Here is a 144,179-nt window from a genome sequence, read left to right as displayed (position 1 = left end):
GACGGTGAATGTTCCTGAATGGCCAAGTTACAGTTTGATTTAAATCTACTTGAAAATCTATGGCAAGATCTGAAAATGGTTGTCTAGTATAGCAAATTTGACAGCATTTTGAAAAGAATAATGGCCAAATGTTGCACAATCCAGGTGTGGAAAACTCTTAGAAACTTACCCAGAAATAGTCACAGCAGCCAAAAGGTGTAAATTAGATATTTTTGTTTAATTTTCATGAAGTTAGAAAAAAAAATCTAAAACACGTTTTCACTTTGTCATTATTGGGTATTATGTTTCGATGGGTGAGAACGTTTTATATTTAATCCATTCTGAATTCAGGCTGTAACACAAAATGTGGAATAAGTCAAGGAGTATAAATACTTTTAAGTATGTAGTACGCTAGAATGGGTATTGTCTTCATTAATCAACAGAAGGAAGCCCCTTCCCTCTGAGGCAGACAGGTAGGCAGTGCTCCATGGTGCACAGTGCAGTGCGGTGTGAGGCGAGGGGTACCGCTGGTGTTTCACAGCCCCGTTTCACAGGGAGGGCATGCTCTCTGATTGATGATTTTATAAGTAAGACCTTGCACCGCGTTCCCCCTGGGCCGGGCCTGTGCTTCCTGGCATCAATCACGTGTCATTTCCATTCCTGCACCACTGCGTGACAGAAATACTGTAAAGGTGATCTATGTGTGTGTTTTAAGTAATTATTAAGTGTCCAGCTACACTTATAAATCATTCACATCCACTCACTTCCCCCCTCAACACTCTCACATTCTCTCACTCCCTTTATATTATCCCCCCCCCCCACACACACACACACACACACACACTTTCTAAAATAATAACAAATCAAAGCTAGGGTTAGTGCTGTTTCCATCTCCTCTCAGTTTTTTTTTCAGGGGTTTGTTTAATTGAGGTAGGGAGGCTTGGCTTAAAGGTGAGCTGAGGGGTTGGGCTGCCGGCTGGGTTGGGCTGTATGGCTCTGGACATGCCTCTGGCTGGTGTGAAGGCCTTGGCCTGGCGTTAATGAGAAGCCTGCCATCAATCAGAGGCTGCGGGATGGGAGACGACTGCAAATAAGTTAGTGATTACAGGAGGCGAGTGATGGGCAGAGGCCAACAGGGGCAAGGTGGGGGCAGGACCCTCCAATCCTCCACACTTGAGCTAAGTAAACACGTGTCAAGGTGACAGGGGTCAGGGCACACTGCTGGACCTTTATTAGAACCTGACGCAGAAACCAAGATGCTCTCTGTCATCATGGTGACCACACTGCTGATTGATGAAGCTGTGGGAGGGGAAGGTTAGAGTGGGGTGGGGGCCGGAGTGGGCAGGCGTTTAAATCTCTAGGCTTTTAAAAAAGGGTTCTTGACGGACAACATATTCAAATTACAAAAGGCAATGCAGACTCGATCAACGCCAAAAGATTCATCAAATTCAGTTGCTACTTCACATGGAGATGACTGGATTGCAGTCGATCACACTATGCACAAGCAGCGTCTCTAAATCAACATGATACGGATGGCAACCAAGTGCAAGTCCCTTGTGGAAGAAATATCTCCAAAATAACTGCTACGTGTGTGATGGAAAACAGATTAGAAATGTTAGCCAGCCTGGTGATATTTGGGCCAGTGATGCGTTCACACACTCTTTTACTGAGCAATGGTTTTGTAGATTGCTCAGGCTTCCCGGAGCATCAATCAACATAGCAAATTAGATTCGGTTTAAAAGAGCTGTCTGTTGGTTAGTCAACAAAACCTTTATCTATTCAAAGCCTAACAAGGGGAATGTATGTAGTTCAACTCAACAGTTCAAACTATCACATCGAAGTTAAATATTTTTTTACAACACAAATTATACTAGTATACTAAATCTACACCTACCAATATCCTTTACCTACTTCTGTTCTATAGTTCTTCTAAGCAAAGTAGCTGAACGTCAGTATACTCAATTGCCTCCATTTTAGCATACCCAAGCTATTGTGGTACTCCCTGCTCCAATATGTTCATGCTACAAGCCCAGAGGCTGCTTAGATGAGTGCGCCTGAACTTCATGACTGAAGGCACAGCAGCCCAGACATGTTTTTATGCAAATTAGTCACAACATGACTTCTTTCATATTATCCACTACGGCGATTGCTAAATACCATTATGATTGTGTTTAACTTATCTTTAAGATAAGGTATAGAGTTCAAAATGTATCTTCAGAAGAGTAATGATGAGCCCCCCCCCCCACCCCCCACCCCCCTTTTACTAGCAATTTGAGAATGTAGAACTGGAGAATAAATGTCCAATGTAATATCTGACGGTGCTACTGGAAGACGCCAAGTGGAGGAATGTTGTGTTGTTTACACAGTCAATCCCAGTACGTCAGGGCAATGGTTAAAATAGAAGCACGGCAGTAAATACTCATTTTACTGTAGGCACGCAAGGACTGATCCACGTGTATTTCGACCTCCCCTCAAGAGTCCTGTCCAGGGTGGGTACTTGTACATCAAGCTGCCTCACGTTACGGAAACAGGAGATGCTGTCCTGTCCTATGGCCTGTTCTGGCTCGGACAAGGCTTGGGCTTAGAGTTTCCCAAACTCTGTCATTGGGCGACCCCAAGGGGTGTTTTTTGCCCTGGCACTACATAGCAGATTAAATTATCAAAGATTGATGATGAGTTGATTATTTGAATTGGCTGTGTAGTGCTAGGGCAAAAACCAAAATGTGCACTGCTTGAGGTCCCCAAGTACTTAGTTTGGAAAACACTGGTATAGTATATGTGTAAGAATTAAGGTGCACATCCTCTCTGGCCCGGGGGAAGTCTCATTGGATACATAAAAAAAAATGTAACAACTGACAACTTTCTGCTTTGTTTGTGTGTTTGGTAATGCCACTGTCAGTCAGGAAAAACATGCTGAGACGGATTATCACTACAGCGAGCGAGGTACTTGGAGTCAGACAGACAGGCTTGGGTTGGATCTTTAAGCAAGGGTCACGGAATCCTTTTAGACCCAAGCCACCCCCTGTACCTGGAGAAGATCTCAATTGCATACTCCTTGTGTCCTCTCTACTTGTCTCCTTATCAAAACCCATGTGAAAAGCAGAGGTCCCTCCTTTTTGATCTTCTCCTCCAATGGGTTTTGAGAAGGAGGCTAGGAGAGAGGATGCGAGGAGTAGGCAATTGAGATTCTCCCCTGGACCTTGAACTATTCCCCTCTGGGCGCAGATATGGGGGCACCTCCGTGCAGGAAAGACAGATCTAGACAATTGTTTGTGCCATGTGTGATATCCCTCCTAAAAAGCTTGAGTTAATGTTGATATCAGGCTGGTGTTCTTTCATCGGTATATACTGTATATAACTGTCGTGAGTTTGTTTGTTGTCTATGGTACATTTGCTTTTTCTTAACGCCATTTTAAACGTGTGCATAATACTGCGACACATTTTCTCCACAGGGACAATGAGGTCCTTGTCAATGTCGGACCTTGTCAACCAATCTTTCATAGTGCCAAACTCTGTCCAACAACAACAAAAATGTATGGGGATGTATGACCAGAATAGCCAGTAAATATGAAAACACAGTTCAGTAAATCGTAGAAAATGAATCACAGATAACTGAATATTCATTATTAATCTGGATGCAGGAAGCACGATGTGCTTCAATTTAGTACAGCATATGCAACATGGATAACAAATCCTAATGAAAGGCTACTTCAATATTTAAAACAAGTCCTTAATCCAAATGTAGCTGGAACCCTTTCCAGTCCATCTGTCAGCCTGTGAGTCTCAGAGCCGGCATGGACCCCTGTAGATTCCAGGGGGAGTTTTGGATAAGAGTTTAGGGTTTTTGAGTTGTAAATTAGTCCATAATACGCTGGCCTATCGTTGAATGAGTGGGATCACAGTGAAAGTGAATGAAAGTGAAGGAGTGGGATCATAGTGAAAGTGAAGGAGTGGGATCATAGTGAAAGTGAAGGAGTGGGATCATAGTGAAAGTGAATGAAAGTGAAGGAATGGGATCATAGTGAGAGTGAAGGAGTGGGATCATAGTGAAAGTGAAGGAGTGGGATCATAGTGAAAGTGAAGGAGTGGGATCATAGTGAAAGTGAAGGAGTGGGATCATAGTGAAAGTGAATGAAAGTGAAGGAGTGGGATCATAGTGAAAGTGAAGGAGTGGGATCATAGTGAAAGTGAAGGAGTGGGATCATAGTGAAAGTGAAGGAGTGGGATCATAGTGAAAGTGAAGGAGTGGGATCATAGTGAAAGTGAATGAAAGTGAAGGAGTGGGATCATAGTGAAAGTGAAGGAGTGGGATCATAGTGAAAGTGAAGGAGTGGGATCATAGTGAAAGTGAAGGAGTGGGATCATAGTGAAAGTGAAGGAGTGGGATCATAGTGAAAGTGAATGAAAGTGAAGGAGTGGGATCATAGTGAGAGTGAAGGAGTGGGATCATAGTGAAAGTGAATGAAAGTGAAGGAGTGGGATCATAGTGGATGAGATCCGTCAACCCCAGAGATACACACATCATCCATCCAGTCTTCCAGCTGTACGGGGCCCGCTGGCCCCTGTCCTCACCTGGGAGGACCCTGGCATTGGAACAAGGAAAATAAAGCACATTTTGTTGAGATCAGATGAAGGATGCCACGGTGTGTCACAGTAAACTGAATGAGCAGACTATCGGTGGAGAAGGATACACTTTGATGAGTTTTTGCTCAGTCCGTCTTATTTTTCAGTCGTAAAATAACACCGCTCAGCAAAACTATCGGAAACGTTTAATGTCAATCCCAGACGACACCAATAGGACATTCTTAGATCCTTTTCATATAGAGTATTAGACAGTATACTCAGTGGAGGCTGCTGAGGGGAGGACGGCTCATAATAATGGCTAGAAGGGAGTCAATGGAATGGTATCAAACAAATGGTTGGGGCTGATGCCATTCCAATGACTCCATTCCAGCCATTATTATGAGCCGTCCTCCCCTCAGCGGCCTCCACTGAGTATACTGTATAGTCAATATAATCATATGCACTTCTTCCAACCTCCACAAGCAAATGCCCTGAAACAGTACCAATTTCAGATTTTCTTCCAGAATGACTTCCCGTCTGAAAATTTTTTTTTTTCAAGTGACTGTGCACCATTTCAGATGTGTGTTGGCTGTACTATGCATACACACCATGCCTTTCAACTCATCCTATAGTAATGAAATGACTGCACTTCATCTTACCGGTTTGAGACTGGAAGTGGAGAGGCAGGTGTTTTTAGTCACACCGCAGGCTTTAAAGCTTCTTCCTTTGGTGAGAGCGACAGAGTTCAGGTTGATCCCAGCATGTCACACACATTCAAACCCACTTCCATCGGGGGTTGCCTGATGAACCATGAAGCCCAATGTGACGCTGACCCTCAGCACAGCTAATCTCAGTGCACCAGAGTCCTGCTGGGGGAACCTAGACAATCTCAGTGGCCTTCCTGCCTCCCTGCCTTGCCATTGCCTGCATCCTTCAAAACTTCTCCATAAACATGAGGCTGCTCTCTGGTCTGCTGGACACACACAGGAAGCTGCTGCCTCCCCCTTCCTCCCTCTCTCCTGCCTCTTCCACTGCCCTGTGTTCTCACTGCCCGGTAGATCCATCGATTTTCTAAACTAGTGTATAATGCAGGATGATGTCGCGCCCGCCCCCTCTCCCTGGTATGAACTCTGGGCCAGTGGGTCTGGCATGTCCAGAGGAGGACAGAAGGCCAGTCCAGGGTTGAATAATTCCCAGTGGCTGATGGGTTTGGAATGGATGAGACCTTGTCTCGGTCTCCATGGCGGCGGTGGTAATGATGACAGCAGTGGCTGCGATAATGGCAGCACACATGCGGACGGGAATCCATCCCGATAACAGTGAGATAACACTGATGGAGTCTTTCAATGTCATTAGTGTCCATCACGTAGAATTACAGGGCAAAACCTCAAAGCCATATCTGTAATTATCAGCATGGCAGCCTGGTGTGTGTTTCTCCTGAAACAAGACAGAGATTAGGCCCATCGAGCTGGTCAGGGAATCTAATGTAATCTACTCAGACCTGGAATGCTTCTACGGCTGGACATGCATGTGCCTCCTTTATCCCTGTGCCTTTTATTTTCATTACAGCAATTCTCTACATTCATGTGGACGTGCTGATACAAAACAACACAGACAATGCAGGGATAAAACCCATCCATGTCTCTCCAACTTTGTCCTAATCTTTAATAGAAAACTCAAACGTGGGATTAAATAATCTGCGCGTTGAAATGTTTCAGAAGCTATTGGATGTATTTTATCTCTCGCTACCTTTATAAAGATAATTGTTTTGTTTTTTTCACCTTTCTTTATACATATATGTCAATTAAGAACAAATTCTAATTTACAATGATGACCTGTCAGGGAGTGAGCACAGCACACATAACATACTAAGAGATTAAACAATAACATACAAACAATAGTCAAAAATACACAATGCACAGTCAGTAAAACAGGCAGTAAGACATTTAGTAATAGGCAGTATTTAAGAGGCAGGGGAAACAAATGCAGTTATCTGTTCAAATCTCAGACAGTTTGTTTTTAAAAGCACCAATGGACACAAAATAGCTTATTTTCTGTGTTTGTTTTTTTATGGATGGTCCGGTCTCTAGAAGCGGATAATTGAAAAGCATTTTCACCAAAGATACTGAATGTCTTGGAGATTGCCAGGTTTATGTACAGTAATTGCTGGATCTCAGGTTGCTGATGGTGGTGGGGAGTCTTCGTAGTGAGCTGAGATAAAGAGGGGTCTTGCTGAGGAGGGATTTGTATATGAATGTGAGCCAGTGGGTTTGACGTTGTACATGTAGGGATGGTCAGTTAAGGGATGAATATGCTATAAGTCACAGTGATGGGCTTGGAATGGAGCACTAGTGGCAAAGCATATGGCAGAGTGATGAAGCACATCTTGTTTATTGAAGGCGGACTTTACCACAGAATGTAAAATATTAACACAAGTGAATTTTGGCAAGCATCAACATGTGTCGCTATTAGCTTTGACACATTAAGAAAAAAACGTTAGGAACGAACTTCTTCAGAATTGGTGTCCCGTCCACGGGACGGTTGAGCTAACGTAGGCTAATGCGATTAGCATGAGGTTGCAAGTAACAGGACATAGACATACTCTATCTGATATTGCCAGAAAGCTTACATTCTTGTTAATCTAACTGCACTGTCCAATTTACAGTAGCTATTACAGTGAAATAATGCCATGCTATTGTTTGATGATAGTGCACAGTTTTGAACTTGAAAAGTTATTAATAAACCAATTAGGCACATTTGGGCAGTCTTGATACAACATTTTGAACAGAAATGCAATGTTTCATTGGATCAGTCGTACACTGCTGCCATCTAGTGGCCACAGTCTAATTTGCAAATGGACTGGAATAATACATTATGGCCTTTCTTATATTCTCCTACATTCGTTCACATTTCCACCAACTTCAAAGTGTTTCCTTTCAAATGGTATCAAAAATATGCATATCCTTGCTTCAGGGCCTGAGCTACAAGCAGTTAGATTTGGGTATGTCATTTTAGGCTAAATTATTTATTTTTTAAAGGGGTCGGATCCTTAACTAAAAAAACAATTTTTTAATTTTTTATTAAAATCACAGTGCAGTTATCACAAAACTACCACTAACAGGTCCCAACTATCATCATAACGGGGAAAATACTAAATTAAACATACAGCACCTAACGCAACAACGCTGTGACGTTAGTAGGAGATATGCATCTTTCAAATGATTTACCACGGATACAAAGCCCTCTGCACGTCATCGTCATTTAACAGTTGGAAAAATGTCAGAGAGTGAGACAGTGAAGCAACAGCAGTTAAGTTCCATATCACAATATTTTGAGGAGTTAAATGAGGTGTCGGTGAAATGCAAACTTTGAGAGGTGGAATTGAGTAACTGTGGCAATGCAGGTGCAATGCTCAGCTATATGAAAGGGAGGCACAGTGAGACCCAAACCGTTGCTGGCAGCAGTGCAGGCTTCCAACAACAGACATTAGACAGGCTCTTCACACAAAAGAAGTGTGATGAGGGACGGAGTGATAAAATCACAATGCTGATTACAAACAAAAAAAAACAGCAACCCAGCGTAGACCAGCATAGGCTGGTGACAAGCCTTGGCTGTGTTTTTGCTGCTAACCAGCCTTCATACATGCAAAAACATGGATACTGAAACAAACAATTTTTTTTTTTTTAACTGCAATAAAGCAGGCTGGCAAATCTAATACTGATGGGCGTGGTTTTGCAGACGAGCTTGACCAGACAACGCTGGACCAGCATACACACAGAAACAAAAGGTTATGGAGGGGTTCTTTGTTAGGGGTGAGGGTGTTGTGAGGGTGATGTGTAACCATTTTTTTTACATACCAGGAAGGGCTCTTTAGTGCTGTGATGGTTGTGAAGAACCCTCCTGTTCTTTAACTCTGCACCACGTTTTCCTTTTATGCCATTTTATGCTACACTGTTAAAAGGTTCCTGTAATTTGACAGTACACTACAGGCCACTAGTTGCAGTGAAAGTAAGGTAAACATCAAGTTACTGCATTTTGACAGCTGAATGAAGGTGTTATTGCTGTAAATGGACAGTATGCTGCTTAATTCTGGTTACTTGAGACTATACCTCATTTTTTGAGCTTACAACCTCTTGGCTGCTAATAACCTGAATTTCCTTCTACACCACCAGGTCTGTGGGCATGACAGAGATTGGCCACACATTTAACGGCAAGAATACATTTCTACACTTTGCTAAAAGTTGCCCAGAATCAAGTCAAGTACTCAGGCACCCTTGATGTAAAACGTGCATACATTCTTAGGGGATTTAAACTTGAACGTGCCAAAGTTTACAGTAATGCAAACTTTGGCAAGTTACCAAAGTTTACAATAAGTTACCAAAGTTTACAGTAATGTACTGTTAAAGCAAAGTTTATTTGGAATTTACGGTAACATACTGTACCATTTTTACAGTAACTTACAGGTAAATGGCTGTCAGTAAGTTACCGTAAAAACAACATTACTTTTTTACAGTGTGGAAGTTGTTCTGAATTGTACATTACCTAATTGGCAACCAGCTGTCAGTAAGTTATTGTAAAATTCACAGTAACGTAATAGCCAGTAACTACTAGTAACTCACTGGCAAAACTGGCAACCTAACTGGCAACAAGATGTCAATAAGTTATTGTGAAATGCACAGTAAGGGCCTCCCGAGTGGCGAAGCGGTCTAAGGCACTGCATTGCAGTGCTAGCAACATCACTACAGATCCAGGTTTGATACCGGCCGTGACCAGGAAACCCATGAGGCACCACACAATTGTCTGGGTTATGGGAGGGTTTGGCTGGCTGGGATGTCCTTGTCCCAATGCGCTCTAGCAACTCCTGTGGCAGGTAGGGCACATGCACATTGACAGGTATACAGTTTTTCCTCCGACACATTGGTGCAACTAGCTTCCAGGTTAAGCGAACAGTGTGGCTTGGCGGGTTGTGTTTCGGAGGACAAGACTGTAACTACCATGCACAGTAACTCACTGTACCTTCACTTAACTTTTCTTATTACAAGAAAGCTTATAACATTAGGTGAAAACTACTAAGAATTCTTTGTGGTGAGCACACACGAGGCTCACCAGGCCTCAACCTCTCGGTTGACAGCAAAGTGACCTTCCTGCCACACCCTCAGGTCAGTGAGCATGACAGAAATCAGCCATAGTAAGTTACTGTGAATTTTACAATAACTACTTGCAGCAAGCTGACAGTAAGTAGAAAGTTGAATGAATTTCCCAATGACCAACTGCCAATAAAGGAAAAATGATTCCTATCATTTACAGTGTTAAATAACACTAATATGTGAGAACAATATTTTTGCTGAACAAATATTTTTAAAAATCCGTCATAATAAGGTTGGTAGCAATGTGAAAATCGTTGTAAAAGTCTGTTCAAGTTCAAGTCATGTTCAAGTTCAAGTCGACTACAAACCCACAATGCAATGCTTTCTCTATGGGCTGGCTGGCTAGCTAGTTAGCAAATGTAGCTACACACAATAATACCAAAGCATGTGAAGTAGCTAGTTAGCAGTAAAATAGCCTAAACAAACAGCACTATCACCATGTTCAACCTGCAGATCGATGTGTCTCGCAGTTTGACATTCGCAACAGCAATGCAATGCACCATAGAATGAAGAGGCAGACAAATAGGAGATATGTGGTGGACCCTCTGTTAAATTACACATATTTTTTTGCGATAGGAAGATCTAAAAAATATGATCTATGGCTCATTCGAGAGTAGACAACCTCCCGTGTTATGACATTGGCCAGTACTGAAATCTGACATGTATGATAGACATTTTTGCAATCTAAAAGTCGTATTCATATTAACTTCCAGTTTAGTGAGAGCAACTTAATCACAATAATACGTCATATCAGACACATTTTGGCCTGCTTGAACAGCAATAGCTCAGATACACATGAAAACATGAAATGACCCCGGAAATCAATTGAACTTTGCTCATTAATAGACAAAAACAATATAACACTCAAAATGGGTGAAGCTTTCCTTTAAGATACTGGAAAATGCACAGCAGCCTCTTAATTAAGAGTGCAGCTCTTGATTGCCACCCGATTTGACAAAGATTGTAAAACTCAATGTGGACAAATGAGATGCTCAACTTTCATCAACATAACGATTAAACAACTTAAACTGGTACAACACTTCCACTAACGGTTGGCACAAATGCAACATTTTAGACCATGCCATTTTAGACAAATCAAAGAGTTCTATGTGGCACCCAAAAGAGTTCCCCCATAGAGACAAATGACAGAATGTCCATTGGTTGTATGCTTTTACAATCTTTATTATACCAACAGATCCAGTGACGTAGCAGAAAATGAAGGTTGCTCACACGAGAGGTTCATATCCCAAGTGAGGTTGACTCCCAACTAACCCGAATTTTGCTGGTTTGCAAAACCACACCCATCATTATAATATTTACCAGCATGCTCTATTGCAGTTAGATTTTTTTGAATTGTTTGTTGCAATATCTATGTTTTTGCAAGTGCATTAATCAATCAATAAATTCATGTATCTTATGCTGCACAAAGATATATAGCATACACTTTTATAAACTAATCCAATATGTTAGTTGTTTTTATTGCATCTGTTATTGAAATGGTTGTTCCAGTTTAGAAGGTTTAGGTAGTCTCATTAATTTATCTTTCTAACCCCGGTAGTCATTCGGTATGCAGATTGTGGGAATCTACTCTGGCTGGAATCCAATAGGAATTGAACAACATTGTAAACCAGCATAATGTGAATTGATGCTGGTTTAGCTTTAGCTGATGCTGGTCACCAGTGTCCAAAACACAGCAAAGGTTGGTCACCAGAAATAAAAAAACACAAAGAAGGCTGGTCACCAGAAATAAAAAAACACAAAGAAGGCTGGTCACGACGAAAATACAACGAAGGCCGGTCTGCCAGCATAACCAGCTAGACCAGGGGTGTCAAAGTCAAATGGACGGAGGGCCAAATAAAAAAATCAGCTACAAGACGAGGGCCGGACTGTTCGAATGTTCATTGAAAAATTTTTAAATGACGCATATAGTCTAGTGAACCTAATTGAACCTACTGAAAACCTAACAAATATATTACAATATGATCAGATAAATAAAGCAATATTTTCTTATGGCTCTGTCAGTAATCTTTAATTTTCAACAGACACAAAAGACAAATTTCCTTTATATAAATATCCCCATAACATGAACATTAAATGAAAGAAACCGGTATTCAAGGCACCATCAGTAGACTATATTTTCTATTTTAGCAAAAGTGGGCTAAATTTACTTCAAAGAAAAAACAATAATAGCAATTTTCTATCATCCACTCAACTGAAATATTTTTAAAATATAATTGGATTGAAATACAAAAAAATAAAGTGCAAAAATCTATTAATCAAAAACAACACTTTGTTTAAGGAGAAGTAACATGCAGTGAAAACAAATATTAAATTTTAACTTTTAAACTTGAACTGAGTAAAAACTCTAAATATGTGATTGCACAGTAATGTTCACTTGTTTGAGGTTGAGGGTGATACTTGGTGGTGTCCCATCTTTTCCACAAGTTCATCAATGTTCGGGGTAAGGCTCTGAGCTGAAGAAATCCTCAGAATTGAGTGGAGGTGTTCAGCAGTAAGTCGACTTCTGTGTGATGTTTTGTTCAGGTTCATCAAAGAAAACAGTTGTTCACACAGGTATGTGCTGCCAAACATAGACAACGTTTGAGCAGCCTGGATGCGCAGCTGGGGCATTGTGCCGGGGAGGAAACGGGCGAACTCCGCAGCACCCACTGCCGCATATTTTGCCCTCAGTGCATCATTGCATTGGAGGTCAATCAACTCCATTTGGAGGTTTGGTGGTGAGCTTTCCACGTCAACAGCAAATGGGTTACCGAGCAGTTCCAACCTGCTTTTTTGTGCTTCAAAGTCAGCAAATCGGCGTCGAAAGTCAGCGGCAAGCATACCTATTTTATCAGCCAACTGTGTGCTCGGGAACGCACTGGTAGAGAGCTTCTCTTTCATGGTCTGGCAGCTGGGAAAGTGGCTCAAATTTTCTTTCCGCATCTGCGTCTCCCACAGAGTCAGTTTGGTTTTAAATGCCTTCACTGTACTGTACATATCAGAGATGACACGATCCCGACCCTGCAGCTGCAAGTTTATTGCATTCAGATGACTCGTAATGTCACACAGAAAAGCCATTTCACACAGAAACATTTCGTCTCGGAGTTGTGTTGTGTCTTTCCCTTTGCTGTCCAAGAACAGACAAATCTCCTCACGAAGCTCGAAACATCTTTGAAGCACCTTTCCCTGGCTTAGCCATCGCACCTCTGTGTGATAAGGCAAATCACCATGCTCCGTTTCTAACTCCGTCAGAAATGCCTTGAACTGGCGGTGATTCAAACCTTTGGCTCTGATAAAGTTAACTGTGCGCGTGATGATGCTCATTACATGCTCCATTTTCAAGGCTTTACCGCACAACGCTTCCTGGTGTATGATACAATGATAAGCTGTCAGCTCACCTGTCGCGTTTTCCTCTTGCATCTTTTCCCGTATCTTCGCCACCAGTCCGCTCCTGTGTCCACACATCGCAGGTGCTCCGTCGGTTGTCAAACCCACGAGTTTTTCCCAAGGCAGCTCCATCTCATTTACACATCTTGACACCTCTTCATACAAATCATGCCCCGTAGTTGTGCCATGCATAGGACGTAAAGCCAAAAACTCCTCTGTCACGCTTAGGTTGGAGTCCACTCCGCGGATGAAAATTGACAACTGGGCAATGTCAGAAATGTCGGTGCTCTCATCCACAGCCAAGGAATATGCAATAAAATCTTTTCCCTTTTTCACAAGCTGCTCTTTTAGATTGATGGACAACTGGTCTACTCTCTCGGCAATGGTGTTTCTGCTCAGACTCACATTTAAAAAGAGTTGCCTTTTTTCTGGGCAAACTTCGTCACAAACTTTAATCATGCAGTTTTTGATGAAATCCCCCTCCGTAAATGGCCGGGCTGATTTAGCGATCTCTTCTGCCAAAATAAAACTGGCCTTGACAGCAGCCTGGCCTTGTGATTTGTCCATATTCTTGTTTTTGTCCGCGTGTTTCGTTTCATAATGTCGTCTCAGATTATACTCTTTCAGTACCGCCACACTTTCTCCACACAGAAGACACACAGGTTTTCCAGCTACCTTCGTGAACATATACTCCGACTCCCACCTTGTTTGAAACCCCCGGTTCTCAGTATCCACCTTCCGTTTTGCCATTTTTGATGGGTATCTGAAAGTTAATTTTACTGTGATGCTGACGACTGCTGTGCCAATAAATATTGAAATGAAGCAGCCTACTGCTCGGTGCGTCACCTTTGCATTGTGGGAAATGTAGTATTGGTGCGTGTAAAAGATCTGCGGGCTGCCGGCTTGCTGCGGGCCGGTTCTAATAATAAATCAAGATCATCCCAGGGGCCGTAAAAAACCTTCTTGCGGGCCGGATGTGGCCCGCGGGCCTTGACTCTGACATATGTGAGCTAGACCATGCTGGTCAGCCAGCAGAACCAGTTAGACCATGCTGGTCAGACCAGCTTGACCAGCATCCAACCAGCACTGACCAGCTTAGACCAGCATGGACCAACTTGAAATGTATGCTGGTCTACGCTGTTTATTTTCAGCAGGGATGATTACAATTGATATGCAGCCATTGTTAATGGATGTCGGCTTCAATGCCCTGATGGCATATCTAGAACCAGACTACAGGATGCCAGGTCTAAAAAAACGCGTCGGCCCGGATGGAGAAATTGTACAATGATTCCTCTGCATGTACAAAGCACAAGCTCTCAAACACCCCATACGTGGTTACTACGTGGTTACAGATGATTGGACCTCTATGAACATGCTGTCATACATCACTGCATCGAGCCATAATATAGATGACAGGTGGGACATGAAGTCCCATGTAGAGACCACTGAGAACATGGAGGAATGGCACACAGCACAGAACCTAAAAACGGCATTAACTACCATTATTGCTGAGTGGGTGGAGGACAGCAGGAAGGTGAGCGTCATCTGGTAGCCCTGACCGCGTAGATGGAACTAAATAGCCCCCTTATTGGTCATGAGCAGGACAATATCCGCATTATGAATTGACATGGAATTGTACAACAAACAAAAAAATCTTATAGTTCTAGACAAAAATGGCTGTTTAAAGTTAATACTGCATATTCCAACTTCCACGAGGCGTATTTCAAACTCATGTTTGTTTTGCATGAAGAGAGGACGGAGAGAAAAAAACAGAATGGTCTGGGTGAGTAGCTGTAAAGGCATCATTCCTCTTTGCACCCACACTTCAATCTGAAATACACTACATGACCAAAAGTATGTGGGCACCTGCTCGTCGAACATCTCATTCCAAAATCATGGGCATTAATATGGAGTTGGTCCACCCTTTGCGGCTATAACCGCCTTGACTCTTCTGGGAAGGATTTCCACTAGATGTTGGAACATTGCTGCGGGGACATGCGATACAGCCACAAGAGCATTAGTGAGGTCGGACACTGATGATGGGCAATTAGGCCAGGCTCGAAGTCGGCGTTCCAATTCATCCAAAAGGTGTTCGATGGGGTTGAGGTCAGGCTCTGTGCAGGCCAGTCAAGTTCTTCCACACCGATCTCAACAAACCATTTTTGTATGGGCCTCGCTTTGTGCACGAGGGCATTGACATGCTGAAACAGGAAAGAGCCTTCCCCAAACTGTTGCCACAAAGTTGGAAGCACAGAATAGTTTAGAATGTCATTGTATGCTGTATCGTTAAGATTTACCTTCACTGGAACTAAGAGGCCTAGCCCGAACCATGAAAGACAGCCCCAGATCATTATTCCTCCTCCACCAAGCTTTACAATTGGCACAATGCATTAGGGCAGGTACCGTTCTCCTGGCATCCACCAAACCCAGATTAGTCCATTGAACTGCCAGAAAACAGTTTCCACTGCTCCAGAGTCCAACGGGAGCGAGCGTTACACCACTGCAGCCAACGCTTGGCATTGCACATGGTGATCTTAGGCTGGTGTGCAACTGCTCGGCCATGGAAACCCATTTCTTGGAGCTTCCAACGAACAGTTCTTGTGCTGACGTTGCTTCCAGAGACAGTTTGGAACTCGGTAGTGAGTGCTGCAAACGAGGACAGACAATTTTTACACACTACGCACTTCAGCACTTGGTGATCCCGTTCTGTGAGCTTGTGTAGCCTACCACTTCGCAGCTGAGTCGTTGTTGCTCCTAGATGATCCTACTTCACAATAACAGCACTTACAGTTGACCAGAGAAGCTTTAGCAGGGCAGAAACTTGACGAACTGACTTGTTGGAAAGGTGGCATCCCATGACAGTGCCAACTTTGAAAGTCACTGAGCTCTTCAGTAAGGCCATTCTACTGCCAATGTTTGTCTATGGAGACTGCATGGCTGTGTGCTCGATTTTCTATACCTGTCAGCAACGGGTGGGGCTGAAAGTGTCGAATCCACTCATTTGAAGGGGTGTCCACATACTTTTGTATATCAACAAAGCTGTGTGTATGGGGATTTCCCGTTACTAACACAGGGGAGGGAGAGAAAGCAGGAGAAATAGATTATTCTTCATGAGTTTAACATTCCAGGCATGCAGCTACCCAGAGATGATGGGGAGGCTCAAAGGTTTTTGGGTGCAGAATAAAAAGGACTTGGGAGGGTAATATAAATGTTGAGGTTGCTCTGTGATTATTAGTCAAATGATGGTTCAGTAGCTTCAATAATATTTTTACAAATCAATTTTCATGGATATGAATGAAACAGACTGCAAGACAGACTATAAGTCATGCAAACCTCATTAGGCTTTCCTTTTGTAAATGTGTGTGTTCAGTAGTTATTGCATTTAACCATAATACAGATTACTTGATAATGGCTTAATAAATCCAAAGTTCACTGTGGTCCGGAAAATTAATTTCAACAGGAGCGCAGGCATTCCTGTAACATTTCGATTTGCCACCCCCCCTAATTGCATGACAAACAGACACAGTTAGTACAGCAGATAAGCTCAAATACAATCGTACCGCTGTGGTATAGACATGTGAAATTTGGCACACTTGTATAACTAAACAATTACTGATATAGTACCATTTGATCCAGGCATCATCGAAGACGGTAGCGCCACCTATAGGCTAAACCTGCAAATGAATATCGACATTATCTCAGCTATATTTTAGACTCCTGCTTTACGTATGTCAAATATTAACAGATGACTGTAATTACCAAAAATACCAGACATGTCTATTAACAGAGAGATTCCAATAGAATCCAAAAGAGATTCCAATATTATCCAAAAGAGATTCCAAAAGAATCCAAAAGAGATTCCAATAGAATCCAAAAGAGATTCCAAAAGAATCCAAAAGAGATTCCAAAAGAATCCAAAAGAGATTCCAATAGAATCCAAAAGAGATTCCAAAAGAATCCAAAAGAGATTCCAAAAGAATCCAAACGAGATTCCAATATAATCTTAATAGAGAAATCCTCCAAAGCAGCAGGGAGTCAAGGGCCGGACTGAAGTTCATTAATTCGTCTCATGCAAAGATCAAACACATAACTAACGTGATAAGATGGGTTAAATAACAAAAGGCATGCTCATTTTGTACCAGATAATAACACATCCAAGATAGGTTATTTATAGTACTTAAAAGAGTAAAAGACAGATGTAACCAGGTTTTAAAAATCAGGTCATAGGGGCTAATGATGTAACAGACCATGGAGACAACAAATCCATGTGGAGCTCATTTGGGGAGAAATCAGGGTGGCTGAATCTTTATTTTAAGAAACATCCTTCAGGGTACTAGAAGCCATAGAGTTGAGACCCTAGCATACCCATAATGCTAAGGATGTCCAGGTCTTTGGGTTCCTGGCCAGTTGTTGATCCAGCCAGTTGTCTGGTCCTGAGAATGATACACCCTGGTCCTGTTGACTTGTTGTGTGGGAGGTTCTTCTCTCAACTTCCAGCGTAATCACTTGGTTCAATTCATGACTGCATGGCTTCCTAGAAACACATGAACTGATTTTCCCTGTAGTGGATTTAAAATAGCCAGGGTCTCTCTGGACTGCGGCTTTCCAGAGGCAGGCCTGAGAGCTGCAGGTCCTTAGGGAGTCCCTTGGTACAGTACATCTGGCTCCATTAAGCCTGTGAGGCTGGCTCTCTGTGAACATCACCCAACACACACATCGCCTCACACAAACTGCTTCACACACACACGGCACCTCACACACACTACGGGTTGGGTTGCAGACGGGTGGTGTCAGATCGCCTCGCTCTGCAAACAAGCTCCGGAAGACATCATCATGCCAAAACACAGCTCATTAAATGCTATTAGCGAGTCATTTAAGCAAATTGAGTCCCCTCTCGACTCCTCTGGTTAGCAAACAGCTTTAGGGTCACAGCTAAAGATGGGGTGGAAAAGCAGGACAAATGAAGCTACTCTAGGTCACTCACCGTAACGCCGCTTGTGGGACTTACAGAAATATCATGTTGTTAATGATCACAGACCAGTCTTTGACTCTAATGATATGCCAAGAGCAAACCAATGGGTTGTTTGAGGATATATCATATCCATGTGGCCAGAGTGAAAGCATGCCCTAAAATAACAAACACCTACTGAGAGAGAAACACATCAAATAAAGTCATGAAACGTTTTGGTACTATCATGTGAGGGACATGGACAGGCAAGTGTCCTCTGTAGAATGAACACATATCGTTTATTGATTCTCAGTGTGCCACCATGTTATTTTCCTTTTGAGATTGTGGTTTAAATGTGATAAATGCACAAAATGCTTTTAATCCAATAGGCTACATCTTTATAGAACAGTAGTAAGACCTCAGTGAAAAGCATTTAAGGCCAGTGCCGGCGGGGGGGATGGGGATCATGAACTGTGAGCTGGGGGAAAAGTAATTGCACATCAAACTTTGACAAAATGCTGTTTTTGATACTAGAAAATTGGAAGCTGATGCCTTTTCCCTCATGCTGCCGGAACACATAGATAATCTGAGGATTCTGAATCTCTGATGATAAACACTACGGATTTCTGATGCATAGGGAGGTAGAAGCAGGGTAGGAGGCATCTTTCCCTAACACTCTAAGCTACCAGCCCAAAACCCTGACAAGACAATTTTCTACTAGTCAGAGGATGGTAGAAGCTTCTTAAAGATTAATCTTCTATTAGTAATGGGTCTTATGCAAGTGTTCTCAACCAGTCTGGCCCAAAGACGCATGTGGTTCTAAAATAGAATGTTCTGAACCAAAAAACTCCACACGTGTCGGACTGTGAACAAAAGTTTGTACATTTTGTTGAATTAAATAACTATCATCAATATGCCAATTCACTATAAGTTTGAGTTTCATGCAATATTCTGAAAGCGTTGTGGGAATATTGTAAGAAATACAAGACAACAATGTTACAATAATAAACTTCTAGGCTAGTTATAAAATCAGGTCTGGCACATTCGTTTATGTCCATGTCGATCCACTTCCAACTTGATATCATTGCAAATGTTTTATCCACTTTCAGTGATTTGCTGTCTTTTCTATTGGCAATGGAAGATGATCCAATCAAAAGTGAACTAAATGTCCGACAGGCCCTTCATAACCACTAAACCAACAGCAAAGGTTCAGTGACAGTCAGTTGTTTTCTTTCTTTCTGATAGACGGGATGAAATGATGACATTCACAGGCCTGTTTCAAAACCTGGTGTCTGGAGCCTGCCTCCAGACACTGCAATAAATCAGGATGACGTTGCCGAGTCCGACTAATGGCGACTAAACAGAAGATTAATACGACTCAAGGTTTTGATAAAGGTCAATTTGGTAAAAGTATGCATCCGTTTGAAGCAATTACTACCAGCGATCTGGCTGTACCTGCAGAATTAGGGTTGCCATGGATACCTGCTGAGCTGGAAATGGGAATGTTCCCCTGCATGACAACAAATTGGATTGGTTCATTACACTCCTATTTACCACTGCTGAAGCCAAGCACGCAAAAACTTAAAGACACTGCCAGTCAGGTATAAAGACACTAGCTTTGCATTTAATTCATTAGATATACCAACATTGTAAATATATTTCAGCTTGTGCATGTCTGGAAGATTTAAGTATCATTCTTTCTTGACATGAAAGTTCATATTTTGTGGTTTATGCTTAAAGAAAAAGGGCAACAATTGTATTTTTTATTTTATTATTATTAATGTTGATTGACCTCCAAACTGGTACATAAGCTTGCATTTCCGTCCTCTAAAAATAAATGATAACCCTGGTGCAATGTGACGAGACGCCAATATCGAGCAGCCAATCTCAGTGCTGAGGCACCCTCTGGTTTGTTTTCCATTGTAAGGCTGCATTGATCTGATTATCCGTAGTAGCCCGGTACCTTCCACTGTAATAGACAAATCGACACATCAAACCTCTAAAACAAGCCTAATCTAAGCCTTTTCTCCATATAGAGGGCGACAGGTAGCCTAGCGGTGAAGAGCATTGGGCCGAAATTACGCTGCTTCAAATCCCCGAGGCCGACTAGGTGAAAAAATCTGCCAATGTGCCAATGTGCAAGACACGTAACCCTAATTGCTCCCGTAAGTCGCTCTGGATAAGAGCATCTGCTATAAATGACTGAAATGTACAAATGTAAATGGATAGACAATACAACTGACCTAACACGCCCATCAATCAAGTCAGAATCGGTCAATACCAACTGCAAGGGACTCTGTTTACATAATGTCACTAACTATTAGGATAAAAGGTCTGCAAGTCTAATCATGTACACTAGTAAATTACAAATCATGAATGTCTGTGCCGAGGCATTTCTGGGGGTGTGCTGTTTACACGGGTGAGAGAGAAGGATTTCCATATGTCAATTAGACTTGCTTGATGAACGCTCCATGACAATCAACATGAATAATCTAGAGACCAATTACTTGTCTACAGGCCACAGGGCTGCAGAGAAAAACAGTTCCCCCCACAGGCACTGGAACATGAGATGTGCCGGCATAAACGACACGTCCTACAGGAACCTCAGATACCGATTAATAAAGAGAAGGAAACTAACTAGCCGACTTACTATACCCTTGTTTTTTCTCTGTATTCATCCCAGGGGTCAAGTGGAGTAGCATTGTGAGAAATAGTCAAATTATCAAGTGTTGACCATCTGCTACTGGACATTGTACAAATGGGCAAACTGTACAAATGCTGTAGTTCATGGCACAAAAGAAATGTACCCGCAATATCATCGTATCCAAGGACGAGTTCAAATAAAGCGTTTATACATTTCTCGTTCAGCTAACATGCCAAATGAACATTTGTATTTGTAAGGTACGAAATCCATCAAAGCTTTATTCCGATGTTTGTGTTTTATCCTCTCTTGGTAAGTTAATGGTGGTGTTTCTCAAGTTGTTCATATTCCATCCAGTGCATTATGTCTAAGGTACTGTGCGGCTTTCATTAAGACGACTCACCGACACAATATACCAATATATTACTGGAGGGTTTACGACAGTCAGATTGATAAGATATGGCTGGAACCTCATCTTTTCGGGAGACATCTCTCTGTGTGGTGACACACTCCCCTGAGTGAACAGAGTTTTAATTAAACCCCAAGCACTAGAACGGAGGATAAAGTCTTCACGACTTTAATACCTTGTCAGTCGCTGCCGTGGAGGTGAAGAGAAAGCTGGGAAGTTATTTACACCAAGGGGAGAGTTCATCTGCTTTGATGATCTTAGATCTCTAATCACATAGAGAAAGATTGTAAATATCATTGCAGAGTAACCCACCCTACCAATACACTGAGATGCCAGGTAAGGGCAAAAAGTTCCTTCGCAAATATGAGTACATCTAGCGAGAAACAGGTAGCTCAGAACATGCGTCTACGCCATACTTATTTTCCACCATAATTTGCAAATAAATTCATTACAAATCCTACAATGTGATTTTCTGGATTTGTTCTTCTCATTTTGTCTGTCATAGCTGAAGTGTACCTATGATGAAAATTACAGGCCTCTCTCATCTTTTTAAGTGGGAGAACTTGCACAATTGGTGGCTGACTAAATACTTTTTTGCCCCACTGTATCAGTGCAATGAATTACTTTATTTACTGACTGTGGGCTAATACGGTGGCGTATGAAGTGTATTAGCACAGTATGGTATGTGGAAAAGGCTTATTCTGAGTACTACTCGTATCAGATAGGGAAGCTGAGCATGACAGACTACTCTGTCTACAACAGTCTTACCAACAGCCTCCTTTAGCCCCTTATTTCAGCATTCATGTGCACTCAGGAGTGTAAGACTGGTGGTCTAAAAATGATATGAACTGCTTTGGAAATACCGAAGTAGAAAAAGGGGGACTTCAAACAGAATATATTTCAAGCTTTGATGTATAGTTAGTGCCTTTATGGGCCCCCCCAAAAAAGCAAGAGTTTGCAGAGAGCTTAGTCAAAAAGGTAATAGAAGTCTTGCTTCTCAATACTCCAAAGAAGCCATACATTGTTCTCTGACTATGAAATCACTTTTTTTTTTTTTTTTTACAACAGTTGATTGGTCAGTTGGAACATCTCTGATTTGTGAATAGACGGAGGACTGTGTGCATATTTCTTGGTTCATTGACATCTTCCATACACCCTGCAGGCCTCGGGCAAAACCTCCACTAAAATGATTAAGATCAAAGGCACGACGACAACAACAACAAAAATGACTCACTGACTCAGTCGTCGACCGCGCAGCGGGCTTCATGCAAGCGACACGACGTTCATACAGGTCGGTCCAGTCGAACGCACGAAGGTGGCGCTCCTCTTCGGTCATGGAGAACCGGTCTGCTTTGCGTTTGACTGATCCACATGGCTGGTCAGGTTCGCTTTGTGTTCAGCGGAAGGAGCTCCACATCGTAGGCAGTCAGCGCAGACAGTCGAACCGTATTGACATTGCAGAAGGTTTTGGCAGGGAAGTATCTCTGTTGGTCTCTTCTCATCAAGTTTGGTGATATGATGGAACTAGAAGTAGTAGGTGATAGCACAGATGCGGTGGTAGAAGAAGTAGCAGAGTGACCCGGAGAGAGCCAGAAAGGCAGAGCTCGATGCTGGAGGAACCGCGGCTGACTGCATGTAGTAGACCATGGAGAGACGTTCTGCTGGAAAATCGCTGCAAATCTTCTGGCATATTCAGCTCCTCGGGGCGAGTATGGATAGGACAGGAGTTGGACTCTGGGGAAACTTTCATACCATCCACCCAAATGTGTTGTTAACATTTGATACCTCATAGCTAACTAACAAGACTGAAGTGGATTTTATTTTTTTATTATTTTTTGAATTTTACCCCTTTTTCTCCCCAATTTCGTAGTATCCAATTGTTGTAGTAGCTACTATCTTGTCTCATCGCTACAACTCCCGTACGGGCTCGGGAGAGACGAAGGTTGAAAGTCATGCGTCCTCCGATACACAACCAACCAAGCCGCTGCTTCTTTAACACAGCGCACATCCAACCCGCAAGCCACCAATGCGCCGGAGGAAACACTGTGCACCTGGCCACCTTGGCTAGCGTACACTGCGCCCAGCCCGCCACAGGAGTCGCTGGTGCGCGATGAGACAAGGACACCCCTACCGACCAAGCCCTCCCTAACCCGGGCGACGCTAGGCCAATTGTGCGTCGCCCCACGGACCTCCCGGTCGCGGCCGGTTACGACAGAGCCTGGGCGCGAACCCAGGACTCTGATGGCACAGCTGGCGCTGCAGTACAGCGCCCTTAACCACTGCGCCACCCGGGAGGCCCCAAGACTGAAGTGGATTTAATGACCTTTTATACACAGCAGCCAGTTTATTCAGTACACCCCCCAATTTACAAAAATGGTTCGCTCCAACAGACAGCAGACAGTCATTGGGGCATTAAGTTACTGTTCGGTTGCATGTTAGTTTGGACAAAACAAGTGACCGAAGCGACTTTGAGCGTGGTATGATCGTCGATGGCAGTTCCAGTATCTCAGAAATGGCCGACCTCCTGGGCTTTTCATGCACAACACTTGTCTAAGGTTTACTGAGAATGGTGGGACAAACAAAAACCATCTGGTAGGTGGCAGCCCTGTGGGTGAAAACAGCTCTTTAATGAGAGGTCGGAAGAGAATGTCAAGAATCATGCAAGCTAACAGGCGGGCCACAAACAGGCAAATAATGGTGCAGTACAACAGTTGTGTGCAGAACGACATCTCGGAATGCACAACTTGTCATTCCTTGTCACGGATGGGCTATTGCAGCAGACAACCATGCCGGGTTCCACTCCTATCAGCTAAAAACTTAAGAAGCGGGTCCAATGGGCACGCGATCTCCAACACTGGATAATTGAGACGTGGAAAAACATTGCCTGGTCCATGCTGATGGCAGAGTCAGGATTTGGCGTAAGCAACATGAGTCCATGGCCCGTCCTGCCTAGTGTCAACGGTACAGGCTGGTGGCGGTGGTGTAATGGTGTAATGGAATGTTTTCTTGGCACCTGTTAGGTCCCTTTGAGCAATGTTTCCGTGCCCGAAGAATTCAGGCTGTTATGGAGGCAAAGGTGGGTCCGACCCAGTACTAGATGGGTGTACCTAATAAACGGGCCACTAAGTGTGTATCTCTGGCATCGGAGAGACACAGCCACTCCACTGTTTCAAAATTACCATCGGCGGATTACACACAGGGAAAGAAACCACAAGTAGGAAAGTCAACCACATTACCCTTTCCATCAACAAACCTTTTATCATCAACGAAGCTCCTCACAACAGGAAAAATGCAATCAAATATCTAGATCATAAATGAAAAACAAAGTAGAATAGAAAAATGTCCATATAAAAAGCTTTCTCTTTTGGTTGAATGAGTGCAGGAAGCTGTTCTAATGGTCTTTGTTCCCTCTGGTTCAGATAGCAGGCATGGTAAGGGCTTATTGATCAGCAAAATGGGACATGCTTTAGCAACATTAGAACAGATTTGCGTGAAAGCATCCAAAAACAGTATTTGCTTGAAAACACTGTTGAGCAACCTTGAGAAAATATGTTTTAGGCCTACAGTTTTTGTGGTTCGTGTTCCATTTGAGCATTACTCAGTAAAATATCTTCAATGAAAAATACTCAAGCTAAATATTGACTACAAAAGTCCTTGTAGATAGATTGTTCAACATTATGGTTATATCAACATAGATATTTTCGAGTGTTTGCCATCCTTCCACTCATGGCCAGACAATGATTTGCTGTTAAACAGAGAAGTGGGCTCTGGCTTCCTCCCAAACAACCCCCAACCCAGTGAGACATCTCACTATAGGGAGCATGATGTCCTGCCGACACTGATCAGAGTGCAGCCAAAACACAGCATGTCCTCTCTGCCTGCCATCTCTACAAGATTAACACCCTCTTAGCCAGCCTTCCAGTACCCAGGTAATACTCTCAGGCTAGATATTGTGCTGTATTGCCTGACAAAGGATTACAATCATCTCCCTCGGCGATGCTCCAACTTCATCCAATAATACATCTAAGAAACTCTCCGAAAACAGGATGATGCTTGGAACCTCATCAATTCTTCACTCTGAAGGTCACTACAATTTGCATGGTTTACATAAAGTTCATATGTTAAATCATTTAGGAGTTAAAGGGGCGGAAACTATTGCAATTAACCAAACATACCTCAAGCTGGGTCAAAAGATTTGTGGTACAGTGTTTGGAGAAAAACGTCCAAGCTCCCGGGAAAAACATGTCCTGTAGAATCTTAAATCATAGATTCCTATAAAGAAAATAAACTGTTCAATGTATCATCTCCCCCATAACCTCTGTCATATCCCCTTTTGTAATGCATGAGTCTGTGAGAGGACAGCAACATGCCGCCTGTAGAACCTAGGCTCTTAAACCTGCTCAAATAAAATTGATCTGGCATTGGCCTAGCTAGCTTCCAATTAACTCCAATGCCTTTCATTTCTCTCTCCTGCGGCTCCAAGTCCCAGCTCTACCTCTCAACGTAGTATTTCTATGGCTGCTGTGGGTACAGGGTCATGGAAATGTCCAGGAGAGGCAACAATTTAATAGAAGTTGTGCTCAAGCTTGGATAGCCCCTATACTGCGCTGGATCATATTATCTGTGGGAAGAAGATTGATGTCTGAGTATCTGTTGCAGACATCATAGTCCATCTTTATATTGCCGTAAATTGCTGTAAACTTGGGCACAGAGAACTTTATACATCCAGAATATCTAGACTCTGTTAGACACTGACCATTGTTCTGTTTAGGCAAGTTACTATTGTTCCCCATACTCTCCTCAGTACCTCTCCATTATTAGATTTGGCTAAATTGTGCAGTTTAGATTAACAAATACTTGGGGGCGGGGGGAAGCGGCCAACTTGACGCTGTCTCCCATTCGTTAGAACAAACTGCATTAGTCTGAACCAGCAGCCAGCAGGACACGTGATGTATGTACAAGTGAGCAGTTCATTAGCAGGCCTATGAGGAATGACAGTGCAAAACTGTCCCATAGCGAATTAAAGACATTCTAATTGCTGGACCGGCTCACCACTTTCATTCTTTGAGGCCTTTTTTACCATCACAGGAATGGACTCTGGAACGTATTCACTCAAGTGAGTTCTAAATGTATCATTCCGCATCACAGACGATTGAAACAAAAATAAAACGCACATCATGTGAAAGGAAACGGAAAAAGACACCTCTGGCCAGATATCATTTGACTTTCCAGAGAGGAAGTGTGGCCCATGAAATAAAGAATAGTGTGAATAAATGGAAATGATAATACACGCGGTCCAACAGGGACAAGGACATTTAATTAAAACATATCATATCTGCCTCAAGCAGAAGAGACATGGACAGATGTACCTGATGCCTTTCTATAAGACCTGCAGTGATTCGTGTGACATTCCCTGAATAAATTGTGCTGTGACGTTTGACACATAAATATATAGGATAAATTGTGATTGTTTGCTGTAATCCCTTTCTCCTGTTTGTTTAGAATTTGGGCTCACAATTAAATCACAGGCCAAACTGCATGTTCATTAGAGACTGATAATGATTTTTTAATCCGACTCAATTTGCTAAAGTTCCCTCATAATAATCAAAATTACCCCAAGCAGGCTGAGCAGAAATATCACGATTTCCTACTCCTTATCCTCCCAGATATGCCTAAAAACCATGTACTTTGTATAATTAGCTTCCATAAATGATGAATCCCAACTAATTAATATTTCCATGTCTGGCTAGGGTAACAAAATTATGAGCTGAGTTTTTTTCTCACACTGAAATTCTCTTCTGCGTTTAACTGATTGCAGACAAATGTAAATAATAGGCTGTGTAATAAGTCTAGAAGTTTAACGCTTCCTAAGGGCTTATTTAGTGTTCAACATGATGATTAAACTCAACCCTCTCAGAAACTATTGTAAAAGGTTGCATCAGTACTCTATGCAAATAATTGTCCTTCCACCAATCAAGAATGCGCACACTAAAAAAGGGGTGTTAACTTACTATCTTGACCATATATGAAGATAAAGGCTCATTACTTTGAGGGTTAGTGTGTAAACAGTAAACACAGGTCTATATTTGGTCATTCAAAAAAAGTATTTGAGAGACATTTTGAACAATGAAGCGAATTCTAGCAACATTGGCCTCTGGCATGTAATGAATTGTCCCTTCTTACCTTATCAGCCAAGGCACCAATAAACACAGTCCTTGGAGCTCCAACTCTGAACAAAATTACTTTGAGGGCTTTCAGCCACCTGGAATTGTGCCATTATTTATGAAATATCAGGAAAAAAATACCCAACCTCTTGGGCTGATAGCAGTCTAATTTATGCAGTCTAATGCAAGTGGTCTTAAGGGCTCAACCAGGAGAGAACAAACATTTCCAGGAGCTCATTGTATTTGGAAAGATGCCTAAAACTAAAATAAACAACCTACATCCTAGAGTTAATGTAGTGCCATGTCCAGACTGGGCTCTAATCATAAGCATGAGCATTGAACTTCAAGTGACCCGTTATCACTAAATAGAGACCACAACACAATTTACATGGGAGTATATAATACGTTGACATAGCAGAACAGTATATTTGTGGCATCATCACCTCTCTCACAGGAAATGTGCACGAATACCGGTCTTGTGTAAGATACAGTATTCAGATGCATGTGTATACTTCTCATCTGATTCAGAGCAAACAGAAAACACTACATAATACATATAATGCAAACAACAAACAACTGCTGGGCCTACAAGCAGCCGCCCAGCTGGGAGACTATCCTCAGAAGTCGTTATGACACAATTCCACTTGTGTCTTCATTCATTCGACAACCAAACGAAGACGCATTCGAATCAACGCAACATGAATAAAGAATAAAACGGCCTTCCTGAGATTGTAGAACAGAGATTCCTTCAGTATGTCTGGTTTACTTTCAGTCCATTCCTGAATTCACTGTTTCCTCTTGTACCTCTCTCTCCCTCCCGATTCACTCTGAATTCATATGGGCCCTGTTTTCACACTAATTGTGTGTGTGTGTTTTTGCAAGAAAAAATGATGGTTGCTCTCGGGAGAAACATCATGAATGAAGAAAATAACTTGCAATAAATGAAACGAACATGTCCGATGGGAGCTGAGGGATGCCTCTCAACCTTAAAAGTAAATTGACAGTCTTACTAAGTGAGCAGTTGCAGCGGGATGTGGTGTTCAAATAGAAGATTTGGGAAACTGTGACATTTCCACAAAATCAACAAATGAAGTGCTCGGCTGCCAAGTGTTCTATTAAAAGCTTGTCAGTAGTTCAACATGCTTGCTGATTCAACTAACATATCAGGGCACATAGTGCGGTTTGAAGTCGCATAAAACATGACAAAAAAATCTAATTGAGACACTTCATTTCGCTAATACCAAACATCTCGGGAAGGCTTATGGGAAGCCTATGCTAGCGTCCTTTAGTTAAATGGAATGGCAACCAAAAGGTCAAATAGTGACATTTGTACTGAACATCTCCTACTCACTGGAAATAGCCAATGGAGAAAACCATTTTAAAAGGGCTGCGTACGAGACGGAACAAGATTTGCGTGTTCCATGTTGACATTTCGCCCCCATTGTAGGTTATCTTTCAAGCTTCCTTAGAATACATTAAAACATGACAAAAAAAACTCCTCTGTTGACAAACATTCCAATAATTTGCATCTATACAAAACCCATGAATTCATTTATGCATTGCTTTGCCACAGTCCAGTGAATAGTCACCTTTCATTGGCTTAACTGAGACAGAAACACACCTCAACAACTGTTTGAAGCAATCAGTATGCCACAAAGTATTTGGGGTCTTATTCTGACAACTAGCTAAAAAAAAAAAGACCCAGGTTTAAATACTACTTGAAATCTTTAAAATTCTTAGCCTCCCCGAGTCTGCCTGGAGTGTCATAACTCAGGCGATTATTCTATTGGTTCTATTAAGCCAGGCAAGCTCAATCAACCACAGATAAGTATTTGAAATAGTATTTAAACCCATGTCCTCCTGAGACATGGGCCGCCAGATTGTCAATTCCGAATGTCCACTCGACTCTCTGACCACTGCAGCTGACTGACATGCTTGTAAGCTGAGCATACTCAAAACCCTATTCTCGTTTCCATCTCATTCCAATGTCAACGATCCAATGTCTTGAATGCTTTCTACACTAAAGAACTGCTTTAATCGCTCTCCTTTGCCTTCTTATCGACAGTCCCAAGGTCTCCCGCAGCTTTTTTTTTTTTAAACAGCACTTGTAAACTTACCTGCTCCGACCTCCCCTGGGTGCAGTCTGTTAGTGGCCCATTTAAAACAAATTAATTATTCAAAGGTATTATTTTCGACATTGAATCTATTCCCTGCATCGGCGATTGCTGATAATGGATCCCAGAGGATCCCTTGTTTAGTACACACCTTGACCTTCATAACAGCACCACAGACAAAAATTCTACACACTAAAAATCAATGTTTCAGCAGCAGGCCCCGGCAGTGTTTAAGCAAAGCACGCCACTAAGTGAATGTTCTGTCCGTAGCAGAGTGGCGGCTCTCGGTGTAGATGGCGTCATTCCAGTTGAAGAGATTTGACGTAGACTCTGGGGTGACCACCGTTCCAGATTGACACAAGCAGGCCCGTCAGCTGCAGGCTTCAGTATCAAACAGTGATACTTCTTCTGATGGTAAAAAAACAAAAACATTTACAGTAAATAGCCTACCCGTGACCATGGACAAGAACCAATTGTCTTCGACTCAATGATGCTTGCATAACAACCTTACTTAAGACATAAGACCTCAACCTAATACTACTGAACTTGCATCAGTCGTCTTGGCTAACCGTGAACTTGAACAAAATTCTATTTTGTGCTAACAAAACTGCCTATTGTAAGTGAATTGCCACTGATATCTACTGGCTAAGAAGACAAACAATATAGCACAAATTGATATATAAAAGGTATAATTTCCTTACAGATGGTTGAGATTGTGTTCATGTCTAGCCTTAACGCTTCATCATACGAGATTCTCTTAGGGACATATTCTTCCTTTTATTTAGACTCGTTGTGCTTTGGACTAGATGTGAAACCAGTTTAAATGAATTATGAGGACTCTGAGTGAGACAGAGGAGGTCAAGACTGTAGAATCACTGAGGCGAGAAACAGAAGCTGCCCAAATGGACTCTCATTACAAAAATCATCTTTAAAATGCGCAAGTGACATCTTTTATTTTATTATATTTTTCGCCTTTATTTAACCACTTAGGCCAGTTGAGAACAAGTTCTCATTTACAACTGCGACCTGGCCAAGATAAAGCAAAGCAGTGCGACACAAACAACAGAGAGTTACACATGGGATTAACAAACGTACAGTCAATAACACAATATAAAAGTCTATACACAGTGTGTGCAAATGTAGTAAGATTAGGGAGGTAAGGCAAGAAATAGGCCATAGTGGCGAAATAATTACAATTTAGCAATTAAACACTGGAGTGATAGATGTGCAGAAGATGAATGTGCAAGTAGAGATACTGGGGTGCAAAGGAGCAAAAAAAGAAATAACAATATGGGGATGAGGTAGTTGGGTGGGCTATTTACAGATGGGCTGTGTACAGGTGCAGTAACCAGCTAGTGGCCGTCCCAAGACTACAGAGTAGAGTAAAAATGGAAGCTAAACACGTGGCTAATTCTGAATACATTTGGGTTGATTTTTAGATGGTCATTTCAACTAAATTTCATCTGTGTATAGTTTGTTATATAGTACATTTACATTGACATAGCATCCCTGATGTCCAATTTATACATTTGGCAGAAACCAATCAACAATAGTGGAACTCATGCCACAATAGAAAACTAAGCTTTAAATGGTATGCTTATGATGACGCAAAAAAAAAAAAAAATTCTCTCTACAAACATTAACAGCAGTAATGTGTGTTAATCCAAGGAAAATCCTTTGCAATGTCAATTTCCCCCACAAATGAAGGCTTTTATGAATCAAATGTCTTATTATCACCAATTGATTATTTTTAGGGTTTTCTAAACAACGCAAATGGGAATATACTCCAGAGAATAACAGATTTTGCATTCAACGCAACACTCCCTATCAGAATTACATTTTTATCAACATGGCACTGGGAGAGCATTTAATTTAGAGACCAAAACTCCATTTCTAAAATCACACTGGAATTATATGCCTGGGGTGAAGAGAGGGGGGCACAGAGAGAATAAAAGTGTGTGAGAAAGAGGGAACGGAGATAGAGAGGTGGGTGAAAGAGAAAGTTTAATAGAAATTGCTTCATACAAAGGATTCATTAAAATACCTCTAGTCTATTCTCGTTCAAATAGACATACTGCAACTAAAATAGGGTAAGGGTGTGGGAGTGATGGCTCACCTGCAAGATTACACATTATCTTTCTCCTAGATGTAGTGTACCATATTTGCATCACAGAGAGTCAAAATGGAGATCTAATACTGCACCCTTTCTAAAAAATGTTCTTAAAAACATGGAAAATTCAGATTTGCTCTGCACTCAGACTTGTGTTTAGTATTCAAAAACATTTACACATGCACTTCTGCTAAGCGTTAGCCATAATATGAAGTGCTTATTACATGAGTTGTAGCCAGTGTACTTTCCTTATTTACATTTTTTGGAATGTTTGTGTTACAACTAACAGGCCAAACACATTCTTGTGTTGACAGCGGAAAGCTTAAATTCAAAGGTAAAATCTCTACCTGTGTCACATGAAGAGATAGATCCACTGTAATTTAACTTTCAATTACTTTCCAATCTGTCTAATAATAGTGATATTGACTTTCAGTCAATAATCAAAAATCAGTATGAGTAGGAAGCTAATTGTCTTCAAACTCATTAAGAGCTTAACAACCAGTGTCTGTGCTTACCTCAGAATGAATAAACGCTCAAGGCAAAGAGTAAAAGCACAGTTTCACACCTGTGTCTCAAACTTGGAGCTAACCAAGCAGCGTTGCTTGTGATCTCGCGTTAGACTCAAGGGCCTCATTTCACGTCAAAATATGGGTCTCGAATTCAAGTGATTCCTAGCCAGCTAGAACTACTGTTTGTGTAATAGAGTCATTTCAACACTGAGAAAAAAAGGACTAACACCTTTGATATCAGCAGGGAGCTTATTTTTTTCTTGTGAGTAGAGTAAAGCCAACCAAACACAACAAAGCTTTGCTCAAACATCGTCCTAATCACTGAGGCCACACAACCACACACTTAAACGAGGTACTGGCTACTGGACATCCTACAATGAACATCCACAGTGCCCTCTACTGGGGGAAAAAAACAATATCCCATTTCACCTTGACACTACAGGAGCAGTACGCAAGTGTTATGTATGGAGCTATGCAAACACCATCTGAGGCCATTGATTAAATAAAAAAACAATAAACTCTGCTGTGGCCTTCTAGACCTTACAGCGATTAAAACAGCAGATTGGTTTGATTTGGTTTTCTATACGCCAATGTAGAGAATCAACAAACAATGCAGAAAAGGCCTTTTTGGCCTGTAAAACGCACCATCAATGGCCATTATGTCATCACCCAAGGCTATCCCATGCAATCATTAGAGTGGTTGGTTTGTCCGGTGGTTGGTTTGTCCGGAGTCAATAAAAAGGCTAGAAGTAACTGAGTCAACGTCAGACTAGCCGGGCACACATTTATCAAAATAGTACATTATGGTTTGTTAAAAAAAGATATACTATTTGCAACTATTTCAAATGGATCTTAAAACAATTAGCCTCACCAGTTTGTCTGTCTAACCAGGCTTATACAACATATTTTTGCAAACATTTTTTCTTCTTCTGTAGATGAGGTAGGCCTAAGAACAGTATAGTAAAAATGTAATGGGCACATTGCTGAATGTTATCCAGACTCCATGATTTACAGTAAAACCTGAAACGCGTTGCTTATTGATAAAAACGTTCACAACTGTTTGATTTTGAACGCACCCCTTGTACTCAGTCAGCTGAGATTTGTTAGTGAACATAACTACAGTTTGACAACACATCAATGTAACACGTATTATCATGCAGGGGCTGTCTGACAGCTGCTGCAAGCAAAGCCGTAAAAGACATCCCCCGGAATGCCAAGTCCCTGATACACTTTCATCTTAAATGTACCGAATGTGCAAATATTATGATTTTATGGAAATAATGAAAATAACCACACGGCCAACTCCTGTAAATAAGTGACAGCGTTACTTTCTCCAATCAAATGAATGATGTACCTTCTTCAGAATAATGTGTGAATGCATTGCAGCAGCATTCATTAACATCACGATGCTTCTGAGAACATCCACCCTCTGCTTTCTGGAAACTGCCAGTGCTTGATCTGATTTGATTTTATTAGGATCTTTTTTTAGTCCTCATTTGGACTAATATTCCAAGAGTCCTTAAACATTCAAATGCAATTTCTAATCCGATCACATTTTCACTGTTACAAACAGACATAATACACTGACAACTTGACCAGATAGTCAATGTGTCGGTCTGAAAAGATAGATTGATTCCTTCATCTACCATAGTCCCACACAACCTTCCAATTTATTATAGTTAAATGGTTTTAAAGTATTGTTTGAATTTTATATATTGAAAGGTTTCTGGTTTGCTCAGATAAATCATTCAATTTCTTTACCGCTCTAAATCGAAATGTTCTTTTGCCTATTTCTCTTTTCTGTCAAGGTAACACATAGATGGTGGGAAATCTATTCCTAGTATTTACAGAACGTCTGTCTCTTACCAACTAAATACTGTTGTGAATAGAATTTGACCATTTCAAATGGTGTGCATAGTGAAATAAAATAAGCATGTTTAAAAAAAAAAATGTATCTTGTTGATTGATAACCAACCAAGAGCATGACTACAAGAGAAGAACCATATCTCCACCTTAAAACAATCCTTGCTGCTTTGTTCTGTGCAATCTCCAGCCTCCTAATTTCACTTGACCACAGAACGACAGTTCACCTGACTCCCGATTAAGAATCTTTCCAGGTAAATATTTAGCTATCCTTCTGATCATGCATACAGTTTTTAATTTTTTTTTTTACATAGATTAGTTATTTGAGCTGACCATGATAAGCAGTTGTCGAGCTGCAATCCTAGTAGTTTGGTTTCTGCCACTTCCTCAATTTGTGCTATGGATATGGAAGGGACTAAAGCCTCACAATAAAATCAACCTTAGACTAGGCCTACTCATAGGCCTACAGAGGTTTTCACAGCCAACCTACATAACCCAACCCTATATTTTCTTGCACTGCAATAATGCACATTACATTATTCATGTAGGCCTAGTAATCAAAAACAATGTAGCCTAGACATATTTTTTTGCATATTTCAATTCAACCTCACCTGATTTGTTGGCAGAAGAGTAGCAAGGTGTTTGCGAGGTGAAAGGTTCGATCATTTTCAATCCCAACTAGGCTATGCAATAAATGTTTGCTATGGAAGCTTGTTCCCACCCACCCCCAAAAAACTTTTAGTTATGAGATATTAAGTCATAATTATGAGATAGTAAATAATAATTATGAGATAGTAAGTCCTAATTATGAGATATGTGAGTCATAATTATGAGATAGCATGTCGTTATTTTGAGATTGTAAGTCAATAGGTCATGACGGTATGATGTGTATATCCTATAGTCAATCACACATTGTGTGTGTGTGTGTGTGTGTGTGTGTGTGTGTGTGTGTGTGTGTGTGTGTGTGTGTGTGTGTGTGTGTGTGTGTGTGTTCGAGAGAGATTGTTTGTGGTGATATTGTTCCATATTAATGGATTGGAGAGATTTGTTGAGCTGAGTTGTCGATGATCTGGTTGACATCAGATTGATTGATTCAGCTTGTTTAACTCCATTGTTTGTAAACGATGTAATTGTAGACAAACACAGTATACACTGTGACCTACTATCTCATAATTATGACTTCTAGGTGGTGGGCCGAAACCAAAAAACTATTCCCGTCTAGGGAGGAGCAGATTTTTGGACTATAAAATGTATTGGCAATTCTTGCACATTTTCTCATAAAAGTATATTTCAACACTGTTTCTCAGGCAAATTTGCCGAAGTGCTAAACTTGGAATCAATCAGAACTCCCGTACATACGCCTCGTGATGAAGGCAGCCAATGGCCGGCTTCTATTTAAGATGTAAACACAGACAGACAGTCATTGAAACACAGCCTCACATGAAAACTCTGGCTGCTGTCTGTGTGTTATGACTGAAGTAACATAAATATCTGTTTGAGTGCACTTGAAATATACAGCATGCAATGCAAATTGTCATATGAAGAGGTAACTCTGTTGACCACTTAGCCAATTTATTGAACGCTAGCCAATGTTACAGTTTGACTAGCCTAGCTATTGTAAATGTACATTTTCTAGTGTTTCATTAGCTAGCACTCTGTCTGCGAATTAAATTTTTTCATAATGTGTTGGCATGGTTACATGTCTAATTTCAATTAACTAGCTGCAGGCTTAAATAAACATTAAATCATATAATTTGCATAGAAACACAATTAAAAGCATGTACTGTAAATGGAAAGACATGTGGTGTGTCATGTATGCTACAAATGGAGGTTTAAAAACCAACGTTACAGCTGCAAATGCATATTATCCAACACGGCATATCCTACACATATTGCAATACAGTGTTTAAAAAAGGCTGGGCAAACTGTATACAATGTGCTCTGCGATAAGATGACCAGAGTTTGATTTCTATACCAGATGAGTCCGCCGCTGCCCAATACCATGGTGGACATGCACAATGTTGAATGCATTGGAATATAAGGTAGGGAGAATGATAAAGATCTTCTAGGATTTTAGAAAAAGCAGTTGGGGAATGTTTGAGTTTCAAATACTAAATGTTCAGGGAATGTGAATATATTTAGGTGGTTTAAATGATTAGGCTAACACGGAACCCACACCGGCTGCACGCGTGCACCATCGTGCATAAATGTCTTTTGTCCCCATACACCAAACGTGATCACGACACGCAGGTTAAAATATCAAAACAAACTCTGAACCAATTACATTAATTTGGGGACAGGTCAAAAAGCATTAAACATTTATGGCTAGTTAGCTTGTTAGCTAATTTGTCATATTTAGCTAGCTTGCTGTTGCTAGCTAATTTGTCCTGGGATATAAACATTATTTTTTTAACTAGGCAAGTCAGTTAAGAACAAATTCTTATTTTCAATGACGGCCTAGGAACAGTGGTTTAACTGCCTTGTCAGCTCGGGGATTTGATCTTGGAACCTTTCAGTTATTAGTCGAACGCTCTAACCACTAGGCTACCTGCCACCTCAGTTGTTATTTTACCTGAAATGCACAAGGTACTCTGACAATTAATCCACACATAAAACGGTCAACCGAATCGTTTCTAATCATCTCTCCTCCTTCCAGGCTTTTTCATCTTTGAACTTATATGGTGACTGGCATCTAAACTTTATAGCATTACCACGACGACCGGCAACACAGTTTGTCTTTCAATCACCCACCTGGGTGTAACCAATGAGGATATGGCACGTGGGTACCTGCTTCTATAAACCAATGAGGAGATGGGAGAGGCAGGACTTGCAGCACAATCTGCATCAGAAATAGAAAGGACTTATATTTTAGCCCTTGGCAACGCAGACGCTCCTTGAGCACGAGCAGTGTGGGTGCAATAATTGAATAACATAGATTTCAAAATGTATTTTTCAAAGTCAGGTTCAGAACTTTCCGACTAACCTTTTAAAAGTTAATGGCCCCAAATTCTTGCCAGTCCATTATTCTACTACTATCTTTGACTGAGTGTGAGGGACATTTTCCATAATGTACAGTGGGGAGAACAAGTGTTTGATACACTGCCGATTTTGCAGGTTTTCCTACTTACAAAGCATGTAGAGGTCTGTAATTTGTATCATAGCTACACTTCAACTGTGAGAGACGGAATCTAAAACAAAAATCCAGAAAATCACATTGTATGATTTTTAAGTAATTAATTTGCATTTTATTGCATGACATATAAGTATTTGATCATCTACCAACCAGTAAGTATTCCGGCTCTCACAGACCTGTTAGTTTTTCTTTAAGAAGCCCTCCTGTTTTCCACTCATTACCTGTATTAACTGCACCTGTTTGAACTCGTTACCTGTATAAAAGACACCTGTCCACACACTCAATCAAACAGACTCCAACCTCTCCACAATGGCCAAGACCAGAGAGCGGACATCAGGGATTAAATTGTAGACCTGCACAAGGCTGGGATGGGCTACAGGACAATAGGCAAGCAGCTTGGTGAGAAGGCAACAGCTGTTGGCGCAATTATTAGAAAATGGAAGAAGTTCAAGATGACGGTCAATCACCCTCGGTCTGGGGCTCCATGCAAGATCTCACCTCGTGTGATATCAATGATCATGAGAAAGGTGAGGGATCAGCCTGGAACTACACGGCAGGACCTGGTCAATGACCTGAAGGGAGCTGGGACCACAGTCTCAAAGAAAACCATTAGTAACACACTACGCCGTCATGGATTAAAATCCGGCAAAATCGGCAGTGTATCAAATACTTGTTCTCCCCACTATGTTTCATGCATATACAGTTGAAGTCGGAAGTTTACATACACCATAGCCAAATACATTTAAACTCAGTTTTTATTCCTGACATTTAATCCTAGTAAAAATTCCCTGTATTAGGTCAGTTAGGATCACACTTTATTTTAAGAATTTGAAATGTCAGAATAATAGTAGAGAGAATGACTTATTTCAGCTTTACTTCCACATGATGCCATCTATTTTGTGAAGTGCACCAGTCCCTCCTGCAGAAAAGCACCCCCACAACATGATACTGCCATGTTTCACAGTTGGGATGCTGTTCTTTGGCTTGCAAGCCTCCACCTTTTTCGTCCAAACATAACGATGGTCATTATGGACAAACAGTTGTATTTTTGTTTCATCAGACCAGAGGACATTTCTCCAAAAAGCACGATATTTGTCCCCATGTGCAGTTGCAAACCGTAGTCTGGCTTTTTATTGGCAGTTTTGGAGCAGTGGCTTCTTCCTTCCTGAGTGGCCTTTCAGGTTATGTCGATATAGAACTTGTTTTACTGTGGATATAGATACTTTTGTACCTGTTTCCTCCAGCATCTTCACAAGGTCCTTTGCTGTTGTTCTGTGATTGATTTGCACTTTTCGCACCAAAGGAAAGTACGTTCATCTCTAGGAGGCAGAAAGCGTCTCCTTCCTGAGCGGAATGGTGGCTGCGTGGTCCCATGGTGTTTATACTTGCATACTATTGTTTGTACATATGAACGTGGTACCTTCAGGCGTTTGGAAATTTCTCCCAAGGATGAACCAGACTTGTGGAGGTCTACAATTTTTTTCTGAGGTCTTGGCTGATTTCTTTTGATTTTCCCATGATGTCAAGCGAAGAGGCACTGAGTTTGAAGGATCCATGAAATAGATCCACGGGTACACCTGCAATTGACTGAAATGATGTCTATTAGCCTATCAGAAGCTTCTAAAGCCATGCCGTCATTTTCTGGAATTTTCCAAGCTGTTTAAAGGCACAGTCAACTTAGTGTATGTAAACTTCTGACCCACTGGAATTGTGAAACAGTGAGTTATAAGTGAAATAATCTGTCTGTAAACAATTTATGGAAAAATATCTTACAATGCTGCAGTCCAGAAATTTGATCTTTTACCATCTACAGTACCAGTCAAAAGTTTGGACACACCTACTCTTTCAAGGGTTTTTCTTTATTTTTACTATCTTCTACATTGTAGAATAATAGTGAAGAAATTAAAACTATGAAATAACACATATGGAATCATGTAGTAACCAAAAAAGTGTGAAACAAATCGAAATATATTTTATCTTAGTAGCCACCATTTGCCTTGATGACAGCTTTGCACACTCTTGGCATTCTCTCAACCAGCTTCATAAAGTAGTCAACTGGAATGCATTTCAATTAACAGGTGTGCCTTGTTAAAAGTTAATTTGTGGAATTTCTTTACTTCTTAATGCATTTGAGCCAATCAGTAGTGTTGTGACAAGGTAGGGGTGGCATACAGAAAATATCCCTATTTGGTAAAAGACCAAGTCCATATTATGGCAAGAACAGCTCAAATAAGCAAAGAGAAATTACAGTCCATCATTACTTAAAGACATGAAGTGCAGTCGCAAAAACCATCATGTGCAATGATGAAACTGACTCTCATTAGGACTGCCACAGGAAAGGAAAACACAGAGTTGCCTCTGCTGCAGAGGATAAGTTCATTAAAGTTACCAACCTCAGAAATGGGCAATTATTTGCACCTCAAAGTTTAAGTAACAGACACATCTCAACATCATGAATCAGGCCTTCATGGTCGAATTGCTGCAAAGAAACCACTACTAAAGGACACCAATAAGAAGAAGAGACTTGCTTTGTCCAAGAAACACGAACAATGAACATTAGACCAGTGGAAATCTGAATGTGCAGGTGTGTCCGAACTTTTGACTTGTACTGTATATAAATATATATACACTACCGTTCAAAAGTTTGGGGTCACATAGAAATGTCCTTGTTTTTTCAAAGAAAAGCAACAACAAAAAATAGTCCATTAAAATGTCATCAAATTGATCAGAAATACAGTGTAGACTACAGTGTAGACATTGTTAATGTTATAAATGGCTATTGTAGGTGGAAACGGCTGAATTTTAATGGAATATCTACATAGGCGTACAGAGGACCATTATCAGCAACCATCACTCCTGTGTTCAAAAAACGTGGTGTTAGTTAATCCAAGTTGATCATTTTAAAGGGCTAATTGATCATTAGAAAACCCTTTTGCAATTATGTTAGCACAGCTGGAAACTGTTCGTCCTGAAGATCTCATACAACGCTGTGTACTACTCCATTTACAGATCAGTGCAAACTGTCTCTAACCAGAATAAAAAGAGGAGTGGGAGGCCCCGGTGCACAACTGAGCAAGAGGACAAGTACATTAGAGTGTCAACTTTGAGAAACAGACGCCTCACAAGTCCTCAACTAGCAGCTTCATTAAATAGTACTCACAAAACACCAGTCAACAGTGAAGAGGTGCCTCTGGGATGTTGGCGTTCTATGCAAAGAAAAATCCATATATCAGACTGGCCAATAAAAATAAAAGTTTAAGATGGGCAAAAGAACACAGACACTGGACAGAGGAAGATTGGACAAAGGTGTTATTGACAGACAAATCTAAGTTTGAGGTGTTCAAATGACAAAGAAGAACATTCATGAAAGACATAAAAATTAAAAGATGCTGGAGGAGTGCTTGACGCCATCTGTCAAGCATGGTGGAGGCAATGTGATGGTCTGGGGGTGCTTTAGTGGTGGTAAAGTGGGAGATTTGTACAGGGTAAAAGGGATCTTGAAGATGGAAGGCTTTCACTCCATTTTGCACTGCCATGCCATACCCTGTGGACTGCTCTTAATTGGAGCCAGTTCCCTCCTACAGCAGGACAATGACCCAAAACACAACGAGAACTATTTAGTAAAGAAGCAGTCAGCTGGTATCCTGTCTATAATGGAGTGGCAGGCACAGTCACCGGATCTCAACCCTATTGAGCTGTTATGGGATAAGCTTGACCGTATGGTACATAAGAAGTGCCCATCAAGCCAATCCAATTTGTGGGAGGTGTTTCAGGAAGCATAGGCTGAAATCTCTTCAGATTACCTCAACAAATTGACAATTAGAATGCCAAAGGTCTGCAAGGCTGTAATTGCTGCAAATGGAGGATTCTTTGACATAAGCAAAGTTTGAAGGACACAATTATTATTTAAATTAAAAATCATTATTTATGACCTTGTCAACGTCTTGAATATATTTCCTATTCATTTTGCAACACATTTTATGTATGTTTTCATGGAAAACAAGGACATTTGTAAGTGACCCCGAATTTTGGAACGGTAGTGTATATATATTTTTCATATAGTGTTTTAATTAAATCTACTATATTCACTGAGCTTGTCTGATGTTTTAAGCACAATGTTTGATGAAATAATTAAGACACAAATGACTCATCCTGCTCCCGCTGCACAGATTCCCCCTTTGCCGGCACACTCCTGAAGTTGTCGGTAATAGGCTAGAACCAGGGGTCGTATACCTTTTTCATGTGGAGTGACAATTTACAACTAATCTTACTATCTTTCTACTGATCTGCATGCTAGTTATGAATTTAATGTGCACATTTTCATTGAACAGTTAATTTCAATTATAATAATGTATTTGTATCTCAAAATCATTGTCATGTTGGTAATCTAAATTCCCTAAACATAAATGAAAATGATACAACTCTAAAACTGAAAATGTATCTAATGCAAGAGCGCCTCCCTCTGCCAAATGGACACATTGTATGATAGCCTACACCGTGAGCAAATGGCAGCTAAAGAACTTAGCACAGAATGCAGAGATTGTTGTGCCATTCATCCACCGCCATTACTTCACGTTTCAGCATGATAATGCACAGCCCCATGTTGCAAGGATCTGTACACAATTCCTGAAAGCTGAAAATGTCCCAGTTCTTCCATGGCCTACATACTCAAAAGACATGTCACCCATTGAGCATGTTTGGGATGCTCTGGATGTAAGTGTACAACAGGGTGTTCCAGTTCGTGCGAATATACAGAAACTTTGCAGAGCCATTGAAGCGGAGTGGGACAACATTCCACAGGCCACAGCTAACAGCCTGATCAATTCTATGCGAAGGACATGTGTCTCGCTCCATGAGGCAAATGTATACTGACTGCTCTTCTGATTCATGCCTTACCTTTTTTAAGGTATTTGTGACCAACAGATGCATATCTGTATTCCCAGTCATGTGAAATCCATAGATTAGGGTCTAATGAATGTGTATCAATTCACTGATTTCCTTATATGAACTGTAACTCTGTAAAATCTTTGAAATTCTTGCATGTTGCGTTTTATATTTATGTTCAGTGTACATTGAGGAACTAGTGTAATTTTCAGAAAGTATTCAGACCCCTCAACTTTTTCCACATTTTGTTACATTATGTTACATCCTTATTCTAAAATGTATAGCAGTTTTGTTTACCCTCTTCAATCTATACACAATATCCCATAATGACAAATCAAAATCAGTTTTTAGAAATGTTTACAAATGTATTAAAAATAAAAAACAGAAATACCTTATTTACATAAGTATTCAGACCCTTTGCTATGAGACTCGGAATTGAGCTCAGGTGCATCCTGTTTCCATTTATCATCCTTGAGATTTTTCTACAACCTGATTGGAGTCCACCTGTGGTAAATTCAATTGACTGGACATGATTTGGAAAGGCACACACCTGTCTATATAAGGTCCCACAATTGACAGTGTATGTCAGAGCAAAAACCAAGCCATGAGGTCAAAGGAATTGTCCGTAGAGCTCCGAGACAGGATTGTGTTGAGGCACAGATCTGGGGAAGTTTACCAAAAAGTTTCTGCAACATTGAAGGTCCCCAAGAACACAGTGGCCTCCATCATTTCTTAAATGGAAGAAGTTTGGAACCACCAAGACTCTGAGCAATCGGAGGAGAAGGGCCTTGGTCAGGAAAGTGCCCAAGAACCCGATGGTCACTCTGACAGAGCTCCAGAGTTCCACTGTGGAGATGGGAGAACCTTCCAGAAGGACAACCATCTCTGCAGCACTCCACCAATCAGGCCTTTATGGTAGATTGGCCTGGCGGAAGACACTCCTCAGTAAAAGGCACGTAAAGGACTCTCAGACCATGAGAAACAAGATTCTCTGGTCTGATGAAACCAAGATTGAACTCTTTGGCCTGAATGCCAAGTGTCACATCTGGAGGAACCCTGGCACCATCCCGACAGTGAAACATAGTGGTGGCAGCATCATTTTGTGGGGATGTTTTTCAGCGGCAGGGACTGGGAGACTAGTCATGATAGAGGGAAAGATGAACGGAGCAAAGCACAAAGAGATCTTTGATGAAAACCTGCTCCAGAGCACTCAGGGCCTCAGATGGGGTCGAACGTTCACCTTCCAACTGGACAATGACCCTAAGCACAGCCAAGACAATGTTGAAGTGGCTTCGGAACAAGTCTCTGAATGTCCTTGAGTGGCCCAACCAGAGCCCGGACTTGAACCCGATCAAGCAACTCTGGAGAGACCTGAAAATATGATTATTTATGAATACCTTTGAAACGAGGTCTACTTGCGACCGCAACTGGACTAGATTGTGAAAGACTCTTAGAGGAATGCAATTGCTTGGCAGCCGCAAGGGAGATGAGCACGATATCGTTCGCGAACTGCATTAGCCCCCCCCCCCCCCCCAAATGATTAGTTCTCCAGTTTGAGTGCTAAGCAGAAGCAGGCTCTGTATGTTTTGGTTCTACAAAGCTGTGTCCATCGATAACATTCAATAATCAATTAATTGCATTCATTATTGCACCATGCAATCATTTATCAGTACTAAACATGCCCCTTTCTTCTCTATGCTGCCTGCATGCATGATCAAATTTTCTGCGTGCACATGATAGACAGGTGGAGCTGCTGAGCCGGAGGAGCATGTATTAATCCTCCTGTATAAATCATTACTGCAAGTCAAATGAATGACTAAAATGAATGAGTCACTCTGAAAAACAGATCATGACTCTCAAGTAAGTAAAAAGAGTTGTTCAAAAAGAACACATCGTTCGCAAACTGCACATCATTAAGGCACGTAACTTGACCCCCCCCCCTTTAACATCCTACCATGATTAGTTTGATTGATTGGTGAGAGAAAAAATCCCCACTGTAAAGTGCCAGGAAGCTACTGGCATTATGTGGCATCGCACCGCAGTGACTCAGTTCCTCATTTTATGATTGTATCCCCCCACAGACAAATATGCTTTTAGTTTCGCAGCAACGTGCACATGGCAGTAGGCCCATAGGCTTCGTACAAATGTTCCAAAATGCAATTAGCGGTAACACGCTGTTCTAAAAAGCGCACTGCACATTCAGGCGGTTTCATGTGACAGAGAGGAAAATATCAATTTAAAATTTAGAAAGAGGGGAGATCCAAAGATGCAACATACCACCCTGCATCCCACTGCTGGCTTGCCTCCCACTGATGGCTTGTCTTTGAATCTAAGCATGGTTGGTCCTGGTCTGTCCCTGGATGGGAGATCAGAAGCTGCTGGAAGTGTTGTTTGAGGGCCGGTAGGTGGCACTCTTTCCTCTGGTCAAAAAATATATATCCCAGGGCAGTGACTGGGGACATTGCCCTGTGTAAGGTACCGTCTTTCGGATTAGACATTAAACCGGTGACTCTTTGTGGTCATTAAAGATCCTATGGCACTTATTGTAAAAGTTGTCCTGGCTAAATTCCCAATCTGGCCCTCATACCATCATGGCCACCTAATCATCCCCAGCTTCCAATTGGCTTATTCATCTCTCCCCTGTAACTATTCCCAAGGTTGTTGCTGTAAATGAGAATGTGTTCTCAGTCAACTTACCTGGTAAAATAAGGGTAAAATATATTTTTTTAAAACAAGCATGGGTTGATAATATAACTAGGATTGTGTCTTTGGCTGCTGGACAATGAAAAAAAGTTCATTTGAAATCCAACAGAACATGAGAGAAATGTTGGTTTCAATGGCAAAAATAAGTGTTTATAAAATAATTCCCTCAACTAAGGTCTGATTTTGCATAGGCTACTTTAAAACAAGTTAAGACATGCCTCATAAAATGGCATAACACCTCCAGGATTTAAACAATTAAGTTTATGATTAAATAGTTTCCAAATGCTGACGGCTTGGGTGATGTGTGCTGGCCTTTCTCTCCACTCTTGTGACCATTTGATCTGAACGAACTGTTCCTCGAGTATGTCAACAAAATCAAGCTTTTTAGATGTTAATGTTAATATAATCCTACATTATATTTGTCAAACATGACTGCCGTTTAGCCTAAATGTATGTCATTAAAAGTTTGGCTACATTTTCTGGTGCCTCCCTCATATCAGCATCAATGTGTACATATATCCTAGGCTACACTTTGAAATGTAGGCTAATTATTTATGTACAGTTAGGCCTGACTGACAAAATAAAGGGAACACCAACATAGTGTCATAATAGGGCGTTGAGCCACCAGAACAGCTTCAGTGAGCCACCAGAACAGCTTCAATTTGTGTCCGGGACTCTATTGGAGAAATTCCATAATTTGGTGTTTTGTTGATGGTGGTTGTCTCAGGCCCTGCTCCAGAATCTCCCATAAGTGTTCAATTGGGTTGAGATCTGGTGACTGAGATGTACGCATGCACGCCCTTTAAACACCCTATGCTCCTTTGAGACCCCTGAGCTCTCTTCTTTTGCCATGGTAGAAAAAAATAATGGGCAACCTGGCATTTTTATATCCTACATGTACAAAACCCTAAGCATTATGGGATGTTAATTGCTTAATTAACTCAGGAACCACACCTGTGTGGAAGTACCTGCTTTCAATATACTTTGTATACCTCATTTACACAAGTGTTCCCTTTATTTTGTCAGTTACCTGTACATTTATGCGAAATAGACTTGAATATTATTACAATGTTGGCCTTTTTAGGTGAATTTCTGGCTTAGTTGACAGCCCCGTTTATCTATTTTAGTAATACTCTTATTAGCCTTTAAAATCACTGTGAATGACCTACTGTAGGTCCTACAGTAGACCCATGTTGGCATATCAAACAAAAATAAATGAAGTATTTTAATTTGGGAAGGTTAAAATTGCACTTTGGCATGGTAATAAAATAAATGGTGATTGGGGTATATTGACCAAATTATCAGGACATTTTTGGATGTATTTTGCCTTTTGACACTGGAACACATTGACCCATACCCCCCAATATCCAAAACAAAGTTATGCCCTTGACATCACTACAGTATAATGAGGAAATGAATGGTAGCTAACTGGGCTAGACAGGAGACTCGTCATTCATCGTTGCCTCCTATGCCCAGATAGACCTACTGGTTCAGCGCCGACAGTTTTTGTAAATGTTTGTGATGTTACTAGCGTGTAGGCTAAAATGTTAACATCAAATAACATTGTTAAGAAGTTACATTATATTGCCGACCTGTAGGCCAGGTCTACTAAACACCACAGCTGTTTGTTGGACAGGCAACGGAATCTAGCTGGGTGGTCACGTCCACATATCCTGCAGCAGGTGCGCGCGCTTTGTAATTAAAATGTTCTATGTTTAGGTGTGTATTCCTATATTAGTTCTCAAATGTTAATGTGATATTATATCCCAAATTGTCGTAATGTATTTATTGGCTATTGATTTTGAAACTAGTGATACGTATTGATTATTGATTGATTTATTCATTTAAATCCATGAAATAGCCTACCTGTTTCGGTGCAGTTTGGATTATCCCAGTGATAAGTATGGGCTTTTATTTGGCTCCTCGAAAGCATGTTCATTTGACACCCTGCGTCCTACCTGAAAGGTAAGGAGGAGCTGTAGTGTAGGCCTATTGATAGTTTTCGATTTTTAGGCCATTGCTCTATGCGTCTCTGAATTTAGTCTCAATGTATTTAGATGCAAACTATTCTATTCATCAGTAAAATGGGCGAAGCCTTTATCAGGGAGCTTCTCTCTCTGTGCCTTCAACGGATTGCTGTGGAGGAAAATGCAATGAACAACACTGAACTTGGTAAGAATGCAATCTGAATAGCCGTTGTGAACTTTCTTTCTGGCTCTACACTATACATTTTGGTTTTGGCCAGAGTGTCTGTTTCACAGACTTAGAAGTCCATTCTGCAATACCATATTCCTTTTCAGATGTTTACATTCCATGGGCTTACCTGGGACTTATATAAGTGAATGTCCAGTCAAATCCATTTTTTTGTGTGTACGTGTTATTTTGGGGGGTTTTCAGTTCAGGAAGTGTTACGGCTCCTAAAATGTGAACAGACAATGTTGAATGGTACATTACAGTATAGTCTCAGACATGTGACTTGAGAACATTTTCAAGGTGTATTCCACTAAAAGACATGTTCATGTGTGATTTTTTTTTGTAGTGAGATGTCATGGCCAAACTTTGCATGTACTCATTTATTGTTATGGTGTATCCTTTTTGTTATGGCGTTTTATATACACACGGAACAGGCAATTATTGCTGCCCATGGCGTTCAAATTGGTATCTGACCTAAGCCTCGTCGCTTTCGTCTTCTCTTTCTGCCAGAGTTTATTGAGGTAGTAAATAACTATGATGCCACAAGGAAGAAATGGTTACATGCAGAGCTGGAGCTGAAGAGGCACAAGGCGCTACTGTTGAAGTCCGACATAGCCCAGGCTGCCCTGGAGGTCAAACTAAAACACTGTCGCAACCAGGTCGATGTGGAGATCAAGAAGCGCTACAAGGCTGAGGCAGACTTTCAGTACCTGGTATGGCTCCTTTTAACCTTGTTGCACTGTCCTATTGGAACTCGTGATTTACACTGTTCGAAGTCCTTGACTTTCACAATGTCATGGTCGGTGTCCAATTCATGGAAAATGTAGTAGCACCATTATATCTTGCGTAACACTTGTGAACTTATCAGTGATGCACTTCATTCATAAATGAACGCATGGCTTGATTTGTAACGTATGTAATGAAGACCGGACATGTCCTCCCTTTTAACTGTCATATTGTATTCCTACGCAGCAGCGGCAGATGCAACTGATGTGTGACATACTGGTCCACGACAGCAAGTCCAATGCGTGTCTGAATGACGAGCAGAGATCTCTGCTGGCCAACTTTAACCACAGGGGAGCCAACGTCACCCAGCACAAGAGCAAACGGTATCGCACGTACAGCCGTTACTTTTTAGATGACTTCACATTTCCGTAGTTTTTTTGTGTTTTTATTTTGTTTCTTCTGCTCTCATTAGATTATCTGTCATCGATGAGTCTTCATTCCTGTCTCACTCTGATATTAGTTACGATAGAACTGATGATGACATGGTAGGTGTTTTTTATTTTATTTTTTTAAATGTTTTTTTTTGGTATTTATGACTGAACATCCACATAATTAAATGTCAAAGCTGGATGTGACTTGTCCATGTGTCACCTTTTGCCGTGAATATTTTGTTTTCAATATGAACAGGACCTGGATGTGACAGCCGTGAAACCACTTAAGTCGAGAGCAAGGGAAAAAAGGGTAAGTGTGGACCTCTGAGGTTGAAGCTATGATTACGATGGTGCTTTGACCTATGTTCTGTACTTTTGGGCATTACCAGCGCTCCTCCATGGGACCGACTGTCGGTGCGCACGCAGCAAAGAGGGGAAGAGTAGGTGGCCGTTCAGACGATCTCCTTGAAAAAAGACCAATGGAAAAGGTAAGCAAAGGCTAAATATGAGTGATTTTTGACCAAACATTCTTTTCATCAACCTTAGGCTACAATGTGGAGGTTAACTTTCATAATAAGAAATTCACTGGGGTTTCAGTTTCAACCACACAAAATGGACTCTGAATTGTTCATGTTGCAAATTGATGCTTATTCCTTTGTTTAAAAGTGGATGCCCTCTGGTTTTACACAATCATCTGCTAAAACGTATTTGGCTTCACAATGCAATGGCAGTCTAGTTTTTCTGAAAGTTATTTGAATCAGCTGGAGTGGAACTAAGGCCTTTTCACCAGGGAGACAGTGACTTGGTTCAGCCAGTCTATCTTAAGCCCTAAGCACAAAAATATGAAAAGGTTTTTTTTTTAGTTCAAACGTATACATTCATTTTATTAGCAGGTCATTAGAGCTTGTGTCTTTTTGAAAATAAATCATTGAACATTTTGTGGGATAGAAAGAACCTTGCTGGATTAACAGAGAATTGTTCATTTGCACCCAGGATGGTTTTAGAATACAGTTAAGACGTCTAACCAGGAACGACTAATGTTTAATCTGCGGAATCATCTGTGTTCCTGGCCATTGGGTCCCTGGACCTACCCACTCGGCAAGAACTGTTTGAATCAACGTTGTTTCCATGTCATTTCAACCAGATATCTGTGACTGAATTCACATGGAAAACTGATTGGATTTGAATTGGTCACCGCAAAGGAATTTCATATTTTTAACTTAAATCCAATGACATGGTGACATTTTGTTTGTTGCATTCGCGCTAGTTGACAACTCGGTCAACTAGGTGTTGGACTGACGTCTGTGCCCAGTGGGTTGTCACTTGCTATTAGGTGGCTCATTCGTCAGTCTCCAGGCCCTCTGCTCGGTGTCATCCTTTCAGTGCACAGGTGGAAATGTCACCCTATTTTCTATGGTGTACTACTTCAGTATATAAGAAATAGTGACATTTGGGATGTAGTCTTTGTCTACCTCGGTCACATTCCTTCTCCTCCCACATGCGCTTTAGAGACCACTTCACTCTGTGAACAAAGACAATTCAGCACTGACTAACTCCGTTAGCATGGCATGATCAGATTAGTTGATGAAATACGAATTGTGACAATGGCAAATTTTCGCACTCTTATTCAGGAAGTTGAGACTACGATTGTGACCGCGTCCGTCACAACCCCAGAGAGCGGAGGTCAAATTCACATGGTGATCGACATCACCCAGGAAACACCTGAGAAACTACCCAGGACTTACCGGAAGGAGCACCAGATTTCATCTGTTGGCGGTAAGGGAGATTTACTCCATGGTCGCTGTGGCTCAAGCGACGTTTCCCAATTCCCATTCAAATAAATTGTCAACATTTCTGTTCTTCAGAGCAAACGTCCGTGTGGACTCCCAATGATGAAACCGCTGTTGATCATGATACTACCGTGGAGCCGGACACCATGACAGAAATGGAGTCCACCACAGAGCCTAGATTTAACCAGGTGTTCACTCCCACTGTTAGCAAAACTTTGAGACACTACTTCCTGTCTAAAACGGTAAGAACGGTTTCATGGATTCCCGTCTCATGTTAAACAACATATGGACTCTTGAATAGGAATTGTTAGTACTATTTAGAATGTGAATGCAACTTCTAGCCATCTGGGCCCTTTTCAGGTGATTCGTCCAGAAACGTGTGTTCCATGTGGGAAGAGGATCCGGTTTGGGAAGATGGCTGTGAAGTGCAGGGACTGCCGTGTGGTAGCTCATCCCGAATGTAAACCGAAGTGCCTAGAAAGCTGCTCTGCTTCATGTGGAGCTCATGGAGCTGAGGTACCTCAACTCAATATTCCTTAAGGTTCCAACCTTGCTTTGTTCTGTTTGAGATAGATATATATTATATATTTACATTCACTTGCAGGACACGTTAGAGAGCTTTGCCCCACCTACCCAGCCTAGGATCCCTCAGATTATTGTTCAGTGTGTGAATGAAATTGAGAAAAGGGGATTGGAGGAGGTATGTTATTCTCAATCTGGAATACTTTCCAATCAGATGTTTTATATTTGCCTAGTTATCAACATATATAAGTTTGACTTCCTCCTCGCTCTGTTTCAGAAAGGCATCTACCGTGTTCCTGGGGGTGAGCGTATGGTGAAGGCGCTGAGGGAGAGATACATTAATGGGAAAAGGCCGCTCATGCTCAGTAGAGTGGATGAGATCCACGTTGTCTGTGGACTTCTCAAGGACTTCCTGAGGAAACTGAAGGAGCCTCTCATCACCTTCAGGCTGCATAGAACCTTCATGGAGGCCTGTGGTATGTGTTCCCTGGTCAACAGTATTACAGCAGTGCACTATATAGGGTGCCATTTGGGACTCCTCCACTGTCACGAAGATGTCACACCACCAAATGGAAGGGACACTTGGGCTGCGTCTACAGACAGACAAATTCTGATTTTTTTTTTCTTCCCCTCACATTTTGACCAATCGCGTGATGAGCTCTGAAAGAGTTGATGTGAAGAGCTGACATGATTGGTCAAAAGACCAGTTAGTGGAAAAAAGATCAGAATTGGGTTGCCTGTCTAAATGCAGCCATAGTTTCTCAAGTGGAGGGTATACAATAGTCATCCTCTCTTGAGGTGGTCTTAATTGCCTGTTGAGCAGCTGTGATTACAATTGTATTGGATTATTAACACCGAAGTGCACTAGGTTATAACCACTGTGCAGAACCAATACAGTAGTAGTCTGTCCGCAATAGAGTTTTCAGACTACATAAATGGTACCGTAGAGCTGTCGTGACACAACGGGATGCATTAGTTCCGGTGCTTTGTATAAATCATGATTTTTGCAGGTGTTGGCATCTTTCAAATTTCAGAAGTGACATTTTGGCCCATAGACTTCCCCGTAACTTGAAAAGAGAAGTTTTCTCTGAACACGTATGGACCCAGAACTTAAAAACAGGATCTGAGTGTTGAACTCAAGACTTTGCGATTTAGCCTCTGGTTTTAAGCCGCGCTAGAGTATCTGCGCTATGTAATCTACATAAATGGAATGCTTGATAGAATGCATTTGGCAGTAACTCATGGATGGACTTTTAATGATCTCAATATCGCCTTGGAAAGCTTTAGGTATAAAGTGCTGGAGAGATGGAATGTGTTTACTTAAGTTCATCCATTTAGGGCAGATGGTTATTTCGTTGTGATTCCTGACCAACTCCCTGATGACTGTAAAACAATCAACGCTCAATATTTCTCCCAGCCCAGTTTGTCTACTTTCAGCATATTCGCTTCAATCTTGTATATGATCTTGAGTGAAGGGTAAGTGGTAATTTGCACCGTGCCGGGAATTATCCAATCTAAATCAGTCTCTCGCTGCCTCTTAGAAAAGCCGATTTGACTTTAGGACATAGCACCTCTCTTTTGTCAATTGCGTTGACGTCTGAGGGAGCTCAGGGTTGCTTTTGTCTAATTTCCTTGGCAGCCAATAATAGATATATGCTACAGAGAACTCTAATTTCCACACTCTCGAGGCCTTCTCGGTCATAATGAAGTGAGCAAATCAGCTGAAAGATTACAATCCGCCGAGGGGTTATAGATTTGAGGTGTACTGTATCTCTCGGCATTGTTACCTTTATCTTACGGTGTCCCAAGGGCCTCGCTGATGGGATGTGTGTCAATTACAGAGATTCCAGATGATGACGACAGCGCAGCAATAATGTACCGAGCCATAGGGGATCTGCCTAAGCCCAACAGAGAGACACTGGCTTTCCTCATGCTTCATCTGCAGAGGTAACACCTACGGGTGATGGGATACCTCTGGCTTTAGTGATTTTATTGGGTTTCTCTCCATGATCGGGCACTGATGTGATGTTGACCCATTTTTCTCAACTTGCAGTTCCATAAATGTCGAGTTCCATAAGTCGTCACGATAATTGTAGTTAAGCAAAATTGGACCACTCGGCTGCAGTTTATTGCATGAGTAAACAGGAAGTCTATATTCAATAAGAGTTTTGTCTTAATAAAAACTGCACACTGCCTTCCCTTTCACTGTAGAGTCATGCAGAGCCCCCTCTGTCAGATGGACAAGAACAATTTGTCCAGAGTGTTTGGACCAACCATTGTTGGACATGGAATGGCAGAGCCCTCCCCAATGACCATTATGAGGGACACAAACATTCAGCCAATGGTGGGCACTGTCTTGTGCATGAATGTAATGCAATTGATATAACTACTCCAGTATTTAGCAGTGTTCCTGAAGGTTTAAAAAATATATATATTTTAAGTGCCACAGTATTTCCAGTGATTCGGTGCTGAAACACTTGCACTGTTAATGTCACCCATAGAGATGGTAATACAATTTGAATTCTGCGTGATGCCTCTGTATTTGAAACTGGTTTGTTGATTTAATCTCTAAGGTCATAGGCAGAATGCTGTCGTTCCCTGCTGAGTACTGGAAACGCCTCATCATGGTGGCGAGGGACCAAGTTATATCATCAGTTGTCGACGCCAACATCAATAGCGAGAGCCACAGTACAGACAGAGGTAAACTCACAACTTGCCAGCAACACTAAGCTGCTGTGCTATTACATTTTCCCCCATCAATGGGGACTCAACAGCCCTCACCCAAATGTCACTGGCGTTACTTGTGTACATGATGCTGGACTATGACAAATGCTAAATCATCATGGTGCCTCTAACATGCATGTACCACCTCTTCAGATCGTCTGTTTAAACCGCTGACTTCCCCTGAGCTGAGTAAATACCCCAAGACTCCTACCAGTGGTTCTCTTAAGGGCAGAATGAAGAATGCCTTCAACAATACGTAAGACCACTTGATTTTTTTCTTCTTAAATTAAAACATTTTTGTAAATTGCTTAACTATTGTGGATGGTATGACAATGATGTGCTAGCTCTTCATTGTTTCTTGTGACAATCTTGTCACTTGTGGGTTGTTTTTTTTTTTTTTTTCAGTAACAGGGCAAAGACTGACCCGGGCAAAAATAAGTTCTTCACATCCCCCAACTGATATCATTGTGGCATAGACTGTTGGTATATTCATGAGTAACTAAAGCACTTCACATTTGGCTATCTTTTCAGTGTTAAAAATGTTGTTTTGTATCATAACATGGAGTATAAGGGTTAGAATGGTGTACATTTTAGGAACCACACTAATGCATGAGAAACTTTAAATAAACTACATTAAGAAACTGTTCTACTGTTTCTAAATGGAGAGATCTGTGAAATGAAACATTTCTGCATGAACGTGAGAATCGACACCTTTTCTCCTATACTTGGCGCACAGACATTGCAATTTAGTTACAAAAGGTGTTTGGTTTTTTTGGTTTTTTTTAAACAAGGAGTGCTTGATTTCTAAGCAAATTAGGCATGCAGCAACAATTTTATACTGGGTAACAAACTCCCATTTGATTGTCACATGTACAGAATCAATGGCTACTCATTAAAGTAAATCTCTCCTACAGCCCCGAATCTAAGTTCCCTGCCATGTTCAAATTGAAAGCAAACATTTCTTGATTGCAATTGGTACATTCATTTTTGCACAAACACTAGCCTCAAGGTTAAACTTTATCTCATGGTTGGTCAGTCCTTGCATCCCTAGCGCTGTCTATGAATTTGAAGTGGTACAGTTCAACAGCCCCGTCCCTCAGCTATTTACCAAAACGGGCAAGGTTGCCACTTTGTTATTTCGAACTACTGCTTGCCCCTTTAACCAAAAACATGAGGCAGTCATTTCTTTCAGAATGTAAACGCTTGCAATTAATTGTCATGTTTTAATCAAAGCACGTAAAAAGGCCCCCAAATTACCCATCAAAATTAAACAGCAAACCAATTCCTTTCATTTTGTAATCTTACTAAATCAGCTGCAGACTTTCACTTTTTTCCAAGATGACATTTCAGTAACTAGGCTAGCACCAATGGTAAGTACTGCTACCAAACCCTATGCCAAAATAACCATTGTTTTAATTTCCCTTACATGGTAGTGAATCCAGAGCTAATCATAGGGATAGTGCAGAAATGTAAAATTAGAATCCTTTAGTTGCTACATCCATTTGACTTAATTGTGTGCACACACCCTTTTGATTCTTGAAGATGAACTTATACCTCGTGCTTAGTTCAACTGTCGTACCCCATCAGAATCCAAAATAAAAGCTTGTTTTACGCAAATGTTTAAACACTGTCTAGCCTCAACATGGTTGCATCCATAGCTCTGAAATTGAGTGGTTTACATTTCTCCAGGCTCATTCCTCAGCTTTTTACCAAAACACAGGCGGGCGGCCGCTCAAAGTTACGGGATGACATTCATGTCGAGGTAATCTAACCGACCCACTATCATCCTTTAATTTATAAAGGCTAAAACCCACACAATCTTTCCAAACACCTAGTGTCATCTTCTATACAATAACCCAGAGGCAGTGACATTGTTCTTCAAGCTACAATCCTTAATTAGTTTGACACTAAATGAACGCAGCAAATTAACTACAGTATAATTTGGTTTTTGAAACTCCTGTTGAGGTCTTTGTGTGGCAGAACAATTGAGTTGAGTATGATCACCTCCGATGGGATAGTCACATTACAACCTGGGGGGAAAAAAAGCAATATTAAAACAGTCAACTGGAAATCAGCCAATCCTGTCATTCACACACTAAATTTAAAAAGCGTGGACAATGGCGAGAAACAGAATGGTGCAGTTTGAGGCCATGTGGCAGAATGTGATGAGTGGGGGCAAGTGGGTCTGGGCAGGTGATGTATGTAGTTTAACTTCTGTATACAATTATTTCACATGATCTAAACACGTATCCAATATATTTTTCACACTAACGTCAGACTGTGCTAGCTCTGATATTGTAGTTTCTGAAACCGTGCTGGAAAGGACTATGGTGTATGTGTAACCAAGCCAGCTCAGTGTTAAATGTGAAAGTATACGAAACTTACCAAGAATGGTGATTGATGGTGTGAGTTTTCCATCTCTGAAGAGTGTTTCACTGTCTATTTTTGCATAGGGGTCATTTGGATTTGGGTCACTGGGAGTTCCTTCAACTCTGGCCCACTTGCCAATAGTGCTGTCCCACCCCACTATACAGTTCAACACACAACTGTGATCCTAAAAGAAACATATGACAATGGAATTGGGTCACTCGATTATCAATCATACTTTAAAACACATGGACATGATCATAGCTCACATTTTTATATTTATCAAGGGAAGAGCCATTTCAGCATTTTTCGCCTGGGGAACTGGCAAATTTAAACAATGACATTTGCCACTGGCAACTGCTTGCCTGTAGGGTAGCCCCGTGGAGGATGACGGACTCTCTCACACGCACCCCAGCCCCGATGGTCACTCCTGTGCCTATTGAGACGTTGGGCCCCAACTATAGAAAAACATTATTAGGAATATGTTTGTGTCTTGTGCTGTATGTGTAAGTAGTAATACTGAGGAGAAGAAGCACTTACCACCGCAGTAGGGTCAATATTGGCTGTTGGGTGAATGTAAACATTTCCTGGGACACAACAAAACCAAATCACTGGTGTGAACAAAACAGAAACTGCAAAGCTAAGAGTACTGGATTAGTTTACCACTTATTCTAGGCCCTCCATCCTCAGTTGTAGCCAGTCTTTCAGGATGTGTTTTATGGTACTGGTTAAGGTACAACCGACTGGCGTATATTGCAGACCTGTTAACAAAAATGAGACGAAGCCGATTCATGACAGTACACTACGCCGACGTCCTCAGGTTTCACAGATGGAGACGACTTACTCACCCTGCAGATTTGATCTGGCTCCAGAAGGCAGGTGTTTTGTAGACGTAGAGCTTGCCCTGCCCAGCCAGGGCTGTGAAAATGTCCTGTTCTAACCGAATGGCCTCAGCCCGATGCCAGCCGTTGCCATTGGTCTGCTCATCTCTGAGGAAGAGATCAATGTATGAGACTATTCTGTAGTAAAGTGTTTACCAAAGGTAGATCACAACTATTTCTGATTGAATTTTGAAAGGCAAAAAGACAGTTAAGGGCTGTAAACAAAAGTGAGTAGAGGATTCACAAGTGCTTAAGGATACATGGAGTGTTAAGTTGACAAGCTCAGTAGAATTAAAATGAATTGTGACGACAGGAACATTTATTTGACAGAAGAGGCAACATGGTTGACTTGAGTAATGGTACACATACTCAAAGAATCTTAATATACAAATATCACAACCCCTTTGTGTCCAAATGTTATTGAAATGATTGTACATGTGATTAATAACCAATTGTATAGATCTGTATGCCAACTGATATTGAAAAGTGATGAGGATGTGCAGTGTGTGGAAAGTTTGACAAAACAAGCAATGTCTAGATAATCATTGTACAATCTAAACCGCTGTGAAATATCTTTTCAATAACCAAAAATATTGTATTTTCAGCTGTTTGAAGGTGGTGTACAAAACACTGAAGCACAGGCGGCAAATAGTGCACATAGAACATCTACCGCTTCTTAGACTTGCTTTCCATGAGAATGAAAGATCTATAACTCACAATTCTGTGAATTGTCAGGTCGCCCAAAAAGTGCTACATTGCAGCTTTAAGAATGATCTACTGTCATCACCCCCCGTGCTGGTATTGACTCCATGAAGAAACATATTTTTGTGTGACGTATTTTACTAATGCCCAGCTCTACAACCACACTGTGCAGCCTAGCTGTACCGACTTACCCCTCATATGGATATCTGGTGATGGGAAACGGAATGATGGCAGGAAAGGGGAAAGGAAAAAAAAGACATGAAGGACAACCAAGGATAGGAATTGATAAATGCACCACTCCCACACACAGAAATCCTAGGATCTTTATAGGATCTCTATGCTCCCACGATAGGGTCCCCGAGGGATTCCTCCCACTTACAACAGCATGTCCTGCTGGTTCTTCTGGAAGACTGCCCCAATGTGTTGGAAGATCTCCGGGGTAAACAGGTATATTCCACAGTTGATGATGTCACTAACAAAAGTGCTAGGCTTCTCCACATAATGTAAAACCTGAAATAAGAGCAGGAGATTACATTCTGAATCAGGTAAGAACTGTCCAATGTTCATAGAAAAGCACCAACATGAAGTGGATGGCAAGTAATCTAGCAGTTAAGAGCGTTGGGTCAGTAACCAAAGGGTTGCTGGTTGAAATCCCTGAGCCAACTAGATGCAAAATCTGTCCATGTGCCCTTGAGAAAGGCACTTAACCCTAATTGTTCTGGATAAGCATGTCTGCTAAATGACTAAAATGTCAATGTAAAGTTTATAGGAGTATGTCAAATGAAAGGTAAGTCTACTTTAGAAAAATACATTTTTCAACCATTTTCCATCCTAAAAATTACAAATAAGCAAAGGCTTTGATTTTAGGTCAAACAGATGGGTAAGAGGTCATAGAATACATCTAGGAGAAAAAGTCTTAAGGTATTTACATCAAAACACAATCATGAAGTAAAGACCCCTGCCAACTAATATCAACACATATTTAGTTTGAGAATTTGTTCTGCCTTCTGTAGGTTTAAAAAACATTGCCTTAAAATTCCATTACCAAAAACCCATATCATTAAGATATTTTCACATTTCTCTCCCTAATAATGAAAGTTCACAGAAGGTAGACCTATCAATTAGTTAGTAATGATATCAATTTTGTTTATGAACTATTACGTGATTAACTCAATTCCATTACCAAATCGGTTAATGGAATTTCTTGAGAGAGCAAGAGGACAAGTACATTAGAGTGTCTAGTTTAAGAAACAGGCGCCGCACAAGTCCTCAACTGGCAGCTTCATTAAATAGTACCCACAAAACACTACTCTCAACGTCAACAGTGAAGAGGCGACTCCGGGATCCTGGACTTCTAGGCAGAGTTCCTCTGTCTGTGTTCTTTTGCCAATCATTTATTTTTATTGACCAGTCTGAGATATGGCTTTTTCTTTGCAACTCTGCCTAGAAGTCCAGCATCCCGGAGTCGCCTCTTCACTGTTGACGTTGAGACTGGTGTTTTGCGGGTACTATTTAATGAAGCTGCCAATTGAGGACTTGTGAGGCGTCTGTTTCTCAAACTAGACACTAATGTACTTGTCCTCTTGCTCAATTGTGCACTGGGGCCTCCCACTCTTTATATTCTGGTTAGAGCCAGTTTGTGCTGTTCTGTGAAGGGAGTAGGACGAGATCTTCAGTTTCTTAGCATTTTCTCGCATGGAATAGCCTTCATTTTCTCAGAACAAGAATAGACTGACCAGTTTCAGGAGAAAGTTATTTTGTTTCTGGCCATTGAGCCTGTAATCAAACTCACAAATGCTGATGCTCAACTAGTCTAAAGGTGGCCAGTTTTATTGCTTCTTTAATCAGAACAGTTTTCAGCTGTGCTAACATAATTGCAAAAGGGTTTTCTAATGATCAATTAGCCTTTTAAAATGATAAACCTGGATTAGCTAACACAACGTGCCATTGGAACACAGGAGTGATGATTGCTGATAATGGGCCTCTGCAAGCCTATGTAGATATTCCATTCAAAAAAATCATCAGCCGTTTCCAGCTACAATAGTCATTTACAACATTAACAACGTCTACACTGTATTTCTGATCAATTTCATGTTATTTTAATGGACTGTTTTTCAAAAACAAGGACATTTCTATGTGACAACTTTTGAATGTAAATAATGTGTGTGTGTGTGTATGTAAATAAAAATAATCAGTAACAGAATTTCTGCAAATGAATTGGCTACAGTGGGAAATCATAGTAGTCACAGACCAGTTGGGTTCACAAGTTGGGACAACCCAGTACAGTAAAGAAAACTATAGTGGAGTTCAGTACAATACACAGTAGAGCACACTAGAGTTGAGTACACTAATGTACTGTATTTTAAAACCTAGCAGCGTTGCAGTTCTTGACACACAAAGCGACGCGCCTGGCACCTACTACCATACCCCGTTCAAAGGCACTTAATCTTTTGTCTTGCCCATTCACCCCCATTTACCCTCTGAATGGCACACATACACAATCAATTGTCTCAAGGCTTAAAAATCCTTCTTCAACTTGTCTTCTCCCCTTCATCTACAAGTGTATTTAACAAGTGACATCAATAAGGGATCATAGCTTTCACGCGGTCAGTCGAATGTTCCTAACATTTTGTACATCAGTGTATATTTTACTGAACTGTACTGAGCTCTACTGTGATGTCCAAACTTGTGAAACATAAATGTCTATAATTGGTTCAGGTTTGGCCAGTTTGGAGGCAGAGCTCATTAAAAATAATAACCAGTGTGTTGAATAATACCCAAATATGCTAATGGGATATTGCATATTTAAACCTTTGTGTACCTATTTAGGATACATCACCATGAAGAGAATGACGTTCATATCCTTAATTATGCATTTCTGTGTAGTAAAGATCAACCCATGATAAAATTCCGTTACCGGGTGTAAATCCACTTCACTTACTGTAGTTCAATAACAAAATAGATTTTTTCAAAGTCAATGTGTCATGTCATAGCTGACACCCCATTCTTTATGCAGATGTAATTTAATCTAAATTTGGGGCAGATATTACAGTTTTGAAGACATGGAGATTTTATAGAAATTCCGTTACCTAACTTTGCATCTGCAAAATGTTCAGTGTAAATTGTTAAAAGTAGTCCTTGTGCATAGAGTTGTATGGTTTGTTAAACTTTGAAATCAATGGTTTTTGTTTGGCATACATAAAGTGATAGATTGAGTCTCAGCGCAAATTCTGTTACTGTGGAATTGCCCATGACTAAAATGTGCTGCATCATCACCTCATTTGTTTGCTGGTTTTCCACAATACAGCCATAATTCATTGACTGCTTTCTGTTTGCCTGCAAAACAAAGAAAAATAAATAAATAATGAAAGTCAAAGGAATTATACCCCAATGTCCCCATCAAACATACTCCCAACAATTAGTTGTTAACTTTTCCCTGTATTGGTCTTGGTCATAGCCATAGAAATCATGGATGTCTCCTCACAGTTGTCCCCATGATGACGAAACTGCTTGGCTCTCCGTGTTCTTTCTGGAAGTTGAGCATCTCTGGTAGAGGAAACTCAGAGCACACGTCAGCATTCATGATGAAGAATGCCTCTGGGCCACCAGATAGAATCTGATCTCTGAAGTGGTAGATTCCGCCCCCAGTGCCCAAAGCAGCAAACTCCTGCAAATACCTACAGAGGTTCAACAAGTTTATCAATGATCCATCTCATATGTATATACTGTACTCGATACCATCTACTGCATCTTGCCTATGCTGTTCTGTACCATCACTCATTCATATATCTTTATGTACATATTCTTTATCCCTTTAGACTTGTGTGTATAAGGTAGTAGTTTTGGAATTGTTAGGTTAGATTACTCGTTTGTTATTACTGCATTGTCGGAACTAGAAGCACAAGCATTTCGCTACACTCGCATTAACATCTGCTAACCATGTGTATGTGACATAAATTTGATTTCATGTGTTCTATGTTTGTTTTATGACATTTCTGTAAGATCCTCTTGTTTACCTGATTAAGATTTTGAATTCCTGCTGTGCGCTACAAATGAATCTGGTAAGTTCTTCATTTGGCTGGTAAAAGCCAACAAGCAAAATCTCCTTCATATTTGGCACCTATGGGGAAAATTAAAACCATGTTTCTTTCTACCAATGAAGATGTAGAAATTGATCATTTTTATCAGTGCTAACCGACCTTGGCACATGCTTCAATGTGATGCTGTAGCATGGGCACACCAGCAACTGGAAACAAGGGTTTTGGGACCTCAAATGACAACGGTCGAAACCGTGTCCCTGTATGACAATGAAAGTCACCTGCTCAGTTGATCACATAACATTTTCAGACGTTACTTTAGGAAAAGTAAAAACTAATTATTCCATTCTAGATTCTGATGTAGTAAAAAGCACTCTAACCTATTATATTCTAAAGGAGTTGAACGCACCCAACTCGTTCAATTAATGCCAATGCAAGTACTGGTAGCTAGCACAGAAAGTTTATGCCAGGCTATCAACTATCTTGATGGTGAATTGTCAGCCCATGCAATCGTTTGTTTGCTTGCTTTTTCGACCAAATGCTTATTGCTAAAATGTTTAGATATGAAAACTGCACCGGAGGGTTTCCATGATCACTCCACGTCATTCATTACAACTAACGTTAGCTAGCTATCAACTAGCTAGCTAGCCCTTTAGAGCAAGGCTAGCTAGCTAACGTAAGCAAGATACATGGCTATATAGCAGTACTGGAGAATGAACATGTAGGCATTTGTAAAATAGTGATTTATTTAACACTTACCTTTCTGCGGGCCTCCAATGAGAATCACAGCCTTCAGCATTTTGAATGTGTAGGTAGCTGTCTAACCTGGATCAAATATGCTCTTCCTGAGTTGTTTGTTATGCTCAATACGTCACCACGTAAAACTGAGGATTATGGGAATGAGAGTTATTTTGCGGGTCAGAAAGAGAATCTTAAAACCTCAGTCATAGAACAATAAGCAAGAGATTTCAACGGATGTATAAATGTGAAGCATCCGGTAGTCGTTTCCACTTCCTACCAAACATGGTGATGAGAGGAAGCCCAGTGGCCGGCAGTGGGAGGTGGAGAGGGATGGATTTTGGCCGACATTCTGTTAATCTTCTAACCATGAAGCTTTCGATCTCCATACCTGCAACAAACAGAGAGGAATGCGTTTTTGTAGACTTTACCCTTTGTTAAAGTTTCCAAAAATTGTGTTGTTCAGGAGTACATGGACGAATTGAGTTATTGCACACGAGCACTTCAAAGAGCAGGTATTTATTCCCTAACGGAATATGCAAATAATTGCTAGAACGAGCCCATTGGTTCTCCATAGCTTCTGCTTGGCTCTGCCCGCCTCCTTGCTTGTTCTGCCCACTGTGAGTCATTTACTACTATTCAAAACGACGGTGCTGCTCTATCTTGCATTAGTTATTCAAAATATTTGCCACAGTGGCGTGAATGAATCAGAATGAATGGGTTGTGACTAGATAGAGTACAGCTACGACCGGAAGTGACTTTTCGTAGCAGGTTAACAGAACATTTTAGGTAACCCTAACCCATTTACTAACCTTAACCTAATTATTCTAAACTGCTACGTTATTTATTCTAGCTTGCTGCTAAGACAACCATGTCCACGGTTTTCATGACAAATTGTTCTACTTTGGAAACAATGTGCTAAATTTCACCGCAGCGGCCATGGCATTTCTGTAAAAAATAAACAAGAGTAGGTGTGTCCAAAAGTTTGGACACACCTACTCATTCAAAGGTTTTTCTTTATTTTTTACTATTTTCTACATTGTAGAATAACAGTAAAGACATCAAAACTATGAAATAACACATATGGAATCATGTAGTAACCAAAAAAGTGTTAAACAAATAAAAATATATTTTAGGTTCTTCAAAGTAGCCAGCCTTGATGACAGCTTTGCACACTCTTGGCATTCTCTCAACCAGCTTCATGAGGGACACTTTTCCACCATTCTTGAAGGAGTTCCCACATATGCTGAGCTCCTTTTCCTTCAGTCTGCAGTCCAACTCATCCCAAACCATCTCAATTGGGTTGAGGTCGGGTGATTGTGGAGGCCAGGTCATCTGATGCAGCACTCCATCATTATCCTTCTTGGTCGAAGAGCCCTTACACAGCCTGGAGGTGTGTTGGGTCATTGTCCTGTTGAAAAACAAATTATTGTCCCACTGAGCGCAAACCAGATGGGGTGGCGTATCACTGCAGAATGCCGTGGTAGCCATTATGGCTAAGTCTCTTCTTATTATTGGTGTTCTTTAGTAGTGGTTTCTTTGCAGAAGTGTGACCATGAATTGTTGCAAAGTCTCCTCTGAACAGTTGATGTTGAGATGTGTCTGTTACAATGAACTCTGTGAAGCATTTATTTTGGCTGCAATTTCTGAGGCTGGTAACTCAAATGAACTTATCCTCTACAGCAGAGGTAACTCTGGGTCTTCCTTTCCTGTGGCGGTCCTCATGAGAGCCAGTTTCATCATAGTGCTTTATCAAATCAAATCAAATTTATTTATATAGCCCTTCGTACATCAGCTGATATCTCAAAGTGCTGTACAGAAACCCAGCCTAAAACCCCAAACAGCAAGCAATGCAGGTGTAGAAGCACGGTGGCTAGGAAAAACTCCCTAGAAAGGCCAAAACCTAGGAAGAAACCTAGAGAGGAACCAGGCTATGTGGGGTGGCCAGTCCTCTTCTGGCTGTGCCGGGTGGAGATTATAACAGAACATGGTCAAGATGTTCAAATGTTCATAAATGACCAGCATGGTCAAATAATAATAAGGCAGAACAGTTGAAACTGGAGCAGCAGCACAATCAGGTGGACTGGGGACAGCAAGGAGTCATCATGTCAGGTATTCCTGGGGCATGGTCCTAGGGCTCAGGTCCTCCGAGAGAGAGAAAGAAAGAGAGAATTAGAGAGAGCATATGTGGGATGGCCAGTCTTCTTCTGGCTGTGCCGGGTGGAGATTATGGATTAATTTTTCTGCATCATTTTTGGACAGAAAGTTTCTGATTTTTGCAATGTTACGTAGATGGAAAAAAGCTGTCCTTGAAATGGTCTTGATATGTTCTTCAAAAGAGAGATCAGAGTCCAGAGTAACGCCGAGGTCCTTCACAGTTTTATTTGAGACGACTGTACAACCATTAAGATTAATTGTCAGATTCAACAGAAGATCTCTTTGTTTCTTGGGACCTAGAACAAGCATCTCTGTTTTGTCCGAGTTTAAAAGTAGAAAGTTTGCAGCCATCCACTTCCTTATGTCTGAAACATATTCTTCTAGCAAGGGCAATTTTGGGGCTTCACCATGTTTCATTGAAATGTACAGCTGTGTGTCATCCGCATAGCAGTGAAAGTTAACATTATGTTTTCGAATAACATCCCCAAGAGGTAAAATATATAGTGAAAACAATAGTGGTCCTAAAACAGAACCTTGAGGAACACCGAAATGTACAGTTGATTTGTCAGAGGACAAACCATTCACAGAGACAAACTGATATCTTTCTGACAGATAAGATCTAAACCAGGCCAGAACTTGTCCGTGTAGACCAATTTGGGTTTCCAATCTCTCCAAAAGAATGTGGTAATCAATGGTATCAAAAGCAGCACTAAGGTCTAGGAGCACGAGGACAGATGCAGAGCCTCGGTCCGATGCCATTAAAATGTAATTTACCACCTTCACAAGTGCCGTCTCAGTGCTATGATGGGGTCTAAAACCAGACTGAAGCATTTCGTATACATTGTTTGTCTTCAGGAAGGCAGTGAGTTGTTGCGCAACAGCCTTTTCTAAAAATTTTGAGAGGAATGGAAGATTCGATATAGGCCGATAGTTTTTATATTTTCTGGGTCAAGGTTTGGCTTTTTCAAGAGAGGCTTTATTACTGCCACTTAGTGAGTTTGGTACACATCCGGTGGATAGAGAGCCGTTTATTATGTTCAACATAGGAGGGCCAAGCACAGGAAGCAGCTCTTTCAGTAGTTTAGTTGGAATAGGGTCCAATATGCAGCTTGAAGGTTTAGAGGCCATGATTATTTTCATCAATGTGTCAAAAGATATAGTACTAAAACACTTTAGCGTCTCTCTTGATCCTAGGTCCTGGCAGAGTTGTGCAGACTCAGGACAACTGAGCTTTGAAGGAATACGCAGATTTAAGGAGGAGTCCGAAATTTGCTTTCTAATAATCATAATCTTTTCCTCAAAGAAGTTCATGAATTTATCACTGCTAAAGTGAAAGTCATCCTCTCTTGGGGAATGCTGCTTTTTAGTTAGCTTTGCGACAGTATCAAAAAGGATACTTTTTGATGATTTTTGCGACTGCACTTGAAGAAAGTTTCCAAGTTCTCGAAATTTTCCCCACCTTATAGTAATGGACTGTCCTTTATCTTTGCTTATTTGAGCTGTTCTTGCCATAATATGGACTTGGTCTTTTACCAAATAGGGCTATCTTCTGTATACCATCCCTACCTTCTCACAACACAACTGATTGGCTCAAACACATTAAGAAGGAAAGAAATTCCACAAATTAACTTTTAACAAGGCACACCTGTTAATTGAAATGCATTCCAGGTGACTACCTCATGAAGCTGGTTGAGAGAATGCCAAGCGTGTGCAAAGCTGTCATCATATATTTTTTATTTGTTTAACACTTTTCTGGTTACCAAATGTGTTATTTCATAGTTTTGATGTCTAAACTATTATTCTACAACGTAGAAAATAGTCCAAATATAGAAAAACCCTTGAATGAGTAGGTGTGTCCAAACCTTTGACTATTACTGTATATTTATAGCTCTAGAAAAAGGTAAGAGACCACTGCAAATTATCAGTTTCTCTGGTTTTACTATTTATAGGTATGTGTTTGGGTAAAATTACCATTTCTGTTTCTATAAACTACTAACAACATTTCTCCCAAATTCCAAATAAAAATGATCTAATTTAGAGCATTTGTTTGCAGAAAATGACAACTGGTCAGAATAACAAAAAAGATGCGGTGTTGTCAGACGCCGAATAATACAAAGAAAATAAGTTAATATTCATTTTTAAACAACACAATACTAATATTTTTACTTTGGAAGAGTTCAGAAATCAATATTTGGTGGAATAACCCTGATTTTCAGTCACAGCTTTCATGCTTCTTGGCATGCTCCCCACCAGTCTTTCACATTGATGTTGGGTGACTTTATGCCACTCCTGGCGCAAAAATTCAAGCAGCTCGGCTTTGTTTGATGGCTTGTGACCATCCATCTTCCTCTTGTTCACATTCCAGAGGTTTTCAATTGGGTTCAGGTCTGGAGACTGGGCTGGACATGACAGGATATTGATCTGGTGGTCCTCCATCCACACCTTGATTGACCTGGCTGTGTGGCTTGGAGCATTGTCCTGCTGGAAAAAAAACAATCCTCAGAGTTGAGGAACATTGTCAGAGCAGAAGGAAGCAAGTTTTCTTCCAGGACAACCTTGTACGTGGCTTGATTCATGTGTCCTTCACAAAGACAAATCTGCCCGATTCCATCCTTGCTGAAGCACCCCCAGATCATCACCGATCCTCCACCAAATTTCACAGTGGGTGCGAGACACTGTGGCTTGTAGGCCTCTCCAGGTCTCGCACCCACTGTAAAATTCTGATCTGGGGGTGCTTCAGCAAGGCTGGAGTCAAGGCTGGAGTCAAGCAGATTTTTCCAGAGCTGTATATGGCACATAATAACGGCACAATTGCCAACAAATTCACATTCATTTTTTTATATTCTTCCAAATGTTGCTTGCACAGAGATTTAGAGATCCTCTGTCCAACTTTTATCACTCAAATTCTCCTGTCGGATTTATCTATAGTTATGAAAATGTGCAAACAGGATTTATTTACAATTATAAACTTGGCGGTGTGAACCCTGAATGCTGATTGGTTGAAAGCCATGGTATATCAGACGTGTACCACGGGAATGACAAAAACATACTTTTTACTGTTCTAATTACATTGATAACCAGTTTATAATAGCGATAAGGCACCTCAGGAGTTTGTAGTATATGTCCAATATACCACAGCTAAGGCGTGTTCTTTGTGGTATATGTCCAATATACCACGGCTAAGGGCTATGCCCTAAGAACAGCCCTTAGCCGTGGTATATTGGACATACACCACACCTCCTCGGGCCTTATTGCTTAATCATAGCAGTCAAAACAAGTGAAATTGACATCCATTGATGAAAATGATCTGGAGAGTTTAATAAGGGCGATTTATATTTTTTCCTGTGACATATTCTTAAACTCGCAAGAATTGTTATTTTGATGGAAAACTGAATTTTGCATCGTAGCCTACGTCGTTAAAAACGACGTCGCTATTCCTTAATTCTCTCGATGATGTTATAGAAAAGGCTTTATTGGTTAATGTGGCAACTCCTCTCTTGCTGCACAAAACATTCTTTGGGCTAGTTTTCAGGCCTTGTGGGTGGGTTTTCAGAGGTCACTGGACTAGACATTTTAGCTAGACCTTGGAATCCTGCCTGCTACGAAAAAGTCACTTCTGCTAAATATATTTGACCTTAACCCTCCCTGAACGCTTGAAAAAAACAAACAAGTGACCCTCCCATACCCAAAATAATAATTAAAACATAAAGTGGATAGCAGAGAACCTGTCTACCATTTACCTTCACTTATTGGACAGACCAGAGCCTTAGATATGCAGTTTTAGACACTGTACTGTAAACATTGCATGGCAACGCAGGAACTTCGATAGCGCACAGGGCTGCAGGCCAGAAGGTTAGGGGTGGAAAGAGAGTAGGGGTGGAAAGATCTCCTTTATAAGTAAATGCATTGCATGAATCTATCCTCGTATTTGCAGGTGTCGTGGAAAATTGCGAGATTATGTTATAGTGCTTGTAAAATTATATTATAATCTTTGTATTGCATTAGAATGGTTGTTTTATTCTGTTGACTATTGTCGAATCTGTCGACTATTGTGTGTTCAGTGTTCCACTGAGGATGGGCCTCTATGAGATAGCACTGACAGAGGAGATTTACGATGTCTTTTGCCAATAAAGCCTAAAGAGCATTCCAGATAGTGAGGTAACGTTTTTGTACTATGAAGTACCAGGAACGAGATTAGAACCTCGTCTTAGAGACCAAACTGAACGATAATTTATAGCTAATGCTATCTGACTATGGGATACTCTTTTCTCAAGTAAAAGGCCCTTTGTGAAGTTTCCTAAGATCTGTGGTTCGTCATGTAAGTTGAGAGGCGTGTATCTTTGCTATAAAAGATCTCAGTTGCCATTATGTTGAGGCTAGTGAATTGTGAATTGTTGAGAGTCAAATGCTATTGCAAAATCTTAATTATTATTAAAGGTGAAGTTTAAGTATAACTCTGACTGGTGTGTGGTTTGTAACTCTCCTCATTTGGTAATACAGGAAATTGCCACGACATTTGGTGACACAGATGGGATGTGAATCTTCACTCGGCGACCGCTCCTGACGACCTAGGTAAATCGTGCACGAGGGATCCCTTAAACTTGGGATCTCAGGGAAACCACACTTCGGGAACGAAGCAGATGGACCCACCTTTGATCTGAGAGGCAGCGAGCCGAGTGGATACCACATCTCGAACTTAGTTTTTTTTAAGAAAGAGGTGAGCACACTTGAAGTCAAGTTTTTAGAAAAGCCTCTGTTACGTAGCCTCTGAGTGTGTATTATTTTGTGAGGAGGACACCTTGGAGGAGTAAACAGGGCTGAGTCAGAGGAGAGTAATCTGAGAGTTTGCGGACTCAAAAATACTCTGCTGTTGGTCGGTTGCGGGCGACCTAGATCACAGTGGGGATTGGTGCGGTCTGTGGGGGTCAGGGGCCAGGGTGACTATGTGTTTTGTGTGAAACACGGTACTTGGTGAAGCCCTATTGGAAGAAGGACCTCATTCTGAAAGTGTCTGTGTGACTGTCTAAGTGACCCTCAGAGGTGGTGAATTCCAATTATTTTAAATGTGCTAGCCAGGTATGCCCTGGGTTACTCTGTGTGAGTATTTTGTTATGGGATCACTAGGTAATCTTTGTAGGAGCGTTCTGTGTGAGCGGGGTAGGTTGACTCTGTGTGGGTAACCTTTTAATTATATTCTGATGTTCTGCGTGAACATCGGACCAATCCTGTGTGGGTGATCCTTAAAGTTCTGTGTGAGTACCTAAGAGTTTCTTACGTTTTATATGGATTCTGTGAATATAGGAAAACATGATCAATTGTATGTGTGTATAATCGATTACTAGAGATTTGATAAAGTAATGCTGAGAATATAATTAGATACAATTTAAACCACCCATTCGTAGACGTACGTAGGTTTTGAGTTGGTATCTTTGATGGATAATTTGATAAAGATGAAGTTTTAAGCACTATTAAACTAGTCTACAAAATCTGGGAAATTGAGCTCTAGAAACTGATTAGAGTGTGTCCACTTTTGGTTATTTTACCCTAACGATGTAACTATAAATGCTTATTGGATTATCTCCGTCTGGGTACAACATTTGAAATAAAACTGCCCTTAAGGTCTGAAAATGTTTTATTTTTCTTCTCAGTATGAGAGGAGTTGCGGGATTTATTGAATAAACCGTTTTCCATAAAGTTAGAGCGAATTAAGAAGGATTCTCGACGTAATTTATAATGTCGTACAAAGCCTAAGGTATCCATCAAACGAATTATCATTGCGTGATTAATGTGATGTAGTAAAGTAATTGAAGTACGTTGCATGAGAAAACATAATCTACTTTTATTAAAAGGCGCAAGATCTGTTTCCTAGTCTATGAATGTCGATTTGACTCTTTAACTGCTAATCTATTCATTTGGCATGTGAGAATCATCGCCGGAGTAACGCTTGGACCTTTAAATTAGGGCTATTTTACGACTACAGACAATTGTAAAGTTTGTTTATTTGCTTACTCATTCAATACTTACTCATAGTCTCATTCAAGTAGCGTTGGTGGTATAGTAGTGAGCATAGCTGCCTTCCAAGCTGGGGACCTGAGTTCGGTTCCCAGCCAATGCACTGACTAAAATCTGAGTTTTTTTTTATTGTAATTCAACTATTGGTATGTTTTGCCTGGAAAGATACGGTCGCTAGTATCTTGAGATATAAACTGAAAGTTTTAATAGCTTGTTTGGTTCAAATTGAAAGAAGGGATGAATTTGACTTTTTAGTAGATTGTTTCAAAATAATAGCGAAGGGAATTTCGATGCAAGACGGTGTCTTTTGCCTAAATTATCTGCTGGAATAACGTATTGAGAATGGAGTCGTATTTAAATTACTGTATCATAGAAGAGACAGTTACCTAAATTAAAGAAATTCAAAATAATAGCGGAGAGATAATGGCGATAGAGTGGTGCCCACCGAAATGTTTTTCATTCTTATGGATTGAAATTTGGCGCTGTGCGTGTTATTTTTAAAGTCTTGTGAGGAAAGAGAAGAGAAAGTTGTAAAGTCTTTTTTCTTTCTTTAAACATTTTTTTTTTACCCCCTTTTTCTCCCCAATTTCGTGGTATCCAATTGTTAGTAGCTACAATCTTGTCTCATCGCTACAACTCCCGTACCGGCTCGGGAGAAACGAAAGTCGAAAGCCATGCGTCCTCCGAAACACAACCCAACCAAGCCGCACTGCTTCTTAAAACCTCTTACTTCTACCCCCTCCTTTTTCGAACATTCTGTTAAAAATCGCGCAACTTTTCAGCGTCCTGCTACTCATGCCAGGAATATAGTATATGCATATGATTAGTATGTGTGGATAGAAAACACTCTGAAGTTTCTAAAACTGGTTAAATCACGGCTGTGACTATAACAGATCGTGTGTTTCATTGAAAAACGCAAGAAAAACTGCTCTCTGAAAGCTAAAAATAATTTCCATAAGTCACTTTCATGGGTTGTTAAAAGAGGACAAAATTTAATATCGACCTGCATGCAATTCATACAAATTCCACACGATGTCGCCATTGTCATCATTTTCAATTGAATTTTTTGTTGGAAAATCCAAGTATCTGGCATCCGTTTCTTCCAGTCTCCACCAGGACGCTGTAAATGTGGACAATGGCAGCCATTGATTTGCAGACAAGGAGCTATTGAATATACATCGCCCTGTAATCATTTTGATAGATTATAAACGTTTACTAATACCTAAAGTTGGATTACAAAAGGATTTCGAAGTGTTTTGTGAAAGTTTATCGTCGACTTTTTTAATTTAAAAAAATGATGCAGCGTTAAAAAACTATGTTTTTTTCTGAATGACACAGCTTCCATAGAAAGCTATTTTGGGTATATATGGACCGATTTAAACGAAAAAAAGACCCAATAGTGATGTTTATGGGGCATATAGGAGTGCCAAGAAAGAAGCTCGTCAAAGGTAATGAATGTTTTATATTTTATTTCTGCATTTTGTGCTGCGTCGGATAAGCAGAGTCTTTGTTTACGTCGCATTCAGGCATTTTCAGGTGGTGCATGCTATCAGATAATAGCTTCTCATGCTTTCGCCGAAAAGCATTTTAAAAATCTGACTTGTTGGCTAGGTTCACAACGAGTGTAGCTTTAATTCAATACCCTGCTTGTGAATTTTGATCAAGGTTTGAGTTTTAACGAGTACATTTAGCATTTAGCGTAGCGCATTTGCATTTCCAGGTGCCTACTTGAGACATATGCGTCTCAAATAGAATCAAGAAGTTTTAACACAGCGCGCATCCAACCTGGAAGCCAACCGCACCAATGTTTCTGTGTCGGAGGAAACACCGTGCTCGGCCTGGCCCGCCACAGGAGTCGCTGGTGCGCAATGAGACAAGGATATCCCTACCGGCCAAACTCTCCCTAACCCGGACGACGCTAGGCCAATTGTGCGTCGCCCCACGTACCTCCCAGTCGCGGCCGGTTGCGACAGAACCTGGGCGCGAATCCAGAGTCTCTGGTGGCACAGCTATTTATTTATTTTTTCCAGTGGGCAGAAATATAACTCCTCTCCTCTCAACGTTCTGCCTTTAACCACTGCGCCACCCGGGAGGCCCGAGTTTGGTTTTAATCTTACGATAGAGGTAGGGCAGAACGTTGAGAGGATAGGGGTTATATTTTTGCCCACTGGAAAGAAAAGAAAATAGGATAGGATTATGTTAAACTGAAAGTGATTCAGGTGTGAATAAGGAAACATTGTGATAATGTATTCTGATGGTTATTGATTCTTGGTTTGATTGTTTAGGTAACACCAGTGAATTTGAGCAGGAAGAAATGTATTACAACACTGTAATCTGTTTCCATTACATGGAACAATGTCAGGTCATTAAAGTTGATTGCAGTTTGAGTAATTTTTATTTTTACAGGGACAGTGCACATTAATCACAGTTGTGTGTGTCTAATGGCAGGGTATTCCAGATATGGGAAGCTCTCACACTGAAAGCAGATTGACTAAAGGTACTTTTCTTTAAGGGAACTATACAGTCATCTCTCATGGTGGATCTTGTGGATCTGCTGCCATAAGGTTTGGGTTTTCTGCTTAACAAAAGTACTGAGTAGAGGGGGAGCCTGGACATTTAGAATCTTGAATACAAGATAGGCGTCAGTGTATTGCATAAGATTTTTTTCAACTCAGGAGCTTATGCTTTCTATGGCTATTGGGTTTCCTATCAAGTACTTTGAGAGCCTGTTTGCAGACAGACTGAATGGGTTTTAATGTTGTAAAGCAAGCTTGGGCCAAACTAGTAAGGTAGTATGTTAAGTGGGGGAGTATCATATATTTTAATTATAGTTTGGTTACCTCTGTAGTCAAAACAATTTCATATGTTTTGGAAAATTAGCTAGGTTGAATTTGGTTATTTTAGTTATTATTAAAATGGTATTTTGCCCTGATACATAGACATCTGTCTCAGGGGCATCAGTTGTTTTCTTTGTGAGGAACATGCAGCCTGTGTTTGTTTTTTTAATTGAGATGCAGACATGAGTCTCTGAGCAATTTTGTCATCTGTCATCTGAACCATTACAGTAGTGAGTTCTTGTGTAGCTTGTTGTTTGTTATTTGCATACATTTATCACTGTATCATCTGCATACATTGGAACTTCAGACCCTGTACAGACAGAAGGACGATCATTAATGTACGAGCTGAACAGTATTGACCTTTGGGGAATGCAAACCTTGTAGATATGAGTGGAAAAAAGTTAGTTTTGATTTTTACGCTGATGAGACAGCACCAACTTTTGAAAGATTTTAGATTTGTTAAAAATCAGGATAGTTTTTACTAAACATATCAACAGGTTGAAATGATTAGATTGCTGATTAAAGGGGTTATGGGTTTGTTTATTTGTTTACTGTTTATTGTTTATTTTAGGTGTTGATTTGACTTAATTAAACATTGTATTATCTGTGTGTGTTTGAGTAGGATTCTTTCTACCGGGACAGATGGAAGTTATCTAAAGTATGTATGTTAAAGGAGACATGGGAGAACACGTGTACATTTTTATTAAATGCCTGGGATTAAATATCACTGATTCCTTACGCTGAGAAATGTACTGCATTTGCGACAGGGGGAAAAAAAATCAATTTAGATAGTAAAGACACCAGGATAATTGTATCTAAGTGTATGTTCAATTAAGCATACATATACATTTATGTAGATTAAAATGTATGATTAATGATTTGAGGTACAGTGGAATTATCATTATTATTAGGTTTTGTTTATAGTTCACTTTTGAGTTCCTGAATCGGTGTAGTATAATGAATGCTAACGAAGTGTTTTGTGTTTTTTTCTGGGAAAATGGGGGTGTCATTGTCTCTCTTTGAAATGTTTCCTGGGACTATAATCTTGGGGAGAGTGAGTGAGATTGAGGCCGTAAACTATCAAATTGAAAGGGCCTGGAAGTGTTTGTGTGTTTTTGCATTAAGGTTTGCAAATGCCAGAATAACAACCTTTCCATCGACGTAACCGAGACTAAGGAGATGATTGTGGACTACAGGAAAAGGAGGACCGAGCATGCCCCCATTCTCATCGACGGGGCTGTAGTGGAGCAGGTTGAGAGCTTCAAGTTCCTTGGTGTCCACATCAACAACAAACTAGAATGGTCCAAACACACCAAGACAGTCGTGAAGAGGGCACGACAAAGCCTATAAAAGGTTCTACAGCTGCAACATCGATAGCATCCTGAGTGGTTGCATCACTGCCTGGTACGGCAATTGCTCGGCCTCTGACCGCAAGGCACTGCAGAGGGTAGTGCGTACGGCCCAGTACATCACTGGGGCTAAGATGCCTGCCATCCAGGACCTCTACACCAGGCGGTGTCAGAGGAAGGCCATAAAAATTGTCAAAGACCCCAGCCACCCCAGTCATAGACTGTTCTCTCTACTACCGCATGGCAAGCGGTACCGGAGTGCCAAGTCTAGGACAAAAAGTATTCTCAACAGTTTTTACCCCCAAGCCATAAGACTCCTGAACAGGTAATCAAATGGTCCCCGGACTATTTGCATTGTGTACCCCCCACCCCCTCTTTTACACTGCTGCTACTCTGTTCATTATATATGCAGTCACTAACTATACGTTCATGTACATACAGTGCCTTGCGAAAGTAATCGGCCCCCTTGAACTTTGCGACCTTTTGCCACATTTCAGGCTTCAAACATAAAGATATAAAACTATTTTTTTGTGAAGAATCAACAACAAGTGGGACACAATCATGAAGTGGAACGACATTTATTGGATATTTCAAACTTTTTTAACATATCAAAAACTGAAAAATTGGGCGTGCAAAATTATTCAGCCCCCTTAAGTTAATACTTTGTAGCGCCACCTTTTGCTGCGATTACAGCTGTAAGTCGCTTGGGGTATGTCTCTATCAGTTTTGCACATCGAGAGACTGAACATTTTTTCCCATTCCTCCTTGCAAAACAGCTCGAGCTCAGTGAGGTTGGATGGAGAGCATTTGTGAACAGCAGTTTTCAGTTCTTTCCACAGATTCTCGATTGGATTCAGGTCTGGACTTTGACTTGGCCATTCTAACACCTGGATATGTTTATTTTTGAACCATTCCATTGTAGATTTTGCTTTATGTTTTGGATCATTGTCTTGTTGGAAGACAAATCTCCGTCCCAGTCTCAGGTCTTTTGCAGACTCCATCAGGTTTTCTTCCAGAATGGTCCTGTATTTGGCTCCATCCATCTTCCCATCAATTTTAACCATCTTCCCTGTCCCTGCTGAAGAAAAGCAGGCCCAAACCATGATGCTGCCACCACCATGTTTGACAGGGGATGGTGTGATGCCAAACATAACGTTTTGCATTGTTGCCAAAAAGTTCAATTTTGGTTTCATCTGACCAGAGCACCTTCTTCCACATGTTTGGTGTGTCTCCCAGGTGGCTTGTGGCAAACTTTCAACAACACTTTTTATGGATATCTTTAAGAAATAGCTTTCTTCTTGCCACTCTTCCATAAAGGCCAGATTTGTGCAATATACTGTTGTTTGTTTGTCCTATGGACAGAGTCTCCCACCTCAGCTGTAGATCTCTGCAGTTCATCCAGAGTGATCATGGGCCTCTTGGCTGCATCTCTGATCAGTCTTCTCCTTGTATGAACTGAAAGTTTAGAGGGACGGCCAGGTCTTGGTAGATTTGCAGTGGTCTGATACTCCTTCCATTTCAATATTATCGCTTGCACAGTGCTCCTTGGGATGTTTAAAGCTTGGGAAATCTTTTTGTATCCAAATCCGGCTTTAAACTTCTTCACAACAGTATCTCGGACCTGCCTGGTGTGTTCCTTGTTCTTCATGATGCTCTCTGCGCTTTTAACGGACCTCTGAGACTATCACAGTGCAGGTGCATTTATACGGAGACTTGATTACACACAGGTGGATTGTATTTATCATCATTAGTCATTTAGGTCAACATTGGATCATTCAGAGATCCTCACTGAACTTCTGGAGAGAGTTTGCTGCACTGAAAGTAAAGGGGCTGAATAATTTTGCACGCCCAATTTTTCAGTTTTTGATTTGTTAAAAAAGTTTGAAATATCCAATAAATGTCGTTCCACTTCATGATTGTGTCCCACTTGTTGTTGATTCTTCACAAAAAAATACAGTTTTATATCTTTATGTTTGAAGCCTGAAATGTGGCAAAAGGTCGCAAAGTTCAAGGGGGCCGAATACTTTCGCAAGGCACTGTACTACCTCAATTAGCCTGACCAACCAGTGCCCACGCACATTGGCTAACCGGGCATTCTGCATTGTGTCCCGCCACCCACCACCCCCTCTTTTACGCTACTGTTACTCTCTGTTCATCATATATGCATAGTCACTTAAACCATATCTACATGTACATACTACCTCAATCAGCGTGACTAACCGGTGTCTGTATGTAGCCTCACTACTTTTATAGCCTATATTTTTACTGTTTTATTTCTTTACTTACCTATTGTTCACCTAACACCTTTTTTGCACTATTGGTTAAAGCCTGTAAGTAAGCATTTCACTGTAAGGTCTACACCGGTTGTATTCGGCACATGTGACAAACTTGGATTTTATTTGAAAATCTTTATTGCAATAAAATCCAATTCATTTTCATCAAATAACCAGTGCTCTCAATCTTCTACCAAATATCAAACTTATTGATGATTTGTAATTGTCTCCTTCAGTGCAGTATAAAGGATATCTAACTTGTTAAGTAACACGTTCAAGAAAAGTGGTTATAAAAAATTAAATTAAACTTTTCAGAAGTCAGCAGTCACCTATAAACTAGAGGGTTTCTTTAATTCATTTCTGCACATAACAATAACTTAATCTACAGCCATTTGGAAAAAAAATCATAAAACGGCAACAATTCTTAATCATTTTATCACAGCATACAATGTGGAGATACAGTATCAATTCAGCCAAAATACAAGATAGAAACATGTGCCCATTGACTGAAGTGGTATCCATATGGTCCAGTGAAACTGAGTTAACACCCATGTACCTGCCGGAAGTTTGTCATTTAACCGTAAAAAATATAATGCAGGTTTTCCAATATCAATCTGTTTATTCCTATTATACCGCGTGTCAAATAGAAAACAAACCTATAATAGCAGCTAACTAACAGTACCTATCCCTTGATCTTTATTGTTCAATATTAATGAAATCTGACAACAAATAACATGAATGTGCAAACAAGTCTTTTAGACGCCGTGTCTAGTTTGAGTACCAGAAATGGTACAATTGTTTGAAAAGACTGCTGCATTACAGTAATACATTTGTTGAACATGTCAACTTTTAGAATCACACACACAAGGTCAACTTTACAGTGAGATACTACAACTAGTGTCCTGAACTAAACTTTTCTGTGTGCGCATATTTCAAGCAATGGGTTTCATATTTGTCACCTGCAATATTAGAGCTGGAAGGTCAGAACAACCAACATGGAATGGAACGGAACGCGGCATTCTTAAAAAAGAATAAGAAAAAAAAAAAGACATCTGCCTGTATTTATTTTGAACCTCACATTACATCAATATAGAGTTCCCAATTGGCTTAATTCACCTCAAGGCATTTTGTTCAAATGTATTCTCATCGCTATCTGCCCTTGTAAATATCCTTGCGCCTTCGCAGCTCCTCCAAGACCCGAGCCCGGAACAGTGTCCAGTCCTCATCCTGGTCCTGCTGGAGGCCCAAAGCCTGGTGCAGCTCAGAGGAGTGGATGCGCAGGAATGGGTTGTACTCCTTTTCCTCTCCAATGGTGGAGGGACTCTGAAACCACATGATTATGGAAACAATGTATGAAGAACAAAAGAGTAATAGTAATTCTCTCAACTCAACATACTATAGGTAGTTTTTGCCTTAGCTTTTCCAAGTAGAGGTCTGAAAGGTTTCTTCAGTTAATGGTTTGATAGAAATGATCTGCATGTGCTGTATGTAAAGACAAGAGAGGTATGCTCGTGTAAGCACATGGGAATGTGGAAAACGTACTCCTCAGCCTGAAGGGTCACCACTTGCGGTAGCGGATAGCTAGCTTTACGCCTGGCCCGATTGGTAAGACGCTTCAGGAGGGTGGCCACGTGTGCTGGCAAGGCAGAGGTCCTGGGTTTGAGCCTCAGTGTGAGCCGAATCAGGAGGAAGCGGTAATGGCTAAGCAAGCAGCGTGACGTCCTTTACACTAGCTGGTAGTCACAATAGGTTTCTACCTGGGGTGTGACTTGTTAGCTGGCTTTTGGCCATCAATAAAATAGAAAAGCCAATAAAATTGGAACAGGGCAACAAAAACAAAAAATCTGCCAAAATAATCCCATTGTGAAATAACGCTTTTTAGCCTGTTCATTGATGGAAATACCATTTGATGGAAATACATTTGCGCCATCGTGCCGTAAATGTGCATATTTTTGTGGAATTAAATTGCCACTTGTGTATATTCGTTATGCATCTCATCTATCACACGAACACAGACACAGAGCCTTTGAACGGAAAATCTGTCAAACAGTGATTTTATTAGCCCAATCATTGCGCAACCATTCTAAATGCAACTGTGTGTTAAAAATAGTTGTTGGGCCACAATTAAAAAGAGCTACTAGTTTTATTTCTCAACTGCTAATTAAAGAGAGTCACCAACACTTTCCAATGTGCTGGAGGCAGTATGCATTTTGAAAACATATAGCTACTTAATTGTTTGAAACCTGAACATTTTACTTCATACAATGAGGCAAGTTTGACCTTGCTTCTGAGTAGCCTTGGCAAAATCCGACCATATCCGTGGAGGCAATTATTCTATAAAGACTTCCATAAACTATTGAAACTAGTAGCCTACTTCTCTCGTGTTCTCACCTTTCTTTCATTGTCCGGTAACCAAATGCACATTTGCCCATAGCCTACTGCCTTGTGCGAATTGCTGCGCTAATAATGTTAATAAATAATAGTTGAGCAACATTTTAGGTAAAACATTCTGATCTTACACCAGATTAATTGTCTTGCTCCCAGACAAACTAAACCCGCTACCAAAACCTGCGGTCTCTCCTTCACCGCAGCCAACATGAGTAAAACATTTAAACGTGTTAACCCTCGCAAGGCTGCCGGCCCAAACAGCATCCCTAGCCGCGTCCTCAGAGCATGCGCAGACCAGCTGGCTGGTGTGTTTACGGACATATTCAATCTCTCCCTATCCCATTGTTCCTGTTCCCAAGAAAGTGAAGGTAAATGAGCTAAGCGACTATCGCCCCATAGCACTCACTTCCATCATCATGAAGTGCTTTGAGAGACTAGTCAAGGATCATATCATACTGCACACTGCCCTAACCTATCTGGACCAGAGGAATACCTACGTAAGAATGGTGTTCATCGACTACAGCTCAGCATTTAACACCATAGTACCCTCCAAACTCGTTATTTAGCTCGAGACCCTGGGTCTCGACCCCGCCCTGTGCAGCTGGGTCCTGTACTTTCTGACGGGCCGCCCCCAGGTGGTAAGGGTAGATAACAACATCTCCACCCCGCTGATCCTCAACACTGGGGCCCCACAAGGGTGCGTTCTCAGCCCTCTCCTGTACTCCCTGTTCACCCATGACTACGTGGCCATGCACGCCTCCAACTCAATCATCAAGTTTGCAGATGACACTATATTGGTAGGCTTGATTACCAACAACGACGAGACGGCCGACAGGGAGGAGGTGAGGGCCCTCGGAGTGTGGTGTCAGGAAAACAACCTCACACTCAACGTCAACAAAACAAAGGAGATGATCGAGGACTTCAGGAAACAGCAGAGGGAGCACCCCCCTGTCCACATCGACAGGACAGTAGTGGAGAAGGTGGAAAGTTTTTTAAGTTCCTCGGCGTGCACATCATGGACAAACTGAAATGGTCCACCCACACGCCTCTTCAACCTCAGGAGACTGAAGAAATTTGGCTTGTCACCAAAAACCGTCAAACTTTTACAGATGCACAATCGAGAGCATCCTGTCAGCCTGTATCACCGCCTGGTACGGCAACTGCTCCGCCCACAACCGCAAGGCTCTCCAGAGGGTAGTGAGGTCTGCACAACGCATCACCGGGAGCAAACTACCTGCCCTCCAAGACACCTACACCACCCGATGTCACAGGAAGGCCAAAAAGATCACCAAGGACACCAACCGCCCAAGCCACTGCCTGTTCACCCCGCTATCATCCAGAAGGCGAGGTCAGTACAGGTGCATCAAAGCTGGGACCGAGACTGAAAAACAGCTTCTATCTCAAGGCCATCAGACTGTTAAACAGCCATCACTAACATTGAGTGGCTGTTGCCAACATACTGACTCAAATCTCTAGCCACTTTAATAATTAAAAATTGGATGCAATAAATGTATCACTAGTTACTTTAAAACAATACCACTTTATATATTGTTTACATACCCTACATTACTCATCTCATATGTATATACTGTACTCTATACCATCTACTGTATCTTGCCTATGCTGCTCGGCCATCGCTCATCCATATATTTATATGTACATATTCTTATTCATTCATTCCTTTACACTTGTGTGTATAAGGTAGTGGTTGTGAAATTGTTAGATGACTTGTTAGATATTACTGCATGGTCAGAACTAGAAGAACAAGCATTTTGCTACACTCGCATTAACATCTGCATGTGACCAATTTGATTTGCTTCTTAATGTTTTTTTTATGTAGCCTGAACCCACTGGTTTTGTGAATTTGGGATCCATCGTCCCACAACTGTCCCAGAGTCTGTTGTTTGGGCTATTTCTTTCTCGAAAAGCTGACCAATAGAACAGGTCAACTTTTCTACTATGGAGGGTAGTGGATTGACATAGCCTTATGAACACGCCACCTATGAGCCTACGTACATTGAATTAAATTGCCAGAATGATATAGCCTAATTAGCCTACTCCTGTCTATACAGAAATAAATCAAGTCATTCAAAATAGGCCACTAAAGTGTGACCTGGCAACAGAGGATCATTAGCTCACCCTTACAAAAAAAAAGTTGTGGATTGTTTTAAAATCGTATTGCCTACAGTTTTTTTTTTTTACCTTTATTTAACAGTTGGAAGGAAAGGCAGAGCGCAATGTATGCAGTGCGCCCAGCAAATACCAAATACATGATTGTTGAGTAATGAGGCCCAGCCAGGCATATCGCAATACGTCAAAATTCAATTGTCCGTGAAGCAAATGGCTATTTGCTGTAAAGAGAAGACAATGAAAAGACCGATCTGTCTTTCAGTTATCAAAAGTCTCAATTTAATTGATCCGAACAACAATAGCCTACCTTATTGGCACTAGCGAAGAGCATCGGCCATAATCACCAGGTGAGTGCGCACTGCACATATTCACTCTTTATCACTGTTGGCTAAGTGCCACTTAAAACGTTTGGGTTTTTTTGGACAATGATTTCCTCCTCCAGTTTAGTCATATTATATGCGTCTCCCCTTCTCATAGGCCTATTATATGGACAACGTCGTTTTGATTGATCTGCTTGTCAGTGTCAGCAGAGTAGGCTAACCTGGAATTTGTCGTATCAAAAAAAAGATTCTGCTAATGTCTCCTGTCATATAAAGTGCTGTAGAATTGCATTAAAACGTGTTTTTCCCGCGCAAACAAAGAAACGTACCTCTCCGCTATACACGCTCAGCCATGCATTGAACAGCCTTCTTTTCTTTTTTTTTGCGAACAGTGATCGAGTTAAATTATTAGCCTAAATGATGACTATCCAGTCTACTCATCGCATAAATCGGCAAATACAATGGTGCATCGAATGCTTTATTACAAAAGGTGAATTTTTATGCGCTTCCCCAAACTTGAAACTCACGCACCGTCCATACATAGACTAGTGATTTGACGGTTCTTTACTCGCCTTGCTGGCTGAGGACGTGGACCGTTGAACTAACATCTTCAAAGTGCGCGGTAAGGACACACGTCATCGCATTCTCAACTTGCATGTTCTGTTTTAACTACCATATTCTAAATGCGATTTCTAGCATTCTGAGCACCGTTATTGGACGCCCTAATTAGGTTACGCCCCCCAATGCATACGTATCCCGTACATTTCTCAAAACGTCCGGTCGAATAAAATGCTGCCAGTCAAAATGTTCGCCGCAATATTTTCATAACAGACAGACACCCTGCTTGTTAGTAAAGCATCCCCTGAGGGCAGAGGCATCAGACCCACACCCTGATCCCAGCAGCTCAGATTAGTCCAATCCACAGCAAAGACCGGGTATTATCCTCCTGACCAAATGAAAATCCCACCCACAGCTCTAGTCTGGCATGCATTCCACCGTTGGAATCTGCATCCACTAACGTCAAAGACACTAGGAGGATGCGATCACTGATGGTAGGGCTATTTCTAGTCTCCTACATATAAAAGTTTCATAGACATGAGGTTATGAGAATTGATTCGCGCTGTTTAACACGTTCGGCATAGATACAGTAGATACACTGACTGTTGTACCGCCGAAGACGGGAGCATTCAGTGAGAGGAGAGTGCAAAGGCATTCCGACAAAGACGGTCCTGTGGGCCCCCCTGACAAGCCTCTCTTCCACACAGCCCGGGATAGTGACTTCCTTTGGGATTTGATGCCAGTAAGGAATAACAACGAGGATGGATTATTCTCCGTACCGTACACAGCTTTTGACCTCTCTGTTGTAGGACCCACTGGTACTTGTTTTCCCTGGCAGCGTTGTGGGGCTCCACCTCGGCAGCAAACATCAGGTTGTCCTCTGCATACTCATGGCCTGGGAAATACAAGTCCGTGCACACGGAACACAGACATCAATACAAGTCTTACAGAAGGGACTGGTGCTGAAATATTTTGTTTGTCATTCTAATGCATACAGTTGCACTTAATGCAAACAGACAAGGAGGAGGTCATTTCCCTACCAGGCCATAAGAGGGTTTCATCACTCAAGGAGCCGACCGTGTCTAGTGACGACAGCATTGTTAAGGCACTGCCTTCAAACATCCTCCCTGCAGACAAAATAGATGATCTGCCGCAATTAATTAGTTATATACGAGCACGCGACGCAGTGGATGACACTCAAAGCAAACACAGTGCATTACAGCTACAGAAGCCGAACAACTGTGAACCTGCTTTTCAATACGTGCCCATTGCTCACTAAGTGCATCAAAAAATAACTAACTACAGAGCTGATTTTGGAGCTGGACTTACCGCATCCAGAGAGGAACACCAGGTCACCTGAGAACAGGCTGGAGGGGGCTCCTATGGTACGACCATCCAGGAGGTAGATCATATGACCCACTGTGTGTCCAGGTGTGAACAGTGCCTTGAAGTGCATACGGCCCACGTCTATGCAGTCTTTGTCTGTCAGTGGGCTGGAAAACCAAGCAAAAGACAATAGGCTTCATGCAGGCGGTCATCAGATAAGTTCATGTGACCACCTGGACAGTTGATGTGCATATTAAGAGTCACGCACCACTGCTTACCTCTTCACACCACGCAGATAACAGTGAGATGCTTCAAAGTACAAATAAGTCGCCTTGCACAAGCCTTGGTTTGTGTGAATTGGAACGGCTTACAGGAGCACGTCTTCTGTAGCGTGAGTCAGCTGGACGCACAAGCACATCCCCTGGACAGGACGCTGGCCCAGATTCACACACAGAGGCAAAAAAAGTTTGACCAAGGCGGAATGAAGGCGGGATCTTCATTGAATAGCAATGGAGGTTGGGCATTCATTACCCGATTTCGCTTTGTTGAAGAAGCTTATTTGCCGCTAGTCTGTGAATCTGAGCGTGACAGTAGGCTGTTCCAAGATTGAGACAGATTGAACATGTGCCAGCCTGTATGGCATGACGCGCTGTTTCAAGTTGTCAAATGAGGGTTTGTAAGGTCATGAAAAGTCATGGAAATGAGTTTCCTAATTGTTGTTAATGTAATTCAGGAAAGCACACTTAAATATGATCAATCAATTAAGAAAAGGACATATCAGCCATTATCGGATTGACCTTTCAGTGCGCGTCTGTGGTGCTGCGAGTGCCAGTGCGAGTGGGCCGCTGCCCGCGTGACACTTCAGCAGCAGGTGTAAAATAATGACAGAGTAAATAGATCACCAATTCACAAACACAACTAGCGAGATAACTGCTACACATTAACTATAGCTAACTAAGCATTCACGTTGTTGTTGCCTTTCCACCGGCACGGTGTAGCCTAAGTAAATCTGAGCAGTTGGAAAGCTGGAATTCCCCTCTATTAAACAGTAGCCATGTAATTGCAATGTTAAAAATATTCCCCCAAAAATAGCCTAATTGACAAATAACTTGCTGTGCATAGATCTTCCCTGAAACAGGAATATTTTAGACTTATAAAACTATGCAAAAAAAGAAACGTCCTCTCACTGTCAACTGCTTTTATTTTCAGCAAACTTAACGTGTAAATATTTGTATGAACATAAGGTTCAACAATTGAGACATAAACTGAACAAGTTCCACAGACATGTGACTAACAGAAATTGAATAACGTGTCCCTGAACAAAAGGGGGGGGGGGGGGGTCAAAATCAAAAGTAACAGTCAGTATCTGGTGTGGCCACCAGCTGCATTAAGTACTACAGTGCATCTCCTCCTCATGGATTACACCAGATTTGCCAGTTCTTGCTGTGAGATGTTACCCCACTCTTCCACCAAGGCACCTGCAAGTTCCTGGAAATTTCTGGGGGGAATGGGCCTAGCCCTCACCCTCCAATCCAACAGGTTCCAGACGTGCTCATTGGGATTGAGATCTGGGCTCTTCACTGGCCATGGCAGAACACCGACATTCCTGTCTTGCAGGAAATCATGCACAGAACGAGCAGTATGGCTGGTGCCATTGTCATGCTGGAGGGTCATGTCAGGATGAGCCTGCAGGAAGGGTACCACATGAGGGAGGAGGATGTCTTCCCTGTAACGCACAGCGTTGAGATTGCCTGCAATGACAAGCACAGTCCGATGATGCTGTTACACACTGTCCCAGACCATGACGGACCCTCCACCTCGATCCCGCTCCAGAGTACAGGCCTCAGTGTTACACTCATTCCTTCTATGATCTGGTGAGGACCTGCCTTACAACAGGCCTACAAGCCCTGAGTCCAGCCTCTCTCAGTCTATTGCGGACAGTCTGAGCACTGAAGGAGGGATTGTGCGTTCCTGGTGTAACTCGGTCAGTTGTTGTTGCCATGCTGTACCTGTCCTGCAGGTGTGATGTTCGGATGTACCGATCCTGTGTAGGTGTCGTTACACGTGGTCTGCCACTGCGAGGACGATCAGCTGTCCGTCCCGTCTCCCTGTAGCGAAGTCTTAGGCGTCTCACAGTACAGACGTTGCAATTTATTGCCCTGGACACATCTGCAGTCCTCATGCCTCTTTGCAGCATGCCTAAGGCACATTCACGCAGATGAGCAGGGACCCTGGGCATCTTTCTTTTGATGTTTTTCCAGAGTCAGTAGAAAGGCCTCTTTAGGGTCCTAAGTTTTCATAACTGTGACTTTAATTGGCTACAGTCTGTAAGCTGTTAGTGTCTTAACGACCGTTCCACAGGTGCATGTTCATTAATTGTTTATTGAACAAGCATGGGAAATAGTGTTTAAACCCTTTACAATGAAGATCTGTGAAGTTATGTGGATCTTTACGAATTATCTTTGAAGGACAGGGTCCTGAGAAAGGGATGTTTCTTTTTTTGCTGAGTTTATATAAGCATGTCTAGTTAGATACCTTGCTTCGCAGTAGCCTACCTTATCCATTTGATCCCTGATTTATTGAATGAGGGAATAATTTTATAAAGACAAAAGTATTTGGTTGTAATGTTGAAAAAGACAGGCCTGCACACCCAGGAGCTCTCCAGATGGAGGGTTGACCACTTGCGACTAACAGTGCAATTCTATATGGGGGGAATAAGTGCCTTGATGAAGGGCACAACGGCAGGAGGTGGTAGGTCTACATGGGATCAGACACAGTAGCTTTCCAGTGTCAATAATGTTTACTTTTTCATGTAGGCTATAATAATCGGCGTGAAAATGTGGTTCAAAGTCATGGAGAAGTCGTGGAAAATGTGTAAGAACTGTTAAGAGACTAATCAGAGATCTGAAAATGGAAAAAGACACCTCCAGTACTTCTTCCATCCCAAGTCTAGCACTGTCGATATATGAAATATGAATTATTAATTAACATGCTAAATACAAGACAATAATAGTGAGAAGCTGTGATGTCACAGTGAATCATTTGACCTTTTCTGATTTTATGTAATCTGAGACTGAGGAGATAATTCTCCACAAATCCATAGTAGACAAATCAACGAACAGTGCCATGGGAACTACTGGTGACATTCTGTTTAGCAAGTGAAATGCATGTTTGCCCTCTGGATCAATATCTTCAATGATACATACCAATCTCCTCTATGACTTTGAATCACAGAATTGGGCAAATATCATGCAATTTCCACTATAAATGTTTGCCATAACTACAATTTTCACGAGAACATAATGACGAAAGATGAGGGCTGAAATTCCAAACACAACGGAAAAGCTGTCAAAGATAAGACCGTGACTTACTACGCAGCTGTAGCCTAGACTTACTGTGTGAGGCCAGGAATGTTATCAGTTGCATTTCCATAAACACGACATGAGCTGTACAGCTTTTTAAGTCCTTTGTTACCCCCACTGTGGTCCCTAGGGATAAAAACAAAATATGTCTATTACATTTTTTTTTTTAAAGCAGCTACTTAATATCACATTACAAAAAGTGTGTAGATGAACAACACAGAACATGTCAACATAATATCACACTGCAATGCGACCTATAACATTTGGATGTCGCATCAACGACAAAATATTGAACAGGCCCATTGATATGTATGACACCTACAACCCAGTTCATCTAATCCTCTATCTACAAGTAATTTTGGCATTCAAAGTAATGACACTCGGTTCTCACCAGTGTTTGTGTGTGCAGAGGATCGCTTCTAACATCACCCCTTCTTCCTCGAGGACTGCCTAAAATGATTACAGACAGTGGCATCAATTATCGTCGACAGGGTATAAACATTCCTATCACGACCGTGGCGAAAAACCCACCACTTTAAAGCACTAGATATAGGCTACACCTAGATGGAGGCGAAACACAGACTGGAACTGAAAAGTGCTGTTTGTATTATATATATATTAACTAGAGATATAGGGGCGAAAATGTATGAAACATGCTGTGGATATATCGAGGACACCATAAACCACAGTGTGGCCTACTCCAGACTGAGCAATCATTGTATGTGTATGGGACAGCGGCCAGACTGGCACAAGAGTCGGCTACATCCAATCAAAGAGGGTCTTATTGAGGCCAAGAGGAAGTGCCACAGATGAGATGAGGCATTATGACAGTCAGCCCTTTCAGAGGCTCCTCCATATTTACATTTAATAGTGTATTGTTCTGTGTTGCAATCACTCAGTGTCCCAAATTATCTTGTGAACGCTGACTTATATACTGAATGTCCACTGTAGCATAGGCCGATGAAATGCCAAGCTCACCAGATGCTTTGTTACGTTTACACGACATAGTCTTCATAGTGCCTCAACTATTTCAAGAGAGAGTATTAAAATGGTCAGAAAGTAGATCTACAAAGAAGGCATAACCATGACCCGTCACCCACCTGAACTGTCTGTGGGTCTGCAGGGTCTACCACCACTGCAACGCTCGAGGCCATGTCAATGACAAGGTAGCTGTAGTTATCAGACAGCACTGAAATGGGCATGATTTTAATACCTGTAGATAGATGAGTGACAGGAGACGTGTAAGTGATGCACTGATCTTTATGCTAGCTCACATTATTAACTGACTAAACATGAGTAGCCTGTTGGAACCACAGCTAACGTTACCATTTAATTCCATGGGCTGTGCTCTGGAATGTCCAGTGGGGAACTGCTCGCGTGCCTTCCTCATCTGCCTCTTGTAGTACATGTAACCAAGTTTGGTTCTTGTGTACAATGTATACCTAAAATGTAACAGCCTGTGTTATTTCAGTTATTTTCATTAGTTACATTATTTGCAGGCAAAATAATGACAGATGTAACTAGTTCGCTAGCTAACAGAAGCATCGCTTCATTTTGTAAGAAGTGAGAAACGACAATGGAGAAAAATACATTTTGATTCGGAAAATACTGAAGCTTCAACCAACTTACGCGATCCGAAACAGGGGTTTCTCAGTGCGTGCCATTATTTGACCAAAAAAGCTTTTCCAAATGGTACGTCCTGTGCGCCTAAAACGAAGACATAAACATAACACGCTGCAAAATGATGCAGTTGCAATGAGGGTTACCGACCAGTCAGGAGGCGCCATATTGCGTGGGCGGTGCAACGTATGATCCAATTTTCGTCACATTTCGCGGAAGTGTTTTCACCAGTGTGTTGTGACCAACATTAGCGTGAGCAACACTAGTGGAATCTTCGACTCTCCTTCAAAATAAAAGTATCCCATTGAAACTAAAACTGTTGAAAACATGCAACAGTCAGTCTATTTTGTGTTTTGGACATTCATATTGCACTGTACAGCCTAACATATGGGTTATGCACCTATGAAATGGGGGTATCAGTGACACCCACAGAACACAACTATGTAGCTATGTAGACGCTAATAATTGTATAAACTCTACATAGTTGTGTTCTGTGGGTGTCACTGAGTAGGCTGATACCTAATTTCACAGTTGCACAATCAATGCTTGATGGTGAGCTGAGTACCAGCACTTCAAATGTCCTACTGCTACCTCTTACCATACCCAGTTCAAGGGCACTTAAATATTTTGTATTGCCCATTCACTCTCTGAATGGCACACAATCCATGGCTCAATTGTCTCAAGGCTTAAAAATCCTTCTTTAACCTGTCTCCGCTCCTTCATCTACACTGATTGAAGTGGATTTGACAAGTGACATCAACAAAGGATCATAGCTTTTATCTGAATTCACCTGGTCAGTCTATCTATGTCATGGAGAGAGCAGGTGTTTTGTAAACTCAGTGTATTTCAGTCCAAGTCAAGCACTGTGCATAATCCATGGGATAGGCTGTACAGTGCATATAAGTATGCCCCCAATGCAATTCTGAATTAAAATATATCCACAAATCAAAATCAAATAAAAGTTTATTGGTCACGTACACAGTTTAGCAGGTATTATAGCGGTGCAGCGAAATGCTTATGTCACTAGCTTCTAACAATGCAAGTGAATGTCAAACAAACATTTTAAGAAAAATGTAAGAAAAAAAGAATAGGGATACAATTTTTAAATACAGTTTGAAACATTTTTTGGGGTCAAATTAACTAATAAATATATTTTGTTGAATGTATGTAACACCATTCAAAACGTGTTCAGCACTATCTAGTCAAATTGTGGGATGTTTTCACTATTTGTATCCGTTTGAGGTGGTTTTAATTTGGGACTTTTATTTTGAAGGCGAACCGCAGATTCCACCATTGTTTCTCACGCTAATGTTGTTCACGACACACGTGTAGCCTACGTTTCTCCTCCTCCTCCCCCTCCTCCTCCAGGGTGTTGTGGGAGAGACTATTGCCGCGTTCAAAACAACGGGGAGCTCGGAACTGAGAAATCTCTGACTTCCAAATTCAGTGCGTTCAAGACAACTGGGAAATCGGGAAAAAAACGAGCTCCGACTGGGAAAATCTTTTGAACGGTCATCAAACTCTGAATTCAAATCCGGAACTGGCGCCTCTTGCTAGAGCTCCGAACTGAAAATCACTGACGTCATGATTTGACCCCTTTTTTCCCAGTTGCCTTGAAAGCACCATTAGGACACAGCTGGCGCTTAAACCAAGTAGCGAAAACTAAAACGGACCCAGACCTTAACCAAACTCTTCAACATACCCCTAACCTATACATTTTGAAATATCGGGTCCATATCATTGCGAACCATATAGCCAAGTCTGAATGTAGTTTCTAGTCTGTAATATTAATTGAATATTGATTACACATACAGTTTACACCCGACAAGTCAAGAGCCTACAAACAAGTAAAGAAAGTGACAACTAAATCCAAAGGTCTCTAGTCTAGACATCCGCGTTCCCACAATTTTCAAATGCTTCGGGTCTGGTTTTCGAAACTAGTGGTGTTTGGGTGATTATGGGCCCAGTCACTTTTCGGTCACTATCGCCTAATTGTTATTTCCACTTCTGCAGTAAGTATCTGAAACGATGTGGACGCAATAGATATTGTGATGTTTACAAGACTACCAGTTAATAGAACACAGTGGAACTTTGGCCATAATGTGTACGTTGTTTTCCTTTAAAATATGTAAACATGAGAGTAGGAATTGGGCCTGTGTCGTACTTTGTTTCCAAACAGCGATGCCTAGTGACGCCTACTAAGTATGGCATGTGAACTAATATCGAACTATGAAACATTGTTGACACATTGTTACAGTGTAACTTCAGCGGAAATGTTGCTATTTGGTCGTGCCTATTGGAATGTATCTAGTAATCCTGCGTTATTCGGATAGGTATTAAAATCATTTCTCCAGCAAATGGTCTCAAAATATTGTCTTAATAAAGGTGAATAAATAATGGTTTTAATGACAGGCCTTCAAATTTAAACAATTGTTAATTTGGAACAAAACAAAAATAACCACAATTTTTTCTTACAAATGTATGCATCAGCCGGGGGGCATGTTGGGTAAGGATCTCATTACAACTCCGTGAAATGTAGGCGACACAGGAACAGTGCCCCAGACTTGACCAAACTAAATGATCAAACCATTTAACCGTTAGGTGTTTAACATCGCAGATCGATATCTCATCATAATCCACTTGGTGAGTATACATGCGTCTTTATGTTTTTGCTAAGTTTTAGTCGAAACTACGTTCTGAAATTTAATTCAGACTTTGTTATAACAATCTGGGTGGCTATTTTGTACTCACATTTTGTACGATTATTATGGTGTTATACGCCTTTATACAGTTCATGCTAGAAGGCTTGTCATGCCAGACAGTGTGGTCTGCGGGGTATTTGTGGTAAATGTGATGTCATCATTAACATCAAACATGTCATCTGAATCATGCAGGAGTCCCTATCTGAAGTTACTGAGACTGTTTATGTTAAACCTTAAATACCCTGCTAGTCATAGTGTATTTCCAAAACGCAATACCCACCCCAATTTTTTTTTTTACATTTGCGTTTTTCTCTTCAGAAATGATTGCTTATGGGTACCTTCATGTGTATGTAAAATATTACTGTTCTCAGATTTTTCATTCATAGATTTTAGATGTGTATGAGCCTGTGTTTCTTTGCACAATAGAGGCCTATCCATAGTTTAGCTGGAATGAAATGTTCTTATCCTGTACATTTGACTGTGATGCGTGGTTGTCTTACCTAGCTAGCTATCTTAAGATGAATGCACTTACTGTAAGTCGCTCTGGGAGAGCATCTGCTAAATGACTAAAATGTAAATGTTTTGCATACAGATATTACTGTATACAATATTGAAAACATTTTTTATTTTTTTTTTAAATATTGATGTCACAAATGTTTCATCTGTACAGTTCTTTATACATTGTTTTTGTTATTTGTTACATTGGACTGTGCAAAATCTAGCAGGAGGCTACTACCTATTTCTCTGAGTGAGACGGACATATAGCATTTAGCAAAAAAAACATGATTATTGATTGGTCTCTGAGAAATGAACCCATCAGGTGATAGATTCTTAACAAATACAACACATAAGCTATATGTCATTGAACATCATGTCATGATTAGATAGTGAGAAAACACACATCTCTTTCATAATTTATTTAAACAACGAAAGCTAATTTACCAACATTTCTGAAAATGGATATATAGCGTTGTGGGACAAATATATGTGATGTCGTTGGCATGGTCTATTGGTGCTTTCAAGACAACTGGGAACTCTGGGGTGGGGGGGGGGGGACAAGGTCAAATCTTTCTGAGTTGGATCACCCGTTCAAACCGTTTTTTCCCAGTCTGAGCTCTTCCCCACCCCCAGTTGTCTTGAACGCGCTGAATTCGGAGATAGTTCGCAGTTGTTTTGAACGCACTGAATTCGGCCATAGTTCTCAGTTGTTTTGAACTCAGCATAATGTTTCCTTCTTACCCCCTCTGTCTTATAAGGTGCCCATATCGCATGTCATAATGTCAAAGTCGGATTTCCCTCCAGCCTATGAAGATGCACTACATGGCCCCAGGCCCCGGCATGGGAACTACCCACAGCCCCCACCAGCGTATGGACCATACCCTGCTCAGTCCTCTGCTCAATACCCAGGACAAGCAGGGTACCCTCTGGGCTACCCTCCTTCTGGGATGCCTTATTCCATTCCTCTAGGAATGCCCACCTCCAACCCAGGTTCTGAAGCTATTTTACTGTACAGTATAATATATTACATATTAAAAAAGATATACTGTTAATATCCGAAGTTTGTCAAAATAGTTTTACTTGGTCATTATTGGTCATTACTTCGTGTTTTTCTTTAAAGCAGTGGAAGACGATGAATATCCTTATTCTACAGCATGGGAAAGCATTTCTATTCGACATGCGTTCATCCGAAAAGTATGGGATCTTATACCTTTTACACATCGACTTCCTAATCACTCAGTCCACTTCTACTGGCTGTGATCATGACAGAATTCACCCTTTTTTGTGTTGGGACAGGTGTACTTAATATTGGCTGCTCAGCTCATCGTCACTGTATCAATTGTGGCTGTGTTTACATTTGTGTAAGTGTCAACGGTGTGACATTGTATTATCTCTGTCATACCATGCAATATCAATGTGAGCTCTTTTCTGTTTTAGTTTTCTGTTTGTGCAATGCTAACGTTTTTAGCATTTGATCTATATTACAGTGAGGAAGTACGTGCGTTTGTCATTAGGAACCCAGCCGTGTATTGGACATCATTGTAAGTACTTCATATTCCATTAAGGTTCCTTACTACATGTATTACTCATTAATTATTTCTGAGTGAGATATTCTAATAAAACACAAGCAATATATTTTTGACCTATCATACTAATGGCATCTTTGTCTTCCAGCGCTGTTTATTTAGTCACTTATTGCATTCTTGTCTGCTGCGAAGGGCCAAGGTAAGATTATCCATGCCCTCTTTATACTCTGCAAACAACAGTACACCGTTAAACAACAGATAATGACATTTATCTTTTGATCTTAATCATCTTTGTTTAGGAGACGCTTTCCTTGGAACTTTGTGCTGCTGGCCATTTTTGTAAGTAACGCTTGCAAAAAATAATCTCTATATCATGCCTTAACACATAATGGAACTAAACTCAGCAAAAAAAAAGAAACGCCCCTTTTTCAGGACCCCCGTCTTTCACAGATCATTCTTAGAAATCCAAATAACTTCACAGATCTTCATTGTAAAGGGTTTAAACACTGTTTCCCATGCTTGTTCAATGAACCATAAACAACTAATGAACTTGCACCTGTGGAACGGTCGTTAAGACACTAACAGCTTACAGACGGTAGGCAATTAAGGTCACAGTTATGAAAACCTAGGATACTAAAGAGACCTTTCTACTGACTCTGAAAAACACCAAAAGAAAGATGCCCAGGGTCAATGCTCATCTGCGTGAACATGCCTTAGGCATGAGGACTGCAGATGTGGCCAGGGCAATAAATTGCAATGTCCGTACTTTGAGACGCCTAAGACTTCGCTACAGGGAGACAGGACGGACAGCTGATCGTCCTCGCAGTGGCAGACCACAGCAACACCTACACAGGATCGGAACATCCGAACATCACACCTGCAGGACAGGTATAGCATGGCAACAAAAACTGCCCGAGTTACACCGGGAACGCACAATCCCTCCATCTGTGCTCAGACTGTCCGCAAAAGTCTGAGAGAGGCTGGACTTGAGGGCTTGTAGGCCCAGACATCACCGGCAACAACGTTGCCTATGGGCACAAACACACCGTTGCTGGACCAGACAGGACTGGCAAAAAGTGCACTTCACTGACGAGTCATGGTTTTGTCTCACCAGGGTTGATGGTTGGATTCATGTTTATCATCGAAGGAATGAGCGTTACACCGAGAACTGTTCTCTGGAGCGGGATCGATTTGGAGGTGGAGGGTCCGTCATGGTCTGGGGCGGTGTGTCACAGCATCATCGGACTGAGCTTGTTGTCATTGCAGGCAATCTCAACGCTGTGTGTTACAAGGAAGACATCCTCCTCCCTCATGTGGTACCCTTCCTGCAGGCTCATCCTGACATGGCCCTCCAGCATGACAATGCCACCACGCACAGAACGAGCAGTATGGCTGATTTCCTGCAAGACAGGAATGTCAGCGTTCTGCCATGGCCAGCGAAGAGCCCAGATCTCAATCCCATTGAGCACTTCTGGGACCTGTTGGATCGGAGGGTGAGAGCTAGGGCCATTCCCTCCAGAAATGTCCGGGAACTTGCAGGTGCCTTGGTGGAAGAGTGGGGTAACATCTCACAGCAAGAACTGGCAAATCTGGTGCAGTCCATGAGGAGGAGATGCACTGCAGTACTTAATGCAGCTGGTGGCCACACCAGATACTGACTGTTACTTTTGATTTTGACCCCCCTTTGTTCAGGGATACATTATTCCATTTCTGTTAGTCACATGTCTTGGAACTTGTTCCGTTTGTCTCAGCTGTTGAATCTTTTGTTCATACAGATATTTGCGCATGTTCAGTTTGCTGAAAATAAATGCAGTTGACAGTGAGAGGACGTTTCTTTTTCTGCTGACTTTACATCTACAATATGTTATGATTGTATTGTTTTATATGTCATATTCTAGACACTGGCCATGTCCTACATGACAGGAACAATATCAAGGTTTGCTATAGAATTGTTTTCTTTTCTTTTACATAATACTACTACAAATACTAATGTAAGGTGAAGTTGTATTGTTTGTTTTGTGACTCAATCTACTTTGCATTTCTTGCAGTTACTATGACACAAAAGCAGTGTTACTGACCATTGGAATAACAGCAATAGTGTGCATAATTGTCACCGTCTTCTGCTTTCAAACTAAGGTACGTGGATAAAAAAACTGCCTCTTTAGAACCTACAGCCTGTAGCTTGTGAGGGTGTCTTTGTTGTCAGTATCAAATGACTCTTTTGTCTAGGATTACAATGGGCGACTGTCTTTTAAATATTCATGACATTTTGGGTAAGATCTTGTGCAATTCCTCCTTATGTAATCGATTGTCTAAATAAATAGCATACATTGATTCCCTGGGTTTATTGTGCACATTCCATGGTTGTTCATTTTTGTAGACCTTTCATATGAAGTTATTGGGGCGGCAGGTAGCCTAGTGGTTAGAGCGTTGGTTAGAGCGAAAGGTTACTGGCCCCAAGCTGACAAGGTAAAAATCCCCAAGCTGACAAGGTAAAAATCTGTCAGTTAACCCACAGTTCCCTGGTAGGCCATCATTGTAAGTAAGAATTTGTTCTTAACTGACTTGCCTAGTTAAATAAAGATTAAATACAATTTTTAAAAATGACCATTCATGTGACATCCTATGAAACATTCCAACTATTGAGTCATTTGTGTACCTTAATGATTGTCGTTTGACCAATGTCGTGAAGTACATCTACAGATGAAGTCAGAAGTTTACACTTAAGTTGGAGTCATTAACAATTGTTTTTCAACCACTCCACAAATTTCTTGTTAACAAACTAGTTTTGGCAAGTCGGTTAGGACATCTTCTTTGTGCATGACACAAGTAATTTTTCCAACAATTAATTAACTTATAATTCACTGTATCACAATTCCAGTGGGTCAGAATTTTACAAACACGAAGTTGACTGTGCCTTTAAGCAGCTTGGATTCCAGAAAATGATGTCATGGCTTTAGAAAATTCTGATAGGCTAATTGACATCATTTGAGTCAATTGGAGGTGTACATGTGGATGTATTTCAAGGCCTACCTTCCAACTCAGTGCCTCTTTGTGTGACATCATGGGAAAATCAAAAGAAATCAGCCAAGACCTCAGAAAAATAAACTGTAGACCTCCACAAGTCTGGTTCATCCTTGGGAGCAATTTGCAAATGCCTGAAGGTACCACGTTTATCTGTACATACAATAGTATGCAAGTATAAACACCATGGGACAATGCAGCCATCATACCGCTCATCTCCTAGAGATGAACGTACTTTGATGCAATAAGTGCAAATCAATCCCAGAACAACAGCAAGAGACTTTGTGAAGATGCTGGAGGAAACAGGTACAAAAGTATCTATATCCACAGTAAAATGAGTCCTATATAGACATCATTTGAAAGGCTGCTCAGCAAGGAAGAAGCCACTGCTCCAAAACCGCCATTAAAAATCCAGACTACGGTTTGCAACTGCACATGGGGATCAAATATTGTACTTTTTGGAGAAATGTCCTCTGGTCTGATGAAACAAAAATATAACTGTTTTCCATAATGACCATTGTTATGTTTGGAGGAAAAAGGGGGAGGCTTGCAAGCCAAAGAACACCAACCTCAACCGTGAAGCACGGGGGTAGCAGCATCATGTCGAGGGGGTGCTTTGCTGCAAGAGGGACTGGTGCACTTCACAAAATAGATGGCATCATGAGGAAAATCATGTGGATATATTGAAGCAACATCTCAATACATCAGGAAGTTAAAGCTTGCTTGCAAATGGGTCTTCCAAATGGACAATGACCCAAGCATACTTCCAAAGTTGTGGCAAAATGGCTCAAGGACAACAAAGTCAAGGTATTGGAGTGGCCATCACAAAACCCTGACCTCAATCCTATAGAAAACATGTGGGCAGAAATGAAAAGGTGTGTGTGAGCAAGGAGGCCTACAAACCTGATTCAGTTACACCAGCTCTGTCAGGAGGAATGGACCAAAATGCACCCAACTTATTGCGAGAAGCTTGTGGAAGGCTACCCGAAACGTTTGACCCAAGTTAAACAATTTAAAGGCAATGCTACCAAATACTAATTGAGTGCATGTCAATTTCTGACCCACTGGGAATGTGATGAAAGAAATAAAAGCTGAAATAAATGACTCTACTATTATTCTGAAATTTCACATTCTTAAATTGAAGTGGTGGGTTGAATGTCAGGAATTGTGAAACTGAGTTTAAATGTATTTGGCTAAGGTGTATGTAAACTTCCGACTTCAATTGTATGTCTATGCTTATGACAGGTGGATTTTACATCTTGTGGGGGACTTTTCAGTATTCTTGCCATCGTAGTCTTGGTTACTGGGATCATTACAGCCATTGTGCTATCCTTTAAATATGTAAGTGCCTCAGTTTGGTCAAAAGTTGAACTGCTTTAATGCATTTTTTCACATTTTAATGCACTTTGTCTCTATTTGCACAAATCTGAGAAATGAAGGCCTATACATACAAAATGTCCTGTGTTTTCTTCCACTCACAGGTCCCATGGCTTCATATGCTCTATGCTGCAATTGGAGCTGTCATTTACACCCTGGTGAGTTTTTTTATTTTTCTTGAAAAGCCTCAGTATATCAAAGGGAATAGAATGGTGACTTTATTCATTTCTCTTGAACCAACCTGTATGAATGAAATTAACCATTTTTATTTTGTAGTTTTTAGCATACAACACCCAGCTTCTCATCGGAAACCGCAAGCTTTCCATCAGCCCAGAGGAGTATGTTTTTGGAGCACTTTCACTTTATGTTGACATTGTCCAGATCTTCATTTTCCTCCTGCAACTAGTTGGGGCTTCCACAGATTAAAGGCAGGAGGATGACATACGATAGTGTGGATGGATCCTACTTATATTGTATTTTGTCACCTCAAACTGTTGCTGCTCATACAGGACTGTAAATTAGTTTATTTTTTCTTCTTGTAATACCATTAACATAACCCTATGAGAGTGCTGCAAACTTTCAATTAAGATCGTTGTATATTTACTTATTCCCAGAATGGATGTTGGTTATGTGATGATTTGGTAAGTTATGAATGCAATATGCATACATGATTGTCTGAATCGCATTTGATTTGACCTACATATTTGTTTAAAATACATTTCTTGTCCTCGTGTTGCCTTTTTCCTTAAACCGTAAAAATGTAAAACATAATTGTCAAAATGGCTCAAACTGTCTCTGTATGCATCCATTGGTGGTGTTACAGTTCAGCAACAAGGCCAGAGGGGGTGTGGTATATGGCCAATATACCACGGCTAAGGGCTGTTCTTAGCGTGACGCAACGCAGAGTGCCTGGACAGAGCCCTTAGCCGTGGTATGTTGGCCATATATCATAAACCACCAAGGTGCCTTATTTCTATTATAAACTTGTTACCGATGTAATTAGAGCAGTAAAAATGTGTTTTGTCACACCCATAGCATACACGTGTCAGCCAATCAGCACTCAAACCACCCAGTTTATTATAACATCGCTTCCATTTTCCTCAATTGTATATGTGATAACTGTAAAGTTTACTTTTCTTGATATACATTTCTGATTATCAGAACCAATGATTAAAGACAATATCTCAGAAGGTTCTGTTTGTCATGCAGTTTTTCTGTGAGAAAGCAATTATTGCATGGGGAATTTTTCAACCCAACTGAATCTGGATGGCATAGAGATGGGAAGTCATGAAAAAGGCATGTTCTCTTATACAGATTGTTAGTGTGTGAACTTTTCCAATTATGAGTTGATTTCAAACACTATTCCTTTCAGGTGCCAGTTCACTATGGTTCTTTTCCTTACAAAAAGCACTTCATGTCCACCAATTTCAAAATATAACAAACATGACAGCATTCCTCCTGAAAGGTAATCAAAAGACTTCTACGGTGAATGTTTCTCAAGTGACAGGGCTTATAGTGATGAACAAGGCAAGCTCCTTAGCACATAGCAAAGAACGTGTAGAATGGAAGAAGATGGAAAGCGAAACAAGCTTTTGGAAGTACTTTTTTGTTTTTTCCTCCAATTACTTTAAAAACAGCTGCAATAATTACAAATTATGTCACCAGACCAAGACTATTTATTATTCATACCTCTGTACTCTGACAAAGACTGGTATCAAAGTTGATAAAGTGTTAGACATAAAACACAGGTTTATTATCCCCATTGGTGAGCCTAGGGAAGCTTGGAAACGGTTTGTACGTTTGCCTACTCAATTATCATTGTCAAGCCAAACATGGCAAGACGGCAGAAACAGACAGGCACTCGAGCTAAGCCGAAGTTATTACATCTCTAAATCATATTCCACTTCTATAATGTCTTCCAATTATTTATCCCTTATATTATGGTTCTATTTCTGAATACTGGTAACCGTAGTAGCCTGGCTTGGTTATCTATTATTCTCTTGTTAATCACAGTGGCACTTCAGTGTTGCGCCACTCATGTCTCCTCTGTCTGGTGTGTTGGAGATTAAAAATGTAGTTTCCCCATGTCCTGCATCTGTGTCCAATGGCGATCGATGGCCGCTCAGGGGGTCAGGCGTTTGGGATCACGGGGGAACATGGAGGTCTGGCGGACATTATGAAGACCCAGGTAGAGCATGCAGACTCTCTCGAGTCCTGAGGGAAACAACTCACATATCAGCATTACAGTGCACTTACAATGAATAGATTTAGAGTACCTTGACCATATCTTTCATGCTGAGTATACTTACAATGGGTATATTTGGAGTACCTTGACAACATCTTTCATGCAGAGTATATTTACAATGAGTATATTTAGAATAGATGTACAATGGATTTCTTATGGAGCGGGTATGGGCCAAGGTTTAGAGTCAGTATTTTATTTCTTACCAATGCCACCACCTCCATGTGGGGGAGCTCCGTATCGGAAGGAGTCAATATAGGACTTGATCTTCTCCAGGTCTGCAGCAACACAAATCATTGTAATATTTGATACTAGCATCACCACTTTACATATTAGCACCAGTGTATTCATAACATAGTAATAATATGCAGATTCTCTAGCAATCGCTTAAGAGAAGAAAAGAAGCTTGAGTTACTGATTGACCAATATGGCTGCACTGAATAACAAGGCAGAGTTGTTTCATTACCAATGTTGTGGTGCATGGCCCTCTCAGTGAGCAGCTGGGCATCGTGGATCCTCTGGGCTCCAGAGAGGATCTCCTCTCCTCTCATGAACATGTCGTAGGAGTTGGAGTATTTCTGGGAGGAAACATCAGTCAAGTCAGTTACACCTCTGGTATAACACTGCCAATGTCCTGCCACAATGGTGTCATGATCGACCTGTTGAAGTGTGGTGTGTGTATGTCTGTGTTTAGTGACTTGCATACTTTGTCGTTGGGGTCAGGCATGGTGTAGAAGGGCCTCACTGCCAGGGGGTACTTGTCCAGCACATAGAAGTCAGTGTCATACTAACAGAAAGGCGATAAAGAGGTGCGTTAGTCTGCTTTGGAAGCCTAAAATGCTCAGCACGTACCATCTAGAATAACATAAAATCTGTTGACATCCCAAAGAAACTGAATGTAACATACTTTTTCTTTCACCAGACGACCAAGCAACTTCTCATTGGGAGTGCTATGAAAAACATTTTGAAAAAATGGTTATTTTCAGTAGAAAAACAGTCTTTATTTACATTTTAGTCATGAAGCAGACACTCTTATCCAGAGCGACTTACAGGAGCAATTCCAGTTCAGTGCCTTGTTTAAGGGCAGGCACATTGTCCGATTTTTCACCTGGTCGGCTCTGGGATTCGAACCAGCAACCATTCGGTTACTGGCCCGATGCTCTTAGCCGCTGTGCTACTTGCCGACCCATTTCAATGTCTTATGTCGACCTGCTACTGACCTGAGGTCCTCCTCGTCTCCCATCTCCACCCCGGCTTCCCGGAGCATGGCCACGCCTTCCGAGTACTCCAGCCTCAGAGTGGGCTCCAGGAACTTGAATGGCTCGCTGGGGTACTGCTTCCCCACCGTCTGGATCTCTGTCTGGAACCTGGCCAACACACACACACCACATGCAAAAAAGGTCATTCAGCAACTCTTGGAGGACAGTAGAAGTTGATAAGTGCCTCGATTGTTAAAAAGGAAAACACACAGGCACACACAACTGTGTCACTCAAATACTAAATCTTGGTTAACCAAGAACTAAAGTCTTGCATAATTGGTCGGATACTGGATTAAGTTCTGGGTCCATACGTGTTAAGAGACGAGATCGAATGAGGATCGGAACTGGAACGAAGCACTCCACCCTCTCTCTTTGTAAATTAGTCTATGAGCCAAATGTCCCCTCCCCTTCCGAAATTCAAAAGATGCTAACACCTGCGAAATCGAGATTTGCCCAAAGCGCCGGAATGAAAGCTGCTCGTTATCTCACGCATCCCGTTGTATCATGACAGATCTACGGCACCATTTATGTTTAAGTAGTATGTCCACGAGAGATTACCCAAATACCATCTGCTCCCTCATCACAGATGCAATGCCCTTTCATACCAGGAGATGGCGGTGGAGGCACGTATTTACTCAATATGGGGCTCATCCACTTGCTCAGTTTACAGCCCTGAAATAGGCCCTCGAAAGTTTAAACCAGAATAACTCACTTTATTTGCAAATATGGGTTCAAAGTGAATCCCAGCTTACTTGTCTCGGAGTCCTTTAAAGATTTGAACCATGGTGTCGGTGATGGACTCGATCACTTCGTGGTAGTGGTAGTTGAACGCCAACTCAATATCCAGGCCCACAAACTCTGTCAGATGACGATGGGTGTTGGAGTCTTCTGCTCTGAACACTGGAACGGAGAACATCTTCAGTTAGTATCAGCGACGTCGTATTTCAGTGTGAAGATTAGATCCATCACCCCAGAGATAAACTAGAGGCACCCTATTCCCTTTATAGTGCACTACATTTGACCAGGGAATAGGGCACCATTTGGGACATTTGGATATGTGAGACTGCAGTGGGGGGGGGGGGGGGGGTCGATACTCCTCTGGTTACATGTGGATCCGGCCAGGTGCTAGCCGTATTGACCTACCTCACAAAGAGACATTGTGCGACCAAGCACAAGTCAGATACATTATGTTTCCTATTGCTCAACGTGAGCCCTATCACAACACCGTCTATGTGTAGAAATGCGTTGTGTTTGCAGTTATCTGCCCAGGTTTAATATTGTGTAAGCCACTGTTTGTTTGTTGACTACATAACTACAGTGACCCAATAGTCCAAATGAATTCCCATTATTGGATACAGGGGAGATAGGTGAACGGCTTAGATGTGGCATTATATATAGATTCATATTATTATTATTATTATTATTTTAACTTTATCCAGACAGTTGGAAACAAAGGGGGAGACAGACCAGAGGGAACACATAAGTAATGGAGGACACAGGGATTGAACCCCGGTCTCCGGTGGTGAGTAGCGTACACGTGCCTGGCTAGTAGCATTCCCACTAGACCATTGGTTCTTCACAAGGTGCTGCCTTACCTGGTCCCACACAGAACACCTTGTCAAAGTCAGCACAGATACACATCTGCTTATAGAGCTGGGGAGACTGGGCCAGGTAGGCGCTGGTTTTGAAGTAGGACACAGTGAAGACGTTTGCCCCGCCCTCACTGGCAGCTAGAGAGGAGAAAGACACCTTTTAGTCAACTGTCCCAGGAGAGAAGCAACACATGGCACAAAAATCATCTGTCTGTAGTGAACGGTCTTTTTTCAAGTCGTCTATGTGATGACACCATTTCCTAACAGCGCCATTAGCTTATTTACGCACTTGTTAGACGTTCCTGTCATATAGTAGATTGTCTGATGTGTTTTCCTTAACAGAAGGGTGGTCACATAGAACATTTTGTACAGGGTACGTGTGATGGGTGTTGGCAGAGGTGAATGCGGTTTTTAGATTAGCGCACACTGTTGATCCGCAGCTGCTCTCACCGAAAAGGCGGCAATTTTAAATGCGTCAATGCCAGGCTGTGTTGAATGCCATTGGCTCCTACCGAAGATGAGGAAGTGAAAGCAACACTTGTTTCACCACAGCTCAGTTAAAAAAAAAAAAAAAACTAGCACATTTGGGGTTGTGGTAGCAAGTACTGTAGTAAACAACACTGTTGTGTTACACATTTCTATGGCTACAAAACGTGACACATGGTCACACATTGTCTATGTGCTCAAGCTTGTGAAGTGCAATTGAGAGTCAGCTCATCAAAGAGCACAAATGACCAGATAGTCAAGAGTTGAGCCTGCACTGCTTTATGAGCTCAGTGCTAGTACCTGATATGATTTTGGGGGTCTGGATCTCCACAAAGCCCTTGTTGGTCAGGGTGTCTCTAAAGAGTTGGCACACTCCGGATTGCAGGCGGAAGATGGCCTGGCTGGTCGTTGTCTACCAGAGGAGAAACAAGCAGAAACACACACACACACACACACACGCAAAAAAACAAAAACAAAAGTACAGTCAATTAAAATCAATTTGTATTTCCTGAGATGGAATTTCATGTGTGGTGACAGATTGCTATACAAGACACATAACATAAAACATGTACAGTATAAAGGACTGGAAGCATTCTATGCAATCGCAGGAGATATAAATATACAGTACCAGTCAAATGTTTTTTGGACACACCTACTCATTCAAGGGTTTTTCTTATTTTCTTACATTGTAGGGTAAAAGTGAAGACATCAAAACTATGAAATAACACATATGGAATGTAACCAAAAGGGTGTTAAACAAATCAAAATATATTTGAGATTCTTCAGAGTAGCCACCATTTGCATTGATGACAGCTTTGCACACTCTTGGCATTCTCTCAACCAGCTTCACCTGGAATGCTTTTTCAAGTAAAGCCCACATATGCTGAGCACTTGGCTGCTTTTCCTTCACTCTGCGGTCTAACTCATCCCAAACCATCTCAATTGGGTTGAGGTTGGGTGATTGTGGAGGCCAAGTTATCTGATGCAGCACTCCATTCCTCTCCTTCTTGGTCAAATAGCCCTTACACAGCCTGGAGTTGTGTTTTGGGTCATTGTCCTGTTTTAAAACAAATGATAGTGGGACTAAGCGCAAACCAGATGGAATGGCGTATCGCTGCAGAATGCTGTGGTAGCCATGCTGGTTAAGTGGGCCTTGAATTCTAAATAAATCACAGACCGTGTCACCAGCAAAGCACGCCCACACAATCACACCTCTTCCTCCATGCTTCACGGTTGGAACCACATATGGAGAGATCATCCGTTCACCTACTCTGCGTCTCACAAAGATACAGCGGTTGAAACCAAAAATCTCAAATTTGGTCTCATCAGACTAAAGGAAAGATTTTCACTGGTCTAATGTCTGGTCCATTGCTCGTGTCTCTTGCCCCAAACAAGTCTCTTCTTCTTATTGTTGTCCTTTAGTAGTGTTTTCCATGCAGCAATTCGACCATGAAGGCCTGATTCACGCAGTCTCCTCTGAACAGTTGATGTTGAGATGTGTCTGTTACTTGAACTCTGAAGCATTTATTTGGGCTGCAATTTCTGAGGCTGGTGACTCTAATGACCTTATCCTCTGCAGCAGAGGTAACTCTGCGTCTTCCTTTCCTGTGGCGGTCCTCATGAGAGACATTTTCATCATAGTGCTTGATGGTTTTTGCGACTGCACTTTTTTTTCAGATTGACTGACATGTCTTAAAGTAATGATGACCTGTCGTTTCTCTTTGCTTATTTGAGCTGTTCTTTTACCAAATAGGGCTATCTTCTGTATACCACCCCTACCTTGTCACAAACCCAAATGGTTGGTTCAAATTGAAAGAAATTCCAAAAATTAACTTAAGGCACACCTGTTAATTGAGAAAATGCCAAGAGTGTGGAAACAAAGGGTGTCTACTTTAAAGAATCAAAAATATATTTTATTTGTTTAACACTTTTTTGGTTACCACATTATTTCATACATGTCTACACTATTATTCTACAATGTAGAAAACAGTAAAAATAAAGAAAACCCCTAGAATGAGTAGGTGTGTTCAAACCTGTATGTACAGTTGAAGTCGGATGATTACATACAGTTTAGCCAAATACATTTAAACTCGGTTTTTCACAATTCCTGACATTTAATCCTAGTAAAAACTCCCCGTCTTAGGTCAGTTAGGATCACCACTTTATTTTAAGAATGTGAAATGTCAGATCAATAGCAGAGAGAATGATTGATTTCAGCTTTTATTTCTTTAATCACATTCCCAGTGGGTCAGAAGTTTACATACACTTAGAATTTGGTGGCATTGCCTTTAAATTGTTTAACTTGGGTCAAACGTTTCGGGTAGCCTTCCACAAGCATCCCACAATAAGTTGGGTGAATTTGGCCCATCCCTCCTGACAGAGCTGGTGTAACTGAGTCAGGTTTGTAGGCCTCCTTGCTCGTTCACACATTTTCTATAGGATTGAGGTCAGGACTTTGTGATGCCCACTCCAATACCTTGACTTTGTTGTCCTTAAGCCATTTTGCCACAACTTTGGAAGTATCCTTGGGTCATTGTACATTTTTGTTTCATCAGACCAGCGGATATTTCTCCAAAAAAGTACGATATTTGATCCCCATGTGCAGTAGCAAACCGTAGTCTGGCTTTTTTATGGAGGTTTTGGAGCAGTGGCTTCTTTCTTGCTGAGCGGCCTTTCAGGTTATGTCGATATAGGACTTGTTTTTACTGTGGATATGGATACTTTTGTACCGGTTTCCTCCAGCATCTTCACAAGGTCCTTTGCTGTTGTTCTGGGATTGATTTGCACTTTTAGCACCAAAGTACGTTCATCTCTAGGAGATAGAACGCGTCTCCTTGCAGGTACTTGCAGGTACTTTTTAATGAAGCTGCCAGTTGAGGACTTGTGAGGCGTCTGTTTCTCAAACTAGACACTTGAATGTACTTGTCCTCTTGCCTCAGTTGTGCACCGGGGCCACCCACTCCTCTTTATATTCTGGTTTGAGCCAGTTTGCGCAGTTCTGTGAAGGGAGTAGTACACAGCGTTGTACGATATTTCAGTTTCTTGGCAATTTCTCGCATGGAATAGCCTTCATTTCTCAGAACAAGAATCTGATGAGTTTCAGGAGAAAGTTATTTGTTTCTAGCCATTTTGAGCCTGTAATCAAACCCCAAAATGCTGATGCTCCAGATACTCAACTACTCTAAAGAAGGCCAGTTTTATTGCTGCTTTAATCAGAACAACAGTTTATCTGTGCTAACATAATTGCGAAAGGGTTTTCTAATGATCAATTAGCCTTCTAAAATGATCAACTTGGATTAGCTAACACAACGTGCCATTGGAACACAGGAGTGATGGATGCTGATAATTGGCTTCTGTACGCCTATGTAGAGATTCCATTAAAAAAATTAAGTTTCCAGCTACAATAGTCATTTCCAACATTAACAATGTCTACACTGTATTTCTGATCAATTTGATGTTCTTTTTAAAATGGACAAAAAAAAAAAAAGCTTCTCTTTCAAAAACAAGGACATTTCTAAGTGACCCCAAATGTTTAAACGGTAATGTACATAAATACAATAAAGAAAAACTGAGCAATTTGATGTTGGCACAAAACTAGAAGATTCTCCACACACACACACCATTTTTCAAAAGGTTGCAAATCAATGGAACACTGGTTTTAAACTTTGAAGTTTCAAAGTGGGATGCAGTCGTTGCAGCTTCTATGATGTGAAGACTGACGTACAGCATATAGAAAAGGTTCCTCTGAAAAAAACGTGTGGAGTAGATAATGACCCACACACAGAGATATTACACGATGCCAAAAAAAAAAAAAAAAAAAGAGTGAACAGACAACACTGCTTGCGTCACATCTTGCCTTGTACTGTCTCGACACCTTTCATTTCATAAGAGGGAGTGGAGACAGGGTGCAATTCACATGAATCTAAGCCTTTAGAAAATAAACATGAGATAGAGCTCTTTGTCATATTTTCAAAACCTAACATTGGCAATTCATTCTAGTTGTATACAGAGGTCAACTTAGTGGCGTAGAAAATAACCCAGTCATCAAAATGACTCGTGATGAGGCACGTCAATAAGCTGGGTATTACACATAACGTCTGGGAACTAGCAGAGGAACAGCCAAAATCCCCAAACCCTTTGACTGTAGGCTACTAAGAGCCGATAGGAGTGTTCTTCTCACTTAGTTCTCAGTTGATCAGATTACTAATTTCCTAATATGACTGGTGTTATTACTGAGAATTTATTCAAACAGTTCTATCTGGTTTCATCTCTGGTTTTAGTCATCTACACAAAGAGTTTAATACAAAAAGCTCTGAGCGTCCTGATTGAAAGCTGAAGGCTCACATTTCTATCTTCTAAACATTCCCAAATGCCTGAACGGGAGTTTTCGGACTCTCTCATTGTCAGAGAATGAATCTGCAGACAATGACTCTGGTCCAGTCTGGCCCCGGTTGAAATGGTAAATTGATATGTAGCCTATAGTTGACTGTGGTTGGAAAATAACTGCTCTGATGAAGAACTGCCACTTCTGGATAACACTAGATAAAACTGCTAAGCAGATACCTAGTGAGCTAACGAAACTGACATGAAAGCCTGGTTAGATAAGGACTTATACAAATAAGTTACATAATTCCTGAGCAAAATAAACACTTCTCTCTATTGTGAGTTGAGAGGAGGGGTCCGTTATCTTTCTATGTCCTCACACCAGGGCGGGAGGTATAAAAGAGAGTGGGAGCGATAATAACTCAGTGCGTCACTCTCGTTGACATGCAAGCTCTCAAAACAATCGTGCCTAACAGCCCATGGCTTGTGGTTTTGGTCACACTCCACCACAACAGATAGTACCTTATTTCCCTAGAGAGCATCAACCTCTTATTTTCAACAAAATGGCTGGCCTGTACACTGTGGAAAAAAAGGGAAGTTATTTGTGAAATAAACCTTTTATTTTTCACTGAAACGGTTCTTGGTTGGTAGGTGCCTTTTCATTATGGTTGCCCTTTATTGTTGACTGGGGTTAGGGATAGGGGTCGGTCTGTGTGAAACCCTGTTTATGGGTTTACCCTTCATTTAAGTGTGGTTGTGATAACAGGCCCAAGTCCTCAAGCTCAAAGAGACATTTTGTAGAAACAGGTGTTGTGACAAAGCCAGGGTGAGTCGAGCGGTAGGGCTGTTTTCCTGCTGCCACATCACTAGTGTGGGTACGCCTCAGAACAGAACAATGAGGCCTCTAGCAGAGTCTGGTTTAGCACCCCTCTCATAAAACCTCTGAACCCATGCACAGTTCTATACTCCACTCTACCAGCAGGCTAACTCACGGGCCTGCAAAGTGGGATACATACCACGATGCGGTCATTTTACATCTCATCATCACAATATTTTGTTGATACAAATGTAGTGTCTTCAAACCCAATTTGAATCTAGAATAACTCATTATATGTCTTTGGAAAGAATGTAACACTGGTTGAAGTGTGATAGTGTAGTAGAACTTACCCTGAGATCAATGACTCGGTTGTCCAATCTGGTGTCCTGGTTGACCGTCGCTCTTCCATCCTGAGTAAACGCATAACGCCAACATCATTTGACCACATTACAAAACATTTAAAAAGTATTAAACACATCTGAAGTATATGGGAACAAACTATTGGACATGTGTGAAAACACAGGAGGACATACAATGTGCGACATGATCTATGTGTTCTAATGTTTGTTTATTTCCCTCCCTGGAAATGAATTACTATCCTGTTGTATTTTTAAACCTTATTAACCATTTTTTTTTTTTTTTAATAAACTAATACAACCAATTTACAATCCAATAAAGCAGTAAAAGAGCACCGAAGCTCCTAAAATGTTACATCACAGGTTGTCAGGCTTTACTGGAGCTTCCGTGGCGTTAAAGCAAGCTGTGAACAAGCTCCACACATCCAGCTCATATTGAATCAGAACATGAAGACGGAGACACAGACCGAGCCCAGTCCAGAGCCTCCTCCTCAACGGTAGTTCCTGTAACTGACAGACAGACAGACTTCCCCAAAGACAAAACCTTAAGACAACTGCCGTTGGGGTTGGCTTACTGCATAAACACTGACACACTTCAGCTGTCTCTGAATTACACTGGAGAGTAGACCCTTAATGCAGATACGGACTGACAACATGGCTCCCGAGTGGCGCAGCGGTCTAAGGTACTGACTCTTAGTGCTAGAGGCGTCACTACAGACCTTGGTTCGATTCCACGCTGTATCACAACCGCACGTAATTGGGAGTCCCATAGAGTAGCGGACAATTGGCCCAGCGTCATCCGGGTAAGGGTTTGAAAGGGGTAGGCCGTCATTATAAATAAGAATTTGTTCTTAACTGACTTGCCTAGTTAAATAAAGGTTCAATCAAATAAATGGCAGTATAGAACCAATACAATTCAAAAACAACAGCGGGTGTGTACGTATTTTTCACCAAGCATCAGGACGGAGGATGTTCTCTGGATGAAATTAGTTTGACCTTTGATCAGCTAAGAAGAGCTGCCTGCTCGAGGCCCAAGAGCCCTGGCCCTCATCCTCACCTCATCCCCCTCTCCTTCCGGCCTCACGCAATCCTCCAGTTGCAGGGGCAGACGAGGCTCGGCCTGGCTGACGACAAAAATCTGAAACAGGAAAAGAAGGTGAGATTTTTCTTTAGAAGGGAGACATTGGTTCAACTAGATTCACAGTTAGAAAGTTGCTCTAAACTCACAGTACTTTCCAGGTTCAACTGCTAGGCGGAACGGAAAGTACCACAATTCCAAAAAGAAAAAGCAGTCAAGAGAAGTCGTAGACTGATATCTTTGAACCAGTAGCTCCTCTGATTCACGGCTGTCTTCCCTCCGTGTGCATGTCTGTCAGTTTGTTTGTCTGTGGTGTGGTCAGACAGAGCAGAAGACAGACCTACCCTCTCAATGTGCAACTCCACATCCTGCTGAGAGCAGCTCTCGATCGTCTGCTCCACCTTCTTCACCACCGCCTCCACGTCCACAATGCTCTCCTTGTTGATGCTGCAGACGGGGGGGGGGGGGGGTAAAGAGGCACAGCCCTTATCAGTCTACACAGATCAATTGAAGTCAAACGAGTGGGAGTCAGAGCAGTCGGTATACACGATATAAAGAAACAAAATACAAAAATGATGGCTACATAAATTCACCTGATGCTACTCTTCCTGAGGCAAAATGTCACAGGATAATGTTGTTTTGATCCACGGTTACCATGTTGTCAGACATTCTTATTCTCTGTTCATTTAATCATCCGATTGCGACAACGTGCAAACACCAAACATCACAGCTATGAACTACAGTAAAACACCACTGGCCACACAACAATAAGACCGAGGTTAAACAACCCTCTGAAAGACATGCTGAGTGACTACCAGAGCAGGCCACTGCTATCCTATCCCACTGTCCCCAGGAACCCCCAGGAGAGCCTCATAGAAATATGAAGAACTGTCAATACCAACTGTCACATAGCACGGGGCCAGATGGAGCAAGCCCGGTGTGATCCTTCACCTCTTCTCATTAAAAAGCAGTAATGAGAGACAGGAGCGTTGTGAATGGTGAACCCAGTCAGTCCACTGCAGCTGCCTCTGTCAGACGTTTCACACTATTGGGGGGGGGGGGGGGGGGGGGGGGGGGGGAATCAGCTAGACAAATAAAAAGCCCACATTAATAAGCTCCTCCCTCTAACACCTGGCCAGCCTGCCCAGGGACAATGAACACTGCCCATCAACTAATATGAGTAAGTCATACAAGTAAGTCTTTTGATTACCTAGACTAGTGTCATGTCCATGGGGTGTACTTGTACATCAAGATGACTCACACCACAGGAGATCCTATGGTCCGTTCTGGCTCAGACAAGGCAACTGACTAAGCTGTGTCTTATATAAAGATATGTGAAATCGATTGTGTAATATTATGTTCTAGTAAGAGAAAGTTAACCAAGATACTTTGGTGCAGAGGATACCCTAACCCTAATTTAACTCGGCATGAGGAAGTGGAAATACTATACATGACACAAGCATTACACGCTCTTCCCTATAGGTCACCACTGGCCTGGCTTAACCTCTTGATGATTACGAAAGGACCCATGTGACCCAGAAGCTTACTCAGCTTCCCCAGAATTCAATCAACATAGAACATGTCCAACAGCTAGAGTTCATTAACCGTTTAAGGCCAATAGTTGTGATTTTTTTTTTTTATAGTTGGGAAAAGTACAATATGCATTGTGTGGATTGAAAAGATTGGGGAGCAGGATGTTTAGATCTCTGCGGAAGCTGCAGGCCTCAACCCGATCTGTATCTCAAAATGGCACCCTATTCCCTCTCGTCAAAAGTAGTGCACTTTATAGGGAATAGGGTGACATTTGGGACACAACCCGACTATGCATTTGTCTTGAGTGTGTTTTGATGTAAGCTGGTTCATGACAGACGTTTCATCATGGATTTGGTGGTTGTGTGCAATAACTGCAATAAAATAAAGTGCTGAATCAAAACATCTATTTACACAAGCAAAGTAAAAACAAAAATTATTTTGGAGCAATCGAGCCACAGGATTAAAAAAAAATACATGATCTGATAGTCTCGATCTAGCCAAAGTGTGAGGAAGGGTGTTTGAAGGTACAGGTGAATGAGTGGTAGCGATGTAGAGCACAAACAGGGACCATTATTGTCCTTAAACTAGAAAGAAAAAAATTTAATAGGAACTAAACGGGCAGAAACTATGAGGGGCCTACCTGAATTTGTGTAATAACAAATGATTGAAAACAAAAACAGTTGCAAAACGTTTTGCTACAGCGCACACCAGCTCTGAAGCAACCTCCTGATTGTATCACAGACACGGGGATTGAGAGGAAACAGTGAGCGGTCAAACCACTGACACAACTTACAAGGTCAGAGGGTCCTGTCGAAGAGGGGAATGTTTTGACCATGTGACCATGGCCTAGATAACATGTGTGGCCTTTACTACTGGAGACACTGTCATTTTTAGAGACATGTTATTGACACGGAAGCACTACTGTAGCTAGCAATAAAGTGTAGGAGCAATTGCTAACTAACTGTAATCAATTTTAACTGTGGGGCGGAACAATTCACTCATTTACCGTTAATTAGTCTCCAAAACGTCTCCAGTAATGTTAACTTTTTGACGTTTGTGACGTTTCCACCTTCCAAGCATATTGGACTGACCTACTGATCATACAAGATGTGGCGTTGGGCCTATATAGTCCTTCCGTTTATACTTCATTCAGCGTTTTTCATTGAAGGGTTTTAAGAGGCATTCATTAAGTGTAATCATGTCAACTTAGAGATTAGAACGTGTTTGACAAACCTGGCTTGGAAAAGTGCAGTATCCTCATGCTGTTATGCTTTTCATAAAGGCCTCCAATAGCAGACTAATTTGAGTCTGACCCATCGGTGAAAGCAACACGCTGACCCCACCGCTTGTGTCACGTGCGCAGAGCGTTGCAAAATAAATGTATGCATAAATGTTATTCAATCATTATGCGTGGCCAGGCTCTAAAATAGAAATAGGTTCTATTTGTGAGGCTCAACGCGCTGAAAGTCCGGCCTCTCCCATCTCCTCATTGGTTTTTAAGAGCATATACCCACGTGGGTGATTGAAAGATGAACTGGTGTCCACACTCCAGTCAGTTGTACAGTCTTGGCCACAAGTTGAGAATGACAAAAATATTAATTTCCACAAAGTTTGCTGCTTCAGTGTCTTTAGATATTTTTGTCAGATGTTACTATGGAATACTGAAGTATAATTACAAGCATTTCATAAGTTTAAAAGGCTTTTATTGACAATTACATGAAGTTGATGCAAAGAGTCAATATTTGCAGTGTTGACCCTTCTTGTTCAAGACCTCTGCAATCCGCCCTGGCATGCTGTCAATTAACTTCTGGGCCACATCCTGACTGATGGCAGCCCATTTTTGCATAATCAATGCTTGGGGTTTGTCAGAATTTGTGGGCTTTTGTTTGTCCACCCGCCTCTGGAGGATTGACCACAAGTTCTCAGTGGGATTAAGGTCTGGGGAGTTTCCTGGCCATGGACCCAAAATATCGATGTTTTGTTCCCCGAGCCACTTAGTTATCACTTTTGCCTTATGGCAAGGTGCTCCATCATGCTGGAAAATGCATTGTTCGTCACCAAACTGTTCCTGGATGGTTGGGAGAAGTTGCTCTCTCAGGATGCTTTACTGTTGGCATGACACACAACTGATAGCGCTCACCCGGTCTTCACTGGACAAGCTTTTTTCCGGATACCCCAAACAATCAGAAAGGTAATTAAGAAAAAATGACTTTACCCCAGTCCTCAGCAGTCCAATCCCTGTACCTTTTGCAGAATATCAGTCTGTCCCTGATGTTTTTCATGGAGAGAAGTGGCTTCTTTGCTGCCATTCTTGACACCAGGCCATCCTCCAAAAGTCTTGCCTGCTGCCATTCCTGAGCAAGCTCTGTACTGGTGGTGCCCCGGTCCCACAGCTGAATCAACTTTAGGAGACGGTCCTGGCACTTGCTGGACTTTCTTGGCCGCCCTGAAGCCTTCTTCACAACAATTGAACCACTCTCCTTGAAGTTCTTGATGATCCGATAAATGGTTGATATAGGTAATCTTACTGGCAGCAATATCCTTGCCTGTGAAGCCCTTTTTGTGCAAAGCAATGATGACGCCACGTGTTTCCTTGCAGGTAACAATGGTTGACAGAGGAAGAACAATGATTCCGAGCACCACCCTCCTTTTGAAACTTCCAGTCTGTTATTCGAACTCAATCAGCATGACAGAGTGATCTCCAGCCTTGTCCTTGTCAACACTCGCACCTGTGTTAACAAGAGAATCACTGATATGTCAGCTGGTCCTTTTGTGGCAGGGCTGAAATGCAGTGGAAATGTTTTTTGGGGGATTCAGTTAATTTGCATGGCAAAGAGGGATTTTGCAATTAATTGCAATTCATCTGATCACTCTCCATAATATTCTGGAGTATATGCAAATTGCCATCAATTTGCAGCAGACTCTGTGAAAATTAATATTTGTGTCAAAACTTTTGGCCACGACTGTAGTAATGCATCGTAAAGTTGGTTTCCAACCGCCATATAAAGTCCAAAGAAGTAAAAAAGAAGCCTGAGGATGGAGGAGAGATGACGAGAAAGGAATATGGTTTACCATTTTATCTGTGGATTAATTGTCTGAGTAGAGGACCTTGTGTATTTCAGGCATAATAACAACCAAATGTTTATATCCCAGGACAAAATAACTAGCAACAGCAAGCTAGGTAGCTAAATTGCCATACATGTTTAATGCTTTTCGACCTGTCCCCCAATTAATATAATTGGTTCAAAGTTTGTTTTGAAAATTCAACCTGCTTGTCCTGATCTTGTCTGATCGTGTCCGGTTTGGTCAGCATGTAAGCCAGAAGGGTAAATAATAAAATAGTAGGGCTACACTGTACCGGTTGAATATGTCACAATAATTAAAATAAAGATGTCAAGAAAAATAGATTTAGAGCCTACAGTTATCATTACTGCAAGTCACCCGCATGAAACATGTGCGAAGGGACTTGAAATCACGTGGAATACTCTCAGAATGCGGTGTGGTTCGACGATAACGGTGACATTTTTCAAAGGCAGAGATGAGTGGCTGAGGCTGAGACGCGCCGACAGTGGACGCTTTAATTCAGGTTTCAAGTGATAGGCAATTGTCATTCAATAAACTTTTGGATGTTTTGTTAGTTTGCAGTGATTGTATGGCAATCAGATGTAAACAGCATGAGTGGTTACGTTAATGCCACATTAAAAGTTAATACTTTTAAAAATGGTAAACAAACTTTCAGACCCATAGATATCCTATTATATTAATGGGGATTCTACATGTAATTCTGTGTTTCTGCTCCCCCAAAAACTCCAAATTGGAGGACCAAAGAGTGATTAATGATGCTCAGGCTCTTCCCATCTGATCTACTGTATTTACTCTTATCTGGGCAGGAATGGCTCCATTAAACACTGCTGTATCCCATCTGAAAGTGGCCGCTTTTGTCATGAAGTGAAAAATGATTGATTCCTTCAGAATGTGTGAAAATGGATTGGGCCCATTAGGAGCCAGCTTTTCCCACCATTGTTTGTCGGGGGCCTACAGGATATTCAGTCTTGTACTCACTTGGCGGCAAACTTGACCATCTGCTTGCTGGCACGCTCCCCCACGGCGACCAGGGCCTGCACGTTAAACTGCTGCTGACGCAGGACCAAGAAGCACTGCTTCCCTAAAACGATGACAACAATACAATAGGCATCAGCAGGGGCCCTCTCATTTTGGCTAGCAACTCCTAACTCACTTGTCAAAACAGGTGCCACGGTGGTTCTATACAAGGCCATGTCACTCTCTCAGGCCAACACGTCATACCTGTTTCAGATTCCACCTCTCACCCATTAAAACGCTTTTCACAGCATTTCCAGGTAACTGTCAGAACCGTGAACAGGCGACCCTTTGAAGAAAGGTGTATGGAAGGAGGCTGAGAGCTTATTCCCAACCAAACACCTTGAGACTGTGTAAACCAGGTTTGTCAACCATCAGACACCACCCAAGTGCTTTGATGTGGTGTCCTCTGTTCATTGACTGGGGGAGGGGGGGGGGGGGGGGTGCTGCAATCCCCAAAAAGCAGTCACTTCATCCCAGTGTAAATCAGGATGTTATTCTGCTCTTAAGGACATCCTTCACTGTGGAGCTGAATGAAGGTTGAGGAAAATGGATTTTGACACGGAAGTTGTCCTGGAAGGAAGCCGTAACGATATCATCATAACACGATGGTTTATTTATTAGCATATTGTTAGCACAGTTGTGTACGTGCTGGATGTTTCGAATAATTTTGGATGGAATCCGACAGTTAGCCAAGGCTCAATGAGTTCATTGTATTATAGCCTCAAGCTCTGACAAGTTTGGAAAATAACAAATTACCCCACATTTGAGGTTCCATTTAAATAACTGAGCTTTGGTTGGAGTTTTCAAACTTTTCAAAAAGAGACTTGCATGTGCTTGTGTAATGAATCTATAATAGCAAAAACATTGCACTCCACAACCCCCATCCCCTATGTCCCACATCACCAGCAAATAAGGTAAAAACTTCAAGTCTGATGCCATACTGTGATTTTCCAAGATTGTGCACAATTCTTTTAGCTTTTTGACCTTCCATATTTTCCAACCTAAGGAGAGTTGACTGAAAAAATTAAAGCTCTTCTCTGAATAGTGACTATCTGGCCCAAGGACAATTGGTAATCTTTTTGGTAAACCCCAAGGTTCAGTTACGGCGCCATTTAGATTAGAAGGCTGGCTGTGTCCTGAGGACTAAAGGGAAAATATGAGTGATTGGGAGCTGGACAAAGATGGAGAATCTCACCTTTAGCTCTGCTGGTGTGAATCCGGGCACGCACCCAGATCAGCTGGCCTGCCTTCTCAGGTGTCAGCTCATGGACACGCACCAACCCTCTGTCTGGCTCACAGGGGAAGAAAAGTGTGCCTTTCAAGAAAACTTCAAAGACCATATACCTCCTTCCCCCTTCTGCCCACACACACATTCACACAAAGAAGCTCATGGGTTGTTCTACCAATTCGGTGCCTTTTGAGAAGTGTAACTTAGTTGTTGTTTTTTTAAGTCAGTCATAAAAAGCACATATTCAACTTCACAAAAAACATTTTTTTCCATCTCAAGTGGTTAAATAAAAAAATTACTATAGTAGGCCTAAGTGCCAAATAAAGTAAGGGCCATAAATCCCCTCTTGACAGGGGGAATGGAAACTTGTGTGCTACAAGGAGCAGCAATTGAATGTAGTTTTCCACCACAAAACTGAAAGAAAGGGAAAAAAAGGAAAACAAAGAGTAGAACCAGCGCACCTGGTTTTACACTATGATTTGTCTATTAGATGTTCAATGTTCCTTTTGAAAAACATTTGAAAAAGGAATAGTTTCACCATATTAAAACGAGAGTTCAGTTCACGTAACAGGGTGACCTTAAAATTAGGGACAGATGTAAACGAATCACAGTAAATAAAATAATCATCTTTAAAATGAGTGTCAAAGCAACAAAATAACAAGGGCTTTACAATGATGGTGAAATTTGAAGACATTTTGGGATTAAGGAATTACTTTAGCAAGCCTTTATTCATAGAAAAAAAATTGATTGATTAAATTATCCATGTGGTCTATATTAAAAGGGCACCTAATTTAATATAACAGGCTTTTAAAATGCAATATCGGTGTGCAATTTCTCCTTAAAATATCAAAGGGACGCAAAAGGCACCCTATTCATGGAAAGACACTCATATTACAAGGAGAGCAGAAGTCACAAATATGAAACACTCTGCGGCCCTGCGTAGAAGTCGCCCCATTCTCTGTCTTATGACAAATGAACTCCACTTTGCCCTGTGTCACTGATGCATGCTTAACGTTACATGCACCCAGATGGCAGTGAGCCACCCATTTGGTTGAATCTGATTCCACCCACATGTAAGGCAGGCTGTCTCGCGCCATCTTTCCTCATCCCTGTGAACAAGCATGCAGGTGGGAAGGCAACTTTGTTGTATGCCATTGGAGCTGAAAGAGCAGGCAGACAGGTGGACGACCCATCCGTCACATTTATCTGGGAGTTATGACACGCCACAATCATCTTTGATATCTACGCCGTCTTTACTACTGCCACTACTGGCGCCATGTCACTGAGTCACTCCGATATAATCACTATCTATATTACCTAACAGCAGGGGCTGTCGAAAATGGGGATATCCTCTGTAAATAATATGTTGGAACAAAGAAGAGAGGAGTTAGTTGTTGACTGTACTACTGACCCAGTTTCTGCTGGGACTGTACCATCGGAGGGACACCGTACCGATCCTTGGCAAAATCCTGATGAATAAGAGAAGAGTTCATCTGCTAAGCATTTAAATACAGTAGCTTTATAGGAAACATCACTAGAGGTGCATACGTTTTGATTTTCATTTGGTATTGCGCCATATAGAAAAAGGTGTAAATAAATGCTTAATATCTGAAACATGGAAGAATTGATCCTCAAGGATACTTACATCGTCATCTGTGCTTTGTTGGTCAGCAGACTGAAAAGAAAAGGCAAATCAATACAGTGGGACATAGGCCTAACATTGCATTTAAATAATGGTAAACTGCCTTGTATTAGGAACAGCAAGTGGACTGATTATCTGTGCAACAACTTCTTGGCGACCTTCATGCAAAATCTCCATACTATGAAAGTTAGCATTAACGGTTAGGCTACCATTTCATTTCCCATGCAAGTTGATATGTCTACGGTATTGGCTGGTGGAATAGAGGGAGAATGAGTGGAATGGCCATGTAAGTGGATGGATGCTTTCGCAGTTTCTAAGATTCAAGGGAGAACGTATTCCATCTGAAATATAGGTTACTTTAAGTGTTTCCCCTATGATATTTTTCAGCAGCGGCGGCTGACACCATCTGAAATAACTGATGCGTGCCACTGCACTGTAGGGAGATGAGGAGCAAGCGGTGGCTGTGCACTCATGGGTCTTATCTGCGCAACTGCTCACCCTGTTTGCAACTAATATAAGTTGTAACTTGTTACTATGATCTTAAAAGGGTAGGTAGCATAAACGTAACCACATAACATACGGATTTGCATTCGTATACGCATCAAAAGTCGCAATGCAAAGTTACACCTCACTTTTACATAAAAAAAAAAAACATTTTTTAGTTAATACATAAAAACGCCAAATTCCGCAAAACAACCAAATTCAGAAGAAATGCCCAAAAAAATGCAGTTCCGGGGGAGGTGATGTAATATGGACCCGGTAAACCAGCCTATTCCCTATAATGTAAACTCCAACAGAAATAATTTCAAAATGTATAACTTCAAATTAAACCAAATCATTTGCACTCACGACTAGTCGATTAAATTTTATTTTCAGACAACTTACAAGCAAATACCTTATTAAATTTGTTGTCACAAATCAACTTGCAAGGTTGCTAGCCGACTAGCCTGCTAACGTCAGCCCTACTAGCCTGCTAATGTTAGCACTACCAGGCTGCTTACATTACGTTAGCAACTTGCTGACTCATGTAGTGCTATCAAATGATATCTTACAGACACATTCAAGAAAACCAAATACATTAAATCATCTAACCAGTTATCAAAGAATATTAGCTATATGTAGTTGTCTTAGCCAGCAAGCTAGCCAGCCTACTAACATTATCTATTTTGCCAACTAGCTATTAGCCTAGCCAGCCAAGCCTCACAATTATAGTCGGAATGCTAGAGCCCAATTACTGGAGACCAGCGAGAACACCGCTAACAAACTCAAAGCAAAGAATAAGCAAAGAATTACAGATTGATAGCTGGGGCCATCCGAAGGGAAAATTTTTAAAAGTGTGCAGGTGTAACAGTATAGCTTCCGTACCTCTCCCCGCCCCAACCTGGGCTCGAACCAGGGACCCTCTGCACACATCAACCACAATCACTCACAAAGCATCGTTACCCATCACGCCACAAAAGCCGTGGCCCTTGCAGAGCAAGGGGAACCACTACTTCAAGGTCTCAAAGCGAGTGACGTCACCGATTGAAACGCTATTAGCGCGCACCACCGCTAACTAGCTAGCCGTTTCACATTGGTTACACAGGCTGAGTTAACTACCAAAGCCAGGCAGGCGGTTCACAGGCCTGATGGAGAGTCAGGGAAATCACAAATAGATTCCAGATGTCCGTCAGATGGCACGCTAGCACTAAGCCAAGGTGGGAAACTGCACAGAGAACATGCCGAAAACGTACAATCCCTCCATCAGTGCTCAGACTGTCCGCAATAGGCTGAGAGAGTCTGGACTTAGGACTTGTAGGCCAGTTGTAAGGCAGGTCCTCGCCAGACATCACCGGCAACAACGGGCACAAACCCACCGTCGCTGGACCAGACAGGACTGGCAAAACGTGCTCTTCACTGACGAGTTGCGGTTTTGTCTCACCAGGGGTGATGGTCGGATCTGCGTTTATCGTAGAAGGAATGAGTTACACTGAGGCCGGTACTCTGGAGCGAAATCGATTTGGAGGTGGAGGGTTCCTCATGGTCTGGGACGGTGTGTCACAGTATCATTGGACTGAGCTTGTTGTCATTGCAGGCAATCTCAACGCTGTGCGTTACAGGGAAGACATCCTCCTCCCTCATGTGGTACCCTTCCTGCAGGCTTATCCTGAAATGACCCTCCAGCATGACAATGGCACCAGCCATACTGCTCGTTCTGTGTGTGATTTACAGCAAGACCTCAAGATCTCAATCCCATTGAGCACGTCTGGGACCTGTTGGATTGGAGGGTGAGGGCTAGGGCCATTCCCCCCAGAAATGTCCGGGAACTTGCATGTGCCTTGGTGGAACAGTGGGGTAACATCTCACAGCAAGAACTGGCAAATCTGGTGCAGTGCATGAGGAGGCGATGCACTGCTAAACTTAATGCAGCTGGTGGCCACACCAGTTGCTGACTGTTACTTTTGATTTTGACCCCCCCTTTGTTCAGGGACGCATTATTCAATTTCTGTTAGTCACATGTCTGTGGAACTTGTTCAGTTTATGTCTCAGTTGTTGAATCTTGTTATATTTATACAAATTAAGTTTGCTGAAAATAAAGGCAGATGACAGTGAGAGGACGTGTCTTTTTCCCCCTGAGATGTATAGATATATACACATACATACATGCATATACACACACACCGGACAATTTACATTGACCCCCCCCCGTACACTGCTGCTACTCACTGTTTGTTTGTTACCTATGCAGTCACTTTGCCCCCACCTACATGTACAGATTACCTCAACTAGCCTGTACCCCTGCACATTGACTCGGTACCGGTGTCCCCTGAACATAGCCTCATTATTCTTATTGTGTTACTTTTTATTATTACTTTTTATTTTAGCCTACTTGGTAAATATTTTCATCTTCTTCTTGAACTGCACTGTTGGTAAAGGGCTTGTATGTAAAGCATTTCACGGTAAAGACTACACTTGGATTCAGCGCATGTGGCAAATAAAGTTCTCATTTGGCACACACACACCCACACACAACCATTCAAAAGTTTGGACACCAACTTATTCCAGGGGTTATCTTTATTTGTACTATTTTCTACATTGTAGAATAATAGTGAAGAAATGAAAACTATGAAATAACACACATGGAATCATGTAGCTACCAAAAAAAAAATATCTAAATATAATTTTAGATTCTTCAAAGTAGCCACCATTTGCCTTGACAGCTTTGCACACTCTTGGCCTTCGCTCAACCATCTTCATAAGGTCTTCACCTGGAATGCATTGCAATTAACAAGTTAATTTGTGGATTTATTTCCTTCTTCATGCATTTGAGCCAGTCAGTTGTGTTGTGACAAGGTAGCGGTGGTATACAGAAGATAGCCCTATTTGGTAAAAGACCAAGTCCATATCATGGCAAGAACAGCTCAAAAAGCGAAGAGAAACGACAGTCCATCATTACGTTAAGACATGAAGGTCAGTCAATCCGGAAAATGGCAAGAACTTTGAAAATGTCTTAAAGTGCAGTTGCAAAAACCATCAAGTGCTATGATGAAACTGGCTCTCATGAGGACCGCCACAGGAAAGGAAGACGCAGAGTTCTCATCTGCAGAGGATGAATTCATTAGAGTTAACTGCATCTCAGATTGCAGTCCAAGTAAATGCTTCACAGAGTTCAAGTAAGACATCTCAACATCAACTGTTCAGAGGAGACTGGGTGAATCAGGCCTTCATGGTCGACTTGCTGCGAAGACACCCCTACTAAAAGGACACCAATAAGAAGAAGAGACTTGCTCGGGCCAAAAAACACAAGCAATGGGCGTTAAACCAAAGGAAAGATTTCCACTGGTCTGATGAGTCCAAATTTGAGATTTTTGGTTCCAACAGCCCGGTCTTTGTGAGACGCAGAGTCGGTGAACGGATGATCTCGGCAATGTGTGGTTCCCACTGTTAAGCATGGAGGAGGTGGGATGGTGTGGGGGTGTTATGGTGACACGGTCAGTGATTTATTTAGAATTCATGAAACACTTAACCGGCATGGCTACAACAGCATTCTGCAGAAATACGCCATCCCATCTGGTTTGCGCTTAGTGGGACTATCATTTGTTTTTCAACAGGACAATGACACAACACACCTCCAGGTTGCGTAAGAGATATTTGACCAAGAAGGAGAGTAATGGAGTGCTGCATCAGATGACCTGGCATCCACAATCATCTCAACCCAATTGAGATGGTTTGGGATGTGTTGGACCGCAGAGTGAAGGAAAAGCAGCCAACAAGTGCTCGGCATATGTGGAAATTCCTTCAAGACTGTTGGAAAAGCATTCCAGGTGAAGCTGTTTGAGAGAATGCCAAGAGTGTGTAAAACTCATCAACGCAAAGGGTGGCTACTTTGAAGGATCTAAAATATATGTTGCTATGTTTAACACTTTTTTGGTTACTAGATGACTCCATGTGTTATTTCATTGTTTTGATGTCTTCACTTTTTTTCTACAATGCAGAAAATAGTAACAAAGAAAACCCTTGAATGAGTAGGTGTGTCCAAACTGGCGGCAAAGATTTAGCAGCGGCTAATGAATGAATTTAGGGGAAACACTGCTACTTCATGAAAGCATCTGAACTGAAATTGTCCCTAATGAGAGAATGACCCTGTCAACTGGGTTAGGGCAGGGATGTCCTTGTCCCATTATGCTCTAGCGACTCCTGTGGCAGGCCGGGCGCATGCACGCTGACACGGTCGCCAGAGGTACGGTATTTCCTCCGACACATTGGTGTGGCTGGCTTCCTGGGTAAGCGGGCATTGTGTCAAGGAAGCAGTGCGGCTTGGCTGGGTCGTGTTTCGGAGGACGCACGGCTCTCGACCTTCGCCTCTCCCGAATCCGTACGGGAGTTGCAGCGATGGGACAAGATTGTAACTACCAATTGGATACCACTAACTTGGGTAGAAAAAGGGGTAAAAAAAACAACAACATAAAAACAGTTTAACTTTCTCTCACTTGCTTACGATGCAACACTGATACCCGACTTAAGAAAATGGCTCTTTGTTTGAGTGGACAAAAACAAACCAACGACAGGAATTGCAAAACAATGGACCCCCCCCCCGCCCGCCCGATTGTGTCAAGTCAATAGCACTGAGGGGCAGAGAGGCATACAAAACCCACTGACCAGTTTGGCCTGCTTCTCAGCCTTCTTAGCAGCTTTCTCCGCTTCCTTCTGCTGTTTCTTCAGGCCTTTCTTCGACGGGGCCTGGTCCGCCTCCTCCACGACCCTGCAACAGGAAGTCCAGACCAATGCAAAACATAAGTCAACTAGCTACCTACATTTTTGGGGGCTTCCTGTAGGAAGTTTTTGACCGCTGGGAAAATGTATTCCAGCCATCACCACCATCTCTGAATGTGGCTAATGGCACAGGTTGATGAGCCATGTTTCTGTCCAGGCTAACAATAAACACAGCTACTGGGGAAAATTGGATCACTTAAAATTCTAGGTCATGATTCATACAAGGGTGTCTAGACTTTGTTATGACTACAGGAAGCACCAAGGAGCTGTAGGCATAGGCGATTTGTCTCCAGACTGAGATCAAAGATTCCATGAAAAATAAGAACTTTGCACCTCCTCAATAATATTACTGCGCATGTTGCACAACCACAGCAGGAGGTATTTTTCTCATCCACAACCTGTGATCGTGCCGGGTTGTGTCATTGTACTCCCTGACAGTAAGCGTCTACAGGAAATAACACTGATCAAAAAGGAGAACGGTGACATAAATAGCAATATAAAACAACAATCACAACAGCAACAGATGGCGTTAAGCAATGACTTCAAAAGAAGGACCTGCCAGTGTTTTTACAATGTTTTCCCTTCCACTTGTTTCCTGTCACAAAGGAAATCATAATAGGCATTAGGCAAAGGCAATTCTTCACCAAAACTCAAAATTCTTGATGTTGAATCTTGAACATTTTCAAAAAATACCATCCTTATCTCCTGTAATACTATAAAAGCAACCCCTGGGAACCATACGAGTATGTCAACAGAGTCAGGATGAGTGAGGGCAATTAAGCACATTCACACCTATATACATATCCAGTGGCATTAACACACAATGAGGAGAGGAGGAAATGGTGGTAGGACCCCTGACCAGGCTGCAACTGATTTAATGGCATCTAGCATTACTGATAACATAGGCCGTTTTTCACAATGACGATAGAAAAAGGGACATTTGAGAGGTTTTCGAAAGGCATTGATGCTGGAGAGACAATACTGTTTGTGTAAACTTGATCACATTGCAAGTGCTAGAACAGATGTCGCATTGGGCCATGTTTTTGAAACAGCTGAAATGTATAGCCACTTTCCTTATATTTGAGACTTGTTTAATTGAGGTTTTACCTGAAATTACACTAACAGTCTGTTACATTATGAAATTGGCACAATAGCTGCCGCCTGCCAGCTGCACTGAGCCACGGAAAACTCTAGAAAACCATTTCCGCCACCATTTCTTTAAAAACATGTTGATACGATCTTAAAATGTTGACATAAGCAAGTAATTTGTGATTTCAGAGTTGGCACCACAGGTACCAGAGTGCTGGGGGGGGGAAACATTGTTTTCCTGAGGACCAGAGTTTCTCCTGATCTGGTAGTCTAACCTAACCAGGTAAAACTCCAGGTATAACATAGTAATAATTCAGCAGATGCAACAACCCCATTTTTTTTTTATATAAACTATGATGGAACTCGATTTTTTTTATAATTAGGTAATATGGAGAGAAAAAATTAAAACATATGGAAAAACTCCTGGCCCTAGGGAGGATGAAAACATTAAAATCCTGTCAAACAAATCATGAGGCGAATCAGTCTAAAAAATTTTGTCCTTCTTTTCAATGGTTTTCTGGCAATATTTTTTTTATTAAACCAAGTCAAAATTGCCGGGGCAAATGGCAGCTTGCCACACGTTTGCCGGCGGCCCTGCTGTGCTGATCCCTGCAGCGTGGATAGATGGAAATCGCCACACAATGATGCAAATTAAGAAACAACCTGTACGACCTATATGTATTTTCTTTTTGGGTGGCGAGAATGGGTTTCCATGTACAGTGCATTCGAAAAGTATTCAGACCCGTTGGCTTTTTCCACAATTTGTTACGTCCCTCCTCATCTATACACAATACCTCATAATGAAAAAGCAAAAACAGATTTTTAGAAATAGTTGCTCCCAAGCTCCGTCAGATTGGATGGGGAGCGATGCTGCACAGCTATTTTCAGGTCTCTCAAGAGATGTTCGATCGGGTTCAAGTCCAGGCTCTGGCTGTGCCACTGAAGGACATTCAGAGACTTGTCCCGAAGCCACTCCTGCATTGTCTTGGCTGCGTGCTTAGGGTTATTGTCCTGATGGAAGGTGAACCTTTCCTGAGCGCTCTGCAGCAGGTTTTCATCAAGGACCTCTCTGTACTTTGCCTCGATCTCAACTAGTCTCCCAGTCCCTGCCGCTGAAAAACATCCCCACAGCATGATGCAGTAACCACCATGCTTCACCATAGGGATGGTGCCAGGTTTCCTCCAGACGTGATGCTTGGCATTCAGGCTAAATAGTTACATCTTGGCTTCATTAGACCAGAGAATCGTGTTTCTCATGGTCAGAGTTGTTTAGGTGCATTTTTGCAAACTCCAAGCGGGCTGTCATGTGCCTTTTACTGATGAGTGGCTTCAGTCTGGCCACTCTACCATAAAGACCTGATTGCTGGAGTGCTGCAGAGATGGTTGTCCTTCTGGAAGGTTATCCCTTCTTCACAGAGGAACTCCAGAGCTCTGTCAGAGTGAACTTCAGGTTCTTGGTCACCTACCTGACCAAGGCCCTTCTCCCCCGATTGCTCAGTTTGGCCAAACAGCGAGCTCTAGGAAGCGTCTTGGTGGTTCCAAACTTCTTCCATTTTATAGTGATTGAGGCCACTGTGTTCTCGGGGACCTTCAATGCTGCAGAAATGTTGTTGTACTCTTCCCCGGGTCTGTGCCTCCAAACAAGCCTGTCTCCGAGCTCTCCTTTGACCTCATGGCTTAGTTTTTGCTCTGACATGCACTGCCAACTGTGGGACCTTATAGACAGGTGTGTGCCTTTCCAAATCATGTCCAATCAATTGAATTTACCACAGGTGGACTCCAATCAAGTTATAGAAACATCTCAAGGATGATTCAATGGAAACAGGATGCACTTGAGCTCAATTTTCAAGTTTCATAGTTTTCAAACATTCTCAAAACCTGTTTTCACTGTCATTATGCGGTAGTGTGTGTAGATTGATGAGGATTTTTCCCCATCCATTTTAAAATAAGGCTGTAACTTAACAAAATGTGGAAAAAGTCAAAGGGTCTGAATAAGTTAGCTTATAACAGTGAACCTTTTTTGTTGGATACACATAAGGCAATGCTAGGTCTTGTAGCATATTTTTATTAAACTATCCCCAAGTCAATGGAATTGCAAGCCTCTGCATGCACAGTGCATTACTCCATCACATGTACAGCTGATTCTCAAGATCTTCAGCCCACACTACTACACTGTCTGAGCCAAGGACTACATGCTTTCTGATAACGATATTGTAATGTATTGTTGTATTGTTATCAGAAAGCACGTAGTCCTTGGCTCAGACAGTGTAGTAGTGTGGGCTCAAGATCTTGAGAATCAGCTATACATGTGATGGAAGAATGCACTGTGCATGCAGAGGCTTGCAATTCCATTAACTTGGGGATAGTTGTAAGGTGAATATAATTTATGACATGTTTTACTAACTAGTAAATAGTAGCCTACAGCAAAGTGTATTTAAAACATTTCCAACTTGTTCATTTCTGCTCATTAGTTTTTGCTACCATGTGGGTTTTAGCTTGCTTGAGCCTGCTAACTAAGTGTTAATTTACCTGTTTCCATACGTTTCATTCTAAAACGTTTATCTTACAAAGGAGTTGTTTAATTTAACTGCTTAACTATTTATCTGTACATGGAACTGTTTATTTTTTTTTACTCTTTTTCTTCTAATCTTTACAGGAAAGGGCACTATCTGATGTGTGGAGACAATTCACTGCAGCTAATGTAGAAGGAAAAGATGTGTACATTTGCAAATACTGTGCCAAATCATGTCACATATGCAACAAAGATGTAAAATCATCTGGCCAAGTGCATAAACTTCCCTCAGGGCTCACAACAAGCAACCTCTGACAAAAGTCCCTCTACTTCTATTCGAGGTGAAAATGATGAATCAGACACCTTATAGCAACAGCTCATGGTCCTCCTGAAATCCAATTTTTTTTTGACACAATGGAGGAACATAGTCAGAGAAATGCTGATTAATGTCTTGCTCGAGCTGTGTATGCAACTGGTTCCCCTCTGATGCTCACAGGCAATGTGTATTGAAAGAGATTCTGAATGTTCTTCGTCCAGCATTCACCCCTCCAACCAGACATGCTTTATCTACTCATTTGCTGGATGCAGAGTTCAGAGTTCAAGTGAAGGTCAAGCAAATCATAGAGAAAGCAGACTGTATTGCAATGATCTCTGATAGGTGGTCAAATATTTGTGTGCAAGGAATAATTAACTGCATCATCTCCACCCCTCAACCAGTATTCTACAAGAGCACAGACACAAGGGACAGACACACCGGTCTCTACATTGCAGATAAGCTGAATGCAGTCATCAATGACCTTGGACCACAGAAGGTATTTGCACTGGTGACAGACAATGCTGCGAACATGAAGGCTGCTTGGTCAAAAATGGAGGGGTCCTACCCTCACATCACACCCATTGGCTGTGCTGCTCGTGTATTGAATCTGCTTCTCAAGGACATCATGGCACTGAAAACAATGGATACACTCTACAAGAGAGCCAAGGAAATGTGCTTAGATTGTTGGACTAGTAACCGCAAGGTTGCAAGATCAAATCGCCGAGCTGACAAGGTAAAAAAAAAAAAAAAGTTGTTCTCTGCCCCTGAACAACGCAGTTAACCCACTGTTCCTATGCAGTCATTGAAAATAATTTGTTCTTAACCGACTTGCCTAGTAATTAAAAAAAAAAAATGGTTAGGTATTTCACATACCTAACCATTTTTTAAATGTTTACTAAGTTGGGGTCATCTAGCAGCAATCTACCTCACCAAGCAAAGTGAGAAGAATAAGAGCACCACATTGAAGCTGACCAGCAACACCAGTTGGGGTGGTGGTGTTGTCATCATGTTTGACAGTCTCCTGAAGGGGAAGGAGTCTCTCCAAGAAATGGCCATATCACAGTCTGCCGATATGGACAGACCCATCAAAAGGATACTCCTGGATGATATATTTTGGGAGGGAGTGGTAAGCAGCCTGAAACCTATAGCAGTAGCCATTGCATGGATTGAGGGAGACAAGGTCTGATGTTCAGACTCTGCTTGCAGATGTAATAGAAGAAATCCATACTGCCCTAACCACTTCACTGTTGCTTCAAGCAGAGGAAACTGCAGTTCTGAAATACATCCAAAAGCGTGAAGACTTCTGCCTGAAGCCCATATCCGCCCCAGCGTACATGTTGGACTCCAAGTATGCTGGGAAGAGCATCCTGTCTGGTGCAGATATCAACAAGGCCTATGGTGTCATCACTACTGTGCCTCGCCATCTTGGCCTGGATGAGGGCAAGGTTCTTGGCAGTCCGGCGAAGTACACTTCCAAGCAAGGGCTTTGGGATGGAGATGCAATATGGCAGACATGCCAACATATCTCATTAGCCACCTGGTGGAAGGGACTCTGTGGATCTGAGGCTCTTTCCCCTGTTGCCTCCATCATCCTCCAAATCACCCCAACATCAGCCGCCTCAGAGTGCAACTGGTCCTTGTTTGGGAACACACACACCAAAGCACGCAACAGGCTGACCAATACAAGGCAAATGTGAGGCTTTTTGAGCCTGATAACGAGCCATCCTTAACCAGGTTGGAAAGTGACAGTGAAGATGAGGCCTCAGAGTCTGACGTTCAAGAGGTGGACATAGAAGAGGTCCAGGGAGAAGACATGGACGGCTGAGAGGAAGACAACCAAAGCTTTGGTTTATAGACTATCATTTTACAGATGTATGTTGAAACCATTTTTTGGAAGATGCAATGGATCATTCAATATTCCCTTTCTTTTGTTGTTCAGTGAAATCATCCCATGTGAAGAGTCAACTCATTTAATTAAAGTTAATTTCGTAACAAAATTGTTTTTTATTATTTCTTTATATTGGAAGGATTTAATAATTTGCAAATACGTCTACTTATGATAAGGTAAAATGTTTATGTTTCTGTCTCCATATGATATGGTAAATATATCCAATGCAAAAAACATCTACATTTAAATGGTATTCATATTAATTTGCATATATTTCAGTTAATTCCCATATATTCCCACAGAAAGTTTCCACCTCTGAATATTCCCCAAAATGTGCAACCCTATTCCCATGCGTAGCCTCCTGGCTAGTGGCTGGCTATTGTGACATTTACGGTACTTTTGAGTTGCTAAGCAACCTTCTAAGTGTATATTATGTAAATAAAAAATTATTCCTGACAAATAAGCCCATATTCCTCCAAATGAAAGACTCAGAGTCAGTGTGACTACTTCAACATGTACCATCATGCATATGGGTTATTTTACAGAAAACAAAGGAAGAAATTTGATGACTGATTATGCACCCTACTCATTTCAGATTATCATATATAGGCCTATTTTAACATTTTTGTCTACACTTTTTGGGACACCTGGGCCACGTTCAGTTACAAAAACCTTGCAGATATATTCATGGAATTTCTATATATATATTTTTTAAACCTTTGATTTAACTAGGCAATTCAAATTCATATTTACTGCCTACCCTGGCCAAAACCTAAACCGGACGACACTGGGACAATTATGCGCCGCCCTATGGGACTCACAATCCCGGCTGGTTGTGATACAGCGTGGAATCGAACCAGGGTCTGACGTGACGCCTCTAGCACTGAGATGCAGTGCCTTAGACTGCTGCGCCACTCGGGAGCTCCTAAATAGAGCAGACATGATTCCTTATTCTACAGGCATGTTTGTTATACTGTAGCATATTTCTATCTGAACATTCCAAAACGTTGCGTCTTGCTGAACATCCCCCTGCCCTCATGTAAAATCAGTCTTGGGCTTCACCTGCTGTGAACAAGGCAGGGCTTGACAGTAAAAAAAAACAAATTGTCACTTGTCCATAGGACAAATAGGACAGATTATTTTTACTTGTCCAAAACTTCAAGTCACTTACAAGTGAAGAAACATCTGTAACACCATGGGCCAAAACAGTGCTTGAAAATTGTGTTGCATCATGCAAGGAACCACTTCAAAAGATAAAAAGCATTATTATCACTAGTTTTGACAATGGAAGGCTGCTGGTCTCTGATCCCATGTATTATATCTCCTGCCTTTGTTGCCTTGAGAAAGGCACTAACCCCCCTCTCCCAAAGTAAAATACTGCACTGATAGGCTACTGTATAAAACATGTGGTCAACTCTCCATCTGGAGAGCTACTGGGTGTGTAGGCTTTTGATCCAACCCTGCTCAAACACAGTCAGCTTATCAAGGGACTGCTGAGCAGCTGTTTTTTTTTTGTCTTTATAAAATAATTCCCTCATTCAATTACCAGGGATCAAATGGCTAAAGTGGGCGACTTCAAAGCAAGGTAGCTAACTAAGACACGTTTCTCTGTTCTCTGTTACTTGTCAATTAGGCTATTTTAATCATTTTTTTCAACGTTTTTGGAATTATATGGCCAGTATTGAATAGAGGAGAATCACAGCTTTCCAACGGTGTCAGAATTATTTCAACACCCAATTTTGAGCACTTGAGAGACGTTTTATAACCGGAGTACTCAGCATTGGTTTCAAACTGTGCACCCATATTTGCGGTTGTACACGAGTGCCGGGTGGGAAAGTTATTTAGGACATTGGACATGACATTAATACATGCTAATACGTAAATAGTTAACTAGCGAGATAGCCAATTCAAAACACATTGTGTAGTTTGGCTGGTTATCTAGTTAAAATAATGATATACAATAGACTATCTGCTGCTACAACGTCTCTCTCGCCTCTGGCAAAAGCCCACTCGCACTGGCATGCATGCAGGTGATGCAAACACCATGACCGTTTACAGCTATAACTGGGGAAATAACTCACTGGCAATGAATATCAACAAATATGCGCACGCGGTTACGGTGGCTCGGATCTCAAAAACGCATCTTGCGACTGCATGATTGAAAGACCACTCGTGCCTGTCAACGTAGGCCTAAAATAATTATACTGTGATGCGCTCTGCAGAGATTGGGGGGCCAGTGCACAACACACCGCATCCAGAGGTAACTTCAATCTGATTTTTTTTTTTTACTTGTCCAGTCGGGCAACTTAAATCTATAATCTTCTCGACTGACAATTTGTTTAACTTGCCTCGGCAAGGGGACAAGCGTTAATGTATGCTATACAATTGCAAATTGCAAAATGAAAGTTCAACCACTAAATCAAGGCTTTGTTTTTAACTAGCAAGCTAGCTACCGAACTAACTACTAGGTTCAGCACGCATGAAAAGCAGCTGTTAGCCAGCTAAATTAAGTGGCATGTATTATTGAGCATGATGGCACGGTCAGAGAGCATTGGCATGTAATGGTGCTTAGCTTGCTACTGTTAAGATACTAGCAAGTTAGCTAGCTGTCAAACTTTAACTGTAGAAGCCAGCAGAAAGAAACGTGGACTTCACGGCTGTAGCTGCTATTCGTGACATGTTCTGTTTTAAACTAGCTAGCTAGCAAACTAGTTTGCTATCTTGATGGAAAACGGATACATTAAATTGCTGATGCAATCATCTGAAAATACAACCGGCTTTAGCTAGCCAGGTAACGTTACAGTATCTAACGTTAGTGTTTAAAACATTCTGAGACACGAGAAAGCATTTATCTTACCCTTGGACTCCATCTTTAGTCATGACAGTTATTATTCTTTTGAGATGGTAGATTCTTGACAGTTACTTCTGAGACAGAGTCAGCTGTTCAGAGAGCATTCATAGGTGGTAGAAGACGGGCCTATTTCCCTGATGCACAGAAAAATAGTTTCTCAATCCGGGCTGAAACTAGGTCAAAGAACAATAGTTCCGCAAGAGCTGTGGAAATATCATCCTGTCATATTTCAAATCAAGAGCTTACTTTACAAGCCCTTAACCAACAATGCAGAGTAAGAAAATATGAGCTAAAAATAAAATAACATTAACGAGGCTAAATACAGGAGGTACTGAGTCAATGTGGGGGTAGGGGATAGTCGAGGTAATTGAGGTACTATGTACATGTAGGTAGGGGTAAAGTGACTATGCATAGATAATAAACATTGAGTAGCAGCAGCGTAAAAAAGGGGGTCAATGCAAATAGTTCAGGTAGCCAGTTGATTAACTGTTCTTATGGCTTGGGGGTAGAAGCTGTTAAGGAGCCTTTTGAACCTAGACTTGGTGCTCTGGTACCGCTTGCCATGCAGAGTAGCAGAGAGAACAGTCTAACTTGGGTGGCTGGAGTCTTTGACCATTTTTAGGGCCTTCCTCTGACACTGCCTGGTATAGAGGTTCTGGATGGCAGGAAGCTTGGCCCCAGTGATGTACTGGGCCATACGCACTACCCTCTGTAGCGCTTTGCGATCGGATGCCGACCAGTTGCAATACCAGGCGGTGATGCAACCATGCTCTCAATGGTGCAGCTGTAGAACTTTTTGAGGATCTGAGGACCATGCCAAATCTTTTCAGTCTCTTGAGGGGGAATAAGTGTTGTCGTGCCCTCTTCACAACTGTCTTGGTGTGTTTAGACCATGATAGTTTGTTGGTAATGTGGACACCAAGTAACTTGAAGCTCTCGACCCGCTCCACTACAGCCCGGTCAATGTGAATGAGGGCGTGCTCATTCCTCCTTTTCCTGTAGTCCACGAACAGCTCCTTTGTCTTGTTCACATTGAGGGAGAGGTTGTTTTTCCTGGCACCACACTGCCAGTCTCTGACCTCCCTATAGGCTGTCTCATTGTTGTCGGTAGCAGGCCTACCAACATTATGTCGTCGGCAAACTTAATAATGGTGTTGGGGCCGTGCTCGGTCATGCGGTTGTGGGTGAACAGGGATTATAGGAGGGGCTCCTGTGTTGAGGATCAGCGTGGTAGATGTGTTGTTGACTACCCTTACCACCTGCGGGTGGCCCGTCAGGAAGTCCAGGATCCAGTTGCAGAGGGAAGTGTTCTCACGTAGGTGTTCCTTTTATCTAGGTGGGAAAGAACAGTGTGGAGCGCAATAGAGATTGCGTCATCGGTGGATCGATTGGAGCGGTATGCAAATTGGAGTGGGTCTAGTGTTAATGGGATGATGGTGTTGATGTGATCCATGACCAGCCTTTTAATGCACTTCATGGCTACAGATGAGGTGTGCTACGGGTCGGTAGTCATTTAGGCAGGTTTCCATGGCGTTCTTGGACACAGAGACTATGGTGGTCTGCTTGAAACATGTAGGTATTACAGACTCAGTCAGGGAGAAGTTGAAAATGTCAATGTAGACACTTGCCAGTTGGTCATCGCATGCTCTGAGTACACGCCCTGGTAATCCGTCTGGTCCTGCGGCTTTATGAATGTTGACCTGTTTAAAGTTCTTACTTACATCGACTATGGAGAGTGGGATCACACAGTCGTCTGAAACTGCTGGTGCTCTCATGCATGCTTCAGTGTTGCTTGCCTCGAAGCTCATCTGGTAGGCTTGTGTCACTGGGCAGCTCGCAGCTGGGCTTCCCTTTGTAATCTGTAATAGTTTGTAAGCCCTGCCACATCCAAAGAGCGTCAAAGCCGGTGTAGTAGGATTAAATCTTAGTCCTGTATTGACACTCTGCCTGTTTGATGGTTCGTCGGAGGGCATAGCGTGATTTCTTATACGTGTGCCCAGCTCCTTGAAAGCGGCAGCTCTAGCCTTTAGCTCAGTGCAGATGTTGCCTGTAATTCATGGCTTCTGGTTGGGATATGTACGTACAGTCACTGTGTGGATGATGTCATCAATGCACTTATTGATGAAGCTGGTGATTGATGTGGTGCACTCCTCAATGCCATCGGATGAATCCCGGAACATATTCCATTCTGTGCTAGCAAAATAGTCCTGTAGCTTAGCATCTGCATCATCTGACCACTTCCGCATTGAGCGAGTCACTGGTACTTCCTGCTTTAGTTTAGCTTGTAAGCAGGAATCAGGAGAATAGAATTATGGTCAGATTTACCAAATGGAGGGCAAGGGAGAGCTTTGTACACGTCTCTGTGTGTGTAAGATCATGCAAGATATGTACGTTTTGCTTACACTCTTAGCAATAAGGCATGCGGGAGTGTGGTATATTGCCAACATACCATGGCTAGGGGCTGTTCTTAGGCACGACGCAAACTGGAATGCCTGGATACAGCCCTTAGCCATGGTATATTGGCCATATACTACAAACCTCTGAGTTGCCTTATTGCTATTATAAACTTGTTACCAACGTAATTAGAGCAGTAAAAATACATGTTTTGCCATACCCATGATATACGGTCTGATATACCACGACTGTCAGCCAATCAGCATTTACGGATCAAACCACCCAGTTTATAATTATATACTGTATATATAATATATTTGGGGCAGCAGGTAGCCTAGTGGTTGGGCCAGTAACCGAAAGGTTGCTAGATCGAATCCTAGAGCTGACAAGGTAAAAATCTGTCGTTCTGCCCCTGAATAAGGCAGTTAACCCACTGTTCCTAGGCTGTCATTGTAAATAAGAATTTGCTCTTAACTAACTTGTGTGGTTAAATAAAGGTAAAAAATATACAGTACCAGTCAAAAGTTTGGACACACCTACTCATTCAAGGGTTTTTCTTTATTATTATTTTCTACATTGCAGAATAATAGTGAAGACATCCAAACTATGAAATAACACATATGGAATCATGTAGTACCCCAAAAAATGTTTAAAAAAGTAGATTATTCAAAGTAGCCACCATTTGCCTTGATGACGACTGTGACGACTACTGGCATTCTCTCAACCAGCTTCATGAGGTAATCACCTGGAATGCTTTTCAATTAACAGGTGTGCCTTGTTAAAAGTAAATGTGTGGAATTGATTTCCTTCTTCATGCATTTGAGCCAATCAGTTGTGTTGTGACAACGTAGGGGTGGTATACAGAAGATAGCCCTATTTGGTAAAAGACCAAGTCCATATTATGGCAAGAACAGCTCAAATAAGCAAAGAGAAATGACAGTCCATCATTACTTTAAGAGATGAAGGTCAGTCAATCTTGAAAATGGCAAGAACATTGAAAGTTTCTTAAAGTGCAGTTGCAAAAACCATCAAGCGCTATGATGAAACTGGCTCTCATGAGGTCCGCCACAGGAAAGGAAGAGTTACCTCTGCTGCAGAGGATAAGTTAATTAGAGTTACCAGCCTCAGAAATTGCAGCCCAAATAAATGTTTCACAGAGTTCAAGTAACAGAGACAGCGTGAATCAGGACTTCATGGTCGAATTGCTGCAAAGAAACCACTACTAAAGGACACAAATAAGAAGAGACTTGCTTGGCCCAAGAAACACCAGCAATGGACATTAGACCGGTGGAAATCTGTCCTTTGGTCTGATGAGTCCAGATTTGAGATTTTTGGTTCCAACCGCTGTGTCTTTGTGAGACACAGAGTAGGTGAACGGATGATCTCCACATGTGTGGTTCCCACCGTGAAGCATGGAGGAGGAGATGTGATGGTGTGGGGGTGTTCTGCTGTTTACACTGTCTGTTTTTTTTTATGATTCAAGGCACACTTAACCAGCATGGCTACCACAGCATTCTGCAGCGATACACCATCTCATTTGGTTTGTGCTTAGTGGGACAGTCATTTGTTTTTCAACAGGACAATGGCCCAACACACCTCAAGGCTGTGTAATGGCTATTTGACCAAGAAGGAGAGTGATGGAGTGCTGCATCAGATGACCTGGCCTCCTCTATCACCCAACATCAACCCAATTGAGATAGTTTGGGATGAGTTGGATCGCAGAGTGAAGGAAAAGCAGCCAACACGTGCTCAACATATGAGGGAACTCCTTCAAGTCTGTTGGAAAATCAGCATCATGTTGTGGGGGTGCTTTGCTGCAGGAGGGACTGGTGCACTTCACAACATAGATGGCATCATGAGGAGGGAAATTATGTGGATATATTGAAGCAACATCTGAAGACATCAGTCAGGAAGTTAAAGCTTGGTTGCAAATGGGTCTTCCAAATGGACAATGACCCCAAGCATACTTCCAAAGTTGTGGCAAAATGGCTTAAGGACAACAAAGTCAAGGTATTGGAGTGGCCATCACAAAGCCCTGACCTCAATTCTATAGAAAATGTGTGGGCAAAACTGAAAAAGCGTGTGTGAGCAAGGAGGCCTACAAATCTGACCCAGTTACACCAGCTGTGTCAGGAGGAATGGGCCAAAATTCACCGTTTGACCCAGGTTTAACAATTTAAAGGCAATGCTACCAAATACTAATTGAGTGCATGTAAGCTTCTGACCCACTGGGAATGTGATGAAAGAAATAAAAGCTTAAATAAATCATTCTCTCTGCTATTGATCTGACATTTCACATTCTTAAAATAAAGTGGTCATCCTAACGGATTTAAGACAGGGAATTTTTACTATGAATAAATGTCAGGAATTGTGAAAAACTGAGTTTAAATATATTTGGCTATGGTGTATGTAAACTTCCGACTTCAACTGTATTAAGCTATATAATATCAAGGACTTCATTGAGGGCCTAACTACTTTATAACTACTTTTAGGTGGTTCAACTTCCAAACAGGAAGTTGAGGAAATAATAATACACAGAAAATACCTGAATTTACAGGTAATGTCAAAATGTTTTCAAAACCGTGTAAGCTTTTGAAGTGTGGTCGATTTTTGGAGGCGTTTGCACTTTTGGGACTATTCCATTTGTTGCCTTGTATCGGTCAAACTAAATCCCCAGTGTGTTGCCCCGCTGACATTTTATTTTACATGAATGGCCTTTGCGACAAAATGGCTTTGGCACCCTGCTCTTAAATGCATCTAGTGGTCCATTGGGAGGGTTGAATAGAGTCGGGGGGGCCTAAGTATTTTCACAGGCTGTTGGCCACAGAAGCTCCTGATGCAGGAAACAGTCTTCCTGCTGGTCACTTCCCAACCAAAACAATGTAACCGTTAATAATAGGTTACTGTCCCAGAGGAACCTTGTCTGTTTATTTTACTTTAGCCTCCAACTAATAACACCATCAGGTTAATATGAAGGAGATCTCTATTACCCTATACTTTCATCTCCCATAAATGTAATCTTAGCTCAGTTTAGCTGAGTCAAATCTTGTAGTAGAAGTGATCTTTATATCTCCCTCGATCGGAACCTCCAAACAGTTGAATGCACATTGCTAATGAACCCAGGTTAGAAACAATTTCCTGTGCATGTCAACAGCTTTAGCCTTTAACCTCTCGAAATGAAAAAAACATCCTATCCAAACCAGTGAATCACCACGGAACATTTTTGACTCAAAATGTGTTGACCATTTCTTCCTGAAAACACATGAGTTTTGAGTTTGAAACCATTGGTTTGTGTGATAATCAAGACGGATCTAAATGATTCAGTCTAAATTAGAGGATAATGATGATTATGATGATTGCATTCAACTGAATTGTGCTTCGGTCATACTAAACAAATCATTTCCGCATCATTTCAATATAATACATCTCTGATGCAATATCAAAGACATTGACTTTCAGATGGAGTATAAACATTAGTCTTTGATCAGTTCTATATAATCTCATATAGAGGTTTCCAAGTGGCAGAAGTAGTGAGCCCAGCTGAACTCAATGGAGTGTGAATGGCCCAGTTCTCCCTCAGCTGAGTGGGACAATTAGCTCTTATGCTAATAGGTGGACCATTCCAATACAAGTCCAGCAGGAAAAGCACTTCTTATTTCACCCTGTTTTATTGTGAGTCGACTGTGAGAACCTAGACTAAAAAATAACCATAAACTTATGGGGGTGATTTACACCTTTTTTAAAGGTAAAGTCATGGTAATGCCTCCTAGTTGGACTCTGGTGCAATGGCTGTAACCACAACAATGCAGTGAAGCCCATTCAACATCTTAATTTACTACGGCATCCATTGTTTTTGGCTTCCTCCAGTCTCCAAATTGGTCATCAGCCTTTCATCATTTCAAATGGATACATTCACTGTTCACATTTACCAATGGCTTACTATCAATTAATGAGTCTGTCTGCTTATTTTTTCTGTTTCACTATCCATAGGCCTACATACTGTACATGAGCCATACTCAACAAGTGGACCACGGACTGGATCTGGACCCAGCACGGTGTCAATACGGCCCCGGGTCACACAAAAAATCAAATGTTATACAGTATTTGATTTGTAATAGTAGAAGCCACAAGGTGCAATGTCAACATTTGGTAGTGCATGAGTAGTTTTCCATTTGTCATCTCATTCACTGACAGACCTTAGAGCGATATTTATAACCTGTCAGAAATGTCCTGTTGATAAACTAGCCCATGTTAGCTAGCTAGGTAAATTAGTCTAACCAGCTATCTAAATCTTGTAGTTATCAGACCAGATGACATGCCCTGGGGCCTTGACCCCATGGGGGCACCCATTGATTTTTGTGGAGTCACTCAGGTATCATATGAACACACATAAGAATTTGCAAAATGTGTGAAATTGCAGTAAATTAGCTTATAAAAAAGCACATTTTCTCTGCCCCAAGACAAATGTGTAGAATTGCAGGAAATTAGCTTTAAAACTGCAAAATGCTATCTCCGCCTACAAGAGGGGTGTTAACAGTTTCGGGATAAATGCATTGTGAGGTGGGTGTTTGTTACTACGCCGATAAATGACTATATTCATCCGGACCTTTTGCCACCTAGGGAATGTGTGACCGGGCCTTCTTAAATAACAGTTCATCACCCCTGCTGTACATCTTTTTTTTTTTAAGTCCATGAAATGGAAATCATGTGTTCCCTATTGTATTATCATCACCAATATTGGATTGGAACGAAGACATTGGTCAGTCAGCATCTCTATTTGTGTACTCGTGCAGATAGATTGCTTTAAAAGGTTGTAATTAAGTTGAAACACACTGGATCATTACAAAGCCACTACATTATTGGGGGAGGGGTGCAGTTTGTCTACCTAAACTAAACATACATTATTTTCTTACTCCAGAACCAGCCATATGGGTGCTCGTCCTTCTGACTCGACCTCAAGAGCTTTTGTAGTGCCGCGGCTGCTTAAGATATAAAAGTGCACAGATGTTCTTGCAATTACAAGACTCTCTGGTCAGTCCTCCTCTTCAGTCAGATAAGGACCCCGGGGGGACATTAGTCACTCATTTAGAGAGAAAAGGTTGAGAAAGCAATGAACACCATGGCCGTTACATGTAATTTATCCACATTTTATTTTAGAACACTTGAACAACATGGCATTGACATTGAAATGATACAAACACTTATAACAAAATAGTGAAATAATGATACAAAACATTCAGTGTGAGCGACAGCAATAAATAATATAACTTCTAATCACACAAGTTAAGTGCGAACGGAAAAAAGGCAAACAACTATCTACAAATATTTTAAACGAACAAATAGTATCCCTAAGCAGACATGATGAAGTATGACATGTCCCGTATTAGAACAATGTATCTTCTATGATAGTCCGCAAGGAATTGCGTCTGTACAGGATTGATATATACAGTTGACCAGTCAATGGACATCAGGCTCTGCCTGTAGATTAAATCTCCTTTGTACATAAAATGATTTTCTTGACAAGAACAAAAAAAAGAAATGTAAGTGGCAACTACAAATAGAAAGAGCGTCTTTTTTGTTTTGGTGTCAAAACTGTACAAAATGTAGTTTGTCCCTGAAAAAGAAAGCTTAGTTTCAACCTGAGATTTAAAAGTCAAAGGATGGTGACTTTTAACTGCACAAGACACTTGAAGACTCGGATTCAGTGGATACAGATGAAATGGCTCCTCTTTTTTTAGTCAGTACTTTATGACTTGACCTACTGCTGACAGCCAGTGCATCTCGGGCAGATTTCTTGAACTTAACGCCCAGGAAAGCATAAAGGATGGGGTTGAGACAGCAATGAAAGTATGCCAGAGCCTCTGTGATTAAGAGCCAGGTCTGCAGACTCTGCTCCAGGGCACAGCTATGGGAGATCACATTGAGCAACATTAGGGTGTCCAGAAAGATCCCCACACAGTACGGCAGCCAGCAGCTGAAGAAGCACAGGATGAGGATTACGGTGGTCTTGAGAGCCTTCCTCTTCAACACTTGACCCTTGGCTCCCTGGGACAGCTTGGCAATGATGATGCAGTAGCAGGTGAGGATGACCAAACCAGGCAGGACAAAGCCCACCAGAATGTGCTGGAAACGGAACCCAGCCATCCAGTAGAAGCTGGTCTTCTGGGGGTAGATGCGCTGGCAGATGGTTCTGGAGCCTCCATCCAGAGCTGTGGCAAACACTATGTCAGGCACAGTGAGAACAGCAGCAGGTAGCCATACCGCCACATAGATCCATCTCTCTGCAAGCAGCTTCCTCTTCCTGGTGGTTTGGCTGTTGGTGGCATGCACCACTGCCAGGTACCTGTCCACGCTGATGAAAGCCAGAATCAGAACACTGCTATACAGGTTGATGGTGTAGATCACGTGCACAGTGGTACAGAGGAAGCCACCAAAGTACCAACTGCTGGCCGCATCCACTGCCCAGAAAGGTAGCGTGAAGACGAGTAGGAGGTCAGCCACAGAAAGATGGAGCCTGTATTTATCAGTCATCGTTTTGACCTTTTTCTGGTAGCCCATCACTGTTACTACCAGTCCATTTCCGACGATTCCAAGCAGAAAGATTATTCCATAAACTGTCGGTAAGAAGATCCTTTGAAAATCATCACCTCCGACTCTGTTGCACGGCTCCTCGAAACCCAAATCCAAGTCAAAATCACCTGATTCTTCATAGCTGGTGTTGTCAAAAAATATGTGCTGCAAAAAATAATTATAATAATTATAAGATTATAATCGTTTACAATATGTCTATTAAAAATTATAATTGGCTATTTCTGAACATACTTAAAACTAAGTTAATTATGGCGGAATAGTTTAGGCCTATTATAAGGCTATATTTGTGTTATTCGAGAAACATTGATAAATTACTTCGAGAAAATAAAATGCATACCAAAATTGCGGCGAAAGTATACAGAATAGTAATTTGAGAAACAGCCTCGTTTGTTATATAGAACAATGTGTTATAGAACCTATGTCTATATTAAAGCTATAGATACAATTACTATAATTTTAAATAATGACTGAAATGGTAAACTCACTTCGACCTCGTAAAAAGTAGACATCGTGGCAACGCAGTGATGCAGGTTATCTCCGCGGGTCTGAATAACTTTAGTAACCTAAAGATTGAAATGCACCTAAATAGCTTACCCTCCTTGCGCTCCTCCCAAAGGAGGAGCCTTGGCCGCGTGTGACACAATGTCGTTTTTAGGGTTCTCACAGAAGTGGCCGACGTCACTTGAATGCATAGATTAGTAACCTGAGGATTGAAATGAAACTATAGACTAGGCTATGATAAATCGACGCAGTAGCCCTTTTGCAATATTTAAACATTGGACAGATTGTACACATGGAGTGTTGAATGAGCCGTTAATTGGTATTGGAATCTCCGTGCACTTCAGTGGCGATTTTTAGCATGTACATCTTGGTGGGGCAAACTCCCAAACATGTTTTTAGATGAATGCCAGCAAAGCCACAACACAACACTAAACAATACATTAATTGGACTATAACGGTGACAAATGGTAGCCACAAACTGTACATAAAGCTGCCCCAACACCTTACCACTGCTACACCTTGCTACCAGCAAACAGTTCATTCAACCTAATTTACTGCCATTTTAAAAAAAAACATAGCTGATATGGCTGACTTGCTTAAACTAATGTGGTTTCTCTTGACAATTGAGATGTACAAACTATGGCATAAGGGGACGACGAGCGGATAAGAGGCTATCCGTAATTTCGATTAAGGCATTAATGACAGAGCTAGGACGGACATAGTCAATATAAATAACTATTTGTTCAGCACTTTTGAAATGTACAGCTACATAATTCAGAACATGGGCCTTTCTTACAGTATTCTCCCTGTACACCAAGTCAGAACCATAGCATAAATAAAAGGGGGCTTTAAGCAGACAATGAAAGCACTTACAATATTTGATGATGACATTTCTCTAAAACAGCCTATAGGCTACATGTGCACCACCAAATCAGAACAGTATGCTAAATTATGAGGGGAAAAGGGACCAACTTATTTGGGTGAGGCACATGGGCTACTAACAGCTTACTAGGCAACATACACTTAGTATTACTTTCTTAGCTACAGTAAACATATCTCCCTGGCATATTACATCATTTCTGCAGCAGCATACAATACATTTTTGGACTTCTTCTTGTGCTATGCTCACTTGAACAGTGGCACGGCGGTCCTTCATGGGCAAATTTTGTCATCGAATGTTGTCATCAAAGTCTGGCATTCTCTGGACTTATGGTGCTCTCAAGACAACTGGGAACTCAGAATAAAACAAGGTTGAATCATGGCGTTAGTGATCTTCAGGTCGGAGCTCTAGAAAGAGGCCTGAGTTCCTGACTTGGAATTCTGAGTTGCATGACCGTTCAAAAAGGGGCTTGAATTTTCGAGCTCTCCCCGTAGATTTTGCTGTGACGTAGTGTCCCCATGAGTGACAGAACACTGAGCCAATCACAGCGCAACTAGAAAACATTACCAACCCCTATGCTCCGTATTTTCCGCTGGCTGCCCCACCACCACAGAAAGCACTGAGCTTGGCTGAAACACTTGCATTTTGGAGCTGCCTTACTGAAGAAAGCCAAACGAGACCATGTTTGTATGCAGCTTTATTAACTCAATGATAAAACTTTTTTTTACATTGTTTTGATGCCAAAATAACATGCAAAACAGGCAAAAATCGACGAGGAGAGCTCGAAAATTCAAGCCTCTTGGCTGCTGCCATGGAGTTACATTAGAAGTGCCCATCCATGAAGGCTCAAGGGCATTGGCCACAGATAGAATTGTGTCAAATCCCGTTATATCTACAGTAGCTTTGATTGGACTGACACCATACTTTCAAAATCTTAGCAAGCAAGCTAGCAGTCATCATGAATCAAGTCGACAATATACTGGCAAATATATATTTTTATTTGTTTTTGTAGCTAAACAAGTGCGGCTCAAAACAGGTGGGGCAGAATGACGAGTCACCAATGATGCACTTATGTACTTTTCTCACTAAATCAACTATACTCCTCCGCGACAGGTAGCCCAGCGGTTAAGTTTATTGGGCCAGTAACCTAAAGGTCGCGGGTTTGAATCTGCAAGCCGGGAAGGTGAACAAATATGCAGTCCTGCCATTGTGCAAGGGAATTAACTCCAACAACAACCGATGACATGGATGTTGATTAAGGTAGCCTCCCGCACCTCTCTGATTCAGGGGTTGGATTAAATGCGGAAGACATTTCAGTTGAATGCATTGAGTTGTGCAACTGACTAGGTTTCACCTTTCTTTCATCCAGCCTGGTCTCATAGCGGCCCACAGCATCATGGATAACATCGATTCGGTAGTGCTGATAGGCATTTTCTGGCATTCGATATGTTTGATAAGTTTTTTCCACAGGTCGTCACTTTCTAAGTAGGCCTACTGTTATGTCTACACTTTCCAAGTGTTGAGTGACCCAAAGGATTTGAAATATCTCTCTCTTATGTGCTCATGCTTAGACAGATCGTGGCACTCATTTTTCTCGCCTTTTTCTAACCATACTACTCTCACCATCTCTTATTTCAGTTGAAGTAATCCCCAGCTAGTGTTGGGTGATGATGGGGAAGGTCACTGATCTTTAGGTAAAAAAAAAAAGGGTTACTCAGTAACCAAGTAGCTGCAGCCTGTAGCATGCAGTTATCCTCTTTGAAATCTGAAATTACTGATCGATTGAATGAATCCACCCACTTTATCAGTTCAACGTATATTTGTGTTGTAAAGCAAGTGTTTTTATGTACCACACCAATTCCATCAGATACAGAGTACAGACCAGCAGTTGATGTGAATAAGAGGAGGTGAGGTAACAGTATTGTTAGGAACTCAACTCTTTTAACTAACACATTTTTGGGCTCTGTTTCCTGCAGATCCTGAGGAGAGGGGCCAGAGGGAGAGAGAATGCCCACTGTAAAGGATTGGATGGAGTCCTCTTATCAAAGCCAGCCACTGGCAAACAGTTTTTTTTCGGTCCCTGTGGTTGAAGTGTGTGCTGATGGATTAAATGTAGAGGCAGT

At 41.6% G+C, this 144,179-nt stretch overlaps 6 protein-coding genes across 10 annotated transcripts; 2 read left to right on the top strand and 4 right to left on the bottom strand.

The window, feature by feature from the left end:
* Positions 1–46,638: 46,638 nt before the first annotated feature.
* On the top strand, positions 46,639–53,400 carry LOC139406004 (rac GTPase-activating protein 1). Its single transcript, XM_071148466.1, has 16 exons — positions 46,639–46,726; positions 47,258–47,460; positions 47,720–47,856; positions 47,946–48,018; positions 48,161–48,214; positions 48,294–48,392; positions 49,536–49,680; positions 49,770–49,936; positions 50,055–50,210; positions 50,299–50,394; positions 50,494–50,692; positions 52,058–52,163; positions 52,428–52,560; positions 52,790–52,916; positions 53,094–53,196; positions 53,346–53,400. Exons 1-16 carry the CDS (start codon positions 46,639–46,641, stop codon positions 53,398–53,400), a joined length of 1,941 nt encoding a protein of 646 aa, XP_071004567.1.
* A 743-nt stretch (positions 53,401–54,143) lies between these two features.
* On the bottom strand, positions 54,144–62,278 carry LOC139396888 (mannose-1-phosphate guanylyltransferase regulatory subunit alpha-A-like). Of its 2 annotated transcripts, XM_071143817.1 has the most exons (14): positions 61,946–62,278; positions 61,687–61,811; positions 61,090–61,187; positions 60,907–61,010; positions 60,375–60,567; positions 60,167–60,226; positions 57,270–57,400; positions 57,082–57,096; positions 56,156–56,296; positions 55,971–56,068; positions 55,848–55,894; positions 55,673–55,765; positions 55,326–55,494; positions 54,144–54,970 (listed from the first exon to the last, which is right to left on the bottom strand). In XM_071143817.1, the coding sequence occupies exons 2-14, from the start codon at positions 61,724–61,726 to the stop codon at positions 54,870–54,872; spliced, it is 1,290 nt and encodes a 429-aa protein (XP_070999918.1). In that variant the 5' UTR covers positions 61,727–61,811; positions 61,946–62,278; the 3' UTR covers positions 54,144–54,869. The 2 variants fall into 2 exon arrangements, with proteins under 2 accessions (XP_070999918.1, XP_070999925.1); XM_071143824.1 differs by lacking the exon at positions 57,082–57,096.
* Positions 62,279–76,413: 14,135 nt separating this feature from the next.
* LOC139396879 (PNKD metallo-beta-lactamase domain containing) lies at positions 76,414–88,217 on the bottom strand. Its single transcript, XM_071143806.1, has 9 exons — positions 88,007–88,217; positions 87,704–87,819; positions 87,478–87,590; positions 86,769–86,827; positions 86,411–86,503; positions 83,019–83,182; positions 82,730–82,816; positions 82,469–82,584; positions 76,414–77,616 (listed from the first exon to the last, which is right to left on the bottom strand). The coding sequence occupies exons 1-9, from the start codon at positions 88,162–88,164 to the stop codon at positions 77,443–77,445; spliced, it is 1,080 nt and encodes a 359-aa protein (XP_070999907.1). The 5' UTR covers positions 88,165–88,217; the 3' UTR covers positions 76,414–77,442.
* A 1,146-nt stretch (positions 88,218–89,363) lies between these two features.
* On the top strand, positions 89,364–98,314 carry LOC139396860 (protein lifeguard 3-like). 4 transcript variants are annotated; one of them, XM_071143778.1, is made up of 12 exons: positions 89,364–90,640; positions 91,956–92,187; positions 92,318–92,391; positions 92,494–92,558; positions 92,685–92,738; positions 92,872–92,922; positions 93,023–93,062; positions 94,622–94,659; positions 94,772–94,859; positions 96,993–97,088; positions 97,229–97,282; positions 97,401–98,314. In XM_071143778.1, the coding sequence occupies exons 2-12, from the start codon at positions 91,977–91,979 to the stop codon at positions 97,548–97,550; spliced, it is 921 nt and encodes a 306-aa protein (XP_070999879.1). In that variant the 5' UTR covers positions 89,364–90,640; positions 91,956–91,976; the 3' UTR covers positions 97,551–98,314. The 4 variants fall into 4 exon arrangements, with proteins under 4 accessions (XP_070999879.1, XP_070999884.1, XP_070999889.1 ...); XM_071143783.1 differs by having other exon boundaries at positions 89,377–90,640; positions 92,321–92,391; XM_071143788.1 differs by having other exon boundaries at positions 89,625–90,640; positions 92,002–92,187; positions 92,321–92,391.
* A 400-nt stretch (positions 98,315–98,714) lies between these two features.
* LOC139396838 (aspartate--tRNA ligase, cytoplasmic-like) lies at positions 98,715–131,870 on the bottom strand. The gene is made up of 18 exons (XM_071143758.1): positions 131,697–131,870; positions 122,921–123,023; positions 117,785–117,814; positions 117,551–117,608; positions 116,107–116,199; positions 114,873–114,975; positions 109,622–109,724; positions 109,257–109,337; positions 108,194–108,253; positions 103,004–103,115; positions 102,221–102,355; positions 101,378–101,525; positions 100,587–100,733; positions 100,274–100,316; positions 100,073–100,153; positions 99,833–99,944; positions 99,573–99,644; positions 98,715–99,338 (listed from the first exon to the last, which is right to left on the bottom strand). Exons 1-18 carry the CDS (start codon positions 131,717–131,719, stop codon positions 99,247–99,249), a joined length of 1,596 nt encoding a protein of 531 aa, XP_070999859.1. The 5' UTR covers positions 131,720–131,870; the 3' UTR covers positions 98,715–99,246.
* Positions 131,871–139,215: 7,345 nt separating this feature from the next.
* LOC139396848 (C-X-C chemokine receptor type 4-like) lies at positions 139,216–141,234 on the bottom strand. Its single transcript, XM_071143769.1, has 2 exons — positions 141,161–141,234; positions 139,216–140,819 (listed from the first exon to the last, which is right to left on the bottom strand). The coding sequence occupies exons 1-2, from the start codon at positions 141,182–141,184 to the stop codon at positions 139,755–139,757; spliced, it is 1,089 nt and encodes a 362-aa protein (XP_070999870.1). The 5' UTR covers positions 141,185–141,234; the 3' UTR covers positions 139,216–139,754.
* Positions 141,235–144,179: the final 2,945 nt, after the last annotated feature.

Source organism: Oncorhynchus clarkii, chromosome 3, assembly GCF_045791955.1.
Source record: "Oncorhynchus clarkii lewisi isolate Uvic-CL-2024 chromosome 3, UVic_Ocla_1.0, whole genome shotgun sequence".
NCBI lineage: Eukaryota > Metazoa > Chordata > Actinopteri > Salmoniformes > Salmonidae > Oncorhynchus > Oncorhynchus clarkii.
This window is presented reverse-complemented; position numbering and strand designations above follow the sequence as displayed.

Coding starts and splice junctions, on each gene's coding strand:
- LOC139406004 (XM_071148466.1), top strand. CDS start 46,639: ATGGGCGAAGCCTTTATCAGGGAGCTTCTCTCTCTGTGCCTTCAACGG. Junction 47,461..47,719: donor AGGCAGACTTTCAGTACCTG/GTATGGCTCCTT, acceptor ATTCCTACGCAG/CAGCGGCAGATGCAACTGAT. Junction 52,164..52,427: donor CTCATGCTTCATCTGCAGAG/GTAACACCTACG, acceptor CTTTCACTGTAG/AGTCATGCAGAGCCCCCTCT.
- LOC139396888 (XM_071143817.1), bottom strand. CDS start 61,726: ATGCTGAAGGCTGTGATTCTCATTGGAGGCCCGCAGAAAG. Junction 61,188..61,686: donor CATTGGAGGCCCGCAGAAAG/GTAAGTGTTAAA, acceptor ATTGTCATACAG/GGACACGGTTTCGACCGTTG. Junction 57,401..60,166: donor AAAACCAGCAAACAAATGAG/GTGATGATGCAG, acceptor CTCTTATTTCAG/GTTTTACATTATGTGGAGAA.
- LOC139396879 (XM_071143806.1), bottom strand. CDS start 88,164: ATGGCGCCTCCTGACTGGTCGGTAACCCTCATTGCAACTGCATCATTT. Junction 83,183..86,410: donor AACATTCCTGGCCTCACACA/GTAAGTCTAGGC, acceptor TTGGTTTTCCAG/CCCACTGACAGACAAAGACT. Junction 82,585..82,729: donor TGAAACCCTCTTATGGCCTG/GTAGGGAAATGA, acceptor TGTATTTCCCAG/GCCATGAGTATGCAGAGGAC.
- LOC139396860 (XM_071143778.1), top strand. CDS start 91,977: ATGTCAAAGTCGGATTTCCCTCCAGCCTATGAAGATGCACTACATGGC. Junction 92,559..92,684: donor GTGGCTGTGTTTACATTTGT/GTAAGTGTCAAC, acceptor TCTATATTACAG/TGAGGAAGTACGTGCGTTTG. Junction 94,860..96,992: donor TCTTCTGCTTTCAAACTAAG/GTACGTGGATAA, acceptor TGCTTATGACAG/GTGGATTTTACATCTTGTGG.
- LOC139396838 (XM_071143758.1), bottom strand. CDS start 131,719: ATGACTAAAGATGGAGTCCAAGG. Junction 117,815..122,920: donor CTGAGAAGCAGGCCAAACTG/GTCAGTGGGTTT, acceptor TTTTCTTTTCAG/TCTGCTGACCAACAAAGCAC. Junction 101,526..102,220: donor GGTGTTCTGTGTGGGACCAG/GTAAGGCAGCAC, acceptor TCTCCGTTCCAG/TGTTCAGAGCAGAAGACTCC.
- LOC139396848 (XM_071143769.1), bottom strand. CDS start 141,184: ATGTCTACTTTTTACGAGGTCGAA. Junction 140,820..141,160: donor CTACTTTTTACGAGGTCGAA/GTGAGTTTACCA, acceptor TATTTTTTGCAG/CACATATTTTTTGACAACAC.